Genomic DNA, 142,030 nt, shown 5'->3' on the forward strand with positions numbered 1-142,030 from the left:
TTTGGCGAGCCAGCCAGGAGACGCTCTGCTTGGCTGCGGGATTGACTGCGGAGCGGATGCCCCTAGGTGCACCCCGAGTATTTTCCTTGGAGGAGCCTCCACTCTCAGCCACTCACCACAAGAGCAGACAAAGACCTCCTGAAGCTGTGGACAAACAGTATGTTTTATAGTACAGGAAGGGCCTGAGAGAGGGAGTTAGGAGAATCTTATCAAGTAGAGATAGAGCACCGACGGCATTAAACTAGGATGCTACTTAGTGTCTTTGCTAACTATGGTGCGTTGTGCAAATTAACTAAAGCAAGAAGCCTTGGGCCCCTTACCAAGGTCAGTCTCTTAATAAGAGTGTGAGCCTATCTTAAGAAACTGACAGAAACTGGTCCTGTGGATGGACAAGAGCCAAGGAGCGACTGAGTCTGCGCAAAGACAAGAGGTCAGCTAGCGGTGACGAGGAAGAGTCATCAATCTTCATCCCCACGACCCCCGACGACCACCACCAGGAGACACTTCACAAGTGCAGATGGGAGGAGTTTATGGAAATGACACCTTGGAACTAATTTTAATATGAAGCAGGGACAGGTTATGAATATGTGTAGGTGTATTGTGAAACTTTATGCATATGTAACTCTTTGCTGCATATAACCATGGCAAATTGCTGCGTCAGGTGCGCACGACTTTGGTGGGACTACCCCCCATGCTTCCCAGCGCTGAATAAACATACCTACTTCACAGTCTTATTGATTGTGGAGTCCGTTTTCCGTAAGTCAGTTTGGCGAGCCAGCCAGGAGACGCTCTGCTTGGCTGCGGGATCGACTGCGGAGCGGACACCCCTAGGTGCACCCCGAGTATTTTCCTTGGAGGAGCCTCCACTCTCAGCCACTCACCGCGGGAGCAGAAAAAGACCTCCTGAAGTTGTGGAGAAACGGTATGTTTTATAGTACAGGCAGGGCCTGTAAGTCGTATGCGTGGCTGGGGCAGCTGGTAAATCACGCAGAGACATCTGGCGTGGAGCATAGTCCCCGTAAGGGAGGAGGGTAACCTACAGGCTGACCGATAGAGCGGTCACAGGAGATTTGGTGACCGATGGAGTGGTCAAGGGGTATTTGCTGACCGATAGAGTGGCTGCTAGCAATCTTGGGAACAGATCAAGCAAATCTGAGGTTACCGCTGCATCTCAGTTTTGGGAGCCAGGATGGACCTGCTAAGGACTGTGTAAGAATCAGGAGACGGGTAAGCGGGCCTCTCGCAGTTGTGACAAGGTTATCTGGGTAATATTTACAGCTGCTGGAGGGCTATTAACTGGAGTGGTAATAATTGTATGTCTTATTTGTGGATGTCTGGGTATCTCATGTTGAAAGCATTTGTGCAAGTGTATGTGTTTGAGACAAAGTATTGTTGTGAAGTGAATTACTCCACGAGGAACACAGCCAGAGACGGTACAAACAAGTTTGGTTATTAAGTGACATATTCTTGTGGTATGAACGAGAAGTGCAAGGGGCCTCTCTGTGTAATTGCGTGATTGTGCTGTGAGTGAGACACAGCATCGCTGTGATGTGAGTGCGGAGTTCCAATCTGCGGTTCTGTATTCTCCGCGAAGGGAGCGGCTGGAGATGAACGAAGTGCATGACAGACTGAAAAGAAGTGCTGTTTTAGCCAAGTGTTGACTGGTGGTGCCCAATATACGGGCCCAGTGGTGCATCTTATAATCCTATTTTGTTCTTAAATATTTTGAGTGTAACAAGGAGGAAGGCGGAAGCATGATCTAAGTAACAGTTTAAAAGTTTTGGTATATTCATGGTGGTGTTTGGTCAGTTTCCCAAGCATTGGGGGGGAGGGGGCTGACTGATTATCGAAGTGGTAGAACAGAGAGTCGCTTCTTTGGTGGTTCAGGCTTGAGCCCTGGGAATTTGGTAAGAAGGGGGAGAGCGAATTTATTTAGGCCTCAATACCTTTTTAAACCCCCATATTGACGGATATGCAGGAGTGATTCCTTGTTTGGTGTGGGCTTACTAACCAAGTGCATGAGAAAAACTGGCATTCAGCTTGAAATTCGGTCCTGTTGAAATGTAAATTTTGTGGAAAAGGTGGTATTGTTTGTCTAGAAGATGGAAGGCTGAGTGCTTCAGGTGTTTCCTGAAATCCTGTGGATTTATGATTGGAATGGGGCTCATTAATAATCTGAAATAGTAAAGTTTGTATGTGGAAAGAAGAGTTTAATCCCAGAGAACTGGGACATTTGGGAAGAAGATTAGGAGAAAATAGTAAAAACCTGCAATAAAAAGGTTTGTGTGGAAATTGAAACAAGGGACAGTAACTAACATAAATAAATAAAAGGGAATGGGAAGTCAAGGAAATGGGTAATATCCAAAACAAAGCACTAAGTATTGCAATCAATGGTGGCCACTATATAAGTTAAATGGCCACTTTATGGATCAATCGACTATAACGCTATCTTGCAATTAATATTTTTGAAGAGAGAAGGAAAATAGGATGAAATGTTGTATATGTTGTTTCAGCATCTTGGAGGGAAAAGGTATGGAATTAAGTTGGCCCCTGACTGAGGCTTTGGTGTTGGCATTAGAAAAATACAGGCTGGAGAAAGATAAAGGAAGTGTTAAAAGGGTTGTTGAAGGTGTTAAAGCTGTGGCTGTAGTATTTGACAGAGCTGTTTGAAGTTGAATGAGCAGGGAAAGAGGATGTAGGAATGTTAATAGTTCCACCTCAACTGGAGGCTGAGATCTCAGAATCATGGGTGTGAGCCCTCTGGAGCAGAGGGACCATGATGGGTCGGAGAGAGCTGTCATGGAAACAGAAAAGCAGCTAACTCTTAAAACAACCTGAGTTCATCTTTGAGCTCAGATTGCCAATGGGACCACTCAGAGAACTGTCGACGATTGCATTCCCCTGACCGACCCCCCACTGAGACCCTAATCACCCCAGAAATCATGTATGGTTATGTAAATACCAAAATCTGGTTAAATTGGGAATTGAGAATCTGTCCCAACAAGGCCCAAAAGAAACCCCTATGGAATTTTTGAATTTTTGGACCAACTTTGAAATGCAATGAAGGAAAAAACAAAACAAAACAATCAACAACAAAAAAATTGGACCTGGCTTCAGAAAACAAACAGAGGCAATTGGCTAGCCTCTTCCTAGGGCAATTGGCCCCTGATATCAGAAAGAAATTGTCTTAGGCTGCAGGCAGGAATGACAGGGACCTGGGACATCTACCCTAGCAGGTCCACTGGTTGAAATAAAGCTAGGGAACAAAGAGAGAGGCTTGAATTTTTTGTTGCTTACGGGAGCTTCTTTCTCTGTGTTAATAAGTCTGTAAATGTAATAGGAGCAACTGGCCAACAGGAAAAGGCGTTTTTTGCAATGCCTGAAATTTAAATTGGGAAAAATGATTGGAATTACAAAATGAGAAAAACAGTTGTAATGGGTAAAGCCTTGTTTGTTCATTAAATATTGCTGATGGGAAGGTTTTCAATGGTTAACTGCTTATACTCCCAATACCCTGTTGAAGGAAAAAAACAAGTATAGGAATTTCCTGTTAAGTTAACAATTGCAGAAGAAACCAGCTCCAAAAAAGGGCAAAATGGCATTCCCCCTCGCATGAGAACACACATATCAGCAGCAAAGTCATGACCCCAACGCAGAGGAAGGCAACGATCTTCATCCCCACGACCACCAGAGGACTGACGAAGACCCCCTAGCAACAGGCCTCGCAGTCGTAAGAAGACACCAGGATGTGCCACTAAACCCGGAACTACTAGGCTATAAATCGAGACTCTGGCAGGCTTAGGTGTGTGCCATTGGCGGAGCAGGAGACTCCCCGGCCACCCAGAGCTGTTTTACTTATCGCTGCTTGCTGAATTGCTCAAATAAATAGAAATTCGATCTGCCTTACCCACGATGTGTTGGGGATGATTTCTACCAAAACTAATTTATAACAAATTTTTGCCATGGCTTTGATAGTGGTAGCTCAGCTGGATCCCTCCCAGGGGAGGCGCGCCCCTCTGATTCTGCGGTCCCTGTCTGGAGGTCCCCAAGCCAACTCACCCCTACCAACGAACCTAAAGTTCCAGCGATAAGTAAATAAATAACCGGTAACCCCTTAATCTTTGTGCACGAAGCTCCGAACGAAGACTCAGGAGTGAGTAAGTATAGGCCGGTTATCTGTTCGATTGGGGTTGGGAATCCCAGAGTGTGCCTGTGTGAGACGTCCAACCGAGGACGAAGTGAGTGCGGACTCCCTGGTAGTGCGGTTCCCACCTCCCGCGAGGGACTGGGCCATGAACGGGAGGTAAAGACCGTGTGTGTGTGTGAAGGCACTCTGGAAGATGGGACAGAAGAGGAGCAAGTCTTCTGGTCCCATGGGTGGGTCGGAACCCAAGGCTAGGTTGCCCCCGATACCACCGGAGAGCCCGTTAGGGTTAATGATTAAACATTGGAAAGATTACCCCTCTAGGTGGGGTAAGGATAAAGTTAAGATGATACATTATTGTATGGAAGTCTGGGTTGGGAATCAAATTAGTGGCTCACCCATTATATCGGCCCGTGTTTGGGTCCTTTGAGGAATGGATCTGTCAGGCTCTAAACCTTTATGTGAATTCAAAGGAGCCTTTCAGCCTAGAGGAGAGTGAGTATGCACACTTATGGATAGGATCTGAGAACCGAGCCAACTTATACCCATTAAGAGAAAAAGGGGGGAGGAAAAAGAATGAACGGAATGAGGAAGAAGTCCCAGTTTCACCCCTCCCTTATATACCCCCTCCTCCCTCACCTCCAGCCCCCCCCCACAGCTCCGGGCTACCATAGTGACTCTGATTCAGCCACGGACACCCCTCGGGGAACTAGACGGGTAACTTGGAGCCAAACTAGAAATCGAGAGGGTGAGGGTAGACTACATCCCCTAAGAGAGGTTGCAATGGGAGGGCCCCAATCCGGTATGGGATACGTCTCCATCCCCCTAAATACGGGAGACGTCAGAGAATTCAAGAAGGAGTTGGGAAATCTCTTAGAAGATCCTCTTGGAGTCTCTGAGTGAGTAGACCAATTTTTGGCGTCTAATGTTTACACCTGGAAAGAACTCCAGGCCATTTTAGGTATATTATTCACTGCAGAAGAAAGGAATATGATCCTGAGGGCTGGAATGCGAATCTGGGACCAACAACACCAGCAGGGTCCTGTGGGAGATCTTAAATGGCCCCTACAGAGGCCTAACTGAAATAACCAAAATGATCAAGATAGGGATCATATGCAGGATTTAAGGACTATTATTGTACAAGGTATAAGGGAGTCAGTCCCTAGAGGACAAAATATAAATAAGGCCTTTAGTGAACATTAAAAGAAGGATGAAACTCCCACAGAATGGCTGGAGAGATTAAGGAAGAACCTCCAGCTTTATTCAGGACTGGACCCTGGTACACCAGTGGGACAGGCCTTGTTAAAAACGCAATTTGTGGCAAAATCATGGGGGGATATCAGGCAGAAATTAGAAAAATTAGAGGATTGGCAGGATAGAGGGATGGATGAACTGCTGAGAGAAGCTCAGAAGGTATATGTGCGAAGAGAAGAAGAGATTCATAAAAGGCAGGCCAGGATTCTAGTGGCAGCGGTCCGGGAAGGACAAAAAGGGCCCCCCACTCGCCCAAAGGGTGTTCCGCTACCACGAAAAAGACCTCCGAGGAGCCAGAGTGATCAGAGGGATCTAAGACAGAATGTTTTTATTACCAAAAGAAGGGACACATGAAAAAGGACTGCAGAAAACGCTTACAAGATGAGCGAATGTTTAAAGATTAGGGGAGTCAGGGGCTCCATCGACTGGGGACTTCTGGTATAACGGAGCCCTTGACAAAATTGAAGTTAGGTCCCCAGCATCAAGAAGTGGAGTTCCTTGTGGACTCTGGGGCAGAAAGATCGACTATCCAAATGGTACCCCGGGGATGTCAACCTTCCTCGGAGAAATTACAGGTGATAGGAGCAAAAGGAGAGCCCTTTAGGGTCTCAGTAATAAAATGGGTGGAAATAGAGACCCCAGCCCAAAGTTGCACAGGATCCTTTTTATTAGTACCAGAAGCTGAATATAACCTGTTGGGAAGAGACTTAATGGTTAAGCTAAAAATTAATTTGGAGGTAGAAAATAAAGGAATTGAGGTTAAATTATACGCCCTCACTGTAGAGGACGAGGCAAAAATAAACCCTGAGGTGTGGTATTCTCCCGAATCAGTAGGCTGTTTAGATATTAGTCCCTTTGAAGTCACTATCAGGAATCCCGAGACTCCTATCAGGGTAAAACAATACCCAATGTCTCAAGAAGGCAGGGAGGGGCTGCAACCAGTAATCGAGAGGCTACTACAACAGGGATTACTGGAGACTTGCATGTCACCTCATAACACTCCTATATTACCTATTGAGAAGCCTGATGGCTCTTATCGGCTAGTCCAAGACTTGAGGGAGGTCAACAAAAGAACAATAACCAGATTTCCTGTAGTAGCTAACCCACATACTTTGCTAAGCCAGCTGTCCCCAGTGCAGAAATGGTATAGTGTCATAGACCTAAAAGATGTGTTTTGGGCATGTCCTTTAAAAAGGGAATGCAGGGATTATTTCGCCTTCGAGTGGGAAGATCCTGCAACCCATCGGAAATAACAATTAAAATGGAACGTGCTTCCCCAAGGATTCACAGAATCACCAAATCTATTCGGTCAGGCATTAGAACAAGTATTAGAGAACTATGAACCAAATCCTGAAGTAACCTTAGTCCAACATGTGGATGATTTGCTGTTAGCAGGAGAGAGTCAGGAGGCAGTCAGAACATAAAGTATCAAGGTACTAAACTTCTTGAGCTTAAAGGGACTGAAAGTATCAAAGTCAAAATTACAGTTTACGGAGGAAGAGGTGAAATATTTAGGACATTGGCTAAGTAAGGGTACTAAGAAACTAGACCCCGAACGAGTAAATGGGATTTTGTCACTACAAGCGCCAAAAAGCAAAAGACAAGTTAGGCAGCTGCTGGGATTGTTAGGATATTGTCGGCAATGGATTGAAAATTATAGTAGCAAAGTGAAGTTTTTGTATCAGAAACTGGTTGGGGAAGGATTAATGAAATGGAGCCAAAGCGATGAGCAAAGCCTGATAGACTTAAAAATGGATTTAGTGAACGCTCCTGTGTTAAATTTACCCGATGCGAAGAGACCCTTTTATCTATTTATCAACATAAAGGAGGGGACAGCATTTGGGGTCTTAACTCAAGACTGGGCAGGGAAAAAGAAACCCATGGGATATCTTTCTAAACTTTTGGACCCCGTGAGTAGGGGATGGCCCACCTGTCTCCAGGCAGTGGTCGTGGCTGCGCTCTTGGTGGAAGAAACACATAAAATCACCTTTGGGGGCGAACTGAGGGTATTGTCACCTCACAATATAAGGGGGATCCTGCAGCAAAGTGAGTAGTACAATGCCCCCCCCACTCTAGAGATGGCCATACACAGGATCAAAGCAGGAGACCAGGTTCTGATAAAATCCTGGAAAGAGACCTCTTTAACTCCTCGTTGGGAAGGACCCTACCTTGTTCTACTTACCACAGACACAGCTGTCTGGACAGCTGAGAAAGGATGGACTCACGCTAGCCGAGTTAAAGGACCAATACCGGAGGAACAGTGGAGAGTGGTCAGCCGACCCGGAGACTTGAGGCCGACTATGCGAAAAGGGACTGAAGAGTGAATTTGTAATCGTATGATCGGTAACCCTCTCTAAGGAATAATAGGTTCACTGTAAACGAAACTGGGAAGTAGGAGAAGGTAAATTCTTTAATGTACCCAGACCCATACATCAGAAGGGTAATGCGCCTAAGGAGGAGTGAGTAACTGGGACTGGGAGTGGCTGGAACAGGGAAATCGGTACCTAGGCCCCTGAAGATTACCCTTGCTGCCGTGAAGAAAGTGAACCCCCGCTGCTTGAGGCAACCAAGCAGGCGGGCGAGGCAGAAGGGTACAACAGTGGGGAGAGTTATTTGGTACCCACCCCTATTTGAGATGATGGAGTCCGGCCGAATAAACCGCCTAGTACCCACCATAACTTGAAGCCGCCTCCCCAGAATTATAAAAGGACGTTGCCCTGGTGTATGTTGGCGCTACCTCTCCTATTGAATATCCCCTGTCCGGCTGGGGCCGACCAGGGATATTCGCACCAGCCCTTTAAGTGGAGTTTAATTAGGTGGGAGGACCAAGTTATCATTAACCAAGTAACTACGGTGGGTGCACCAAGTTTTCTCACATCCCTTTGTCAACTGGCACCCCCAAACCTGTGTCTGAACCAAACAGATTTCTACCTCTGCCCCAGCTCGAACCCAGGAAGGGGCACTATGGAAATTGATGCAAGTAAGCTACCAGCTGTTAAATGCTACCAACCCTCACCTGACTGAGCGGTGCTTGCTCTGTTATGGGGTAAGGCCGCCCTTTTACGAAGCTGTGGGGGTCAATGAGAAGGCCCGACGGGTAAATGGATCCAATCCCTCACAATGTATGTGGGGGAAAGAGGGTCAGGGCATAACGCTGACCCAAGTGACTGGGAAGGGGAGATGCATGGGACAAGTCCCACCCGATAAAATGCACTTGTGTGCAAATCAAACTAACATCGGAAATATAAAGAAACTGGCGGAGTGGTTATTACCAGCGAAGGATGCTAGGTGGATATGCTCAAAGATAGGAGTTACCCCTTGTTTATCCCTGGACTTGTTCAATGGGTCTGCAGAATTCTGTGTTCAAGTAATAATCATCCCAAAGATACTCTACCAGCCAGAGAATTTTATGTATGACAATCAGATCAGTCAAGAACACCATTTGACAAAACGGGAACCAATTTCCACACTGACAGTGGCTACCCTAATGGTTTTGGGGGGCGGGGTGCAGGGGTAGGCACAGGAGTTGCTTCGCTAATCAAACAAGAAAGAGAGTTCACCTCTCTACGAACAGCTGTGGATGAAGATTTAGCCAGAATTGAGAAATCTATCACTGCTTTAGAAAAATCTATAAGATCATTATCCGAAGGGGTATTACAGAATCACAGAGGACTAGATTTATTGTACAAGGGGGATTGTGCACCATTCTCGGGGAGGAATGCTGTGTATATGCTGATCATACTGGAATTGTGAGGGATACCATGACCAAACTTAGAGAAGGATTGGAAAGGAGAAAAAGAGAGCGGGAGGCCCAGCAAAGCTGGTACGAGTCCTGGTATAATCACTCGCCGTGGCTCACCACTCTGTTGTCAACAATAGTTGGCCCGCTGATTTTATTAACCCTAGCACTGATGTTTGGTCCTTGTATCCTTAACAAAGTCATAGCGATTGTTAAAGGTAGATTGGAGGCTGCTCATCTGATGCTTATGAGGACAAAGTACAAATCGATAAATGATAGACCCATACTAGAGGAAACATGAATCCTGAGTCAATTAGAACTAAATAGATTTAATGAACAAAATGATACAGAGAAAAAGGGGGGATTGTAATGGGTAAAGCCTTGTTTGTTCATTAAATATTGCTGATGGGAAGGTTTTCAATAGTTAACTGCTTATACCCCCAATATCCTGTTGAAGGAAAAAAACAGGTATAGGCATTTCCTGTTAAGTTAACAATTGCAGAAGAAACCAGCTCCAAAAAAGGGCAAAATGGCATTCCCCCTCGCATGAGAACACACATATCAGCAGCAAAGTCATGACCCCAACGCAGAGGAAGGCAACGATCTTCATCCCCATGACCACCAGAGGACTGACGAAGACCCCCTAGCAACAGGCCTCGCAGTCGTAAGAAGACACCAGGATGTGCCACTAAACCCGGAACTACTAGGCTATAAATCGAGACTCTGGCGGGCTTAGGTGTGTGCCGTTGGCGGAGCAGGAGACTCCCCGGCCACCCAGAGCTGTTTTACTTATCGCTGCTTGCTGAATTGCTCAAATAAATAGAAATTCGATCTACCTTACCCACGATGTGTTGGGGATGATTTCTACCAAAACTAATTTATAACACAGTCAAGTTTGGTTCACGGTACGAGATTTAAAGGATGCCTTTTCTGCCTGCCTGTGGCAACTGAAAGCCAGAAACTCTTTGCCTTTGAATGGGAAAATCCTAATAGAGGAGGGAAAACAGCTTACTTGGACAGTGTTACCACAGGGGTTCAAGAATAGCCCCACCATATTTGGGAAACAACTAGCCTGTGATCTTGAAGCTTGAAGGACCCCTTCGGGAAAAGGAGACACTGCTGCAATATGCAAATGATAGCCACTAAAGAAGAAAAAGAATGTGTACAATGGACTATTAGTTTGCTGATTTTTTTCGGCACTAATACTGTGAACCCAGCCTCTTTCCTTAGTAACAGAGTTTCCAGATTACCCATTCATGATTGCATCAAGACCATGGACAAGGTATACTCCAGATGACCAGACTTAAAGGATACACCCCTAGAAGATGCGGAGGATTGGTATATAGATGGCAGCAGCTTCGTCTGCCAGGGACTTCGCCTCACAGGATATGCGGTAACAAACATCAGCCCAAAAAGTGGAAATCATCGCCTTGATAAGAGTTCTTGAGCTGGCAAACATTTGGACAGATTTGAAATATGCCTTTTGTGTGATGCATGCACACAGGGCAATTTGGAAGGAGAGAGGACTTTTATCTTACTGAAGTAACTCCAAGCGGTATACCTGCCTACTAAAGTTACATCAAGCAGGGGATACTGATATTGAAAGGGGAAATAGATTGGCTGATGCAGGAGCCAAGGGGGTGGCAGAACAGGCATCTGAGAGTCAAATTTTGGCACTAGTACCAGGAACAGAAAACCAGGCATTAACAAAAGCTTTAGAAAATGAAGTAGAATATTCTAAGATGTAAACGGAAACTGTTACCTACAGGTTTAACGTAAATAAATTATGGGAGAATTGTGATATTAAATTGAATGGTAATTGGAGAACATAATAAAGCATGCTGGGGAGCTGAAAAGTAAACCACAGACAGGAATCAAGTTCCAAACAGTGGTAAATTAATTTTTTTCAAACTCCCAAGAAAAGGGGGTATCAGTATTTATTGGTATTAACTGACACCTTTTCAGGATGGCCAGAAGCATTCCCTACCAAAACAGCCAGGGCTCGGGAGGTAACTAAGATATTAACTCGTTTTGGAGTTCCAGCAATTATATCCTCTGACAGGGAACCACACTTTATCTCCAAAGTGGTACAACAAATTAGCCACCATTTAGGTATAGACTGGCAACTTCATACCCTATATCGCCCTCAGTCGAGTGGCCAATTAGAAAAAAAATGAACCACTTAATCAAACAGCAAATTGTGAAGCTGGGACAAGACGCAAATTTGGTCTGGCCTCAGTCTCTTCCTTTAGCCCTTTTGTGTATACGAAGGGCAAAGGAAGGGCTAAGCTCCTTTGAAATCTGATATGGACAACCCTATGGAATACAAAGAGGAATATCCATGCAAGATGGGGATGAAATTATGACCTCCTATATGGTGGCCTTAGGTAAACACCTCAATTAAATTGGAAAGCATGTGAGTGGGACTCTGGGTAGAGGGCTAGATGGACCAGTTCACAATATACAACCTGGAGATTGTGTGTATGTAAAGTCTCTTGCAGAGAAGACCTTGGAACCACAGTGGGAAGGACCGTTCCAGGTACTCCTTACCTCTTTCAGGTGCCACCTGGAAGGTTACATTTCTCACAGTCTTAATGGTATCATTGGTCAAGGGAACTGAACAGTGGGTGCACAATACCTATATGAAACTCACCCAGGCAGTGAGTGATAGTTTCAACCTTTCTGACTGTTGTGTGTGCACACTGCTGCCTAGAGGCAACCTAGAATTCCCCGTATGGGGCATACCCAGTATGAATTGGACACTGACCTTTGCGCACCCAAGAAATGGAACATGTCCATTTGGCAAGGATGATTGTGAACATCTAGGGGAGAGATTTGAACTACTCCCACGCGAAAATGTTAACATATACACCAGATGCTTAAGCGATAAAACCCCATGCGTAGGTACAGGTCCACTTAGTTATTTAGCCCAGTAACCTGACAACTGTAGTATGGAAGAACATGTAGGAACTTTTAATCTTACTAAAATTAGAGATTATGGTGTAGGTGTCACAATATGTGCTGATAAAAAGGATACGAACTCAGGATCTCATGGCCTCAATTCTCTCACGCAAATTTGCAAGCTACAAGAAGGGTCCTATTGGCTATGCAGAGATGGGTGTGCTAGAAAAAGCTTACCCTTAAATTAGAAGGGTCATTGTGTTGGAGGCTGTCTTAGCACTCGAGGGGGTATATTCACTGAACCACCTCCGGGAATAATCCGGACCTTATGGAGACAAACACGTACTGTTTCAAATAACCCCTTGTGATGAGACCCATGGGAATCCATAGTTTGTAAGATGGTTGATTCCATCCCTGGGAATAAGTGAATTAGAAAAAGCTGTCATAAATATCTCAGCCACATTAGAAATTATTGAAAATGCCACAGCCGATGCTCTTTCGGCATTACAGTAAGGAATTTCCTCCCTACACAATGTAGTGCTTCAGAATAGGATGGGATTAGATATGCTTTTAGCCAAGGAGGGAGGATTGTGTACAGTCGTAAACCGAACTTGCTGTGTATATGTTAATAAAAACAGATTGAGACTGACCTGGAGAAGATTTGGGAAAAGAATAAAATTTTGCATGCAGTAGCTCAGGATGATACATCCTGGGGATTTACAGACTTGGTAGAAAAATTAACTTCTTGCTTGCCAAACCTAACCTGGCTGAAAAAGTTTATTACAATAATCATGGTCATGGTTTTGTCCATGGTTCTTTGCGTAGTGATCTGATGTACCTTACGGTGTTTTAAGAGTACAGAAAACTCCTACAGTGAGTGGAAAAAGAGCCAACTCAGATGGAAACTGGAGTCTAACAGGTATTTTGAAAGAGTGTTAGATGGGGAAACACTATATTGAACCTAGAAATAGTAAAAGAATTTATTAACTTTTTAGAAAAGGGGTGACTGAGGGAGGGAGTTAGGAGAATCTTATCAAGTAGAGACAGAGTGCTGACAGCATTAAACTAGGATGCTACTTAGTGTCTTTGCTAACTATGGTGCGTTGTGCAAATTAACTAAAGCAAGAAGCCTTGGGCCCCTTACCAAGGTCAGTCTCTTAATAACAGTGTGAACCTGTCTTAAGAAACTGACAGAAACTGGTCCTGTGGGTGGACAAGAGCCAAGGAGCGACTGAGTCTGCGCAAAGACAAGAGGTCAACTAGCGGTGACGAGGAAGAGTCATCAATCTTCATCCCCATGACCCCCGACGACCACCACCAGGAGACACTGCACAAGTGCAGATGGGAGGAGTTTATGGAAATGACACCTTGGAACTAATTTTAATATGAAGCGGGGACAGGTTATGAATATGTGTAGGTGTATTGTGAAGCTTCATGCATATGTAACTCTTTGCTGCATATAACCATGGCAAATTGCTGCGTCAGGTGCGCACGACTTTGGTGGGACTACCCCCCATGCTTCCCAGCGCTGAATAAACATACCTACTTTACAGTCTTATTGATTGTGGAGTCCATTTTCTGCAAGTCACAAGGGAGACCAGCCTGCAGCTGAGGTGAGGTAGCAGCTGCTAACTTTGCAGTTATTGCCTTTCACCAGCAGCTTGAGTCAAGAATTCGCCATGACCAGACCTTGAGTCTGTAGGGCAATTGTGGAGAATAGATGCATTTACTCTGTTATTAAGATTATGGTGCTCATCTCCTATCAATGGAAAGGGGAGATCCTTTTGTTTTCATTCAGGAGAATGTTCTACACTTCATATAGAATTAGTATAAGTAAAACACAGAAATATTTGCAATACTTTTTAATGCATAGCAATGGTGGGACAAATTGACTGTTACATTCAGTGAAATATATCTAAACATTCATAAAGCTCTGGGGCACTTTAACTCCACAGACTGCAGCATGGCTGTATATCCTGCCCATCGCATTCAACATCTGTGTCTGCGTGTGCTAGCCGTTTCCCCAGCCCTTTGTCTCTCTTTTCTTGATGCTGCTGCTGCTATGGGGAAAAACAGAGAGAAAGAACAACAGGATATTGTCTGGTTCTGGGCTGTGTGCCAACAGTGACAAAATGTTTTCTCCTCGGTTTTGGGATTCTTGTTGGCTTTTATTAGTCTTGGGCGAGCCTGAGCACGTTAAGATGTTTTTTAAATTCTTCCAGTTACTGTGGAAACCTTGAGTCTCCAGGAGGAAGGTGGTGTCATGTGCCCTTGTGCGGACATTCCTGTTCTGGAGTATGACACCCTGACTCATGCAGAGGAAAAGAAGAGCCCAGTTGCAGACCACAACAGGAAGACATTTAGCGTTGCTCTTTGCCAGGATGACACCTGCAGGGCTGCTCAGGAGTGGAAGTGAGCCAAGGACTGGATGGGTAGTGCTGAGAAAACTGCATTGCTGTACAAATCTCACGCCAAACCAGAGCATCATTTTGGCTTCCATTCTCCTTTTCTGACACTTGTAGGTAAGCATGAAGTGCACTGCCAGATAGACTTCTGCAGCAAGTTACCAAGCAAAGGAATCATCCTGGGGTGCGGATTCACACCAAAGTGGTCTAGTTTAGCTGTCAGGATTATAATCAAGGAATATCAGCTGCAAATATGCTGGGGTTGCCAAGGCACGAGCTGGCTGCTTGCCGGTGCTTGAATGAGGAGGTGGCACCTGGCAGGACACCTGAAGTCGCAGGTGACATGCAGGTACATGCTGCTGAGGCTGAAGGCTGCGGGGTACAGCAAGAGGAGAGCAGGCGTACGGCCACTATTTTGGGATGGGGATGTTCCCATGTCTAATTTGACTCTGGTAAACTCATTTCACCCCCCAGTAATTCTGCTTTCAAAATAGGTTATTAGGGTACAGTGACACACTTTGTGATTTTTAAGAAAATCTTAGCTTTGATAATCTTCTTAACATGCAATAAACCCAAATAGTCTGCAACTTCTGTGAAATGTGGGCAAAAGCTTTCATTTCTGCGTGTTCTTGCGGTTGTGGGGACCACTGTCCCTTCTTTGCTGCACCCATACAAGGCACCAATGGTGATAAAGGCCTTTGTGAGAGGATGAAGTGGGGTTAAAAATGATAATTTTGCCAGCTAGTGAGTTGTATTAAAACCACACAGGATAAAATGGAAGTTTTCATTTCTGCAATAATGTATCATATAGAACACCTAAAGCTAGGACACAAATGTCGCAAACACTTTGAAAGATAAATGGCAGAAATTAAAAAAATCTGCTTGAAGTGTGAAAAGTGACAAAGTGAAATAAAATTACAAAGGTTTAAGAAATTGATGTGCTAATTACGTAGCTGTGGGACTACATAAGTAAGAAATGCCTGCGATAGGGGGAGTTTATGCAGTTTGTGAAGACTTTGGTATTGATTTAGAAAGGCTGAATTTATGGTGTTGCAACTTCTGTTAAGGTATAAGCTTTTTAAAGAACTTCTTAATAAATTGGCCTGTTATTACATTGTTTTAGTGTTCTAAGATGTGAAAAAGCTTATATGAAAGGCTACTAAAGGTGCCTGAGGGGATATTTCTTAAAAAAAATAAAAATAAAAAAAGTCACTAAGACTACACTGTTGGGTTTTATCATAGCTTTAGGACATGTATAGTCTGTGAGTTTCCTGTTTGTGATTCTGATTTGGGATTGCTGTGTTAATAGTTCTCTGTGTTCTGGGAAGGTCTGGGCTCTGTCTGATGAACTGGTTCTGTTGCCGATATAAAAAGCTCCTTTTTTCTGGTTTAATGGCTTTTTGGAGTTGTAGAGTTCTCTTTACTTTGAACTTCTCTGTGTCTGTGAAGAGCAACTATGTAAGACATAAGAATACTTTGTTTTGCAAATATTTGTGAAGCTTAGGCGTTCAATCTGTTGTGCTTCTAAGCTGTTCTTTCTGGAAATACTAAATAGTTGAGAAGCTTTGGCCAGCTCTAGTTACAACAGGGTCATTGACTGTTAAACAAGACTTAGTTTAGTTCTTGTTTTGCTTTAATTACACTTCTTTACAGAAACTAGAATATATTCTACTTTCTGCCTGGGAATAAATGTGCATGCTTCTTCATGGTGTTTTCTGATGTGAACATACTGATTTTTAAATTGATACTGCTGCTCTGTGTAGGTATGTCTAAAACAGTTGTCTTACAGACTTGTTTCAGTCTTGTTGAAATGTCTGTTGCTCAATAACTGTTATCAAAATTTTAGATATTTTAGTATAAATTAAATAATTTCTTTCTAGGTATACTTGTCAGATGCTTTCTGTGATCTTTCTCTGTGAATCTGCTCAAGCAATTCCTTCCTAAATTCACTTGAGGAACCTCATCTTGGTCCTTGTACTGCTTTAACTCCCAGAGAAATAATTAAGTAACAAGATTGTATAACCTACTGAAAACATATAATGACTGAATTCCTGGTTTGTTTTAGCTGGTGCAATGGTGAACAACCCCAGCTGGTAGGTAGATGCACAACTACCATCTTTTATCACATTTGTAATTTTATCTTTTGGTTATAATATAAAACACTTTTACTATCACGTTGTTTTGATTAAATTGGACTAAGTAATGGAAAAGCTAAGAATGGATGTGTTATGCTGTGTTTAAGCTTTATATGTTTTTTTGCCAGAAACTTTGCCTGTATGATTGTTTGCAGTTCTCAGACCCTGTATGTAGGGGACTGACTTTTCCAAAATTCAAGAAAGCTTTTGCTAAAAATCAAGTAGCAGTAATAAAGGTGATTTTGACCCTCCCATAGTGTGACCAGCGTGAAGCTTCAGCCTTGTGGTGCAATTGCCTAAAGTAACTAGGAAAATAAAACTAATATTCACATTTTAAAGAAAATGTACAGCATTTGAAGAGGCTTTCAGGGTAGGGTGTAGCTGCATTACCTGAGCGTTCCCTAGGCTTCCAATCTTAGATGCTACTGCACTGGCGGAACCTGGTGTGCTGACTCTGAGGAACAGTACAGAGCATAGAGTGGAGTGGAGACACCACGGCTAGGCTCTGTGATCAGGTGGGGACTCGATTGTTCATGTGCACACCGAGACTGATATGCTGCACTTTTTGCTACCCTGAGCCAACGACCTGTCATGTTTTGACAAATGCTGTACTCTAGTGTAATTTTGCTCATTATAATGTCATTATAATACCAAAACACACCTCCATCCCAAAAGCTACCCACCTCCAAGGTGCAACCACCCCTCACTGAGCACGCGCTCTGAATTTCTCGGAACCTATACCTTTAAACAGAGACGGGAAAACTTTTCACCAATCATAACTAAGATACGCTTGACTAGAGTCACTCAAGCTCCACCTAAAAGATAGGAAATAATATAAATTGGCCTAAGAGAGACGACATGTCAGGGAAGATACCATCATTAGGGAAGATACCATCGTTAGGGAAGATACAACCATCAGGGAAGGTACCATCACAAGGGAATCCTGAGGACCTCCTGACCCCTGGGATCAGTTGACGGGCTGAGCCTCTCTTCCCCCCCCCATTGGGATGCCTTTGGGTGAGATTTGAACACTTGGTTATACTGTGTGTCTCCACGGAAACTTAGAAATCTCTAGAGTCTTTGTGCCTTTTAATGTGTTAATTTCCAGGCTGCACACCTGTGTATTTCATGCATGCTAGCTTGCATTTGCAGACAGTAAATTATCACCAGCAATCCAAAGAACCTGTGTACCTGTTGCTGTAATAAATTGCACTTAACTGCATTGTTCCTAGCCGTGATAGTTCTCACTGAATGCGACTAGAGTAAGGGCGGTTATACGTTATTGGTGAATCCGTGACAGTGGTAGTTCAGTGCTCTGAATCTGATCAGACCCATATTGGTTAATGCGTTATTGGTGAATCTGTGATTGTGATAGTTCAGTACCCTGAATCCGACCGGACCCGTAAAGGTTAATTGGCTACACCCCTTAACGCGACAAGCCTGGTTGCCACAGGGAGTCACTGGGGGGTCAGAACTGGCTGTCTTTTTTCTTTGTTTGCCACTCCTTGTTTCCGTCTGAAAGCTGCCTCATATTTTCTGAGTAGAAACATACCTTCCTTCTTATAGAAGAGGTGTCAGAGACTGTACCGGAACATGATAGGGGAGCCAATGAACTTTTTCCACAATGCTCATGTTGGGACAAGAGAGATGAGTAGAAACTCTTCATCAGTAAGTACGCACTCTTGGATAAGCAGGAATCTCGGCTCAGTAGCCTGTAGAGCCACTAAATACTAAAATACTAGGTAATATCATGGAAGGAAAAAACATCTGTCTTCATGTTCACCCAAACCCCCCAGAATAGCTTCAGAACAGAATTGCCCCTTGGTCTGTAAGCATAAAATACTGTAGAAGATATGTTCCACAAGACAGTCTGACTTCCCCAGTGTCTCTACATGTGAAGAGAACCTTTTGGGATAATGATTCTGTGGGTGGAAGCACTTGATACTAGGTCCAGATTTCGCATCACCCAAAATCAAAGTTGTGTCAAGGTGAGAGATGTAAGAATAGTTGGACTTCGGACAGCAATACCCATTTCATACACTGACTTAACACAGAACTTCCAGGTTGTTGGTTTTTTTTTAGTTGTTATTTCTCCCCATTGCTGTTGGGACCTAGCACTGTCTGCTTCTTCAAACTTATGCTTTCAGAAATTGCTCTGACAACCAGACTTTGTAAGACGAATGTTCTAACTCACTCTACCCCTTCTTCTTCTAGACTGCATCGATTCAGGACCACATAAAGTCTAAAGGTGGTTACACAAACGGCACTTCTGCAACTGCTGAGCTGTAGGAAATGGAAAAAATTCTGACATTTGCCCTGTCTTAAGAAGATCTCCTGGGCTGTGCTTTCATCTTCTCTAAAGTCTCTTTATCATGAAGTAGAGAGAGTACTTGAATTATAATAGGTCAGTGTGAGCTTTTGCGTTCTTTGCACAATGGCTTCTGAAGGAGTTACTGGAAATTACCCTTAAAATGGTCTGTCGCAGTAGTGTTGTAGCAGCAACAGTAATTTGTCACTGGATGATTTCCGGGCTGTTCCAAAAACCTCAAAGTTTTCTTGTAGGATGGGATTGTAAGCTGGCATGAATTGTCTGGGGTTTTGGTCTCTCTCTTCCCCTCAAGAAACAAGATTGATTTTTAATTGGAAGATAACATATTTGCACTTCCTATGTGGGCTAAATTGAATTTCTAAGTAGGATCTTAGCCTATAACATTTGACCTAATTTTTGGATGGCTTACAATTAAGGTGTTAATTTACTGAGCTATACTTTAGTATTTTTCTCCATGACTTTCAATAGCGAACCAACTCTAATGTGATGTAGCTAGCTGAGTCTGCAAAACCCAGTGAAACTTCTGTCTTGCTGTGGTAACGCTTTTGTAGCTAAAAAGGCAGGTTTTACAGACCTGCCCACTCCCAAATGAGGCTTAGAAAAACAAGCATTTCTCTCAGTTACTGGCCTGCCTCCCCTCTGTATGTGCACTAGTATAACTGACAGGTATTAATACAACAAAACCAATGATATCAGGTATCAGTTAATTTGAAGTGGTGCTACAACATGCTCAAAACTTTATGCTAATTTTGCATGAATACTATGGAATTTTAAGCTAAATATATTTAAGATCTCTCTGTATTACCTATCTGTAATGATAAATGCACAGAACTGGAAGGGGTATCTCTTGCTTCTGTCTCCTTAATTTCAAAACCATTTTCTTAGATGAACTGAAGTCTTTCTTATATATGATTTTAAATGATATGGGTTAAATATAGTATGGTTTAAATGATAGAGCCAGGAGAATATTAAATGGAAACTGTCTCTTAGAGTTCCAGCACTTCAAAAATATGGATATTTAGCCATACCCAAACTACAGTTTCTATCTTATATCACTGAATAGAAAAAATAATAAGAACTGACAAAACTGCTGAACTAGAGATTTTCCTTTTATCACATCACTGACAACTGTTCTCTGACTTAAAATTATGAATGACTGCCAGTGCAGAAACTTTTTAAGTTTGCTGTCATGGGACTAACTAAATACAATTGTTAAAATTACTGTCAAATCAGCACCAGTTATACCCCAAGTCAGTGCAACTCTCCCTTTCTTGCTCTAGGCATAAGATCATCCATTAAACTTTTTTCATTAAAAATAAGAAACCAAAAGATTTGTCTGCTAGATTTTTGGAAGGCAGATTTTTAACTTCTATGATACCTCATGGCTTATGATACTTTTCAAATTGGCTTTGCTTAAGTCTTAGGCTGCCTGTTCTGAGTATATTAGGTAACTTAAAACATGAAAGGTAGATTTCTGTATGCATTATAAAAAGAAACATTTTCCCCATGCTTCCTTCCCATATTTCATCTTTAAGGGCCAAAGAGGAAGAGAATGCTACTTTCTGTAATAGTCAACAGCTGATCATCGCATTCAGCAACCACATCAAAGAGAAAATCTAATGTCCCATGTCTTTCTAGATCCTTGCTTTTGATTTAAATACATGCCATATTTTAATACCTTTTAAAATTAGCACATTAACTGTAAACTTAGCTTTTTAAACACTTTCATATTTTTGTCTTCTAACTTCAGACTTATTCCAGCAACCTAGTTAGGATGCAGAGTTCAAAGAAGTTAAATTCTGTATACTGTTGAGGAAGCATAAAGTGGCCAAATTATTCTTTAAAAATACATTCTAATTCATCTGCTATTAAGTTGAATTCATGTGTTCATTAGTCCATACCTGCCCAGAAAAAATAAACATAGGACAGCAGTGATGAAGAAAATGGGTTATATTTTTCTTAACACTACAAGAAAAGCTAGAGAGTTAGTATTTCCTGAAGACTCATTCAGTATATTTAAGAATAGAGTGGTGTATGCATGACTACAAGTAAAGAAGTTGGGGATCATGATAGTTCTTCTTCCTATAAATAAATCAACAGAGATAATTCTGTTATTCAGCTTATTTGTAGAAAAATCCTACTCCTTATTCTGTAAACCAAACAGCATTACCTAGTGTAAAAACACAGTATACAGACTATACAGTATTATCTAGGACTACACTAAAATTAACCAAGTAGTCATGTTATTAAAAAAAAAGAAAAACATGTTATTGCATTACGTGCCACTTTTTTAAATGTAAACAAGCATAAAAGCATGTCTCAGGTATTTTCTTTGTATAATTAGAAGCCTTATTTAGCTCTGGTCTGTCATGTAACTCAGTATAAACCTATCTCGGTTATAATAAATCTGTTGAACAAGGCACTTGCACTCTTTTCATGTTGTCCAAACCTTGATATTTTTCTCTGCACTAAAGATGGGTTGGTCAGGTGGATGAATCAGCATGGTTTGAAACTTTATTGTGCAAAATCACATTTGTCCACTAGAGAGCACAATTTTCCATCAAGTCTCTGTCAACTGCTCTATACAGGTTGTTACTTCAGTGTGGGGTGGTTTTTTGTTATCGGGGCTTCTTGTTTATTTTATTCCAGTCAAGTTGAAAACAGCAAATGACACCAAAGGGTCAAACCTCTTAATATACCTTGTAGGCTGTGACAACCTTACACCAACAACGCAATGTGGCAATGAAATATTAACTGCTGTGACTTGATGGAATTTTTATGTTACCTTTTCGTAGTCAAAAATAAAGTAGCTTACAAGTGGTATAGGATTAAGTCTTTTATATGTAGTCTGCCAGAGTCTCATCACTGTATCTGTTTGCCTTTTTTTTTTTTTTTTTTTAAAGGTAAAGGGGTGTGGGGGGGTGGGTGGTGGGGGAGTAGCTGTTATTTTAAGCACTGTCCGTCTTACCTTGTGATGTCCCTGGTAGGCTTTACCGACTATTCCATACTTTTGCTTAAACCTGTAGTCAGTATTGAGAAAATGTATTTTGATTTTTCACAACCTAATATGTCCTTTTATCTCCTGGAATGGCTTTGTAAAGAATATGTAGTGTCATGCTATGTTCCAAGTTATCCTGTAATATGGCAACTTGGGACTCAAGCATGTAGGGCTAGTTCCTTGTATGGTCTCGCCATAGTTGGACTACCACTTGCTTCTGTAAATTCCACTCCGTATAAACAATAATTGTTTGAGATTAATAAATACTCTTAAACTTATTGTACCAGCAAGAATAAGCATAATTTAATAGTGCTAAATTCCATGGAGGAATGGTTATGAAATTTATTACAAGTTACTAAATATGGTAATGTTAGAGGAAAAAAATAATCAAAGCTGCCGTTTAGAGGTGATTGCTTGGGTGTTCTTGATTGTCTTTGGATGTAATTTGCTATCATCGCTGCGACAAATGATGAGCAACCCTTGACCCCCGAGCCACCAACCTGGACCCAATGCCAGAGCCCCTGCCTCAAACCAGACCCTGGAGACTGGGACCTCTCACTCTGGACCTGACTCTGGAGCCCCCGACCCAGACCCAACCCCAGAGCCCCGGACCTGGTTCCGACCCTGAGCCCCAGACCTGGACCTATGCCCGAGCCCAGGACCCTTGACCCCAGAGTTTGCCCTGACCCCGAGCCCTGACCCCAAGCCCCGACTCTGAGCCCCTGACCCTAGAACTGACCCCAGACTTTTGACCCCGGAGTCTCCACTCCAGAGCTAACTATGAGCCCCAAACATGAGTCCTGGACAATGGAGCTGACCCCGGAGCTGACCCAGGACCCAGATCTAACCCCAAGCCCCATCCCTGAGTGCCAACCCCAAGCCCCACCCCAGACCTGACCCCGGATCCCCCACCCTGGAACTGACCCTGAGCCCTGGACCCAAACTCAACCCAAAGACCTGGACTGAGAGCTGACCCCTGGATCTGACCCCGAGCTCCAGCCTTGAGCCCGAGGCCCAGACCCGAGATCCAGACCCGCACCCGGACCAGATACTGAGCCTGAGCCCTGGACCCGGACCCGAGCCCCAGTCCTGAGCCTGCGACCGTGGAACTGACCATGAGCCCCAACCCCAAGCCCCGACCTGAAGTCCTGACTCCGAGCCCCCAACCCCGAGACCCCAAACCCGGAGCTGACCCCGACCTTGGAGCTGACCCTGAACCCTTGAACCTGGAGCTAACCCTGAGCCCCAAACCTGAGCCCCAAACCCCAACCCCATACCCATGACCCCGGACCCTTGACCATGGAACCATGACCTTGGAACCCCCAACCCAGACCAACGCCGGACCCTGGAGCCGAGCCCCGGAACCGGACCCAACCACAACGCCCAACCCTGAACCCCAACACCTAGCCCCAACCCTGGACTCTTGACCACAGAGCCCCCAACTCCAGAGCTAAATCTGAGCCTCGGACCCAAGCCTCAGACCCCATAGCTAACCCCAAGCCCCGACTCCATAACTGACCCGGAGCCCCACCTGGGACCTGTCCTTGAGCCCTGGACCCGGACCTGACCCAAGGACCCAGAACTGACCCCGAGCCCCTGACACGGAGCTGACCCTGAGCACCAACCCCGTGCCCCAGCCCCAAGCCCCTGTCCAGAGCCCCAGCCCCGAGCCCCAACGCTGGACACTTGACCCTGGACCCTCGACCCCAAAGCTGACCACAAGTCCCGGACCTGGAGCTGAGCCCGAGCCTCAGACCAAGCCGGAGCTGACCCAGACCGCCAAAATGGACTTCAGACCTAGACCCAGAGCTAATCCTGAGTCCCAACCCCAAGCCCAATCCCAGACCCTTGAGCCTGGAGCCCCCGACACCCAGAATGGACCCCAGACCCAGAGCTAACGCTGATTCCCAACACCAAGCACAAACCCCAAGCCTGAGCCCCGTACACTTCACCTGGGACCATCGAACCCGGACCCTTCACCCTGGCCCCCCGACCCTGTAGCCCCCACCCTGGAGCTGACACCAAGACCTGACCCAGCAGCTGACCCTGAGCCCTGGCCCAGGAGCTGACCCCAAGCCCCTGACCCCAAAGCTGAGCCCGAGCCCCCGACCCCAGAACAGACGCTAGACCCAGAGCCCCGAAGCCAGACCCCAACCCCGAGCCCTTGACCATGAGTTACCGACCCCGGAGCTGACCGCGACCCCAGAGATAACCCCGACCCGCGACCCCCGGAACAGAACCTGGAGCCGGAGATAACCCTGAGCCCCAACCCCAGACCCTCGATCCCAGACCCTCGACCCATTACCCTGGACGCTGAGCCACAACCTCAAGACACAAGCCCCAGCCCCGAGCCTCAAACCCAAGCCCAAGCCCTGGACCTGACCCTGAGGCAGGGACCTGAGACCCAGACCCTGGAGCTGACCCTGAGTTCTGACCAAGGAGCTGACCCCAAGCCTCCAACACTGGGAACAGGCCCCGGACCCAGAGCCCTGACTGCGAGCCCCGACTTCGATCCCTGACCCCGAGTCCCTGAACCCAGAGCTGACCCTGTCCTGGAGCTAACCCCGAGACCCAAACCTGAGCCTCAACCCCAAGCCCCAACCCCGCACCCTTGACCCCAAACTCTTGACCCCGGAAACACAAACCCAGAGCCCCCGACCCGGACCTGACCCTGGAGCCCCCTCCCCCGACCCCCAGAACTGGGCTCGACCCCGAGGCCCAACCCTGAGCACCAACCCCAGACTCTCGACCACAGAGCCCTGACCCTGAACCCACGACCCCAGACCCGTGACCCCCGAGCCACTGACTCAGACCCAATGCCAGAGCCCCCACCCCAGACCAGACCCCAGAGCCCCAGACATGGATTCGACCCCGAGCCCCATACCCGGACCTGTGCCCGAGCCCAGGACCCTCGACCCCGGAGTTTGCCCTGAGCCCCGAACCCCAGCCCCTGACCCCGAGCCCCGAGTACAAGCCCCCGACCCCAGAGCTGACCCCAGACTGTCGACCCCAGCGTCCCCACTCCTGAACTGACCCCAAGACCTGGACCCAGAGCTGACCCCCCATCCCAGACACAGATCAGACCCCGAGCCTTGGACTCGAGCTCGAGCCCAAGGCCCAGACCCAGACCCGAGATCCAGACCTGCACTCGGACCAGATCCTGAGCCTGAGCTCTGGACCTGGACCTGAGCCCCGATCCTGAGCCCGCAACCGTGGAACTGACCCCGAGCCCCAACCCTAAGCCCCCACCCAAAGACCTGATGCCAAGCCTCCAACCCCGAGACCCCCAATCCTGGAGCTGACCCCAGACCCAGAGCTAAACCTGAGCCCCAAACAAGAGCCCCAAACCTGAGCCCCAAACCCGAACCCCAACCGCATACCCTTGGCCCTGGACCCTTGACCGTGGAAACATGACCCCAGAACCCCTAACCCAGACCAACGCCGGACCCTGGAGCTGAGCCCCGGAACTGGACCCGACCACGACGCCCAACCCTGAACCCCAATACCGAGCTCCAATCCCGGACTTATGACCACAGAGCCCCCAACTCTGGAGCTAAATCTGAGCCTCAGACCCGAGCCCCAGACCCCATAGCTAATCCCGATCCCCGACTCCATATCTGACCTGGAGCCCCAACCCAGAGCTGACCCCAAGCTCCAAACCCGGAGCTGACCCCAAGCCCCAACTCTAAGCTCCAACCCTGAGATCCAAACCTGAGCCCCAACCACGAGCCTCAACTCTGAGCCCCAAACCCAGACCCTCAACACCAGACCTTTGAACCGGGAACCCCCACCCTGAACCCGACCCTAGAGACTGCACCCCAGACCTGACCCCGAACCCCAGACCCAGACCTGACCCAAGGACCCAGACCCGGAGCCGACCCTGAGCCCTGACCTGGAGCTGACCCCAAGCACCAACCCCATGCCCCAACCCCGAGCCTCAGTCCAGAGCCCCAGTCCTGAGCCCCAGCCCCAAACCCCAGCCCCGCACCCTCGACCCCGGACCCTCGACCCTGAAGCTGACCACAAGCCTCGGACATGGAGCTGAGCCCGAGCCTCAGACCAAGCCAGAGCTGACACATACCCCCAAAACAGACCTCAGACCTGGACATGAGTCCCAACCCTGAGCCCAACCCGGACCCTTGAGCCCTGAGCCCCCACCCCAAGCTGACCCTGACTCTGAGCCCTGACTCCGAGCCCTAACCCCGAGCCCCCAACCCCAGAGCTGACCCCAGACCCAGAGCTAACCCCGAGCCCCAACCCTGAGCCCCAACCCCGGACACTCAACCCCAAACCCTTGACCCTGGAAACACAACCCCAGAGCCCCCAACCTGGACCCGACCCCGGAGCCCCCGACCCCAACCCCTAGAACCAGGCTTGACGCCGAGGCCCAACCCTGAGTATCATCCCTGAGCCCCAACCTCGGACTCTCAACCACAGAGCCCTGATCCGGAACCCTCGACCCCAGACCCCCAACCCCGGAGCCCCCACCCTGGACCCTTGACCCCAGAACCTTGATCCCAAGCCCTTGACCCCAGACCTGTGACCCCCGAGCCACTGACCCAGACCCAATGCCAGAGCCCCCGCCCCAGACCAGACCCTGGAGACCCCACCCCAGATCCAACCCCAGAGCCCCCGACCCAGACCAGACCCCAAAGCCCCAGACACGGATTTGACCCCGAGCCCCAGACCCGGACCTGTGCCCAGACCTGCTCCCCACACCTGTTCTGCAGATCTGGTCCCCAGAGCTGGTCCCCAGATCTGGTCACAAGATCTGGTCCCCAGACCTGATCCCCAGATTGAGTCCCCAGACCTGTTCCCAACACCTGGTGCCCAGACCTGGTCCCCATATAGTCCTCAGAGCTGGGCCCAGGTCTGGTCCCCAGAACTTGTCCCCAGGGCTTGTCCTGAGACCTGGTCCCTAGACCTGCTCCCCCGATCTCATCCCCAGATCTAATCCCCAGATCTAGTCCCCACATCTGGTCCCCAGCTCTTGTCCCCACATCTGGTCCCCAGACCTGGTTCCAAGACCTCTTCCCCACACCTGGTTCCCAGAACTTGTCCCCACATTTGGTGCCCAGACCTGGTTCCTAGAGCTGGTCCCCAGACCTGATCCCAAGACCTATTCCCCAAACCTGGTTCCCAGAACTTATCCCCACATTTGGTGCCCAGACCTGGTCCCCAGAGCTGGTCACAAGACCTGGTCCTCAGATCGAGTCCCCAGATCTGGTCCCCAGACCTGGTCCACAAACCTCGTTCCCTGATCTGGTCCCCAAATCTCGTCCCGAAGTCTAGTCCTCACACCTGGTCCCCAGACCTGGTCCCTGGACCTGGTTCCCAGACATGGTCCCCAGACTGGCTCCCCAGAGCTGGGCCCCAGATCAGCTCCCCAGACCTGTTAACCTGATCTGGTCCCCAGATCTGGTTCCCAGATCTGGTCCCCACACCTTGTCCCCAGATATGCTCCCAACATCTGGTCCCCAGACCTGATCCCAAGACCTGGTCCCCAGACCTGGTCCTCAGATCTGGTCCCCAGATCTGCTCCCCAGATCTGCTCCCCAGACCTGATGCCAAGACCTATTCCCCACACTTGGTCCCCAGACCTTGTCCCAAGATTTGACCCCCCACATTTGGTCCACAGATTTAGTGCCCACACCTTGTACCCAGATTTGGACCCCACACCTGGTCGCCAGATCTGGTCCACAGATGTTTTCCCCAGATCTAGTCTCCCAGATCTGATCCAAAGAACTGGTCCACAGACCAAGTCCCCAGATCTGGTCCCCAGACTTACTCTGCAGAGTTGTTCCCCAGAGCGGGTCCCCAGACTTGCTACTCAGAGTTTGTGCCCAGGGCTGGTCCCCAAACCAGGTCCCCAGATCCGGTCCCCGGACCTGCTCCCCAGATCAGCTACCCAGACCTTCTCCCCACACCTGTTCCGCAGTTCTCGTCCCCAGAGCTGGTCCCCAGATCTGGTCACAAGACCTGGTCCCCAGACGTGCTCCCCAGATCGAGTCCCCAGTCCTGTTCCCCACACCTGGTCCCCAGACCTGGTCCCTGGACCTGGTCCCCTGACATGGTCCCCAGAGCTGGGCCCCATATCAGGTAGCCAGACCTGCTCCCCAGACCGGCTCCCCAGAGCTGATCCCCAGACGTGGTCCACAGAACTTGTTCCCAGACCTGGTCCCCAGACCTGCCCCCAAGACCTGCTCCCTACAACTTCTCCTCACACCTGTTCCACAGATCTGGTCCCAAGACCTTGTGTCCAGAGCTGGTCCCCAGACATGATCCCCAGACCTTGTCCCCAGATCCCTCTGCAAACCTGGTCTCCTGACCTGGTCCCCATACCTGCTCCCCACACCTGCTCCCCTGACCTGCTCCCCAGACCTGGTCCCCAGACATGCTCTGCAGAACTACTCCCCAGACCTGATGCCTACACCCGGTCTCCAGATCTGGCCCGCAGATATTTTCCCCAGACCTGGTCCCACAGATCTGATCCAAAGAACTTTTCTTTGATCGGGTCCGCAGAACTGGTCCCCTGAGCTGGTCCCAAGACCTGGTCCCCAGGCCTGCTCCCCACAACAGTTCTGCAGATCTGCTCCCCAGAGTTAGTCCCCAGATCTGGTCACAAGAACTGGTACCCAGACCTGCTCCCCAGACGGGCTAACCTGACCTTCTACCCAGAGCTAGTCCCCAGACGTAGTCAGCAGAACTGGTCCCCAGGACCTGCTCCCTACACCTGCTCCTCACAGCTGTTCCGCAGGTCTGGTCCCCAGACCTGGTCCCCAGGGTTGGTGCCCAGGGCTGCTCCCCAGACCTGCTCCCCAGACGTGCTCTGCAGAACTGATCCCCAGGCCTGGTCCCCAGACCTGCTCTGAAAGACCTGATCCCTACACCTACTCCTTACACCTGTTCTGCAGATCTGGTCCCCAGACCTGCTACCAACACCTGCTCCTCAGACCTGGTCCCAAGACCTGCTCCCCTGGGCTAGTCCCCATGGCTGGTTCCCAGACCTAGTCCCCAGGGCTGGTCCCCAGATCTGGTCCCCAGATCTGGTCCCCAGGATTTTTTTTGCCAGGAACATGATTCGACAGAGCTGTCAACTGTTTCTTTAGCTTTGAGGATGCTGAAATGGTCCCTGGCTTGAAAAGAACTGCTTCCCAGCCTGTCTCTAAAAATAGTTGCTTAGGGCTAAAATCTGAGTTTCCTTTCTGTTATGTGAACGTCCAGAGAGACTCATCCTCCCTTCTCAGTTGACTTTGGTGCTGCCTAGTCTTAAGATTTTCAGTACTCAGTCGTGTAGCCCAGACTCTCGTATTTTGAGAGGGATTGCACTCCCCTTACATAATACGGGAATCTCATTTTTATGTCTCAAGGGTGAATGGTGTAAGGCACTTACAAATCATTGCAGATTGAGGTTGTTGTCAATTGCCATGTAAATTAAGGCCATGCAAGTACCTTCTACTGTTTCATCTTCCCTTTCATATGTTGTCTGGTTACTATTCAATATTACATATTGGGTGAAATGTCCTAAAAAGACATTACTTTTTAATTTTAACAACTTTTGTTTTTTCTTTCTCTAGGTCTGCCAGCAGCTGACAAGGTAGAAAGATGTGCTTTTCTCGTTCATTCTTGTGAAGTCAGAGGCAGTGCCGATTTAAACTGTGACGGAGGCTCTGCAATGGTGCAAGTCTATCCTACTACTTCAAATCCAGTGATGCAACCTGAGTTTACATTAATTAACTTTCAAGGATTCAAGCAATTTAAAGCTTTTGGACAATGACAATTATTTGAAAACATTCCTACAGGTTTATTTTCTTCATTTACATTCGGTTGCTATCTCCAACTCATTTAAAGCAGTCAGGACTGGTTTGCTTCTCTCTTTGGAAATTTGCACTAGGAACCAGTGTTAGAACCAGAATTCTGATCTAAGAGTATGATGAAAAATGTTGCACTCCAAGTTGGAAACTGGAGAGGAAAATCTTCATGTATACGTAAGAATTGTGCTCATACTGCTGATGACACTTTTTCTTACACCTTAACAGATGCTTACACTTTTTAACTTTCTACCTGAGAAGCAACAGGTAGTTTCTACATTTCCCTTGGGGATAGTGTACTCTTCTGTATTTTGCTTCTATACAAACAGTTCAGAATTTTAAAGTCATGTTGTCATACAACCAAACAACCTTGCACAGCATTCCATGTTCCCCCCAGATAGATCAAGCCCTGAATGCAAGACCAGATAAGTAAATAATATCAACGTGTAAAACTAACTTGTAAACACATTACTTTTTGGCAGGCTTTTTGGCACTTTGTGGGTCTTAACTGTACTTCAGTGAGAAGAATGTCTTCTGGTGTGAACTGAAATTATACCTCTATGCCAAAATTCCTAATTTTTATTTATTTGTTGTTTTTTTTTTGGAGTGGGGGGGAGAGGGGCAGAATTCCTTGTGGACACGTGAAGGAGTTGCAAAATAATAATAAAATTGAGGTGAAGGAAAAGTTCCTTCTCTGTTGTTGTTGTTTTTTTTTCTTTCCCATACAGTCTTAGAATGAAGGTCTGGCCTTTGGCCTTTTCTGGCCTTTGGCAGATTGTAAGCATGCCGAAACACTTCACATTAAGTAGATCATATTTATCTGAAATGAAAATATCATACCTATAGTCTGCTGCAGGCTGAAAAGTAGCCTATGCCTCAGGTACTGTTTTAGGGCTTTGCTTTTGTTCTTACATCCTTGTAAGTCTTCAAAAGGTAAATAAAATTATCCTATTAAGAAGAAACACCATCCAGAAGAAACTTCAGTTGTGAGGGCCTTAATTCTCGCTGAAACCGAAGGCGGTTATAGAATCATAGAATAGCCTGAGTTGGAATGGTCCCGTAAGGATCATCGAGTCCAACTCATGACACCACACAGGTCTACCCTAAAATTCAGACGATGTGACTAAGTGCACCCCCCCCCCCCCCCCCGCCCCGGTGACCCCCAACGGGCCCCCGGGCACCCCGGAGGACCCACCCCGGTGACCCCCGGCGGGCACCCGGGGGCCCAGGAGGTGACCCCTGGGTTTTCCTCAGGGTTGGGGTCAGAGGGGAAGGGGCTTTTCCTCAGGGTTGGGGCCGGAGGGGAATAGGATTTTTCCTCAGCATTGTGGCTTTTCCCCAGGGTTGGGGTCGGAGGGGAAGGGGCTTTTCCTCAGGGTTGGGGCCAAGGGGAAGGGGATTCACCTCAGGGTTTGGGGCCGGGGTGGAAGGGCCTTTACCTCAGGGTTTCGGCCGGGTGGCAGGGGCTTTTCCTCAAGGTTTGGGCATTTCCTAAGGGTTGCGGCTGGAGCGGAAGCGGTTTTTCCTCAGGAGTGGGGCCGGAGGGGAAGGGGCTTTGCCTCAGGGTTGAGGATTTTGCTTAGGGTTGGGGAAGGAGGAGAAGGGGCTTATCCTCCAGTTGGGGTCAGAGGGGAAGGGTCTTTTCTTACGGGTTGGGGCTTCTCTTTAGGGCTGGGGCCTGAGGGGAAGGGGCTTTTCCTCAGGGTTGGGGCTGGAGGGGAAGGGGCTTTTCCACAGGCTTGGGGCTGGAGGGGAAGGGGCTTTTCATAAGGGTTGTGGCCTGAGGGGAAGGGGCTTTTCCTCAGGGTTGGGGCTCGACTGGAAGGGGCTTTCCATAAGGGTTGCGGCCTGAGGGAAAGGGGCTTTTCCTCAGGGGTGGGGCTGGAGGGGAAGGGGCTTTTCCTCAGGGTTGGGGTCAGAGGGGAAGGGGCTTTTCCTCACAGTTGGGGCTGGAGGGGATGGGGCTTTGCTTTATAGTTGGGGCCGGAGGGGATGGGTCTTTTCCTTAGAGCTGGGGCATTTCCTCAGGGTTGTGGCCGTAGGGCAAGGGGCTTTTCCTAAGGTTTTGGCCTTTTGCTCAGGGTTAGGGCCGGAGCGGAAGAGGTTTTTTCTCTTGGTTGGGGCCGGAGGGGAAGGGGCTTTTCCTCAGCATTGGTGCCAAGGGGAAGGGGATTTACTTCATGGTTGGGGTCGGAGGGCGTGGCAGGGGCTTTTCCTCAGGCTTGGGGCCTGAGAGGAAGGGGATTTTCATCAGGGCTGGGGACAGAGGGGATGGAGCTTTTCCTCAGCATTGGCGCCAAGGGGAAGGGGATTTACTTCACAGTTGGGGCCAAAGGGGAAGGGGCTTTTCCTGAGGGTTGGCGCCAAAGGGGAAGGTTCTTTTCCTCAGGATTGGGGCAGGAGGGGAAGTGGCTTTTCGTCAGGTTTGGGGCCGGAGGGGAAGGGGCTTTTCCACAGGGTTGTGGCTTTTCCTGAGGGTTACGGCCAGAGGGATGGGCTTTTCCGCAAGTTTGGGGTCTCTCCTTAAGGTTGGGGCCGGACAGGAAGGGGCTTTTCCTCAGGATTGGTGCTTTCCCACATGGTTGGGGCTAGAGGGGAAGAGGCTTTTCCTCAGGGTTCGGGCTGGAGGGGAAGGTGATTTTCCTCAGGGCTGGGGCCGGAGGGGAAGGGGCTTTTCCTCAGGGTTGGGGCTGCAGGGGAAGGGGCTTTTTCTCAGGGTTGGGGCTCGACTGGAAGGGGCTTTTCATAAGGGTTGTGGCCTGAGGGAAAGGGACTTTTCCTTAGGGGTGGGGCTGGAGGGGAAGGGGCTTTTCCTCAGGGTTGGGGTCAGAGGGGAAGGGGATTTTCCTCATGGTTGGGGTCGGACTAGATGCGGGTTTTCCACAGGGTTGGGTCCGGAGCGGAATAAGATATTTTCTCAGCGATGGGGCTTTTCCTCAGGGTTCGGGCCAGAGGGGATGGGCCTTTGCTCTATAGGTGGAGCCAGAAGGGATGGGTCTTTTCCTCAGAGATGGGGCTTTTCCTCAGGGTTGTGGCTGTAGGGGAAGGAGCTTTTCCCAAAAAGTTTGGGCCTTTTCCTCAGGGTTGGGGCCGGACGGGAAGGGGTTTTTTCTCATGGTTGGGGCCAGAGGGGAAGGGGCTTTTCCTCCGGTTTGGGGACGGATTGGCAGGGGCTTTTCCTCAGGCTTCGGGCCTGAGGGGAAGGGGCTTCTCCTCAGGGTTGGGGTCAGAAGGGAAGGGGCTTTTCCTCAGGGTTGGGGCCGGAGGAGAAGGGTCTTTTCCTCAGAGCTGGGGCTTTTCCTCAGGGTTGAGGCCGTAGGGGAAGGGCTTTTCCTCAGGGTTGGGGCCAGAGGGGAAGGGTGTTTTCCTCAGGTTTGGGTCCACAGGGGAATAGGATTTTTCCTGAGCGTTGTGGCTTTTCCTCAGGGTTGGGGCCGGAGGGGAAGGGGCTTTTCTTCCAGGTTGGGGCTGGAAGGGAATAGGATTTTGCCTCAGGATTGGGACTTTTCCTCATGGTTGGGGCTGGAGGGGGAGGAGCTTTTCCTCAGGGTTGGACTTTTCCACAGTGTTTGGGTCGGAGGAGAAGGGGCTTTTCCTCAGGGTTTGAGTCAGAGGGGAAGGGGCTTTTCCTCAGGGTTTGAGTCAGAGGGGAAGGGGCTTTTTCTGAAGGGTTGTAGCTGGAGGGGATGGGTAATCCTTTATATTTGGGGCCTGAGGGGAAGGAGCTTTTCCACATACTTGGGGCTGGAGTGGAAGGGCTTTTCCTCCAACTGGCGGTCACCGGGGTGGCTCCTCGGGGGCGCCCTGGAGCCCGCCGGGGGTCACCGGGGCGGGTCCTCTGGGGCGCCTGGTGGCCCCGCCAGGGGTCAGCGAGGTGGGTCCTCCGGGGTGCCCGGGGCCCCGTCGGGGGTCGCCGGGGTGGGTCCTCTGGGGCGCCCGGGGGGCTGCCGTGGCTTGCCGGGGTGGGTCCTGCGAGGCGCCCGGGAGCTCGCTGAGGGTCGCTGGGGTTGGTCCTCCGGGGCTCCCATGGGCCCGCCAGAGTTCGCCGGGATAGGCCCTCTGGGGCTCCCGGGGGCCCGCCGGGGGTCACGGGGGGCGGTCCTGCGGGGCGAACGGGGGCCTGCCGGGGGTAGCCGGGATAGGCCCTCCGGGGCGCCCGGGGGCCTGCTGGGGGTCACCAGGCTGGGTCCTGTGGGGCGCCCAGGAGCTCGCTGAGGGTCGCCGGGGGGGGTTCTCCGGGGCACCTGGTGGCCCCGCCAGGGGTCAGCGAGGTGGGTCCTCTGGGGTGCCCGGGGCCCCGTCGGGGGTCGCTGGGGTGGGTCCTCTGGGGTGCCCGGGGGGCTGCCGGGGGTTACCAGGGTGGGTGTTCCAGGGCGCCTGGGGGCCCACCGAGGGTCACCGCAGTGGGTCCTCCGGGGCGCCCAGGGGCCTGCCGGGGGTCACTGGGGTCAGTCCTCCGGGGTACCCTGGTGTCTGCCGTCAGTCACCGGGGTAGGTCCTCCGGGGTGCCAGGGGGCCTGCCAGGGGTCATGGGGGTGGGTCCTGCGGGGCGCCCGGGGGCCCATTGGGGATCACCTGGCTGGATCCTCCGGGGCGCCTGGGGGCTAGCCTAGGGTCACTGTGTTGGGTCGTCTGGGGCGCCTGGGGGCCCACTGGGGGTCACGGGAACAGGTCTTCCAGGGCACCCGGGGGCTTGCTGGGGGTCGCCGGGGTGGGTCCTTCGGGGCGCCCGGTGGCCCGCCGAGGGTCGCCTGGATGGGTCCTCCAGGTCTCCCGGGGGCCCACTGGCGGTCACAGGGGTGGGTCCTCCGGGGCGCCCGGGGGCCAGCCGGGGGTCTATGGGGTGGGTCCTCCAGGGCACCCAGGGACCCGCCGGGGGTCGCCGGGGTGGGTCCTCCGGGGCGCCCAGGGGCCCGCCGGGGGTCGCCGGGGTGGGTCCTCCGCGGTGCCCATAGGCTTGCTGGGTGTCACCGGGGTTGGTGTTCCGGGGCGCCCGGGGTTCTGTCATGTGTTGCCGGGGTGTGTCCTGCGGGGCGCTCGGAGTCCAGCCAGGGGTCACTGGGGTGGGTCCTCCGGCACGCCCGGGGGCCCGCTGTGGGTCGCTGGGGTGGGTCGTCCGGGGCGCCCGAGGGCCCGCCGGGGGTAACCGTGGTGGGTCCTGCGGGGTGCCTGTAGGCGTGCCGGGTGTCACCGGGGTAGGTCCTCCGGGGCGCCCGGGGTCCCGCCGGGGTTCGCCGGGCTGGGTCCTGCGGGGTGCCTGGGAGCTCGCTGAGGGTTGCCGGGGTGGGTCCTCCGGGGTGCCCAGGGGTCCGCCGGGGGTCGCCGGGGTGGGTACTCCGGGGCCGCTCGGCGGGCCTGCCGGGGGTCGCCGGGGTGGGTCCTGGGAGGCGCCTGGGGGCCCGCCAGGGGCCCCCTTTAAATATTTTCAAAGCTGAAGTAAAAGCCTGGGGATTGTTGCTTCTAGAAACACCCCAGTTCTCTTGTCTGCACTCTGCATGGTGTTGAGCTGAAAACCAGATGGAAAAAAAAATGACATACCTGCTGCTTGTCCTGCCCTGTCTACTTTGTTGTTTTTTGCCCCTCCCCTTTCCCAGGTGATTGGGTTTGGGTGCTGGGCGGGGCCAAATGGTACATGAGCCCCAGTCATTGTGCCTGGGCTGCTCTTAGGGGTAAGTGCTTTGTTTTTCCTTCTGTCAGTTGCAGGGTTCTTTGGGTGGGTTCGAGTCTATGGACTGATGCGTACCAGTCTCTACTTGGAAATGCACATCTCTTTGAGGTAAGGGCTAGAAGGATCTGTTAGAGGAAAGCAATCTATATAGTAGGAGGAGGTGCCTTTATTGCATGCAGCTCTTGTTCAGGTGAGTAATTGTTAGAGCGTGTTTACGGATAGGGTGGTAATGTTAGCTTGTGTGTTCTAGGTCCCTTAGGATTTTGACAGATTGATTAGGGCTTCCTGTGAGTCTTGGCCTGTATGTCAAATATTATCCAAGTTCCAGCTGTGGCGGTAAAGTGATGGAGCAGGGTTTAGGAGAACTGGATCATGGAAGCTCCCTGTGCAAGCATGTATCTGCAAAGAGCAGCAGGAGGCAGGTAAGGTGTAGTCTTTTCCAGGGTTAGGGGCAGCTTGTTATATTTCTGGAGCTTTTGCCTGTGGTTTGGCTGGCTGTGGAGTCTTTAGACCTTGCAGCCTTCTAGATGTTAAGTGCTTGGAATTCATGTACTAGAGGTATGTTTAGGAGGGGTTGCTGGCTAACATGTTTGGGAAATGGTGGGGTATGGTTCCTTATTTTGGGGTTCTATTTTAATCTCTAGATATATCAAGGCATTTGCGTAACTGTCCAGAGGAGTCACAAAGAGCCTCAGTATGCATGGCAAGGGCCTTGACTGCATAAGGGCAGTATGAGGAAGAGGCTGAGCAGGGTCACCTTTTTCATCTGTGAAGGGTAAGTCTGTGATTATCCCTGCTGGGGCTGCTGTGCATTCATGGCCTTTTGGCCTTTGTGGACCTGAGGGTGTTTTTTTTCTGGCTCTGGTCTCTGTGCTTGAGACCTCTGCAAGGAGCTGTAGTGTTTGCGTGTCCATCATGGGCGTGGCCTTCTCTCTTTGTTTCTTGTAGGCCTTGTCATGGGCATGGACTAAGCTGGAAACTTGAAAGAGGCACGAGGTTGAGTGGATGGCAGTGTGGGCCTTGAGTTGGTGGGTGGATTGTTAGTCTGTTTGGCCTGTTGGGCAGGCTTTGCAAGCACTTGTGACAGCATTGTGCATCTCCTGCCATGTTACTGAGGGGCATCAGCGGGTCCAGTTCCTGAAATGCTGACCCATCAGCATAGCCTTTTGGTTTTCAGATAGCCTACTCAAGTGTGTGATTTTCCCTGTGAGTGATGTTATTTCATGGAATTGGTTTTTTTCTTTTGGCGTGTCATCTGTGATGCACCTAGATTTTTCTTCCTATGCAGAAAGAAAGCTTTAATGCCAGCTGAAGAAGATCAGTTACTTGCTTGGTTGTATGGTCCTCTCAATATTCAAAGCTGAAGCAAAAGCTTGGGGATTGCTGATTCTAGGAACACCCCAGTTCTCTTGTCTGCACTCTGCATGGTGTTGAGCTGAAAACCAGATGGAAAATAAAAAAAGAAAACCACAGCTGCTGCTTGTCCTGCTCTGTCTACTTTGTTGTTTTTTGCCCCTCCCCTTTCCCAGGTGATTGGGTTTGGGTGCTGGGCGGGGCCAAATGGTATATGAGCCCCAGGCAAGGCCTGAGGGGGAGCTCATTGTGCCTGGGCTGCTCTTAGGGGTAAGTGCTTTGTTTTTCCTTCTGTCAGTTGCAGGGTTCTTTGGGTGGGTTGGAGTCTATGGACTGATGCGTACCAGTCTCTACTTGGAAATGCACATCTCTTTGAATCACAGAATCATCTAGGTTGGAAGAGACCTCCAAGATCATCTAGTCCAACCTCTGTCCTAACACTAACAAGACCTCCACTAAACCATATCACTAAGGGCTACATCTAAACGTCTTTTAAAGACCTCCAGGGATGGTGACTCAACCACCTCCCTGGGCAGTCCGTTCCAATGCCTAACAACCCTTTCAGTAAAGAAGTTCTTCCTAACATCCAACCTAAAACTCCCCTGGCACAACTTTAGCCCATTCCCCCTCGTCCTGTCACCAGGCATGTGGGAGAATAGACCAACCCCCACCTCTCTACAGCCTCCTTTAAGGTACCTATAGAGAACAATGAGGTCACCCCTGAGCCTCCTCTTCTCCACGCTAAACAACCCCAGCTCCCTCAGCCGCTCCTTGTAAGACTTGTTCTCCAGACTCCTCACCAGCTTCGTTGCCCTTCTCTGGACTCTCTTGAGCACCTCCATGTCCTTCTTGTAGCGAGGGGCCCAAAACTGAACACAGTACTTGAGGTGCGGCCTCACCAGAGCCGAGTACAGGGGCACAATCACCTCCCTAGACCTGCTGGCCACACTGCTTCTTATGCAAGCCAGGATGCTGTTGGCCTTCTTGGCCACCTGGGCACACTGCTGGCTCACATTCAGCTGCCTATCAACCAGTACTCCCAGGTCCTTCTATCCCCGGCAGCTTTCCAGCCACTCATCTCCCAGCCTGTAACGCTGCTTGGGGTTGTTGCGCCCCAGATGCAGGACCTGGCACTTGGCCTTGTTGAACTTCATACAGTTGACCTCAGCCCATCGGTCCAGCCTATTCAGATCCTCCTGCAGAGCCTTTCTTCCCTCGAGCAGATCGACACACACACCTAACTTGGTGTCATCTGCAAACTTACTGAGGGTGCACTCGATCCCCTCATCCAGGTCATCGATAAAGATATTAAAGAGGACTGGCCCCAGCACTGAGCCCTGGGGGACTCCACTAGTGACCGGCCTCCAACTGGATTTGGCTCCATTCACCACAACTCTTTGGGCCCGGCCATCCAGCCAGTTTTTAACCCAACAAATCGTACGCCAGTCCAAGCCACGAGCGGCCAGTTTCTTGAGGAGAATGCTGTGGGAAACGGTGTCAAAAGCCTTACTGAAGTCAAGGTAGATCACATCCACAGCCTTCCCCTCATCCACCAAGCGCATCACTTGGTCATAGAAGGAGATCAGGTTCAGATTTTTCTCACTATGCACAAAGAAAAGTTTAAGCCAATGCCAGCTGAAAAAGATCAGTTTTTTGCTTGGTCATATTGTTAGCGTTCATGAAGACACATAATCCACAAAGTGATTATATGAAGGTGCTTTATTAGGCGCCGGAAGTTAGGGGCATGCCTGCCCAAATCTAACTTCGTCTGATTTGTTCTCTTAGTTCTCTTTTATCTCCTAAGATACTACATATGCATTAGGTTTCACAACTCATCTATGCATATTCATTTCCTAGCTCCGCCTAGCCTCGCTTCGTATGCTAATTATCTTATCAGTCCTTCTGCGCTTGCGTATTACTCTCTGGTGGTCGTCCGGGTGGTCGTCGGGATGAAGTATGATGTCTTCATCAGAGTTGAACTTTTTAACCTTTCCTTTTCACGCATGCTCTCTGAGCCCTTGGTCTCAGTCCAAACCCCAAGGTTGGTTTGACCCAGTTCCCAGAGTCCAAGAAGCCCCAGTTATCTAGATGTCTTGCAAATTGAGCATTCTTTTAATCCTCCTTACTCCTCATCATGAATTGGGGCATTCTCATGTTACCCTTGCACATAGTTTTTGTATCTTCCAAGCGCAGCCTCGGAACAGTACATCGCAAATGTAACATACTAAACAATATTGTATTATTTCTTCTTCTATTACTAACATTTCCCCCCTTTGAAAGCATTTCACTCCTTTCGAGGAGGGCAAATGCTTTCACTAACTAACTAAAATATTTTACACTCAGTGCTCACCAATAATATAATCATGGAAAATTACATCATTAAGAATCAAGGAAATTACAAAGATTAGGATTGTCACAACATTTCATAAGTCCACCACTTCTGCTTTATGTTACGTTCACCCTTCTGGTTGGGTTCACTTGATCTGAAACTGATCTTGTCTATTCGGTTTTCATTCAATTTCACTTCCTGGGTTCCTCAGATTCTTTCTCTGAAATCCAAAGTTGTTAGATGCCGGTGGAGGATATTGAGGATGTGGTTCCATTTGCTGAGCAATAGTTTGCATCACTGTCCGGTTCCAGGTTGTCTTCCTTAGAATCAGACTTTTCAGCATTATAAATGTTAACCAAATTAGTACCCCTACAATCACCAATATAATTATTGTCTCCAGTAAGGACTTAACCCAATTACTAATATTCCATCCACTAAAAATTTTATCCAACCAGCTTGTTGTCATATCTTTCTCTTCCTGTTCTGCATCTTGTTCCACTCAAGCCAGTTGTTCTATGACATGTTCTACATCAATAGTCACATTTGAAATGTGGATGCAGCAATGATCAATATGATCTTTTAGAAATCCACATACTCCATGTTCCTTTAATAACAGTGTATCTAATGCCAATCGATTTTGTAGCACCATTTTAGTTGTAGATTGTAGTTGGATATTAAGGTCTCTAAAGCCTTCTTTCGTGGCTCTCGTGCCTACTCACTTGTCCTGTAAGTTTATAAATCATTTCCCTATTTCGATAAGTAGCTACCTGTGCAAATAGAGATTCTAACGCCCAACTGAATTTTACTCCATCCGAGGGTTCATGCCATATATCTTCATCTGCCCCTTCTTCTAAACTTCTTTTTGCCCTACTAATTTGTAGGGTTTCCAACTTTCCCTTAAAAGGAGACTTTTTCCATATTGGACGCAGTGTGGGGAGGGAGTCCTAGAGTTATTTCTTTTACTTCCCCATCTATCGGCGGGTGTGTAGTCCAAGTTCCATTACTGGCTGCCCATACAAATTGTCCTGGACTTTTTATGGTACTATAGCTACAATCCACTGCGACTTGACCAGCCTGGCTATTTCTTTCCGAATTGTACTTAATTCCTCGGCAAGCACATCCTGCCCTAAGAGCTATCAATACCGGAAGTAAGTGCTTGATATCTTCATTATTACTGTCGCAAGTATATTTCTTCTCACAAGTCCACCAAGCTACCTTTGTTGACTCTTGTCTACCACTACTGTCAACCCGGCTTACTGTATAAAACTGATCAGTTCCATTCTGCTTCCCCTGCCATTTAATACACCATGATGTATTCCCTCCATACTGGAATTTCTGCAATAAACTTACTGTCCAATCACTATCCCACCCTTTCATTCCTTTTGGCTTATTTTTCTCTTGACATTCCCAAACAATCTTTTCTCTAACTCCTTCTACTACACGTAGTTCGTCGTAATAACACTGTCCCACATTCTTAAATCTGCCTATTGTTATGCAATGGTAGTTCTTCTTTTCACATTCAGACCTTGATGTTGGGGGGCTCAGTTTCCTATAGTATTGTGTAACATTTATCCTCTCTAGAACTTTCACTTCTTTACATTGAATTGTTTCATTTCCTTTTACTTGGGGCAGTGGGGAGGTTATTATACCCCACTCAAGCGGGTCCCCCGTTGCTTTTGGGATGGGCAAACAAGCAGTAATTCTATCAGTTCCTTTCATTATGGCAAAATCTTTAATCAATCCTACCAGTAAATTCTCTGATGGTTGCCTGTGTGGGATCTGTACCACTTGTGTCCATGGCACCTGGCCCTCTCTTTTTCTTCTAGATCCTTTCCAGTGGGCTACCAATATTCCTTTATCCAATTTCGGATATACCAATATTTCTCTTATCCCGTAATCTGTGCTATTTTCATGTGTTACCATGCACCGGTAGTTTCCTTTGTTGACTTTAGTAACACTAAACAGGGTTCAGGTGGTAGCTCCTCTCAGTTGTTGGCCCAATTCTATGGTTTTACTTACGTATGCCTTCCCCTTCCATCCAGCCTTCAGTCCTGTATTGTCCCTGGTTGTGTCTACGTATATTTCCTGGCTCTGTCCGGAGTCACTTGTTTTTTCCCAGACCACCTGTAGAGAGCTAATTGTTATTGGTTTATCGTTGTGCATTCCACATTCCAAAGTAACATTTTCTCCTCTGAATATTTCCTCTTTCTTATATTTTTCTGGTATTTCTAGGAACCCAATTACAAGGTATTTACACAAAACAATTACTGTTATCGTTACTGTTGTTAAGAACCCCAACATTGTATGGTTATACGCGCTTCATCTGTAGTTTTGTATCTCCGATTGCTCGCACTGACCAAAATTCGGGAACCTTTTTCACCCGAGTATAATGAATCCAAGCATCCACCCCTTCTACCTTTAAAAGTAGTCAATAATACTTGATAAGGTCCAGCCCACCGTTCTCTCAGGGGTTCTTCATTCCAGTTTTTAATGTACACTTGGTCACCTGGCTGAATGTCGTGGACAGGATTTTCCAGTGCCAACGGTCGGTTCCACACCAGAACACTTCGAAGTTGAGCTAAAGTTTTACCAAGAGACAATACATAATTATAAACATCCTGGTTCCCTGTTATATGCATATTAGGATTTGGTTCTGGGGATTCATAAGGCTTTCCATACGTAATCTCGTATGGGCTTACTGACATTCCACTCCTTGGCTTTATCCTTATTCTCAGTAAAGCTATAGGCAAAGCTTGTGGCCATTGTATTTTGGCTTCCTGGCAGATTTTACTGATCTGTCCCTTTAGAGTTTGGTTCATCCTTTCTACCTGTCCACTAGATTGGGGTCTCCATGCAGTATGTAAATTCCAAGAAATTCCTAATAGCCGACTTACGTCTTTAACCACAGATGAAACAAAGCGCGGCCCCCTATCCGAGGATATTCCTAATGGTACCCCAAACCTCGGAATGGTTTTCCATTATGTAACCATTTTACTGTCTCTTTAGCTTGATTGGTGCGACAGGGAAGGGCTTCTGGCCATCTGAAAAAGGTGTCAACCCCTACTAACAAATACCTACATCCCCTAGTCCTAGGTAACTCTACAAAATCAACTTGCCAGTAATCTCCTGGTTCTATTCCTACTCTAACTCTTCCCATTTCAGCATGTTTTCTTGCTACTGGATTATTTTTCAGACAAATCTCACACTTTGACATTACTGATTTTGCCATTGTTAACATATGTGTAGAGATAATGCTACGTTTTAAAATGTTACCATTGCCTCTGCACCCCAGTGACACTCATTATGTCTTGTCTGAAGTATTTCTCGCATCACCAAGGGGGGTATTACTACCTGGCCCATAGCAGTTACATACCGTCCATCAGAGTTCTTTCGGGCCTTTAGGAGATTTGCTAATTTCTCATCCTCTGGTGAATATCTTGGTTCCTTGGGAAGATTAAGACGAGTGGGGCCTACCTTGAGTGGTACCAAAGCCATTACATTCCACACCTCCCGAGCAATTTGTCGAGCTGCTCGATCTGCCAGCCGATTCCCTTCTGATATTTTCAAGGTTCCTCCTTGATGAGCTTTACAGTGCATAATAGCCACTTGTTTTGGTTTTTGCACCGCATTTATCAAATTTAACACCTCCTCTTGATACCTTATATTGGCTCCTTGTGAGGACAACAGCCCTCTTTCTTTCCATAATGCTCCATGAACATGGACTACTCCAAAAGCATACTTTGAATCTGTCCAAATATTTACCATCTTCCCTTTACTCAGTTCCAGTGCTCGAGGTAGGGCTATCAGTTCCGCTCGCTGTGCTGATGTTTCAGGTGGTAAAGGTTTTGCTTCGATCACTGTCTTCAGGGTTGTTACTGCATACCCTGCATATCGTGTTCCATTCTCCGCAAAACTACTACCATCAGTAAAAAGTTCCCAGTCATACCTTTCAAGGGGTACATCCTTCAAATCCTCACGGCTCGCATGGGTATGTTCAATTATTTCCACACAATTGTGTTCCAACGGTCCTTCTTCTGGAACAGTTCCTAGAAAGACTGCTGAATTTAACAGGTTAGTTGTTTTCAAGGTTACGTCATCTTGTTCAGTTAGTATTGCCTGATATTTCATCATTCGGCTGGGTGATAACCAGTGGCCCCCCTTTTGTTCTAAAACAGTTGTTACCATATGTGGTACAAAAACTTCAATATGTTTTCCCATTTGAAGGCAAATAATTTTCTACTATCTTTATCAAGAGGTATGCAAAAGAAGGCATCCTTTAAATCTATCACAGTAAACCATTTATATATCTCTCTCACAGATGTTAACAATGTGTAAGGATTAGCCACTACCGGGTGAATGTCCTTTGTTATTTCATTTATTGCTCTAAGATCTTGTACCAATCTATACTCACCATTCGGCTTCCTTACTGGAAAAATTGGAGTATTGTATTCCGATTTACATTCTTCCAGAATCTGATGTTTGAGAAATTTGTCAATAATTTTCACTGTCCCCTGCCTAGCTTCTATCTTAAGTGGATATTGTTTGATTCAAACAGGTTTGGCTCCTTCCTTTAATTCCACCTTTACCGGTTGTGCCAGTTTCGACTTCCCTGGTACATCTGTTTCCCATACTGTTGGTATAACTGCATTTTCTACTTCTCTTGGAATATTAACAAAGGGTTTATCTTTGATCATTAGGATTTGTCCTACTTTGGACTCAGGTACCTTCATTATTAATTCTCCATCCTCAAAGGTTATTGTTGCATCTAATTTAGCTAATAGATCCCGTCCCAAGAGTGGAATCGGGCATTCTGGTACATACAAAAATTCATGGGTTAGTTCCTTACCCCCAAAACGCAAATCAAGGGGTTGTAAGAATGGCCGTTCCTCCTCCTTCCCTGTGGCTCCAATTATTGTAGTTGTCTTAGTTCCCAATCGTCCTTTTAAACTATTTAACACTGAATATGTTGCTCCTATTACATTTACAGACTAATTAACACAGAGAAAGAAGCTCCTGTAACCACCAACAACAAAAATTCAAGCCTCTCTCTTCGTTTCCTAGCTTTATTTCAACTAGTGGACCTGCTAGGGTAGATGCCCCAGGTCCCTGTCATTTCTGACTGTTGTAAGTTTATCCTGCAGCCTAAGACAAATTCTTTCTGATATCAGGGGCCGATTGCCCTAGAAAGAGGCTAGCCAATTGCCTCTGTTTGTTTTCTGAAGCCAGGTCCAAATTTTCTGTCTTTTTTTTTTTTTTTTTCCATTGCATTTCAAAGTTGGTCCAAAAATTCAAAAATTCCATAGGGTTTTCTTTTGGACCTTGTTGGAACAGATTCTCAATTCCCAATTTAACCAGATTTTGGTATTTACATAATTTCCGGGGTGGTAAGGGTCTCGGGGGGGGGGGGGGGGGGGGGGGGTCGGTCAGGGGAATGCAATGGTTGAAAGTTCCCTGAGCGGTCCCATTGGCAATCTGAGCTTACACAGGAACTCAGGTTGTTTTAAGAGTTAGCTGCTTTTCTGTTTCCGTGACAACTCTCTCCCGGACCCATCACGGTCCCTCCGCCCCAGAGGGCTCACACCGCGATTTTGAGATCTCAGCCTCGGGTTGAGGCGGAACTATTAACATTCCTACATCCTCTTCCCCTGCTCATTCAACTTCAAACAGCTCTGTTAAATACTACATGCCACACAGCCTTTAACACCTTCAACAACCCTTTTAACACTTCCTTTATCTTCCTCCAGCCTGTACTTTTCTAATGCCAACACCAAAGCCTCAGTCAGGGGCCAACTTAATTCCATACCTTTTCCCTCCAAGATGCTGAAACAACATATCAGTATACAACATTTCATCCTATTTTCCTTCTCTCCTCAAAAACAACATTAACTGCAAGACACTGTTATAGTCAATTGATCCATAAAGTGGCCATTTAGTTTATACAGTGGCCACAACTGATTGCAATACTTAGTGGAAATCCTCTTGCTTTCCGCGCCCCCCCCCACTCCCCCTTCCGACAATATCCTTGCAATGTGCCAATATACACCCAAGGAGGCTTTCTTTAAAACGTCTTTGTTTTGGATATTACCCATTTCCTTGATTTCCCATTCCCTTTTATTTATTTATATTAATTACTGTCCCTTGTTTCAATTTCCACGCAAACCTTTTTATTGCAGGTTTTTACTATGTTTTCCTAGTCTTCTCAAATGTCCCAATTCTCTGGGATTAAACACCACATACAAACTTCACTATTTCAGATTATTAATGAGCCCCGTTCCAATCGTAAATCCACAGGACTTCGGAAAAACACCTGAAGCACTCAGCCTTCTGTCTTCTAGACAAACAATACCACCTTTTCCACAAAATTTACATTTCAACAAGGCCGAATTTCAAGCCGAATGCTAATTTTTCTCATGCACTTTGTTAGTAAGCCTACACAAAACAAGGAATCACTCCTGTGTATCCATCAAGACGGGGGTTTAAAAGGTATTGAGGCCTAAATAAATTTGCTCTCCCCCTTCTTACCAAATTCCCAGGGCTCAGGCCCGAACCACCAAAGAAGTGACTCTCCGTTCTACCGCTTTGATAATCAGTCAGCCCCCCTCCCCCGATACTTGGGAAACTGACCAAACACCACCGCAAATATACCGAAACTTTTAAACTGTTACTTAGATAATGCTCCCACCTTCCTCCTTGTCACACTCAAAACATTTAAGAACGAAATAGGATTGCAAGATGCACCGCCGGGCCCGTGTATTGGGCACCACCAATCAACATTTGGATAAAGCAGCACTTCTTTTCGGTCTGTCATGCGCTTCGTTCATCTCCGGCCGCTCCCCTCGCGGAGAATACGGAACCGCGGATCGGAACTCCGCACTCGCTTCGTAGCGATGCTGCGTCTCACTCACAACACAATCACGCAATCACACAGAGAGGCCCCTTGCACTCTCGCTCACAAAATAACATTAATTGTAAGATAGTATTGTACTGTAAGGTTCCGTTTTCTGGCCAACTTTCTTGATCTTCTAGTTCATACTGTGGCCACCAAACATTACAGTAATCAACCAGTTTACCCTTTCGTGACTCCTGCCCGAAACACCCCTCCTTCCAGTGTGCTAGTAAACAGCCCAAAGGGGAGGATCGCGGTACCGAAGCATTACCGCCCAGAATACTTTTAAGTTTTTCCATTATCAGCTATAGCTTTTACCGAACCGAACCAGATGCTGAGCCTGCAGCAAAACCAGACCACTGATGCCGAACCTGCAGCGCTTTCGCGACTGTCTGACGGACGGCGCCTAGGCTTACCACGGGAATTCCCTAGCCCAACCGTGCGTGGCTTTCGCCGCGTCTGACCGGCAGGCTCCCAGACCAGATCGGTACCGATTACCAGAAAGCACCTTTTTCTTACCCTTTCAGAGGTACGTTGTGAGCAGCGGGGGTCGGTCGCGGCTGATGGCTCCCCGAGAAACTCCTCGGTGCCGGCTGGAGCGTGATCAGTTCGCGAGCCGCCTCAGCAGTGCCCACGAGGTCCCACCTGGGTCGCCAAAATGTTAGCGTTCATGAAGACACATAATCCACAAAGTGATTATATGAAGGTGCTTTATTAGGCGCCGGAAGTTAGGGGCATGCCTGCCCAAATCTAACTTCGTCTGATTTGTTCTCTTAGTTCTCTTTTATCTCCTAAGATACTACATATGCATTAGGTTTCACAACTCATCTATGCATATTCATTTCCTAGCTCCGCCTAGCCTCGCTTCGTATGCTAATTATCTTATCAGTCCTTCTGCGCTTGCGTATTACTCTCTGGTGGTCGTCCGGGTGGTCGTCGGGATGAAGTACGATGTCTTCATCAGAGTTGAACTTTTTAACCTTTCCTTTTCACGCATGCTCTCTGAGCCCTTGGTCTCAGTCCAAACCCCAAGGTTGGTTTGACCCAGTTCCCAGAGTCCAAGAAGCCCCAGTTATCTAGATGTCTTGCAAATTGAGCATTCTTTTAATCCTCCTTACTCCTCATCATGAATTGGGGCATTCTCATGTTACCCTTGCACATAGTTTTTGTATCTTCCAAGCGCAGCCTCGGAACAGTACATCGCAAATGTAACATACTAAACAATATTGTATTATTTCTTCTTCTATTACTAACAATATTGTCCTCTCAATATTCAAAGCTGAAACAAAAGCCTGGGGATTGTTGCTCCTAGAAACACCCCAGTTCTCTTGTCTGCACTCTGCATGGTGTTGAGCTGAAAACCAGATAGAAAAAAAGAAAAAAGAAAAACAGCTGCTGCTTGTCCTGCTCTGTCTACTTTGTTGTTTTTTGCCCCTCCCCTCTCCCAGGTGATTGGGTTTGGGTGCTGGGCGGGGCCAAATGGTATATGAGCCCCAGGCAAGGCCTGAGGGGGAGCTCCTTCTGCCTGGGCTGCTCTTAGGGGTAAGTGCTTTGTTTTTCCTTCTGTCAGTTGCAGGGTTCTTTGGGTGGGTTGGAGTCTATGGACTGATGCGTACCGGTCTCTACTTGGAAATGCACATCTCTTTGAGGTAAGGGCTAGAAGGATCTGTTAGAGGAAAACAATCTATATAGTAGGAGGAGGTGTCTTTATTGCATGCAGCTCTTCTTCAGGTGAGTAATTGTTAGAGCGTGTTTATGGATAGGGTGGTAATGTTAGCTTGTGTGTTCTAGGTCCCGTAGGATATTCACAGATTGATTGGGGCTTCCTGTGAGTCTTGGCCTGTATGTCAAATATTATCCAAGTTCCAGCTGTGGTGATAAAGTGATGGAGCAGGGTTTAGGAGAACTGGATCATGGAAGCTCCCTGTGCAAGCATGTATCTGCAAAGAGCAGCAGGAAGCAGGTAGGGTGTAGTCTTTTCCAGGGTTGGGGGCAGCTTGTTATATTTCTGGAGCTTTTGCCTGTGGTTTGGCTGGCTGTGGAGTCTTTAGACCTTGCAGCCTTCTAGATGTTAAGTGCTTGGAATTCATGTACTAGAGGTATGTTTTGGGAGGGGTTGCTGGCTAACTTGTGTTTGGGAAATGGTGGGGGTACGGTTCCTTGACTGCATAAGCGCAGTATTACCTAGAGAGTGAGCAGGCTCACCTTTTCTATTCGTGAAAGATAAGTCTGTGATCGCGGCACATTTTGGCGCGGCGCCGCCCGCCCGGGCACATTTTGGCGCGGCGCCGCCCGCCCGGGCACATTTTGGCGCGGCGCCGCCCGCCCGGGCACATTTTGGCGCGGCGCCGCCCGCCCGGGCACATTTTGGCGCGGCGCCGCCCGCCCGGGCACATTTTGGCGCGGCGCCGCCCGCCCGGGCACATTTTGGCGCGGCGCCGCCCGCCCGGGCACATTTTGGCGCGGCGCCGCCCGCCCGGGCACATTTTGGCGCGGCGCCGCCCGCCCGGGCACATTTTGGCGCGGCGCCGCCCGCCCGGGCACATTTTGGCGCGGCGCCGCCCGCCCGGGCACATTTTGGCGCGGCGCCGCCCGCCCGGGCACATTTTGGCGCGGCGCCGCCCGCCCGGGCACATTTTGGCGCGGCGCCGCCCGCCCGGGCACATTTTGGCGCGGCGCCGCCCGCCCGGGCACATTTTGGCGCGGCGCCGCCCGCCCGGGCACATTTTGGCGCGGCGCCGCCCGCCCGGGCACATTTTGGCGCGGCGCCGCCCGCCCGGGCACATTTTGGCGCGGCGCCGCCCGCCCGGGCACATTTTGGCGCGGCGCCGCCCGCCCGGGCACATTTTGGCGCGGCGCCGCCCGCCCGGGCACATTTTGGCGCGGCGCCGCCCGCCCGGGCACATTTTGGCGCGGCGCCGCCCGCCCGGGCACATTTTGGCGCGGCGCCGCCCGCCCGGGCACATTTTGGCGCGGCGCCGCCCGCCCGGGCACATTTTGGCGCGGCGCCGCCCGCCCGGGCACATTTTGGCGCGGCGCCGCCCGCCCGGGCACATTTTGGCGCGGCGCCGCCCGCCCGGGCACATTTTGGCGCGGCGCCGCCCGCCCGGGCACATTTTGGCGCGGCGCCGCCCGCCCGGGCACATTTTGGCGCGGCGCCGCCCGCCCGGGCACATTTTGGCGCGGCGCCGCCCGCCCGGGCACATTTTGGCGCGGCGCCGCCCGCCCGGGCACATTTTGGCGCGGCGCCGCCCGCCCGGGCACATTTTGGCGCGGCGCCGCCCGCCCGGGCACATTTTGGCGCGGCGCCGCCCGCCCGGGCACATTTTGGCGCGGCGCCGCCCGCCCGGGCACATTTTGGCGCGGCGCCGCCCGCCCGGGCACATTTTGGCGCGGCGCCGCCCGCCCGGGCACATTTTGGCGCGGCGCCGCCCGCCCGGGCACATTTTGGCGCGGCGCCGCCCGCCCGGGCACATTTTGGCGCGGCGCCGCCCGCCCGGGCACATTTTGGCGCGGCGCCGCCCGCCCGGGCACATTTTGGCGCGGCGCCGCCCGCCCGGGCACATTTTGGCGCGGCGCCGCCCGCCCGGGCACATTTTGGCGCGGCGCCGCCCGCCCGGGCACATTTTGGCGCGGCGCCGCCCGCCCGGGCACATTTTGGCGCGGCGCCGCCCGCCCGGGCACATTTTGGCGCGGCGCCGCCCGCCCGGGCACATTTTGGCGCGGCGCCGCCCGCCCGGGCACATTTTGGCGCGGCGCCGCCCGCCCGGGCACATTTTGGCGCGGCGCCGCCCGCCCGGGCACATTTTGGCGCGGCGCCGCCCGCCCGGGCACATTTTGGCGCGGCGCCGCCCGCCCGGGCACATTTTGGCGCGGCGCCGCCCGCCCGGGCACATTTTGGCGCGGCGCCGCCCGCCCGGGCACATTTTGGCGCGGCGCCGCCCGCCCGGGCACATTTTGGCGCGGCGCCGCCCGCCCGGGCACATTTTGGCGCGGCGCCGCCCGCCCGGGCACATTTTGGCGCGGCGCCGCCCGCCCGGGCACATTTTGGCGCGGCGCCGCCCGCCCGGGCACATTTTGGCGCGGCGCCGCCCGCCCGGGCACATTTTGGCGCGGCGCCGCCCGCCCGGGCACATTTTGGCGCGGCGCCGCCCGCCCGGGCACATTTTGGCGCGGCGCCGCCCGCCCGGGCACATTTTGGCGCGGCGCCGCCCGCCCGGGCACATTTTGGCGCGGCGCCGCCCGCCCGGGCACATTTTGGCGCGGCGCCGCCCGCCCGGGCACATTTTGGCGCGGCGCCGCCCGCCCGGGCACATTTTGGCGCGGCGCCGCCCGCCCGGGCACATTTTGGCGCGGCGCCGCCCGCCCGGGCACATTTTGGCGCGGCGCCGCCCGCCCGGGCACATTTTGGCGCGGCGCCGCCCGCCCGGGCACATTTTGGCGCGGCGCCGCCCGCCCGGGCACATTTTGGCGCGGCGCCGCCCGCCCGGGCACATTTTGGCGCGGCGCCGCCCGCCCGGGCACATTTTGGCGCGGCGCCGCCCGCCCGGGCACATTTTGGCGCGGCGCCGCCCGCCCGGGCACATTTTGGCGCGGCGCCGCCCGCCCGGGCACATTTTGGCGCGGCGCCGCCCGCCCGGGCACATTTTGGCGCGGCGCCGCCCGCCCGGGCACATTTTGGCGCGGCGCCGCCCGCCCGGGCACATTTTGGCGCGGCGCCGCCCGCCCGGGCACATTTTGGCGCGGCGCCGCCCGCCCGGGCACATTTTGGCGCGGCGCCGCCCGCCCGGGCACATTTTGGCGCGGCGCCGCCCGCCCGGGCACATTTTGGCGCGGCGCCGCCCGCCCGGGCACATTTTGGCGCGGCGCCGCCCGCCCGGGCACATTTTGGCGCGGCGCCGCCCGCCCGGGCACATTTTGGCGCGGCGCCGCCCGCCCGGGCACATTTTGGCGCGGCGCCGCCCGCCCGGGCACATTTTGGCGCGGCGCCGCCCGCCCGGGCACATTTTGGCGCGGCGCCGCCCGCCCGGGCACATTTTGGCGCGGCGCCGCCCGCCCGGGCACATTTTGGCGCGGCGCCGCCCGCCCGGGCACATTTTGGCGCGGCGCCGCCCGCCCGGGCACATTTTGGCGCGGCGCCGCCCGCCCGGGCACATTTTGGCGCGGCGCCGCCCGCCCGGGCACATTTTGGCGCGGCGCCGCCCGCCCGGGCACATTTTGGCGCGGCGCCGCCCGCCCGGGCACATTTTGGCGCGGCGCCGCCCGCCCGGGCACATTTTGGCGCGGCGCCGCCCGCCCGGGCACATTTTGGCGCGGCGCCGCCCGCCCGGGCACATTTTGGCGCGGCGCCGCCCGCCCGGGCACATTTTGGCGCGGCGCCGCCCGCCCGGGCACATTTTGGCGCGGCGCCGCCCGCCCGGGCACATTTTGGCGCGGCGCCGCCCGCCCGGGCACATTTTGGCGCGGCGCCGCCCGCCCGGGCACATTTTGGCGCGGCGCCGCCCGCCCGGGCACATTTTGGCGCGGCGCCGCCCGCCCGGGCACATTTTGGCGCGGCGCCGCCCGCCCGGGCACATTTTGGCGCGGCGCCGCCCGCCCGGGCACATTTTGGCGCGGCGCCGCCCGCCCGGGCACATTTTGGCGCGGCGCCGCCCGCCCGGGCACATTTTGGCGCGGCGCCGCCCGCCCGGGCACATTTTGGCGCGGCGCCGCCCGCCCGGGCACATTTTGGCGCGGCGCCGCCCGCCCGGGCACATTTTGGCGCGGCGCCGCCCGCCCGGGCACATTTTGGCGCGGCGCCGCCCGCCCGGGCACATTTTGGCGCGGCGCCGCCCGCCCGGGCACATTTTGGCGCGGCGCCGCCCGCCCGGGCACATTTTGGCGCGGCGCCGCCCGCCCGGGCACATTTTGGCGCGGCGCCGCCCGCCCGGGCACATTTTGGCGCGGCGCCGCCCGCCCGGGCACATTTTGGCGCGGCGCCGCCCGCCCGGGCACATTTTGGCGCGGCGCCGCCCGCCCGGGCACATTTTGGCGCGGCGCCGCCCGCCCGGGCACATTTTGGCGCGGCGCCGCCCGCCCGGGCACATTTTGGCGCGGCGCCGCCCGCCCGGGCACATTTTGGCGCGGCGCCGCCCGCCCGGGCACATTTTGGCGCGGCGCCGCCCGCCCGGGCACATTTTGGCGCGGCGCCGCCCGCCCGGGCACATTTTGGCGCGGCGCCGCCCGCCCGGGCACATTTTGGCGCGGCGCCGCCCGCCCGGGCACATTTTGGCGCGGCGCCGCCCGCCCGGGCACATTTTGGCGCGGCGCCGCCCGCCCGGGCACATTTTGGCGCGGCGCCGCCCGCCCGGGCACATTTTGGCGCGGCGCCGCCCGCCCGGGCACATTTTGGCGCGGCGCCGCCCGCCCGGGCACATTTTGGCGCGGCGCCGCCCGCCCGGGCACATTTTGGCGCGGCGCCGCCCGCCCGGGCACATTTTGGCGCGGCGCCGCCCGCCCGGGCACATTTTGGCGCGGCGCCGCCCGCCCGGGCACATTTTGGCGCGGCGCCGCCCGCCCGGGCACATTTTGGCGCGGCGCCGCCCGCCCGGGCACATTTTGGCGCGGCGCCGCCCGCCCGGGCACATTTTGGCGCGGCGCCGCCCGCCCGGGCACATTTTGGCGCGGCGCCGCCCGCCCGGGCACATTTTGGCGCGGCGCCGCCCGCCCGGGCACATTTTGGCGCGGCGCCGCCCGCCCGGGCACATTTTGGCGCGGCGCCGCCCGCCCGGGCACATTTTGGCGCGGCGCCGCCCGCCCGGGCACATTTTGGCGCGGCGCCGCCCGCCCGGGCACATTTTGGCGCGGCGCCGCCCGCCCGGGCACATTTTGGCGCGGCGCCGCCCGCCCGGGCACATTTTGGCGCGGCGCCGCCCGCCCGGGCACATTTTGGCGCGGCGCCGCCCGCCCGGGCACATTTTGGCGCGGCGCCGCCCGCCCGGGCACATTTTGGCGCGGCGCCGCCCGCCCGGGCACATTTGTCTCAGATGGAGCTAACGAGCAGCTGAGGTAAAGGAGCTGGGATGAGGGAGGTATTGTAGCAGGTACGCTGTGGCTGTGCGGTGCCTCAGGGTGTGCTTTTTCTCTTGTCTCTGCAGGTGCCTAGTGCAGTCTTGGACAGGGAAATCCCCGTGTCACGGAGCAGTGAGGGAAGGTGAGCGTGTTGTCAGCCTGGTTGTCCCTTAACCGAAGTGAAGGGACGTAGTGGGTTTATGTGGCAAGGTTTTGGTAGCAGTGGGCTCTAGGGGTGGCTTCTGTGGGAAGAGCCTAGAAGCTGCCCCACGTTAGGTATGGGCCCCACTGCCGAGCGGAGCCAATAAGTGATGTTGTTTGCGCGTCTGTGAGAGCATATTTAAGAAAGGAAAAAAAAAAACCACACGCTGTGCCACGCAGCAGCTGGGAGAGCAAGAGGAGTGAGGAACAGCCTTGCAGGCGCCAAGGTCAGTGAATAAGGAGGGGGAGAGGTACTCCAGGCGCCGGAGCAGAAGTCCCCGGCGGCCTGTGCCGAGGACCATGGTGAAGCAGGCTGAGTGAGAGAGTGATTGTGGTGGAGCTCGGTTGCCCACCCCAGTAAAACTACCACAGGGGAAGACGTTCAAGTGTTTCCCTCTGAGGGTCTGAGGTGAGGCTGTTTGGGCCAGAGGAGCGGTGTGGCAGGTGGTTGCTTGCAAGCACAGCGGTCATTTTGTCCTTTTGTGTTGCCAGGTGGCATGGGTGATGCTGTCTACTCCTTTTGAGCTTGGATCTAATTTCCAGGTACAGAGGCAAGTGGACTGCTGTTTTAAAATGATAAAATGAACTATGGAGTCACTTCTGTTGTTGAGGGATGGGTGCTAATGGTGGCAGCTGAATGTTTATCTTCTGTGTTTTTCTTTGTTCAGGCGGAAACGCAGTGTGTTTCGCAGTGTGCGAAAATGCAGGGCTGTCCCCCTGCAGCCTATGGAGTACCACGGTGGAGCAGGGTTCCACGCTGCAGCCGGTGGAGGAGACCACGGTGGAGCAGGTGGAACTGCACTGACGGAGGCTGTGGCCTGTGGAAGACCCCTGCCGGAGCAGATTCCGGGCCGGACCTGTAGACCGTTGAGAGGAGACCACGCAGGAGCAGGTGAGCTGGCAGGAGCTGCTGCCCATGGGGGACCCAGGTTGGAGCAGTTTGCTCCTGAGGGATGGGCCCCGTGATATGGACCTACATCTGGAGCAGTTCTTGAAAAGCTGCTGCCTGTGGGTAGCCCACACCAGATCAGTTCACCAAGGACTGTATCCTGTGGGAGGAACCCCACAGCACAGGGGATGAGGGCGTCCGAGAAGGAGTGGCGGCGCAGAAGCGCTATAGGCTGACCATAAACACTGGTCACCTGCACCGCTGGGGGGGAGAAGGTGGAAGAGGGTGTTTGTGGGGGGAAGGTGCTTTTGGTTGCTTTCCTTCGTTTCTCGCCTCTGTAGGTTGTGTAGTAATAAGCAATAAATCTTACTATCTTCCTATGCTGAGCGTGTTTTGCCCGTCACGATATTTACTGTGTGACCTCCTCTCCTCGTCCTTATCTCAACCCTTGAGCCCTTTTCATCATATTTTTTCCCTGTTATTCTTTTGAGGATGGGGAGTGAGAGAGTGATTGTGGTGGAGCTCGGTTGCCCACCCCAGTAAAACTACCACAGGGGAAGACGTTCAAGTGTTTCCCTCTGAGGGTCTGAGGTGAGGCTGTTTGGGCCAGAGGAGCGGTGTGGCAGGTGGTTGCTTGCGAATACAGTGGTCATTTTGTCCTTTAGTATTCCCAGGTGGCATGGGTGATGGTGGCTGGTCCTTTCGAGCTTGGATCTAATTTCCAGGTACAGAGGCAAGTGGACTGCTGTTTTGAAATGATAACATTAAATATGGGGTCACTTCTGTTGTTGAGGGATGGGTGCTAATGGTGGCAGCTGAATGTTTATCTTCTGTGTTTTTCTTTGTTCAGGCGGAAACGCAGTGTGCGATAAAGGATGTCATGAGCCGAGCTGCCTCTGGAGTGACTCTGGTGGGCGATGAAGAGATGTAGCAGTTGCTTTTGGGGTGCGGTTGTCACTGCAGTTATTTTACGACATCAAATAGAGTAAAATTCCAGTTTGCCTTTTTGAGGTGCTGTAAGTGGCTAAAGAGAACAGATGGAAGCATCTGCTCTGTGGGGTAGGTAAGCTGCTGAGGTAAAGGAGGGGATGAGAGTAACTGACCTAAGGGTGCTGTGGCTTTTGCTGCTGTGGTTGCTTTCTCTTCTGTTTCTCAGGTGCCACAGGCAAGGTGGACTGTGATAGTCTTCAGAATAGGAGCAAAGCAGGTCACTTGAATGCTGCCTGGTTCCTGAGAAAGGGGTTGTAGAGGAGAGAAGCTTTCAACATGCAAAGCTGAAGCAAAAGCATAGGCATTGCTGCTTCTAGAAACACCCCGGTTCTCTTGTCTGCACTCTGCATGGTGTTGAGCTAAAATGCAGATGAAAAAAAAAAAACACAGCTGCTGCTTTGTCCTGCTCTGTCTACTTTGTTGTTTTTTGCCCCTCCCCTTTCCCAGGTGATTGGGTTTGGGTGCTGGGCAGGGCCAAATGGTATATGAGCCCCAGGCAAGGCATGAGGGAGCTCATTGTGCCTGGGCTGCTCTTAGGGGTAAGTGCTTTGTTTTCCCTTCTGTCAGTTGCAGGGTTCTTTGGGTGGGTTGGAGTCTATGGACTGATGCGTACCGGTCTCTACTTGGAAATGCACATCTCTTTGAGGTAAGGGCTAGAAGGATCTGTTAGAGGAAAGCAATCTATATAGTAGGAGTAGGTGCCTTTATTGCATGCAGCTCTTGTTCAGGTGAGTAATTGTTAGAGCATGTTTACGGATAGGGTGGTAATGTTAGCTTGTGTGTTCTAGGTTCATTAGGATTTTGACAGATTGACTGGGGCTTCCTATGAGTCTTAGCCTGTATATCAAATATTATCCAAGTTCCAGCTGTGGTGGTATAGTGATGGAGCAGGGTTTAGGAGAACTGGATCATGGAAGCTCCCTGTGCAAGCACGTATCTGAAAAGAGCAGCAGGAGGCAGGTAAGGTGTAGTCTGTTCCAGGGTTAGGGGCAGCTTGTTATATTTCTGGAGCTTTTGCCTGTGGTTTGGCTGGCTGTGGAGTCTTTAGACCTTGCAGCCTTCTAGATGTTAAGTGCTTGGAATTCATGTCCTAGAGGTATGTTTAGGAGGGGTTGCTGGCTAACTTGTGTTTGGGAAATCGTGGGGTACGGTTCCTTGACTGCAGAAGAGTAGTATTACCTAGAGAGTGTGAGAAACACTCCGTAGCCAATAACTTAGGCTCAGGCGAAGATCTCAGTGAAGTAGTAATTTATTCTCGATTGCAATGGCGGGCGCCCCACAAGCAGGAGAGTGCACCTACTGGTTCCAAAACACAGTTTATATACTTTTTGATGACAGGACCCTCCCGTGTTTCCCCAGTGGAGTGGGTAATCCAGGTTCACAATCTATCTGATGCTTCACAGACAATGCCTGGCCTTCAGTTTCCGGCCTGTTTTTGAGATGGTAATGTGTTCTCCCCTTATCTGGCTTGACTTAACATAGTGATTTTTACCTGATTGCTCTAAGGAGTCTGGTTGTCTGCATTTTACGAGGTCACCTGCTGAGGTTTCTTATCACTGTAAGCATATCACAATACCACATTCTTTCCTTCTAAACAATGTAACACTGCAAAAACAACATTTCTATTGCCACAATTCCCCCCTTTTCTCTTTTTATAATTTGTTGATTTTTGCAAAATTTTTCTCTAAGATGTAATTTGGTAGATGTCTTCCTCTTCTTCACTTTCTTTGCTTTCCATTTTCTCTAATATCATCATCTTATCTGAGTAGGGTGGTGGATCCATTGTCATTTGTTTCAAAAGTGCAGTTTCAGTTAACTGCTGGACAAGTCCCCTTACACAGGGGATAATGCAACAACCTTGACTGTAGTAGCAGGAGTTTTGACAGCCATTGGATGTAAATATGGACACTACCATCCCTTTCCATTTACCAAACCAAGATTCCAACCATCCTGTGATGGAAGTGTCTGCTCCTGAGTTTTCTGCCAATTCATTTTCAAGGGTGGTAAGCCCTTGCAATGCTCTAGTTACTGTGCCATCCGGGGCAGTATTGTTAGGGATAAAAGTACAACAACGGTTGCCCAGCATCACGCACACACCACCTTTCTCCGCAAGAATCATATCTAATGCTATTCTCTTTTCCCAAGCCATTTTGCTGGTGGCATCTGGTTGTTCAGTGATTCCTCTTATCGCATCTCTTGTATAGTTCATGAATCTCTGCTGATTATAATAAATATAATTAATCCAATCCACATTTTTATTAATTGTTACCCACCAGAACAGTGACTCAGACCCTGCAGCAATTTGATTCCTGGCTTTATGTTCATCAGGAAATCCTCTAGGCACCCCAATAGAATCTATGTACGCTCTATCATCAAATGATACTCCTAAGCTTCTTTTACTTCTTCTGGGTATTTGGGATGTTTCTCTTTCAAATGCCAGGGTGAAGGGTATAGGTAATTGAACAAGTGCACAAGTGCCTTCCCAGTTAGATGGCAGGGTGGACCGTAAGATCTTCCCTCCACAGTACCACCAGAGATCTGCCCTGGGGATCTCAAGTCTTGAATAGTTTCCCATCAAGTCCTCGGTAGCATTCAAGGTCCTCGTGCACAAGGCAAATTCTCCCAGATGCCGGGTAGCACTCACACCCTGCCGTGAGAGGCAAGCTGTATGGTTACCTATAGCTGTGGAGAATACAGGGGGAGCCCTGATATTGCTATCATGCAAGGAAGGGAATAGCAAAGAGAGAGACTTACAGGCCTCATTTCCCCAGGCAGTCTTTTCTTGGTACAGTGCAATCATACATCGCATTCCCTGGGAATCCTTGGTCCACCCCAATGGGCAGGGCATTATCTGGGCAATCGGTCATCCCGAGGCACAAGCATAGCAATTGCTATGGTTGAGACTCTGGACAGGATATTTGACCCATTCTATCCAGGCATTCACATCCCCATACCCTGTTTCAATCTCAAATGTTTGAACTGCTGCGTTTCAAAGAGGGCCTCCTGTTTTCTCTCCTGTTTTCTCCTTGAGTTTCTCCCTTTCTCTGATGGAAATAGAGGATCGTTTCCATACAGCTATTCTCAATCTGGCTGTTGGGTCTCTCCCAGTTATTTGTTCTCTCTGCTCAATTGTCGTTGGGCATTTAAATCTCCACAAGCTAACACCTCACAAGCACCAAACATGACAGATAGTGGTACATAACCCTCTGTCACATTCACCCCTATTTTGACGGGGTATCCCATCTTACTATTATCTGGTCGTGCCTTTTCCAAGTTGCCAATTGACCAAGGCTTTCTCTGAGGCCTACAATCATTAAAAACAAAATTAATAATTGATTTTTCCCTGTCATTATTTTTAAACCTTAGGTTTCCAAATAATTATCAATACAAAGAATAAGATATACACTACTACTATAACAAACCCCCCTTGGGAACACTTCAGTTCGCTATAGGTCTGTCCTTTCTCTCAATCACAAGTCACACTCATTAGTTACCTGTGAAAATAAAAGGTTAGTTTACAATTGCAAGCTCTTATCCCGCTCAGAGTCCACTATGAGATTTTTCTCTTCGATTTCAGCTTCCAACAAGTCTTCTGTAGGAACAGCTTCCCAGGTACTAGGGTCGACGGATGCCTTCACTCAAGTATAGTGAGTCCAACCTTTTCCCGCAGTTCCTATGGCTGTTTCAGTGGTTAGTAGTACTTGGAAGTGTCCTTCCCATTCGGGCCGGAGTTGATCCTTTCCAGGTCCGAATCAGGACCCAATTTCCCACGGGTCCTGAGAAATGACAAAGAAGAGGACAACCCCAGAATACAGTTCTTAAGAAATCTCTCTCGTTTCGAATTGTGGTATCTCATCCCTTCTGCCCAGATAGGGTAATCCGAACAGCATCTCATACAGTGAAATTCCTATATCGTTTCTTGGTGCTGTTTGAACCTGTAGGAGTGCTAAAAGTAAACATTTTACCCAAGGAAGTTGGGTTTTTAACACTAATTTAGTTAACTGCTTCTTTAATGTCTGGTTCATTCGCTTTACATTCCCAGAAGAGGAGGGGTGCCTGGGGGTGTGAAAATCCCACTCAATCTCTAAGACCTGCATTAACCCTTGCAGTACTTGTGAAGTAAAATTACTTCCTTGATCTGAATCAATGTTTTCAGCTATCCCATATCTAGGGACTATTTGCTCCAGTGATACCTTAGCCACCGTGTTTGCAGTGGCAGATACAGAGGGGAAAGCTTACACCCATCCAGTCACGTGGTCAATTAGGACAAACAAGTACTTAAATCTCCCTCCTTTAGGTAACTCAGTAAAGTTTACCTGTATACTTTGTAAAGGTCGAATCCCTGGTGAATCCCTCTAGGTGAGTTACAAATGACCTTTTTATTTGCCTTTTGACATGTGGTACATCCTGTGCATATTTGCTTCACTAAAGTGTATATTCCTACACAGACATACTTTCTTAGCACAACATCACACATTGCTTGCATCTCCCAGTGACTCTCTTGATGTAAAACATCATATTTGCCTCATTGGTGCTTTATTCAGCATTTCTCTCCCATCAGGGAGTATCCATTTTCCCTCAGACTTCGTGGCTCCTGATTCGTTAAAGAAATCTCTCTTAAAACTTTTTAGTTCTTTCTTAGTTTTCAACAATTCCCTGAAAACTCTCTCGACTTATTCTCCGTTTTCCCTCAGACATTAGATGCCTTAAATACCTGACTTCTCTTTCTACATACTGTAATTTATTTTTCAATACTCCCAAGCCCTGCTTTCCCAGAAAGTTGAATAGCTTGTTAGTAGCTTCCTTCACAACTGTTTTCTCCTGTCCTGACAATAAACGATCATACACATTTTGTAACAGAAATTCCTCCCTTGGGAGGTTGGAATTGCTCCAAAATCTGTTCTAGAACTTTGCCCAAATTAATCGGTGGCCCTGTAAACCCCTGAGGTAAAACTGTCCATATGTATTGTTGCTTCCGCCCCCGCTTCAGAGTCTTTCCAGTCAGAGGTGAATATATCTTTGCTGTCAGGGCCTGAGAGCACTCCATTAATACCACTGTTATTCCAGTCTAACAATTTACTATTTGAATGCCCAATTTCATCATCAAATCCCTTCCCAACAAGTTAGTCCCTGCCTTGGGTACATACAATAATTGCCCAGAGATCATCTTATCCCCTAGTCTCAGCTTGGTATCCCCCAAAGGTGGCACTGTTATCCCAGCCCCTTCTACCCCCATCACTTTTTAGGGTTTCATTAGTTAATTTAATCCCTGATACTTTACAGGCCAGTAATGACCTAGCTGCCCCAGTGTATTGGGTTTGATGGCAAGGTTTGGGGGGGGCTGCAGTGACAGCCCCCCACGTGGAGAATCCAGAAACCTCCCCGTAGCAGATAAGGGACAATTTCATCCGGCCCCAGAGGGGCCCACCGCTGCCCAGAGCCAAGCCATGAGCAACACAGTCTGTGCCTCTGTGAGAGCACATCCACGAAAACAAACAAACAAACAAAAACCTGCTGCTCAACAGCAGCTGGGAGAGCGAGGAGCGAGAAACCTCCCTGCAGACACCAAAGTCAGCACAGAAGGAGGGGGTGGAGGCGCTCCAGGTGCCGGAGCTGAAGCCCCCTGTGGCCTGTGGAGACGCCCCTGGTGGAGCAGGCTGCCCCCCCCCGTCACCCCCCCCCCCCTTCTCGATACTTGGGAAACTGACCAAACACCACAGCAAATATACCAAAACTTCTAGACTGTTACTTAGATAATGCCTACATCCTCTTTCCCTGCTCATTCAACTTTCCCAACTCATTCAAAAAACAGCTCTGTCAAACATTACATACTACACCTTTAACACCTTCAATAACCCTTTTTAACACTTCTTATCTTTCTCCAGCCTGTACTTTCACCAAAGTCTCAGTCATTAGCCAACTTAATTCCATACCTTTCTCCCTCATCCCATTTTCCTTCTCTCCTCCTTCTTCCACTCCGGATATTCCTACCTGAAGTAGCCAGCCTGCCCACACTTAAAACATCCCATCAAAGCCTGTCCCTGCTAAGATTCAGGCCGCAACACGGGTAGCTTTCCTTGCCTGCCATTCCTTCATCTCTCTTCCTCTCTTTTCCATCCTGGCCCTGACTCCCCCTGAAGATTTTCTTCCTCTTTCTCCAACCCTCTGCCTGACTACTTGCTACACTGTCAATACCATTAGTTTCACTCTCTGCTTTTCCTTCTCATCTCCCCTCTTGACACACACGTTCAGGGCCTCCCACAGGAGGGCCCCCCAGTGACTGTTCACTACATCCCCCCCACCTTCTGGAGCATTTTCTGTGTATCTTGCCAGGCTTCAATCACAAAATGAACTTTCAAGAGTCCTTGGGATACCGGGTCCTCAGGATTCATCCCCAAGTACTTTCTCATTCTGACCCCAAGTCTCTCATATGATTTCTGTGTTGCACACTAAGATTATTCCAGCCAGGATCGGCAAGTGGTTATTTCTGCCTTGCCGGTATTACCCCTGGTCCTGGAGGATGAGTTCTTTCCCATTTTTGTATAGCAGCTCTCCTCCTGATCATTCCCATTTCTTTCCCTGTAAACAACATATTTATATACATAATTCCCCCCCCCCAGAGTATAAGTTAGGTCCTAGGAAACTCCTAACCTCTCTGCTGGTAAGGAGGGGGGGAAGTTCACTTAAGAGGATACACACAGTTAGTGTTAGTACTGTTAGTATCAGGGAAGGCAAAATTCTCAGTACCTCTTCTACCTTGTTCTAATTCTTGCCAGAGCCTAGAGTACGCTCTTCTCTAGGGACAGTGTTAATTGCAGTCCCTGTCTCCTTTCCTGGAGCGGCTGCTGCTGCCACTGGTGCAATATTAGGATTATAGGGAGCATAACTTGGCTCCTCCTCCAAAAAAAAGGAATCTTATTGTTTACACGTAAATTTAAAGCCTGAATTTTTATCAGGCCTGTATTTTGGCCAAAATACTGCTGTTTCCTTAATTGGTTCTTTTGTCCAGGCTAATACACAATATTTAACCATATATTTTTTTTTTTATCATCTCCTCTAATTTTGAGATTATATTTCCAATTTCTTATCATTCTTCAGGAAGAACTTTCGGTAGGCACTCCCCCAGGGATATTTCCCTGTCCCCTGGAACTCATATTTCCCATTTTTCCTAGCCCTTGTCAGTGTGCTGCTACAGAAATTTTCCTCCTGCAGGGTACCACACACTAATGTTCCGATTCTGGAAAATGGGGGTGTACTGCCAAGCACTTCCCCGTGCAAGGGCTACCGCACACCTATGAGTTTACCAGTTTCCCTGGTGTACTTCCAAGCACTTCCCTGTGCAAGGATTACTGTACACCAAATTTCCCTGGTGTACTGCCATGCACTTCCCCGTGCAAGGACTACCGCACACCAAATTTCCCTGGTGTATTGCCAAGCACTTCCCTGTGCAAGGGCTTACCATACACCAAATTTCCCGAGACTCTTCCTTTCTCTCCCTTATCTCACGCTTCGTCCGTCTCTGGCCGCGACCCTCGTGGAGCTACGGAACTGCAGATCAGGACTCCACACTTGCTTCGTACAAAAGTACGTCTCAATCACACATCACACAGAGTCTCACCCGACCCCCAAGGCAATACTTAATATTTCTTACCTTGGTCTGTGCACAGAGTTACTGGATCAATTCTTAAACCCGGAGTGCCTACCTTCTTCCCTTCCCCACTACTTCATGGATCCTGCCTCTTTATTCAGTCTCGGGCCCTCTGTCAGCTCTCCGCAGTCCGCCACCATCGATGCACAGGACCGCTGAAATCAGCGGGGCATGCCTTCCTGCTGCTGCGGCGGTGGGGCTCCCCGGTAGGTGACTGGCTCCCGGACGAGCCCCCAAATTGTGAGAAACACTCCGTAGCCAATAACTTAGGGTCAGGCGAGGATCTCAGTGAAGTAGTAATTTATTCGCGATTGCAATGGCAGGCACCCCACAAGCAGGAGAGCGCACCTACTGGTTCCAAAACACAGTTTATATACTTTTTGATGACAGGACCCTCCCGTGTTTCCCCAGTGGAGTGGGTAATCCAGGTTCACAATCTATCTGATGCTTCACAGACAATGCCTGGCCTTCAGTTTCCGGCCTGTTTTTGAGATGGTAATGTGTTCTCCCCTTATCTGGCTTGACTTAACATAGTGATTTTTACCTGATTGCTCTAAGGAGTCTGGTTGTCTGCATTTTACGAGGTCACCTGCTGAGGTTTCTTATCACTGTAAGCATATCACAATACCACATTCTTTCCTTCTAAACAATGTAACACTGCAAAAACAACATTTCTATTCCCACAAGAGTGAGCAGGCTCACCTTTTCCATTCATGAAAGATAAGTCTGTGATCGCAGCGCCGCCCGGGCACATTTGTCTCAGATGGAGCTAACGAGCAGCTGAGGTAAAGGAGCTGGGATGAGGGAGGTATTGTAGCAGGTACGCTGTGGCTGTGCGGTGCCTCAGGGTGTGCCTTTTCTCCTGTCTCTGCAGGTGCCTAGTGCAGTCTTGGACAGGGAAATCCCCGTGTCACGGAGCAGTGAGGGAAGGTGAGCGTGTTGTCAGCCTGGTCGTCCCTTAACCGAAGTGAAGGGATGTAGTGGGTTTATGTGGCAAGGTTTTGGTAGCAGTGGGCTCTAGGGGTGGCTTCTGTGGGAAGAGCCTAGAAGCTGCCCCACGTTAGGTATGGGCCCCACTGCCGAGCGGAGCCAATAAGTGATGTTGTTTGCGCGTCTGTGAGAGCATATTTAAGAAAGGAAAAAAAAAACCACACGCTGTGCCACGCAGCAGCTGGGAGAGCAAGAGGAGTGAGGAACAGCCTTGCAGGCGCCAAGGTCAGTGAATAAGGAGGGGGAGAGGTACTCCAGGCGCCGGAGCAGAAGTCCCCGGCGGCCTGTGCCGAGGACCATGGTGAAGCGGGCTGAGTGAGAGAGTGATTGTGGTGGAGCTCGGTTGCCCACCCCAGTAAAACTACCACAGGGGAAGACGTTCAAGTGTTTCCCTCTGAGGGTCTGAGGTGAGGCTGTTTGGGCCAGAGGAGCGGTGTGGCAGGTGGTTGCTTGCAAGCACAGCGGTCATTTTGTCCTTTTGTGTTGCCAGGTGGCATGGGTGATGCTGTCTACTCCTTTTGAGCTTGGATCTAATTTCCAGGTACAGAGGCAAGTGGACTGCTGTTTTAAAATGATAAAATGAACTATGGAGTCACTTCTGTTGTTGAGGGATGGGTGCTAATGGTGGCAGCTGAATGTTTATCTTCTGTGTTTTTCTTTGTTCAGGCGGAAACGCAGTGTGCGATAAAGGATGTCATGAGCCGAGCTGCCTCTGGAGTGACTCTGGTGGGCGATGAAGAGATGTAGCAGTTGCTTTTGGGGTGCGGTTGTCACTGCAGTTATTTTACGACATCAAATAGAGTAAAATTCCAGTTTGCCTTTTTGAGGTGCTGTAAGTGGCTAAAGAGAACAGATGGAAGCATCTGCTCTGTGGGGTAGGTAAGCTGCTGAGGTAAAGGAGGGGATGAGAGTAACTGACCTAAGGGTGCTGTGGCTTTTGCTGCTGTGGTTGCTTTCTCTTCTGTTTCTCAGGTGCCACAGGCAAGGTGGACTGTGATAGTCTTCAGAATAGGAGCAAAGCAGGTCACTTGAATGCTGCCTGGTTCCTGAGAAAGGGGTTGTAGAGGAGAGAAGTGTTCAATATTCAAAGCTGAAGCAAAAGCATAGGCATTGCTGCTTCTAGAAACACCCCAGTTCTCTTATCTGCACTCTGCATGGTGTTGAGCTGAAAACCAGATGGGAAAAAAAAAAAAAAGAAAACCACAGCTGCTGCTTGTCCTGCTCTGTCTACTTTGTTGTTTTTTGCCCCTCCCCTCTCCCAGGTGATTGGGTTTGGGTGCTGGGCGGGGCCAAATGGTATATGAGCCCCAGGCAAGGCATGAGGGAGCTCATTGTGCCTGGGCTGCTCTTAGGGGTAAGTGCTTTGTTTTTCCTTCTGTCAGTTGCAGGGTTCTTTGGGTGGGTTGGAGTCTATGGACTGATGTGTACCGGTCTCTACTTGGAAATGCACATCTCTTTGAGGTAAGGGCTAGAAGGATCTGTTAGAGGAAAGCAATCTATATAGTAGGAGGAGGTGCCCTTATTGCATGCAGCTCTTCTTCAGGTGAGTAATTGTTAGAGCGTGTTTACGGATAGGGTGGTAATGTTAGCTTGTGTGTTCTGGGTCCCTTAGGATTTTGACAGATTGATTAGGGCTTCCTGTGAGTCTTGGCCTCTATGTCAAATATTATCGAAGTTCCAGCTGTGGTGGTAAAGTGATGGAGCAGGGTTTTAGGAGAACTGGATCATGGAAGCTCCCTGTGCAAGCATGTATCTGCAAAGAGCAGCAGGAGGCAGGTAAGGTGTAGTCTGTTCCAGGGTTAGGGGCAGTTTGTTATATTTCTGGAGCTTTTGCCTGTGGTTTGGCTGGCTGTGGAGTCTTTAGACCTTGCAGCCTTCCAGATGTTAAGTGCTTGGAATTCACATCCTAGAGGTATGTTTTAGGAGGGGTTGCTGGCTAACTTGTGTTTGGGAAATGGTGGGGTACGGTTCCTTATTTGGGCGTTCTATTTTAATCTCTAGATATATCAAGGCATTTGCGTAACTGTCCAGAGGATTCACAAAGAGCCTCAGTATGCATGGCAAGGGCCTTGACTGCATAAGGGCAGTATGAGGAAGAGGCTGAGCAGGGTCACCTTTTTCATCTGTAGAGGATAAAAGTCTGTGATTACCGCTGCTGGGGCTGCTGTGAATTCATGGCCGTGTGGCCTTTGTGGGCGTGAGGGTGTGGCCTTTGTGGGCGTGAGGGTGTGGCCTTTGTGGGCGTGAGGGTGTGGCCTTTGTGGGCGTGAGGGTGTGGCCTTTGTGGGCGTGAGGGTGTGGCCTTTGTGGGCGTGAGGGTGTGGCCTTTGTGGGCGTGAGGGTGTGGCCTTTGTGGGCGTGAGGGTGTGGCCTTTGTGGGCGTGAGGGTGTGGCCTTTGTGGGCGTGAGGGTGTGGCCTTTGTGGGCGTGAGGGTGTGGCCTTTGTGGGCGTGAGGGTGTGGCCTTTGTGGGCGTGAGGGTGTGTGTTTTTCCGGCTCTGGTCTCTGTGCTTGAGACCTCTGCAAGGAGCTGTAGTGTTTGCGTGTCCATCATGGGCGTGGCCTTCTCTCTGTTTCTTGTAGGCCTTGTCATCGGCATGGACTAAGCTGGAAACTTGAAAGAGGCACGAGGGTGAGTGGATGGCAGTGTGGGCCCTGAGTTGGTGGGTGCATTGTTAGTCTGTTTGGCCTGTCGGGCAGGCTTTGCAAGCACTTGTGACAGCATTGTGCATCTCCTGCTGTGTTCCCGAGGGGCGTCAGCGGGTCCAGTTCCTGAAATGCTGAGCCATGAGCATAGCCTTTTGGTTTTCAGATAGCCTACTCAAGTGTGTGATTTTTCCTGTGAGTGATGTTATTTCATGGAACTGGTTTTTCTTTTTTGGTGTGTCATCTGTGGTGCTCCTAGATTTTTCTTCCTATGTAAAGGAAAGGTTTAATGCCAGCTGAAGATGATCAGATACTTGCTTGGTCCTATTGTCCTCTCAATATTCAAAGCTGAAGCAAAAGCCTGGGGATTGTTGCTTCTAGAAACACCCCAGTTCTCTTGTCTGCACTCTGCATGGTGTTGAGCTAAAAACCAGATGGAAAGAAGACAAAGAAAAACACAGATGCTGCTTGTCCTGCTCTGTCTACTTTGTTGTTTTTTGCCTCTCCCCTTTCCCATGTGATTTGATTTGGGTGCTGGGCGGGGCCAAATGGTATATGAGCCCCAGGCAAGGCCTGAGGGAGCTTCTTCTGCCTGGGCTGCTCTTAGGGGTAAGTGCTTTGTTTTTCCTTCTGTCAGTTGCAGGGTTCTTTGGGTGGGTTGGAGTCTATGGACTGATGCGTACCGGTCTCTACTTGGAAATGCACATCACTTTAAGGTAAGGGCTAGAAGGATCTGTTAGAGGAAAGCAATCTATATAGTAGGAGGAGGTGTCTTTATTGCATGCAGCTCTTGTTCAGGTGAGTAATTGTTAGAGCGTGTTTCTGGATAGGGTGGTAATGTTAGCTTGTGTGTTCTAGGTCCCTTAGGATTTTGACAGATTGATTGGGGCTTCCTGTGAGTCTTGGCCTGTATGTCAAATATTATCCAAGTTAGAGCTGTGGTGGTAAAGTGATGGAGCAGGGTTTAGGAGAACTGGATCATGGAAGCACCCTGTGCAAGCATGTATCTGCAAAGAGCAGCAGGAGGCAGGTAAGGTGTAGTCTGTTCCAGGGTTAGGGGCAGCTTGTTATATTTCTGGAGCTTTTGCCTGTGGTTTGGCTGGCTGTGGAGTCTTTAGACCTTGCAGCCTTCCAGATGTTACGTGCTTGGAATTCACGTCCTAGAGGTATGTTTTAGGAGGGGTTGCTGGCTAACTTGTGTTTGGGAAATGGTGGGGTACGGTTCCTTATTTGGGGGTTCTATTTTAATCTCTAGATATATCAAGGCATTTGCGCAACTGTCCAGAGGATTCACAAAGAGCCTCAGTATGCATGGCAAGGGCCTTGACTGCATAAGGGCAGTATGAGGAAGAGGCTGAGCAGGGTCACCTTTTTCATCTGTAGAGGATAAGTCTGTGATTGCCCCTGCTGGGGCTGCTGTGAATTCATGGCCTTTTGGCCTTTGTGGGCGTGAGGGTGTGGCCGTTGTGGGCGTGAGGGTGTGGCCGTTGTGGGCGTGAGGGTGTGGCCGTTGTGGGCGTGAGGGTGTGGCCGTTGTGGGCGTGAGGGTGTGGCCGTTGTGGGCGTGAGGGTGTGGCCGTTGTGGGCGTGAGGGTGTGGCCGTTGTGGGCGTGAGGGTGTGGCCGTTGTGGGCGTGAGGGTGTGGCCGTTGTGGGCGTGAGGGTGTGGCCGTTGTGGGCGTGAGGGTGTGGCCGTTGTGGGCGTGAGGGTGTGGCCGTTGTGGGCGTGAGGGTGTGGCCGTTGTGGGCGTGAGGGTGTGGCCGTTGTGGGCGTGAGGGTGTGGCCGTTGTGGGCGTGAGGGTGTGGCCGTTGTGGGCGTGAGGGTGTGGCCGTTGTGGGCGTGAGGGTGTGGCCGTTGTGGGCGTGAGGGTGTGGCCGTTGTGGGCGTGAGGGTGTGGCCGTTGTGGGCGTGAGGGTGTGGCCGTTGTGGGCGTGAGGGTGTGGCCGTTGTGGGCGTGAGGGTGTGGCCGTTGTGGGCGTGAGGGTGTGGCCGTTGTGGGCGTGAGGGTGTGGCCGTTGTGGGCGTGAGGGTGTGGCCGTTGTGGGCGTGAGGGTGTGGCCGTTGTGGGCGTGAGGGTGTGGCCGTTGTGGGCGTGAGGGTGTGGCCGTTGTGGGCGTGAGGGTGTGGCCGTTGTGGGCGTGAGGGTGTGGCCGTTGTGGGCGTGAGGGTGTGGCCGTTGTGGGCGTGAGGGTGTGGCCGTTGTGGGCGTGAGGGTGTGGCCGTTGTGGGCGTGAGGGTGTGGCCGTTGTGGGCGTGAGGGTGTGGCCGTTGTGGGCGTGAGGGTGTGGCCGTTGTGGGCGTGAGGGTGTGGCCGTTGTGGGCGTGAGGGTGTGGCCGTTGTGGGCGTGAGGGTGTGGCCGTTGTGGGCGTGAGGGTGTGGCCGTTGTGGGCGTGAGGGTGTGGCCGTTGTGGGCGTGAGGGTGTGGCCGTTGTGGGCGTGAGGGTGTGGCCGTTGTGGGCGTGAGGGTGTGGCCGTTGTGGGCGTGAGGGTGTGGCCGTTGTGGGCGTGAGGGTGTGGCCGTTGTGGGCGTGAGGGTGTGGCCGTTGTGGGCGTGAGGGTGTGGCCGTTGTGGGCGTGAGGGTGTGTTTTTTTCCGGCTCTGGTCTCTGTGCTTGAGACCTCTGCAAGGAGCTGTACTGTTTGCGTGTCCATCATGGGCGTGGCCTTCTCTCTTTGTTTCTTCTAGGCCTTGTCATGGGCATGGACTAAGCTGGAAACTTGAAAGAGGCACGAGGGTGAGTGGATGGCAGTGTGGGCCCTGAGTTGGTGGGTGCATTGTGTTAGTCTGTTTGGCCTGTCGGGCAGGCTTTGCAAGCACTTGTGACAGCATTGTGCATCTCCTGCTGTGTTCCCGAGGGGCGTCAGCGGGTCCAGTTCCTGAAATGCTGACCCATCAGCATAGCCTTTTGGTTTTCAGATAGCCTACTCAAGTGTGTGATTTTTCCTGTGAGTGATGTTATTTCATGGAATTGGTTTTTCTTTTTTGGTGTGTCATCTGTGGTGCTCCTAGATTTTTCTTCCTATGTAAAGGAAAGGTTTAATGCCAGCTGAAGATGATCAGATACTTGCTTGGTTGTATGGTCCTCTCAATATTCAAAGTTGAAGCAAAAGCCTGGGGATTGTTGCTTCTAGAAACACCCCAGTTCTCCTGTCTGCACTCTGCATGGTGTTGAGCTAAAAACCATATGGAAAAAAAAAAACCACACCTGTTGCTTGTCCTGCTCTGTCTACTTTGTTGTTTTTTGCCCCTCCCCTTCCCCAGGTGATTGGGTTTGGGTGCTGGGCGGGGCCAAATGGTATATGAGCCCCAGGCAAGGCCTGAAGGGGAGCTTCTTCTGCCTGGGCTGCTCTTAGGGGTAAGTGCTTTGTTTTTCCTTCTGTCAGTTGCAGGGTTCTTTGGGTGGGTTGGAGTCTATGGACTGATGCGTACCGGTCTCTACTTGGAAATGCACATCTCTTTGAGGTAAGGGCTAGAAGGATCTGTTAGAGGAAAGCAATCTATATAGTAGGAGGAGGTGCCCTTATTGCATGCAGCTCTTCTTCAGGTGAGTAATTGTTAGAGCGTGTTTCTGGATAGGGTGGTAATGTTAGCTTGTGTGTTCTAGGTCCCTTAGGATTTTGACAGATTGATTAGGGCTTCCTGTGAGTCTTGGCCTCTATGTCAAATATTATCCAAGTTAGAGCTGTGGTGGTAAAGTGATGGAGCAGGGTTTAGGAGAACTGGATCATGGAAGCTCCCTGTGCAAGCATGTATCTGCAAAGAGCAGCAGGAGGCAGGTAAGGTGTAGTCTTTTCCAGGGTTGGGGGCAGTTTGTTATATTTCTGGAGCTTTTGCCTTATGGTTTGGCTGGCTGTGGAGTCTTTAGACCTTGCAGCCTTCCAGATGTTAAGTGCTTGGAATTCACGTCCTAGAGGTATGTTTTAGGAGGGGTTGCTGGCTAACTTGTGTTTGGGAAATGGTGGGGTACGGTTCCTTATTTGGGGGTTCTATTTTAATCTCTAGATATATCAAGGCATTTGCGTAACTGTCCAGAGGATTCACAAAGAGCCTCAGTATGCATGGCAAGGGCCTTGACTGCATAAGGGCAGTATGAGGAAGAGGCTGAGCAGGGTCACCTTTTTCATCTGTAGAGGATAAGTCTGTGATTGCCCCTGCTGGGGCTGCTGTGCATTCCTGGCCTTTTGGCCTTTGTGGACCTGAGGGTGGTTTTTTTCTGGCTCTGGTCTCTGTGCTTGAGACCTCTGCAAGGAGCTGTACTGTTTGCGTGTCCATCATGGGCGTGGCCTTCTCTCTGGTTCTTGTAGGCCAGGTCATGGGCATGGACTAAGCTGGAAACTTAAAAGAGGCACGAGGGTGAGCGGATGGCAGTGTGGGCCCTGAGTTGGTGGGTGCATTGTTAGTCTGTTTGGCCTGTCGGGCAGGCTTTGCAAGCACTTGTGACAGCATTGTGCATCTCCTGCCATGTTCCTGGGGGGGCGTCAGCGGGTCCAGTTTCTGAAATGCTGAGCCATGAGCATAGCCTTTTGGTTTTCAGATAGCCTACTCAAGTGTGTGATTTTTCCTGTGAGTGATGTTATTTCATGGAACTGGTTTTTCTTTTTTGGTGTGTCATCTGTGGTGCTCCTAGATTTTTCTTCCTGTGCAGAAAGAAAGCTTTAATGCAGGCTGAAGAAGATCAGTTACTTGCTTGGTTGTATGGTCCTCTCAATATTCAAAGCTGAAGCAAAAGCCTGGGGATTGTTGCTTCTAGAAACACCCCAGTTCTCTTGTCTGCAGTCTGCATGGTGTTGAGCTAAAAACCATATGGAAAAAAAAAAAACCTACACCTGTTGCTTGTCCTGCTCTGTCTGCTTTGTTGTTTTTTGCCCCTCCCCTTTCCCAGGTGATTGGGTTTGGGTGCTGGGCGGGGCCAAATGGTATATGAGCCCCAGGCAAGGCCTGAGGGGGAGCTCCTTCTGCCTGGGCTGCTCTTAGGGTAAGTGCTTTGATTTTCCTTCTGTCAGTTGCAGGGTTCTTTGGGTGGGTTGTAGTCTGTGGACTGATGCGTACCGGTCTCTACTTGGAAATGCACATCTCTTTGAGGTAAGGGCTAGAAGGATCTGTTAGAGGAAAGCAATCTATATAGTAGGAGGAGGTGCCCTTATTGCATGCAGCTCTTCTTCAGGTGAGTAATTGTTAGAGCGTGTTTCTGGATAGGGTGGTAATGTTAGCTTGTGTGTTCTAGGTCCCTTAGGATTTTGACAGATTGATTGGGGCTTCCTGTGAGTCTTGGCCTGTATGTCAAATATTATCCAAGTTAGAGCTGTGGTGGTAAAGTGATGGAGCAGGGTTTAGGAGAACTGGATCATGGAAGCTCCCTGTGCAAGCATGTATCTGCAAAGAGCAGCAGGAGGCAGGTAAGGTGTAGTCTTTTCCTGGGTTGGGATGGGCATGCACCGCAGTGAGTCCGGAGAGTGCCCTGGCCACACTGGGCATGCACCGCAGTGAGTCCGGAGAGTGCCCTGGCCGCACTGGGCATGCACCGCAGTGAGTCCGGAGAGTGCCCTGGCCGCACTGGGCATGCACCGCAGTGAGTCCGGAGAGTGCCCTGGCCGCACTGGGCATGCACCCCGGGGAGTCCGGAGAGTGCCCTGGCCGCACTGGGCATGCACCGCGGGGAGTCCGGAGAGTGCCCTGGCCGCACTGGGCATGCACCGCGGGGAGTCCGGAGAGTGCCCTGGCCCCTCTGGGCATGCACCGCGGGGAGTCCGGAGAGGGCGCCGGCCCCGCTGGGCATGCACCGCGGGGAGTCCGGAGAGGGCGCCGGCCCCGCTGGGGCTGCACCGCGGGGAGTCCGGAGAGGGCGCCGGCCCCGCTGGGCATGCACCGCGGGGAGTCCGGAGAGGGCGCCGGCCCCGCTGGGGCTGCACCGCGGGGAGTCCGGAGAGGGCGCCGGCCCCGCTGGGGCTGCACCGCGGGGAGTCCGGAGAGGGCGCCGGCCCCGCTGGGGCTGCACCGCGGGGAGTCCGGAGAGGGCGCCGGCCCCGCTGGGGCTGCACCGCGGGGAGTCCGGAGAGGGCGCCGGCCCCGCTGGGGCTGCACCGCGGGGAGTCCGGAGAGGGCGCCGGCCCCGCTGGGGCTGCACCGCGGGGAGTCCGGAGAGGGCGCCGGCCCCGCTGGGGCTGCACCGCGGGGAGTCCGGAGAGGGCGCCGGCCCCGCTGGGGCTGCACCGCGGGGAGTCCGGAGAGGGCGCCGGCCCCGCTGGGGCTGCACCGCGGGGAGTCCGGAGAGGGCGCCGGCCCCGCTGGGGCTGCACCGCGGGGAGTCCGGAGAGGGCGCCGGCCCCGCTGGGGCTGCACCGCGGGGAGTCCGGAGAGGGCGCCGGCCCCGCTGGGGCTGCACCGCGGGGAGTCCGGAGAGGGCGCCGGACTTTTTCAAAATGAAAAAGATTAAAGAAATTCTGGGAAAAGATGTACCTATCCCGCGGACATCCCCGCTGGGGTGTTTGCTAGCACACTGGAAAGAGGGAGGTTTTGGTCAAGAAATGCGGAAAGGAAAGCTGATTGATTATTGTAATATTTGGTGGCCACAGTATAAACTAGAGGACCAAGAAACTTGGCCTGAAATGGAACATTGCAATATAATACAATTTTACAATTAATGCTATTTTGTAAGTGGGAAGGAAAATATGATGAACTGCCGTATGTGGAATTATTCTTTTATTTGCGCCGAAAGCCTGAATGGCAGCATGCTTGTGGAATAATGGTGCTTGAAGTTTAAACTGAGGAACGTTGTTGTGCATGTACTAAGGAGGGACGCTGTATACAGCATCAAGCAATAGAGAATAATAAGTATTATGGGAAATGAATAAAGGAAATATTGATCTGGAAGTTGCGCCGTCGGCTCCGCCGGAAGAGCCAGGACAGGGAGGGAAAAGAGAAAAGGAAGATAGCAGTAGTGATGGAGAATCCCCGATTTTAGTCTCCCCGTGTCACATAGGACCCGGCAACAGCGAAGGGCAGGAGAAACTATAAACGAACAGGGAGGGAAAATAATCGCTCTCCTCAGGCAAGGAGTGGGGACAGAAGGACCGGTATATGTTAAGGTGCCTTTTCAGCTGGGGATTTAATGATATGGAAGCAAGCAGCTGGCACCTACAGGGAAAACCCAGATAAAGTAGCCAGGGTAATGAAAATGATAATTAAAACCCAAAATCCCGATTGGGATGATCTCCAGGTGATCCTGGATACTTTGATGGACTCGACAGAAAAAGACATGGTATTGCGGGCAGCCAGAGAGAGAGCCCGAGAAGATATATGAAATGGATTAGTGCTTGGAAATCTAGATCAAAACTTCCCCACTGAGGATCCCCAATGGGATTATAACACAGGGGATGGAATAAGGAGGCTGAAGAGATATCAAGATTGGGTACAAATCGGGGTACAGAATGCCATGCCCCGGACCATAAATTGGTCAAAATTGTATAATGTCAGGCAAGAAAAAGCGGAATCACCTTCCGCCTTTTTAGAGAGATTGAAAGAAACTAAAGAGCCCTTGGTAAAAAATTCAAATAGGAAATAAGGAAGTAAAATTTTAATTGATACAGGGGCCACATATTCAGTACTCAATAGATTAAGTGGTAAGATAGGGGAAAGGAAAACTACTATTGTAGGTGCCACCGGGAAGGAGGAAATACGGCCGTTCTTACAACCCCTTGATTTACAGTTTGGAGGTAAAGAAATTACGCATGAATTTTTATATGTACCAGAATGCCCTATTCCTCTTTTGGGACGGGATTTGCTAACTAAACTATAATGTTTGAAGATGGAGAATTGATTATGAGAATCCCGGAATCAAAAGTGGGACAAATATTAATGATTAAAGAGAAGGCTGTTCCTCATATCCCAAAAGAGGTAGAAAATGCAGTAATGCCTGCAATTTGGGAAACGGACGTGCCTGGAAAATCAAAAGTAGCCCAGCCAGTAAAAATTGAACTTAAGGAAGGGGCCCGACCGGTACGGATTAAACAGTACCCATTGAAGCTAGAAGCTAGGCTAGGAATAGTAAAGATTATAGATAAATTTCTTAGCTACCACATTCTGGAGGAATGCAAATCTGAATATAATACCCCAATTTTCCCAGTAAAGAAACCTAATGGGGAATACAGGCTAGTGCAGGACCTTAGGGCAATAAACGAAATAACAAAAGATATTCACCCAGTGGTGGCTAATCCTTATACATTGTTAACATCTGTAAAAGAAAAATATAAGTGGTTTACTGTAATTGATTTAAAAGATGCCTTCTTCTGCATACCCATTGACAAGGATAGTAGAAAACTTTTTGCTTTTGAATGGGAAAGTCCACGGAATGGACGAAAGATGCAACTGACCTGGACAAGATTGCCTCAAGGATTCAAGAATAGCCCGACCCTCTTTGGCAGTCAACTAGCTAAAGAAATAGAAGATTGGATTAACCAAGGACAGATTCAGGTACCAAAGGATCGATACCTGCTGTTACAATATGTGGACGATATATTAATAGCTACCGAAGGAGAGTCAGAATGTATTCAGGTAACTGTTGATATTTTGAATCAATTGGGACTAAATGGGTACAAGGTTTCTAAACAAAAGGCACAAATCGCGTGCACAACAGTAATTTATTTGGGATGTGAAATTTCTCAAGGACAAAGAAAATTGGGAGTTAACCGAATACAAGCTATTTGTGAAATCCCCGAGCCGCGAAATCTGCACGAACTACGGGCTTTCCTAGGTATGGCCGGGTGGTGTAGACTGTGGGTAATGGACTATGGACTCATAGCAAAGCCCCTCTATGAAACCCAAAAGGCCTGTACATTTACCTGGGGAAAGCCACAACAAGAGGCCTTTAAGAAATTAAAAGAAGCCCCGATAAAGGCGCCTGCCTTGGGCTTGCCGGACTTATCAAAGGACTTACAGCTGTTTGTGTATGAGAGACAACGATTGGCATTAGGAGTACTGACCCAGCGACTTGGGAGCTGGAAAAGACCTGTGGGGTATTTTTCTAAACAATTGGATGCGGTAAGCGCCGGATGGCCCTCGTGTTTAAGGGCCGTGGCAGCCACAGTCCTTTTAATACAGGAAGCCAGGAAGCTCACATTAGGGAAACGAATTGAAGTGTTCGTGCCACATATGGTGACTACGGTATTGGAGCAAAAGGGGGGCCACTGGCTATCGCCCAGCCGAATGATGAAATATCAAGCTATACTAACTGAGCAAGATGATATAATCTTAAGAACTACTAACTTATTGAACCCAGCAGTGCTTCTAGGAACAACTACGGGGGAAGGAGACCTCAGTCATGATTGCGTGGAGATCATCGAACATACCTATGCCAGCAGAACTGACTTAAAAGATCAGCCTCTGGAGAGACCAGATTGGGAACTTTTCACGGATGGAAGCAGCTTTGTGGAAAATGGGACTCGTTATGCAGGATACGCAGTAACTACATCAAAGGTAGTGATCGAGGCAAATTCCCTACCTCCGGGGACTTCAGCCCAACGAGCAGAAATAGTCGCCCTGACGCGGGCCCTGGAACTAAGCGAGGGTAAGAATGTGAATATTTGGACAGATTCAAAATATGCATTCGGGGTAGTCCACGTACATGGGGCATTATGGAAAGAAAGGGGAATGCTATCCTCACAAGGGACTAATATAAAATATCAGGAAGAAATATTGAAATTAATAACAGCTGTACAGAAACCCCAACAGGTGGCCATAATGCATTGTAAAGCCCATCAAGGAGGGATGTCAGAGATTGCAGAAGGTAACAGATTGGCAGATTTGACGGCCCGGAAGGTCGCGCGTGAAGTATGGAAAGCAATGGCTCTAATTCCATCGAAGGTAGGCCTCTCTTGTTTTAAATTACCTAAAGACCCAAAGTATTCAGCAGAAGACGAGAGACTTGCAAATTTGATGAAGGCCCAGAAGAATCCTGACGGATGGTATGTGACTGCGACAGGACAACTTATAGTGCCTCCTATAGTAATGCGAGAAATCTTACAAATATAACATAATGAATGTCACTGGGGTGCAGAAGCAATGGTGACCTATTTGAAACGAGGTGTCATCTCGGTACACATGTTAACAATGGCAAAGTCAGTAATGTCAAAATGTGAGCTTTGCTTAAAGAATAACCTGGTAGCAAGGAAACATGCTGAGATGGGGAGAACTAGAGCTGGAATAGAGCCTGGAGATTACTGGCAAATAGATTTCGTGGAACTGCCTAAAGCAAGAGGTTATAAATACCTATTGGTAGGGGTTGATACTTTTTCAGGATGGCCAGAGGCCCTTCCCTGTCGAACCAACCAAGCTAAAGAAACGGTAAAATGGTTACTACGGGAAATAGTCCCTAGATTTGGTGTACCATTGGGTATTTCTTCAGACAGGGGACCACATTTCATTGCCAATGTGGTTAAGGAGGTTAGTAGGTTACTAGGAATTACCTGGAACTTACGTACCCCATGGAGGCCTCAATCTAGTGGTCAAGTAGAGAGGATGAACCAAACTTTAAAAGGACAATTAAGCAAAATCTGTCAGGAGGCTAAGATACAGTGGCCACAGGCCTTACCGATAGCTTTGCTAAGAATTAGAATAAAGCCAAGAAGTGGGATGTCAGTAAGTCCCTATGAAATCATGTATGGAAAACCTTATGAGTCTCCTGAACCGAACCCGAATATGCATGTTACCGGTAAACAGGATGTATATAATTATGTTTTAATAGTAATGAAAATACTTGCTCTTGGTATGAAGTATTTTCAAAGGGGGGAAATGTTAGTGTTGGGGAGAATCGAATGGATGTTCTATTAATGTTTCTCAGGTGATGGATCATACGGTATAATTAAATATCATTAAATGTACTTACATTATCAAGTAATCTAGGTACACTGGAGACTTAGGGAGTACATTGAACAATCAAAAGAATCGTTGGAGGGGAACCCCGGGAGGGAATAGGTGCAACCTGACCTTGGATAAGGGCCTGGAGATGATGAAATGAGTTGAAGCAGAATCAAGGAGCGAAGGGAGCATGCGTCGAGTGAGAAAGGTGAAAGAGTTCAGCGGAGAGGAAGACTCCTTACTTCATCTGGACGACCACCTGGACGACCACCAGAGTGCGCCACGCATGTGCAAAGGGGAGGGGAGCTAATTAGAATGAAAAGCGAGGCTGATGTTGCAACCTGTAATGAATATGTATACCTGACGCAATGTTGTATGTATAAATAACGGCTGGGAAGTAACGGGACTTGAAGCCAGATTTGGGCACCTGCCCCGGCTTCCAGCGCTGAATAAAGCACCTTCATATAATCACTTGGTGGTTATGTGGTTGCTACGCTAACACAGAGAGTGCACTGGCACCGCTGGGATGCAGTGCAGTGAGTCCACGGAGTGCACTGTCACCACTGGGGATGCACGGCCGTGAGTCCAGAGAGTGCGCTGGCACCACTGGGAATGCAGTGCAGTGAGTCCAGTGAGTGCACTGGCACAACTGGGGATGCAGTGCAGTGAGTCCAGAGAGTGCACTCTCTGGACTTGCCGGGGTGCATCCCCAGTGGTGCCAGTGCACTCTCTGGACTCACCGGGGTGCATCCCCAGTGGTGCCAGTGCACTCTCTGGACTCACTGCAGTGCATCCCCAGTGGTGCCAGTGCACTCTCTGGACTCACTGCAGTGTATCCCCAGTGGTGACAGTGCACTCTCTGGACTCACCGGGGTGCATCCCCAGTGGTACCAGTGCACTCTCTGGACTCACTGCACTGCATCCCCAGTGGTGCCAGTGCACTCTCTGGACTCACTGCACTGCATCCCCAGTGGTGACAGTGCACTCTCTGGACTTGCCGGGGTGCATCCCCAGTGGTGCCAGTGCACTCTCTGGACTCACTGCACTGCATCCCCAGTGGTGCCAGTGCACACTCTTGACTCACTGCACTGCATCCCCAGTGGTGCCAGTGCACTCTCTGGACTCACTGCAGTGCATCCCCAGTGGTGCCAGTGCACTCTCTGGACTCACTGCACTGCATCCCCAGTGGTGCCAGTGACCTCTCTGGACTCACTGCACTGCATCCCCAGTGGTGCCAGTGTAGTCTCTGGACTCACAGCACTGCATCCCCAGTGTTGCCAGTGCACTCTCTGGAGTCAGTGCACTGGATCCCCAGTGGTGCCAGTGCACTCTCTGCACTCACTGCACTGCATCCCCAGTGGTGCCAGTGCACTCTCTGGACTCACTGCAGTGCATCCCCAATGGTGCCAGTGCACTCTTTGGACTCACTGCAGTGCATCCCCAGTGGTGCCACTGCACTCTCTGGACTCACTGCACTGCATCCCCGGTGGTGCCGGGGTGCTCTCTGGACTCACTGCACTGCATCCCCAGTGGTGCCAGTGCACTCTCCGGACTTGCCGGGGTGCATCCCCAGTGGTGCCAGTGCACTCTCTGGACTCACCGGGGTGCATCCCCAGTGGTGCCAGTGCACTCTCTGGACTCACTGCAGTGCATCCCCAGTGGTGCCAGTGCACTCTCTGCACTCACTGCACTGCATCCCCAGTGGTGCCAGTGACCTCTCTGGACTCACTGCACTGCATCCCCAGTGGTGCCAGTGCACTCTCTGGACTCACCGCACTGCATCCCCAGTGGTGCCAGTGCACTCTCTGAGCTCACTGCACTGCATCCCCAGTGGTGCCAGTGCACACTCTGGACTCACTGCAGTGCATCCCCAGTGGTGCTAGTGCACTCTCTGGACCAACAGCACTGCATCCCCAGTGGTGCCAGTGCACTCTCTGGACTCACTGCACTGCATCCCCAGTGGTGCCGGGGTACTCTCTGGACTCACTGCACTGCATCCCCAGTGGTGCCAGTGACCTCTCTGGACTCACTGCACTGCATCCCCAGTGGTGCCAGTGTAGTCTCTGGACTCACAGCACTGCATCCCCAGTGTTGCCAGTGCACTCTCTGGAGTCAGTGCACTGGATCCCCAGTGGTGCCAGTGCACTCTCTGCACTCACTGCACTGCATCCCCAGTGGTGCCAGTGCACTCTCTGGACTCACTGCAGTGCATCCCCAATGGTGCCAGTGCACTCTTTGGACTCACTGCAGTGCATCCCCAGTGGTGCCACTGCACTCTCTGGACTCACTGCACTGCATCCCCGGTGGTGCCGGGGTGCTCTCTGGACTCACTGCACTGCATCCCCAGTGGTGCCAGTGCACTCTCCGGACTTGCCGGGGTGCATCCCCAGTGGTGCCAGTGCACTCTCTGGACTCACCGGGGTGCATCCCCAGTGGTGCCAGTGCACTCTCTGGACTCACTGCAGTGCATCCCCAGTGGTGCCAGTGCACTCTCTGCACTCACTGCACTGCATCCCCAGTGGTGCCAGTGACCTCTCTGGACTCACTGCACTGCATCCCCAGTGGTGCCAGTGCACTCTCTGGACTCACCGCACTGCATCCCCAGTGGTGCCAGTGCACTCTCTGAGCTCACTGCACTGCATCCCCAGTGGTGCCAGTGCACACTCTGGACTCACTGCAGTGCATCCCCAGTGGTGCTAGTGCACTCTCTGGACCAACAGCACTGCATCCCCAGTGGTGCCAGTGCACTCTCTGGACTCACTGCACTGCATCCCCAGTGGTGCCGGGGTACTCTCTGGACTCACTGCACTGCATCCCCAGTGGTGCCAAGGCACTCTCTGGACTCACTGCACTGCGTTGCCATTGGTGCCAGTGCACTCTCTGGACTCATTGCAGTGCATCCCCAGTGGTGCCAATGCACTCTCTGGACTCACGGCACTGCATCCCCAGTGGTGCCAGTGCACTGTCTGGACTCACTGCACTGCATCCCCAGTGGTGCCAGTGCACTCTCTGGAGTCACTGCGCTGCATCCCCAGTGGTTCCAGTGCACTCTCTGGACTCACTGCACTGCAACTCCAGTGGTGCCAGTGCACTCTCTGGAGTCACTGCACTGCATCACCAGTGGTGACAGTGCACTCTCTGGACTCACTGCAGTGCATCCCAGGTGGTGCCAGTACACTCTCTGGACTCACTGCACTGCATCCCCAGTGGTGCCAGTGCACTCTCTGGACTCACTGCAGTGCATCCCCAGTGGTGCCAGTGCACTCTCTGGACTCACTGCAGTGCATCGCCAGTGGTGCCAGTGCCCTCTCTGGACTCACTGCACTGCATCCCCAGTGGTGCCAGTGCAGTCTCTGTGTTAATGTTGGGGAGAATCGAATGGATGTTTTACTAATGTCTCTTAGGTAATGGGACCTATCAGTATAAGTAAGCATTGCCAAATGTACTTACATTATCAATTAATCTATGTATACTGGATACTTAGGGAGTACATTGAACAATCAAAAGAATCATTGAAGGGGAACCCTGGGAGGGAACAGGTGCAACCTGACCTTGGATAAGGGCCTGGAAATGATGAAATGAGTTGAAGCAGAACCAAGAAACGGAGGGAGCATGCGTCGAGTAAGAAAGGTGAAAAGTTTAGCGGAGAGGAAGACTCCTTACTTCATCTGGACGACCACCTGGACGACCACCAGAGTGCGCCACACATCTGCAAAGGGGAGGGGAGCTAATTAGACTGAAAAGCGAGGCTGATGTTGCAACCTGTAATGAATATGTATACCTGACGCAATATTGTATGTATAAATAACGGCTGGGAAGTAACGGGACTTGAAGCCAGATTTGGGCACCTGCCCCGGCTTCCAGCGCTGAATAAAGCACCTTCATATAATCACTTGGTGGTTATGTGGTTGCTACGCTAACATTTTGGCGACCCAGGTGGGACAGCGTGGGCACTGCTGAGGCGGCTTGTGTCTCGGTTTCGCTCCAGCCGGCACCGAGGGATTCTCGGGGAGCAGTCGACCACGACCGACCTCCGCTGCTCACGACGTACCACTGGAGTGGTAAGCAAAGGTGCTTTCAACTTTGGGTATTCGGTACCGATTTGGTTGGGAAAGCCTGCCGGTCAGACGCGGCGAAAGCCACGCTCGGTTGGGCAGGGAGCTCCCGGGGTAAGCCTAGGCGCCGTCCGTTAGACAGAGCGAAAGCTCTGCAGGTTCGGCATTGGTGGTTTGGTATTGGTAATTGTATTGGTTTGTGCTGAAGGGTCAGCACTTGGTATTATTGGTATGTAGTAAGCACGCTGCTGCTCCGGCAGCTTCTGGGAAAGCGTGCTGCTGCTCCGGCAGCTTTTGTGAAAGCGTGCTGCTGCTCCGGCAGCTTTTGGGAGAGCACACTGCTGCTCCGGCAGCTTTTGGGAAAGCATGCTGCTGCTCCGGCAGCTTTTGGGAGAGCACGCTGCTGCTCCGGCAGCTTTTGGGAAAGCGTGCTGCTGCTCCGGCAGCTTCTGGGAGAGCACGCTGCTGCTCCGGCAGCTTTTGGGAGAGCACGCTGCTGCTCCGGCAGCTTTTGGGAGAGCACGCTGCTGCTCCGGCAGCTTTTGGGAAAGCGTGCTGCTGCTCCGGCAGCTTTTGGGAAAGCGTGCTGCTGCTCCGGCAGCTTTTGGGAAAGCGTGCTGCTGCTCCGGCAGCTTCTGGGAGAGTGTGCTGCTGCTCCGGCAGCTTTTGGGAAAGCGTGCTGCTGCTCCGGCAGCTTTTGGGAGAGCACGCTGCTGCTCCGGCAGCTTTTGGGAAAGCGTGCTGCTGCTCCGGCAGCTTTTGGGAGAGCACGCTGCTGCTCCGGCAGCTTTTGGGAAAGCGTGCTGCTGCTCCGGCAGCTTCTGGGAGAGCACGCTGCTGCTCCGGCAGCTTTTGGGAGAGTGTACTGCTGCTCCGGCAGCTTCTGGGAAAGTGTGCTGCTGCTCTGGCAGCTTTTGGGTTTGTATCATAAGCTCAAAATGAAAAAGATCAAAGGAATTCTGGGAAAAGATGTACCTGTCCCACGGACATCCCCGCTGGGGTGTTTGCTAGCACACTGGAAAGAGGGAGGTTTTGGTCAAGAAATGCGGAAAGGAAAGCTGATTGATTATTGTAATATTTGGTGGCCACAGTATAAACTAGAGGACCAAGAAACTTGGCCTGAGAATGGAACATTGCAATATAATACAATTTTACAATTGATGCTATTCTGTAAGCGGGAAGGAAAATATGATGAACTGCCGTATGTGGAATTATTCTTTTATTTGCGCCGAAAGCCTGAATGGCAGCATGCTTGTGGAATAATGGTGCTTGAGGTTTCAACTGAGGAACGTTGTTGTGCATGTACTAAGGAGGGACACTGTATACAGCATCAGGCAATAGAGAATAATAAGTATTATGGGGAAATGAATAATGGAAATATTGATTTGGAAGTTGCGCCGTCGGCTCCGCCGGAAGAGCCAGGACAGGGAGGGAAAAGAGAAAAGGAAGATAGCAGTAGTGATGGAGAATCCCCGACTTTAGTCTCCCCTGTGTCACATAGGACCCGGCAACAGCGAAGGGCAGGAGAAACTATAAATGAACAGGGAGGGAAAATAATCGCTCCCCTCAGGCAAGGAGTGGGGACAGAAGGACCGGTATATGTTAAGGTGCCTTTTTCAGCTGGGGATTTAATGATATGGAAACAAGCAGCCGGCACCTACAGGGAAAACCCAGATAAAGTAGCTAGGGTAATGAAAATGATAATTAAAACCCAAAATCCCGATTGGGATGATCTCCAGGTGATCCTGGATACTTTGATGGACTCGACAGAAAAAGACATGGTATTGCGGGCAGCCAGAGAGGGAGCCCGAGAAGATATACGAAATGGATTAGTGCTTGGAAATCTAGATCAAAACTTCCCCACCGAGGATCCCCAATGGGATTATAACACAGGGGATGGAATAAGGAGGCTGAAGAGATATCAAGATTGGGTACAAGTCGGGGTACAGAATGCCATGCCCCGGACTTATCAAAGGACTTCCAGCTGTTTGTGCATGAGAGACAACGATTGGCATTAGAAGTACTGACCCAGCGACTTGGGAGCTGGAAAAGACCTGTGGGGTATTTTTCTAAACAATTGGATGCAGTAAGCGCCGGATGGCCCTCGTGTTTAAGGGCCGTGGCAGCCACAGTCCTTTTAATACAGGAAGCCAGGAAGCTCACGTTAGGGAAGCAAATTGAGTGTTCGTGCCACATATGGTGACTACGGTATTGGAGCAAAAGGGGGGCCATTGGCTATCGCCCAGCCGAATGATGAAATATCAAGCTATACTAACTGAGCAAGATGATGTAATCTTAAGAACTACTAACTTATTGAACCCAGCAGTGTTTCTAGGAACAACTACGGAGGAAGGAGACCTCAGTCATGATTGCGTGGAGATCATCAAACATACCTATGCCAGCAGAACAGACTTAAAGGATCAGCCTCGGGGGAGACCGGATTGGGAACTTTTCACGGATGGAAGCAGCTTTGTGGAAAATGGGACTCGTTATGCAGGATACGCGGCAACTACATCAAAGGTAGTGATTGAGGCAAATTCCCTACCTCCGGGGACTTCAGCCCAACGAGCAGAAATAGTCGCCCTGACACGAGCCCTGGAACTAAGCGAGGGTAAGAACGTGAATATTTGGACAGATTCAAAATATGCATTCGGGGTAGTCCACGTACATGGGGCATTATGGAAAGAAAGGGGAATGCTATCCTCACAAGGGACTAATATAAAATACCAGGAAGAAATATTGAAATTAATAACAGCTGTACAGAAACCCCAACAGGTGGCCATAATGCATTGTAAAGCTCATCAAGGAGGGGTGTCAGAGATTGCAGAAGGTAACAGACTGGCGGATTTGACAGCCCGGAAGGTTGCACGTGAAGTATGGAAAGTAATGGCTCTAATTCCATCGAAGGTAGGCCTCTCTTGTTTTAAATTACCTAAAGACCCAAAGTATTCAGCGGAAGATGAGAGACTTGCAAATTTGATGAAGGCCCAGAAGAATCCTGACGGGTGGTATGTGACTATGACAGGACAACTCATAGTACCTCCTATAATAATGCGAGAAATCTTACAAATAAAACATAATGAATGTCACTGGGGTGCAGAAGCAATGGTGACCTATTTGAAACGAGGTGTCATCTTGGTACACATGTTAACAATGGCAAAGTCAGTAATGTCAAAATGTGAGCTTTGCTTAAAGAATAATCCGGTAGCAAGGAAACATGCTGAGATGGGAAGAACTAGAGCTGGAATAGAGCCTGGAGATTACTGGCAAATAGATTTCGTGGAACTGCCTAAAGCAAGAGGTTATAAATACCGATTGGTAGGGGTTGATACTTTTTCAGGATGGCCAGAGGCCCTTCCCTGTCACAGCAACTAAGCAAAGGAAACGGTAAAATGGTTACTACGGGAAATAATCCCTAGATTTGGTGTACCGTTGGGTATTTCTTCAGACAGGGGACCACATTTCATTGCCAACGTGGTCAAGGAGGTTAGTAGGTTACTGGGAATCACCCAGAACACCCTATCCCACTTACTCCACCCCCATCCTATAGTACTAGCGTTAACAAGCAGGCATAGAGGAATCAATAAGATAGTAGACTAACGAAGATGCGTTAAGATTATACTTACTAATCTCTATATCAAGTTATACTCACTAACCTCTACTAACCTGATTCAACCTAACAGTAATGAAAATACTTGCTCTTGGTATGAGTGAAGTATTTTCAAAGGGGGGGAATGTTAGTGTTGGGGAGAATCGAATGGATGTTTTACTAATGTCTCTTAGGTAATGGGACCTACAGTATAATTAAGCATTGCCAAATGTACTTACATTATCAATTAATCTATGTATACTGGAAACTTAGGGAGTACATTGAACAATCAAAAGAATCATTGAAGGGGAACCCTGGGAGGGAACAGGTGCAACCTGACCTTGGATAAGGGCCTGGAAATGATGAAATGAGTTGAAGCAGAACCAAGAAGCAGAGGGAGCATGCGTCGAGTAAGAAAGGTGAAAAGTTTAGCGGAGAGGAAGACTCCTTACTTCATCTGGACGACCACCTGGACGACCACCAGAGTGCGCCACACATCTGCAAAGGGGAGGGGAGCTAATTAGACTGAAAAGCGAGGCTGATGTTGCAACCTGTAATGAATATGTATACCTGACGCAATATTGTATGTATAAATAACGGCTGGAAAGTAACGGGACTTGAAGCCAGATTTGGGCACCTGCCCTGGCTTCCAGCGCTGAATAAAGCACCTTCATATAATCACTTGGTGATTATGTGGTTGCTAGGCTAACATCTGGACTCACTGCAGTGCATCCCCAGTGGTGCCAGCGCACTCTCTGGAGTCACTGCAGTGCATCCCCAGTGGTGCCAATGCACTCTCTGGACTCACCGGGGTGCATCCCCAGTGGTGCCAGTGCACTCTCTGGACTCACGGCACTGCATCCCCAGTGGTGCCAGTGCACTCCCTGGACTCACTGCAGTGCATCCCCAGTGGTGCCAGTGCAATCTCTTGAGTCACTGCAGTGCATCCCCAGTGGTGCCGGTGCACTCTCTGGACTCACTGCACTGCATCCCCAGTGGTGTCAGTGCACTCTCTGGACTCACTGCAGTGCATCCCCACTGGTGCCAGTGCACTCTCTGGACTCACTGCAGTGCATCCCCAGAGGTACCAGTGCACTCTCTGGACTCACTGCACTGCATCCCCAGTGGTGCCAGTGCACTCTCTGGACTCACTGCACTGCATCCCCAGTGGTGACAGTGCACTCTCTGGACTTGCCGGGGTGCATCCCCAGTGGTGCCAGTGCACTCTCTGGAGTCACCGGGGTGCATCCCCAGAGGTGCCAGTGCACTCTCTGGACTCACTGCACTGCATCCCCAGTAGTGCCAGTGCAGTCTCTGGACTCACCGCACTGCATCCCCAGTGGTGCCAGTGCACTCTCTGGACTCACTGCAGTGCATCCCCAGTGGTGCCAGTGCACTCTCCGGACTCACTGCACTGCATCCCCAGTGGTACGAGTGCACTCTCTGGACTCACTGCAGTGCATCCCCAGTGGTGCCAGTGCACTCTCTGGAGTCACCGGGGTGCATCCCCAGTGGTGCCAGTGCACTCTCTGGAGTCACCGGGGTGCATCCCCAGTGGTGCCAGTGCACTCTCTGGACTCACTGCACTGCTCCAGCCGCGGCATCCGCTCCAGCCGCGTCAGCCGCTCCAGCCACGGTAGCCCCTCCAGCCGCGGCAGACGCGCTAGACGCTCCAGCCGCCGCACCTGCTCCAGCCGCGGCAGCCGCTCCAGCCGCGGCAGCAGCGGCAGCCGCTCCAGCCGCGGCAGACGCTAAAGCCGCTACCGAGTGGAGCGGCTGCCACGGCTGGAGCGGCTGCCGAGGTTGGAGCGACTGCCGCGGTTGAGCGGATGGAGAGGCTAGCGCGGCTGGTGCGCCTGCCGCGGTTGGAGCGGCTGCCGCGCCTGGAGCGGCTGGAGCGTCTGCCGCGTATGCCGCGGATGGAGCGGCTGCCGCGGCTGGACCGGCTGCCGCGGCTGCCGCGGCTGGAGCGGCTGGAGCGGCTGCCGAGGCTGGAGGGGCTACCGCAACTGGAGCGGCTGCCGCGGCTGGAGCAGTACAGTGAGTCCAGAGAGTGCATTGTCTCCTTTGGGGATGCACTGCATTGTCTGCAGAGAGTGCCCTGGCACAACTGGGGATGCACTGCAGTGAGTCCAGAGAGTTCTCTGGCACCACTGGGGATGCAGTGCAGTGAGTCCAGAGAGTTCTCTGGCACCACTGGGGATGCAGTGCAGTGAGTCCAGAGAGTGCACTGGCTCCACTGGGGATGCAGTGCAGTGAGTCCAGAGAGTGCACTGGCATCACTGGGGATGCAGTGCAGTGAGTCCAGAGAGTGCACTGGCACCATTGGGGATGCAGTGCAGTGATTCCAGAGAGTGCACTGGCACCCCGGTGATGCAGTGCAGTGAGTCCAGAGAGTACACTGGCACCACTGGGGATGCAGTGCAGTGAGTCCAGAGAGTGCACTGGCACCACTGGTGATGCACTGCTGTGAGTCCAGAGAGTGAACTGGCACCAGTGGGGATGCAGTGCAGTGAATCTAGAGAGGGCACTGTCAGCAATGCGGATGCAGTGCAGTGAGTCCAGAGAGTGCACTGGCACCACTGGTGATGCAGTGCAGTGAGACCAGAGAGTGCACTGGCACCCCTGGGATGCACTGCAGTGAGTCCACAGAGTGCACTGGCTCCACTGGGGATGCACTGCAGTGTGTCCAGAGAGTGCACTGGCACTTTTGGGGATGCAGTGCAGTGAGTCCAGAGAGAGCACTAGCACAACAGGGGATGCACTGCAGTGACTCCAGAAAGTGCACTGGCACCACTGGGAATGTACTGCAGTGAGTCCAGAGAGTGCACTGGCACCACTGGGGATGCAGTGCAGTGAGTCCAGAGAGTGCAGTGGCACCATTGGGGATGCAGTGCAGTGAGTCCAGAGAGTGCACTGGCAGCCCTGGTGATGCAGTGCAGTGAGTCCAGAGAGTACACTGGCACCACTGGGGATGCACTGCAGTGAGTCCAGAGAGTGCACTGGCACCACTGGTGATGCATTGCAGTGAGTCCAGAGAGTGAACTGGCACCAGTGGGGATGCAGTGCACTGAATCCAGAGAGGGCACTGTCAGCAATGCGGATGCAGTGCAGTGAGTCCAGAGAGTGCACTGGCTCCACTGGGGATGCAGTGCAGTGAGTCCAGAGAGTGCACTGTCACCACTGGGGATGCAGCGCAGTGAGTCCAGAGAGTGCACTGGCACCACTGGGGATGCAGTGCAGTGAGTCCAGAGAGTGCACTGGCACCACTGGGGATGCAGTGCAGTGAGTCCAGAGAGTGCACTGGCACCACTGGGGATGCAGTGCACTGAGTCCAGAGAGTGCACTGTCAGCAATGGGGATGCAGTGCAGTGAGTCCAGAGAGTGCACTGGCACCACTGGGGATGCAGCACAGTGAGTCCAGAGAGTGCACTGTCACCACTGGGGATGCACTGCAGTGAGTCCAGAGAGTGCACTGGCACCTCTGGGGATCTCACTGCAGTGAGAATGTATCTGAATCCCCGGTGGCGCCAGTGCACTCTCTGGACTCACTGAACTGCATCCGCAGTGGTGCCAGTTGACTCTCTGGACTCACTGCACTGCATCCCCAAGGTGCCAGTGCACTCTCTGGACTCACTGCACTGCTCCACCTGCGGCATCCGCTCCAGCCGCGTCAGCCGCTCCAGCCACGGTAGCCCCTCCAGTCGCGGCAGACGCTCTAGACGCTCCAGCCGCCGCACCTGCTCCAGCCGCGGCAGCCGCTCCAGCCGCGGCAGCAGCGGCAGCCGCTCCAGCCGCGGCAGCCGCTAAAGCCGCTACCGAGTGGAGCGGCTGCCACGGCTGGAGCGGCTGCCGAGGTTGGAGCGGCTGCCGCGGCTGGAGCGGCTGGAGCGGCTAGCGCGGCTGGTGCGCCTGCCGCGGTTGGAGCGGCTGCCGCGGCTGGAGCGGCTGGAGCGTCTGCCGCGTATGCCGCGGATGGAGCGGCTGCCGCGGCTGGACCGGCTGCCGCGGCTGCCGCGGCTGGAGCGGCTGGAGCGGCTGCCGAGGCTGGAGGGGCTACCGCAACTGGAGCGGCTGCCGCGGCTGGAGCAGTACAGTGAGTCCAGAGAGTGCATTGTCTCCTTTGGGGATGCACTGCATTCTCTGCAGAGAGTGCCCTGGCACCACTGGGGATGCAGTGCAGTGACTCCAGAGAGTGCACTGGCACCTTGGGGATGCAGTGCAGTGAGTCCAGAGAGTGCACTGGCACCACTGGGGATGCAGTGCAGTGAGTCCAGAGAGTGCACTGGCTCCACTAGGGAGGCAGTTCAGTGAGTCCAGAGAGTGCACTGGCACCACTGGGATGCAGTGCAGTGAGTCCACAGAGTGCACTGGCTCCACTGGGGATGCACTGCAGTGTGTCCAGAGAGTGCACTGGCACCACTGGGGATGCAGTGCAGTGAGTCCAGAGAGAGCACTAGCACAACAGGGGATGCACTGCAGTGACTACAGAAAGTGCACTGGCACCACTGGGAATGCACTGCAGTGAGTCCAGAGAGTGCACTGGCACCACTGGGGATGCAGTGCAGTGAGTCCAGAGAGTGCAGTGGCACCATTGGGGATGCAGTGCAGTGAGTCCAGAGAGTGCACTGGCACCCCTGGTGATGCAGTGCAGTGAGTCCAGAGAGTACACTGGCACCACTGGGGATGCACTGCAGTTAGTCCAGAGAGTGCACTGGCACCACTGGTGATGCAGTGCAGTGAGTCCAGAGAGTGAACTGGCACCAGTGGGGATGCAGTGCACTGAATCTAGAGAGGGCACTGTCAGCAATGTGGATGCAGTGCAGTGAGTCCAGAGAGTGCACTGGCACCACTGGGGATGCAGTGCAGTGAGTCCAGAGAGTGCACTGGCACCACAGGGTATGCAATGCAGTTAGTCCAGAGAGTGCACTGGCTCCACTGGGGATGCAGTGCAGTGAGTCCAGAGAGTGCACTGGCACCCCTGGGATGCCCTGCAGTGAGTCCACAGAGTGCACTGGCTCCACTGGGGATGCACTGCAGTGTGTCCAGAGAGTGCACTGGCACCATTGGGGATGCAGTGCAGTGAGTCCAGAGAGTGCACTGGCTCCACTGGGGTTTTAGTGCCGTTAGTGGAGAGAGTGCACTGGCACCTCAGGGGATAAACTGCAGTGAGTCCAGACAGTGCACTGGCACCACTGGGGATGCACTGCAGTGAGTCCAGAGAGTTCTCTGGCACCACTGGGGATGCAGTTTAGTGAGTTCAGAGAGTGCATTGTCTCCTTTGGGGATACACTGCAGTGAGTCCAGAGAGTGCACTGGCACCACTGGGGATGCAGTGCAGTGAGTCCAGAGAGTGCAATGGCACCACTGGGGATGCACTGCAGTGAGTCCAGAGATTACACTGGCACCACTGGGGATGCAGTGCAGTGAGTCCAGAGAGTGCACTGGCACCACTGGTGATGCATTGCAGTGAGTCCAGAGAGTGCACTGGCACCACTGGTGATGCAGTGCAGTGAGTCCAGACAGTGCACTGGCACCACTGGGGATGCAGTGCAGTGAGTCCAGAGAGTGCACTGGCACCACTGGTGATGCAGTGCAGTGAGTCCAGAGAGTGCACTGGCACCACTGGTGATGCAGTGCAGTGAGTCCAGAGAGTGCACTGGCACCAATGGGGATGCAGTGCAGTGAGTCCAGAGAGTGCACTGGCACCACTGGGGTTGCAGTTCAGTGAGTCCAGAGAGTGCACTGGCACCACTGCGGATGCACCCCGATGTTTCCAGAGAGTGCACAGGCACCACTGGGGATGCAGTGCAGTGAGTCCAGAGAGTGCACTGGCACCACTGGGGATGCAGTGCAGTGAGTGCAGAGACTGCACTGGCACCACTGGGGATGCAGTGTAGTGAGACCAGAGAGTGCACTGGCACCACTGGGGATGCAGTGCAGTGAGTCCAGAGAGTGCACTGGCACCACTGGGGATGCAGTGCAGTGAGTCCAGAGAGTGCACTGGCTCCACAGGGGATGCACTGCAGTGTGTCCAGAGAGTGCACTGGCACCACTGGGGATGCAGTGCAGTGACTCCAGAGAGTGCACTGGCACTTCTGGGGATGCAGTGCAGTGAGTGCAGAGAGTGCAATGGCACCACAAGGGATGCAGTGCAGTGAGTCCAGAGAGTGCACTGGCACCACTGGGGATGCAGTGCAGTGAGTCCAGAGAGTGCACTGGCACCACTGGGGATGCAGTGCAGTGAGTCCAGAGAGTGCACTGGCACCACTGGGGATGCACTGCAGTGAGTCCAGAGACTACACTGGCACCACAGGAGATGCAATGCAGTTAGTCCAGAGAGTGCACTGGCTCCACTGGGGATGCAGTGCAGTGAGTCCTGAGAGTGCAATGGCACCACAGGGGATGCACTGCAGTGAGTCCAGAGAGTGCACTGGCACCACTGGGGATGCAGTGCAGTGAGTCCAGAGAGTGCACTGGCACCACTGGGGATGCAGTGCAGTGAGTCCAGAGAGTGCAATGGCACCACAGGGGATGCACTGCAGTGAGTCCAGAGAGTGCACTGGCACCACTGGGGATGCAGTGCAGTCAGTTCAGAGGGTGCACTGGCACCAACAGGAGCTGCACTGCTGTGAGTCCTGAGATTGCACTGGCACCACTGGAGATGCACTGCAGTGAGTCCAGAGACTACACTGGCACCACTGGTGATGCACTGCAGTGAGTCCAGAGACATCACAGGCACCACTGGGGATGCAGTACAGTGAGTCCAGAGAGTGCACTGGCAACACTGGTGATGCAGTGCAGTGAGTCCTGAGAGTGCAATGGAACCACTGGGGATGCACTGCAGTGAGTCAAGAGAATGCACTGGCACTAATGGGGATGCAGTGCAGTGAGTCCAGAGAGTGCACTGGCACCACTGGGGATGCAGTGCACTTAGTCCAGAGAGTGCACTGGCACCACTGGGGATGCAGTGCACTGAGTCCAGAGAGTGCACTGGCACCACTGGGGATGCAATGCAGTTAGTCCAGAGAGTGCACTGGCTCCACTGTGGATGCAGTGCAGTGAGTCCAGAGAGTGCACTGGCACCACTGGGGATGCAGTGCAGGGAGTCCTGAGAGTGCAATGGCACCACTGGGGATGCAGTGCAGTGAGTCCAGAGAGTGCACTGGCACCAGTGGGGTTGCAGTGCAGTGAGTCCAGAGACTACACTGGCACCACTGGGGTTGCACTGCAGTGAGTCCAGAGACTTCACAGGCACCACTTGGGATGCAGTGCAGTGAGTTCAGAGAGTGCACTCGCACCACTGGGGATGCAGTTCAGTGAGTCCAGAGAGTTCTCTGGCACCACTGGGGATGCAGTGCAGTGAGTCCAGAGAGTGCACCGGCTCCAATGGGGATACACTGCAGTGAGTCCAGAGAGTGCACTGGCACCACTGGGGATGCAGTGCAGTGAGTCGAGAGAGTGCACTGGCACCACTGGGGATGCACTGCAGTGAGTCCAGAGACTACACTGGCACCACTGGGGATGCAGTGCAGTGAGTCCAGAGAGTGCACTGGCACCACTGGGGATGCAGTGCAGTGACTCCAGAGAGTGCACTGGCACCACTGGTGATGCAGTGCAGTGAGTCCAGAGAGTGCACTGTCAGCAATGGGGATGCAGTGCAGTGAGTCCAGAGAGCCACTGGCACCACTGGGGATGCAGTGCAGTGAGTCCAGAGAGTGCACTGGCACCACAGGGGATGCAGTGCAGTGAGACCAGAGAGTGCACTGGCACCACTGGGGATGCAGCGCAGTGAGTCCAGAGAGTGCACTGGCACCACTGGGGATGCAGTGCAGTGAGTCCTGAGAGTGCAATGGCACCACAGGGGATGCACTGCAGTGAGTCCAGAGAGTGCACTGGCACCAATGGTGATGCAGTGCAGTGAGTCCAGAGAGTGCACTGGCATCACTGGGGATGCAGTGCAGTGAGTCCAGAGAGTGCACTGGCACCACTGGGGAGCTGCACTGCTGTGAGTCAAGATATTGCACTGGCACCACTGGGGTTACAGTGCAGTGAGTCCAGAGACTACACCGGCACCAATGTGGTTGCACTGCAGTGAGTCCAGAGAGTGCACTGGCACCACTGGGGATGCAGTGCAGTGAGTCCAGAGAGTGCACTGGCACCAATGGGGTTGCACTGCAGTGAGTCCAGAGAGTGCACTGGTACCAATGGGGTTGCACTGCAGTGATTCCAGAGAGTGCACTGGCACCACTGGGGATGCACTGCAGTGAGTCCAGAGAGTGCACTGGCACCACTGCGGATGCACCCCGTTGTTTCCAGAGAGTGCACTGGCACCACTGGGGATGCAGTGCAGTGAGTCCATAGAGTGAACTGGCACCACTGGTGATGCAGTGCAGTGAGTGCAGAGACTGCACTGGCACCACTGGGGATGCAGTGCTGTGAGTGCAGAGAGTGCACTGGCACCACTGGGGATGCACTGCAGTGAGTCCAGAGAGTGCACTGGCACCACTGGGGATGCAGTGCAGTGAGTCCAGAGAGCCACTGGCACCACTGGGGATGCACTGCAGTGAGTCCAGAGAGTGAACTGGCCCCAGTGGGGATGCAGTGCACTGAGTCCAGAGAGTGCACTGGCACCAGTGGGGATGCAGTGCACTTAGTCCAGAGAGGGCACTGTCAGCAATGGGGATGCACTGCAGTGAGTCCAGAGAGTGCACTGGCACCACTGGGGATGCAGTGCAGTGAGACCAGAGAGTGCACTGGCACCACAGGGGATGCAATGCAGTTAGTCCAGAGAGTGCACTGGCTCCACTGGGGATGCAGTGCAGTGAGTCCTGAGAGTGCAATGGCACCACAGGGGATGCAGTGCAGTGAGTCCAGAGAGTGCACTGGCACCACTGGGGATGCAGTGCAGTGAGTTCAGAGAGTGCACTGGCACCAACAGGAGCTGCACTGCTGTGAGTCCTGAGATTGCACTGGCACCAACAGGAGCTGCACTTCTGTGAGTCCTGAGATTGCACTGGCACCACTGGGGATGCAGTGCAGTGAGTCCAGAGACTACACTGGCACGACTGGGGATGCACTGCAGTGAGTCCAGAGAGTGCAATGGAACCACTGGGGATGCACTGCCTTGAGTCCAGAGAGTGCACTGGCACCACTGTGGATGCAGTGCAGTGAGTCCAGAGAGTGCACTGGCACCACTGGGGATGCAGTGCACTGAGTCCAGAGAGTGCACTGGCACCACTGGGGATGCACTGCAGTGAGTCCAGAGAATGCACTGGCACCCCTGGGATGCACTGCAGTGAGTCCAGAGAGTGCACTGGCACCACTGGGGATGCAGTGCAGTGAGTCCAGAGACTACACTGGCACCACTGGGGATGCAGTGCAGTGAGTCCAGAGACTACACTGGCTCCACTGGGGATGCAGTGCAGTGAGTCCTGAGAGTGCACTGGCACCACTGGGGATGCAGTGCAGTGAGTCCTGAGAGTGCACTGGCACCACTGGGGATGCACTGCAGTGAGTCCAGAGAGTGCGCTGGCACCACTGGGGATGCAGTGCAGTGAGTCCAGAGAGTGCACTGGCACCAACTGGAGCTGCACTGCTGTGAGTCCTGAGATTGCACTGGCACCACTGGGGTTGCACTGCAGTGAGTCCAGAGACTTCACAGGCACCACTTGGGATGCAGTGCAGTGAGTTCAGAGAGTGCACTCGCACCACTGGGGATGCAGTTCAGTGAGTCCAGAGAGTTCTCTGGCACCACTGGGGATGCAGTGCAGTGAGTCCAGAGAGTGCACCGGCTCCAATGGGGATACACTGCAGTGAGTCCAGAGAGTGCACTGGCACCACTGGGGATGCAGTGCAGTGAGTCGAGAGAGTGCACTGGCACCACTGGGGATGCACTGCAGTGAGTCCAGAGACTACACTGGCACCACTGGGGATGCAGTGCAGTGAGTCCAGAGAGTGCACTGGCACCACTGGGGATGCAGTGCAGTGACTCCAGAGAGTGCACTGGCACCACAGGTGATGCAGTGCAGTGAGTCCAGAGAGTGCACTGTCAGCAATGGGGATGCAGTGCAGTGAGTCCAGAGAGCCACTGGCACCACTGGGGATGCAGTGCAGTGAGTACAGAGAGTGCACTGGCACCACAGGGGATGCACTGCAGTGAGACCAGAGAGTGCACTGGCACCACTGGGGATGCAGCGCAGTGAGTCCAGAGAGTGCACTGGCTCCACTGGGGATGCAGTGCAGTGAGTCCTGAGAGTGCAATGGCACCACAGGGGATGCACTGCAGTGAGTCCAGAGAGTGCACTGGCACCAATGGTGATGCAGTGCAGTGAGTCCAGAGAGTGCACTGGCACCACTGGGGATGCAGTGCAGTGAGTCCAGAGAGTGCACTGGCACCACTGGGGAGCTGCACTGCTGTGAGTCAAGATATTGCACTGGCACCACTGGGGTTACAGTGCAGTGAGTCCAGAGACTACACCGGCACCAATGTGGTTGCACTGCAGTGAGTCCAGAGAGTGCACTGGCACCACTGGGGATGCAGTGCAGTGAGTCCAGAGAGTGCACTGGCACCAATGGGGTTGCACTGCAGTGAGTCCAGAGAGTGCACTGGTACCAATGGGGTTGCACTGCAGTGATTCCAGAGAGTGCACTGGCACCACTGGGGATGCACTGCAGTGAGTCCAGAGAGTGCACTGGCACCACTGCGGATGCACCCCGTTGTTTCCAGAGAGTGCACAGGCACCACTGGGGATGCAGTGCAGTGAGTCCAGAGAGTGAACTGGCACCCCTGGGGATGCAGTGCAGTGAGTGCAGAGACTGCACTGGCACCACTGGGGATGCAGTGCTGTGAGTGCAGAGAGTGCACTGGCACCACTGGGGATGCACTGCAGTGAGTCCAGAGAGTGCACTGGCTCCACAGGGGATGCACTGTAGTGAGTCCAGAGAGTGCACTGGCACCACTGGGGATGCAGTGCAGTGAGTCCAGAGAGCCACTGGCACCACTGGGGATGCACTGCAGTGAGTCCAGAGAGTGAACTGGCCCCAGTGGGGATGCAGTGCACTGAGTCCAGAGAGTGCACTGGCACCAGTGGGGATGCAGTGCACTTAGTCCAGAGAGGGCACTGTCAGCAATGGGGATGCACTGCAGTGAGTCCAGAGAGTGCACTGGCACCACTGGGGATGCAGTGCAGTGAGACCAGAGAGTGCACTGGCACCACAGGGGATGCAATGCAGTTAGTCCAGAGAGTGCACTGGCTCCACTGGGGATGCAGTGCAGTGAGTCCTGAGAGTGCAATGGCACCACAGGGGATGCAGTGCAGTGAGTCCAGAGAGTGCACTGGCACCACTGGGGATGCAGTGCAGTGAGTTCAGAGAGTGCACTGGCACCAACAGGAGCTGCACTGCTGTGAGTCCTGAGATTGCACTGGCACCAACAGGAGCTGCACTTCTGTGAGTCCTGAGATTGCACTGGCACCACTGGGGATGCAGTGCAGTGAGTCCAGAGACTACACTGGCACGACTGGGGATGCACTGCAGTGAGTCCAGAGAGTGCAATGGAACCACTGGGGATGCACTGCCTTGAGTCCAGAGAGTGCACTGGCACCACTGTGGATGCAGTGCAGTGAGTCCAGAGAGTGCACTGGCACCACTGGGGATGCAGTGCACTGAGTCCAGAGAGTGCACTGGCACCACTGGGGATGCACTGCAGTGAGTCCAGAGAATGCACTGGCACCCCTGGGATGCACTGCAGTGAGTCCAGAGAGTGCACTGGCACCACTGGGGATGCACTGCAGTGAGTCCAGAGAGTGCACTGGCACCACTGGGGATGCAGTGCAGTGAGTCCAGAGACTACACTGGCACCACTGGGGATGCAGTGCAGTGAGTCCAGAGACTACACTGGCTCCACTGGGGATGCAGTGCAGTGAGTCCTGAGAGTGCACTGGCACCACTGGGGATGCAGTGCAGTGAGTCCTGAGAGTGCACTGGCACCACAAGGGATGCACTGCAGTGAGTCCAGAGAGTGCACTGGCACCACTGGGGATGCAGTGCAGTGAGTCCAGAGAGTGCACTGGCACCAACTGGAGCTGCACTGCTGTGAGTCCTGAGATTGCACTGGCACCACTGGGGTTGCAGTGCAGTGAGTCCAGAGACTTCACAGGCACCACATGGGATGCAGTGCAGTGAGTCCAGAGAGTGCACTCGCACCACTGGGGATGCAGTGCAGTGAGTCCAGAGAGTGCACTCGCACCACTGGGGATGCAGTTCCGTGAGTCCAGAGAGTTCTCTGGCACCACGGGGGATGCAGTTTAGTGAGTCCAGAGAGTGCACCGGCTCCACTGGGGATGCAGTGCAGTGAGTCCAGAGACTGCACTGGCACCACTGGCGATGCAGTGCAGTGAGTCCAGAGAGTGCACTGGCACCACTGGGGATGCAGTGCAGTGAGTCTAGAGAGTGCACTGGCATCACTGGGGATGCACTGCAGTGAGTCCAGAGAGTGCACTGGCTCCACAGGGGATGCACTGCAGTGTGTCCAGAGAGTGCACTGGCACCACTGGGGATGCAGTTCAGTGACTCCTGAGAGTGCACTGGCACTTCTGGGGATGCAGTGCAGTGAGTGCAGAGAGTGCACTAGCACAACAGGGGATGCAGTGCAGTGAGTTCAGAGAGTGCACTGGCACCAACAGGAGCTGCACTGCTGTGAGTCCTGAGATTGCACTGGCACCAACAGGAGCTGCACTTCTGTGAGTCCTGAGATTGCACTGGCACCACTGGGGATGCAGTGCAGTGAGTCCAGAGACTACACTGGCACGACTGGGGATGCACTGCAGTGAGTCCAGAGAGTGCAATGGAACCACTGGGGATGCAGTGCACTGAGTCCAGAGAGTGCACTGGCACCACTGGGGATGCACTGCAGTGAGTCCAGAGAATGCACTGGCACCCCTGGGATGCACTGCAGTGAGTCCAGAGAGTGCACTGGCACCACTGGGGATGCAGTGCAGTGAGTCCAGAGACTACACTGGCACCACTGGGGATGCAGTGCAGTGAGTCCAGAGACTACACTGGCTCCACTGGGGATGCAGTGCAGTGAGTCCTGAGAGTGCACTGGCACCACTGGGGATGCAGTGCAGTGAGTCCTGAGAGTGCACTGGCACCACAAGGGATGCACTGCAGTGAGTCCAGAGAGTGCACTGGCACCACTGGGGATGCAGTGCAGTGAGTCCAGAGAGTGCACTGGCACCAACTGGAGCTGCACTGCTGTGAGTCCTGAGATTGCACTGGCACCACTGGGGTTGCACTGCAGTGAGTCCAGAGACTTCACAGGCACCACTTGGGATGCAGTGCAGTGAGTTCAGAGAGTGCACTCGCACCACTGGGGATGCAGTTCAGTGAGTCCAGAGAGTTCTCTGGCACCACTGGGGATGCAGTGCAGTGAGTCCAGAGAGTGCACCGGCTCCAATGGGGATACACTGCAGTGAGTCCAGAGAGTGCACTGGCACCACTGGGGATGCAGTGCAGTGAGTCGAGAGAGTGCACTGGCACCACTGGGGATGCACTGCAGTGAGTCCAGAGACTACACTGGCACCACTGGGGATGCAGTGCAGTGAGTCCAGAGAGTGCACTGGCACCACTGGGGATGCAGTGCAGTGACTCCAGAGAGTGCACTGGCACCACAGGTGATGCAGTGCAGTGAGTCCAGAGAGTGCACTGTCAGCAATGGGGATGCAGTGCAGTGAGTCCAGAGAGCCACTGGCACCACTGGGGATGCAGTGCAGTGAGTACAGAGAGTGCACTGGCACCACAGGGGATGCACTGCAGTGAGACCAGAGAGTGCACTGGCACCACTGGGGATGCAGCGCAGTGAGTCCAGAGAGTGCACTGGCTCCACTGGGGATGCAGTGCAGTGAGTCCTGAGAGTGCAATGGCACCACAGGGGATGCACTGCAGTGAGTCCAGAGAGTGCACTGGCACCAATGGTGATGCAGTGCAGTGAGTCCAGAGAGTGCACTGGCACCACTGGGGATGCAGTGCAGTGAGTCCAGAGAGTGCACTGGCACCACTGGGGAGCTGCACTGCTGTGAGTCAAGATATTGCACTGGCACCACTGGGGTTACAGTGCAGTGAGTCCAGAGACTACACCGGCACCAATGTGGTTGCACTGCAGTGAGTCCAGAGAGTGCACTGGCACCACTGGGGATGCAGTGCAGTGAGTCCAGAGAGTGCACTGGCACCAATGGGGTTGCACTGCAGTGAGTCCAGAGAGTGCACTGGTACCAATGGGGTTGCACTGCAGTGAGTCCAGAGAGTGCACTGGCACCACTGCGGATGCACCCCGTTGTTTCCAGAGAGTGCACAGGCACCACTGGGGATGCAGTGCAGTGAGTCCAGAGAGTGAACTGGCACCCCTGGGGATGCAGTGCAGTGAGTGCAGAGACTGCACTGGCACCACTGGGGATGCAGTGCTGTGAGTGCAGAGAGTGCACTGGCACCACTGGGGATGCACTGCAGTGAGTCCAGAGAGTGCACTGGCTCCACAGGGGATGCACTGTAGTGAGTCCAGAGAGTGCACTGGCACCACTGGGGATGCAGTGCAGTGAGTCCAGAGAGCCACTGGCACCACTGGGGATGCACTGCAGTGAGTCCAGAGAGTGAACTGGCCCCAGTGGGGATGCAGTGCACTGAGTCCAGAGAGTGCACTGGCACCAGTGGGGATGCAGTGCACTTAGTCCAGAGAGGGCACTGTCAGCAATGGGGATGCACTGCAGTGAGTCCAGAGAGTGCACTGGCACCACTGGGGATGCAGTGCAGTGAGACCAGAGAGTGCACTGGCACCACAGGGGATGCAATGCAGTTAGTCCAGAGAGTGCACTGGCTCCACTGGGGATGCAGTGCAGTGAGTCCTGAGAGTGCAATGGCACCACAGGGGATGCAGTGCAGTGAGTCCAGAGAGTGCACTGGCACCACTGGGGATGCAGTGCAGTGAGTTCAGAGAGTGCACTGGCACCAACAGGAGCTGCACTGCTGTGAGTCCTGAGATTGCACTGGCACCAACAGGAGCTGCACTTCTGTGAGTCCTGAGATTGCACTGGCACCACTGGGGATGCAGTGCAGTGAGTCCAGAGACTACACTGGCACGACTGGGGATGCACTGCAGTGAGTCCAGAGAGTGCAATGGAACCACTGGGGATGCACTGCCTTGAGTCCAGAGAGTGCACTGGCACCACTGTGGATGCAGTGCAGTGAGTCCAGAGAGTGCACTGGCACCACTGGGGATGCAGTGCACTGAGTCCAGAGAGTGCACTGGCACCACTGGGGATGCACTGCAGTGAGTCCAGAGAATGCACTGGCACCCCTGGGATGCACTGCAGTGAGTCCAGAGAGTGCACTGGCACCACTGGGGATGCACTGCAGTGAGTCCAGAGAGTGCACTGGCACCACTGGGGATGCAGTGCAGTGAGTCCAGAGACTACACTGGCACCACTGGGGATGCAGTGCAGTGAGTCCAGAGACTACACTGGCTCCACTGGGGATGCAGTGCAGTGAGTCCTGAGAGTGCACTGGCACCACTGGGGATGCAGTGCAGTGAGTCCTGAGAGTGCACTGGCACCACAAGGGATGCACTGCAGTGAGTCCAGAGAGTGCACTGGCACCACTGGGGATGCAGTGCAGTGAGTCCAGAGAGTGCACTGGCACCAACTGGAGCTGCACTGCTGTGAGTCCTGAGATTGCACTGGCACCACTGGGGTTGCAGTGCAGTGAGCCCAGAGACTTCACAGGCACCACATGGGATGCAGTGCAGTGAGTCCAGAGAGTGCACTCGCACCACTGGGGATGCAGTGCAGTGAGTCCAGAGAGTGCACTCGCACCACTGGGGATGCAGTTCCGTGAGTCCAGAGAGTTCTCTGGCACCACGGGGGATGCAGTTTAGTGAGTCCAGAGAGTGCACCGGCTCCACTGGGGATGCAGTGCAGTGAGTCCAGAGACTGCACTGGCACCACTGGCGATGCAGTGCAGTGAGTCCAGAGAGTGCACTGGCACCACTGGGGATGCAGTGCAGTGAGTCTAGAGAGTGCACTGGCATCACTGGGGATGCACTGCAGTGAGTCCAGAGAGTGCACTGGCTCCACAGGGGATGCACTGCAGTGTGTCCAGAGAGTGCACTGGCACCACTGGGGATGCAGTTCAGTGAGTCCTGAGAGTGCACTGGCACTTCTGGGGATGCAGTGCAGTGAGTGCAGAGAGTGCACTAGCACAACAGGGGATGCACTGCAGTGACTCCAGAAAGTGCACTGGCACCACTGGGGATGCAGTGCAGTGAGTCCAGAGAGTGCAGTGGCACCTTTGGGGATGCAGTGCAGTGAGTCCAGAGAGTACACTGGCACCAGTGGGGATGCACTGCAGTGAGTCCAGAGAGTGCACTGGCACCACAAGGGATGCAGTGCAGTGAGTCCAGAGAGCCACTGGCACCACTGGGGATGCACTGCAGTGAGTCCAGAGAGTGAACTGGCACCAGTGGGGATGCAGTGCACTGAGTCCAGAGAGGGCACTGTCAGCAATGGGGAGGCAGTGCAGTGAGTCCAGAGAGTGCACTGGCTCCACTGGGGATGCAGTGCAGTGAGTCCTGAGAGTGCAATGGCACCACAGGGGATGCACTGCAGTGAGTCCAGAGATTGCACTGGCACCACTGGGGATGCAGTGCAGTGAGTCCAGAGAGTGCACTGGCACCACTGGGGATGCAGTGCAGTGAGTCCTGAGAGTGCAATGGCATCACAGGGGATGCACTGCAGTGAGTCCAGAGAGTGCACTGGCACCACTGGGGATGCAGTGTAGTGAGTCCAGAGAGTGCACTGGCACCACTGTGGATGCAGTGCAGTGAGTTCAGAGAGTGCACTGGCACCAACAGGAGCTGCATTTCTGTGAGTCCTGAGATTGAACTGGCACCATTGGGATGCACTGCAGTGAGTCCAGAGACTACACTGGCACCACTGGGGATGCACTGCAGTGAGTCCAGAGACTTCACAGGCACCACTGGGGATGCAGTACAGTGAGTCCAGAGAGTGCACTGGCACCACTGGGGATGCAATGCAGTGAGTCCAGAGAGTGCAATGGAACCACTGGGGATGCACTGCCTTGAGTCCAGAGAGTGCACTGGCACCACTGGGGATGCAGTGCACTGAGTCCAGAGAGTGCACTGGCACCACTGGGGATGCACTGCAGTGAGTCCAGAGAATGCACTGGCACTAATGGGGATGCAGTGCAGTGAGTCCAGAGAGTGCACTGGCACAACTGGGGATGCACTGCAGTGAGTCCAGAGAGTGCACTGGCACCAACTGGAGCTGCACTGCTGTGAGTACTGAGATTGCACTGGCACCACTGGGGATGCAGTGCAGTGAGTCCAGAGACTACACTGGCACCACTGGGGTTGCACTGCAGTGAGTCCAGAGACTTCACAGGCACCACTTGGGATGCAGTACAGTGAGTCCAGAGAGTGCACTCGCACCACTGGGGATGCAGTTCAGTGAGTCCAGAGAGTTCTCTGGCACTACTGGGGATGCAGTTCAGTGAGTCCAGAGAGTGCACTGGCACCAATGGTGATGCAGTGCAGTGAGTCCAGAGAGTGCACTGGCACCACTGGGGATGCAGTGCAGTGAGTCCAGAGAGTGCACTGGCACCACTGGGGATGCAGTGCAGTGAGTCCAGAGAGTGTACTGGCACTAATGGGGATGCAGTGCAGTGAGTCCAGAGAGTGCACTGGCACCACTGGGGATGCAGTGCAGTGAGTCCAGAGAGTGCACTGGCACCACTGGGGATGCAATGCAGTGAGTCCAGAGAGTGCACTGGCTCCACTGGGGATGCAGTGCAGTGAGTCCAGAGAGTGCACTGGCACCACTGGTGATGCAGTGCAGTGAGTCCTGAGAGTGAATGACACCACAAGGGATGCACTGCAGTGAGTCGAGAGAGAGTGCACTGGCACCACTGGGGATGCAGTGCAGTGAGTCCAGAGAGTGCACTGGCACCAACTGGAGCTGCACTGCTGTGAGTCCTGAGATTGCACTGGCACCACTGGGGTTGCACTGCAGTGAGTCCAGAGACTTCACAGGCACCACATGGGATGCAGTGCAGTGAGTCCAGAGAGTGCACTCGCACCACTGGGGATGCAGTTCCGTGAGTCCAGAGAGTTCTCTGGCACCACGGGGGATGCAGTTTAGTGAGTCCAGAGAGTGCACCGGCTCCACTGGGGATGCAGTGCAGTGCGTCCAGAGAGTGCACTGGCACCACTGGGGATGCAGTGCAGTGAGTGCAGAGAGTGCACTGGCACCACTGGGGATGCAGTGCAGTGAGTCCTGAGAGTGCACTGGCACCACTGGGGATGCAGTGCAGTGAGTCCAGAGAGTGCACTGGCACCACTGGGGATGCACTGCAGTGAGTCCAGAGAGTGCACTGGCTCCACAGGGGATGCACTGCAGTGAGTCCAGAGAGTGCACTGGCACCACAGTGGATGCAGTTCAGTGAGTCCTGAGAGTGCACTGGCACTTCTGGGGATGCAGTGCAGTGAGTGCAGAGAGTGCACTAGCACAACAGGGGATGCACTGCAGTGACTCCAGAAAGTGCACTGGCACCACTGGGGATGCAGTGCAGTGAGTCCAGAGAGTGCACTGGCACCTTTGGGGATGCAGTGCAGTGAGTCCAGAGAGTACACTGGCACCAGTGGGGATGCACTGCAGTGAGTCCAGAGAGTGCACTGGCACCACTGGGGATGCAGTGCAGTGAGTCCAGAGAGCCACTGGCACCACTGGGGATGCACTGCAGTGAGTCCAGAGAGTGAACTGGCACCAGTGGGGATGCAGTGCACTGAGTCCAGAGAGGGCACTGTCAGCAATGGGGATGCAGTGCAGTGAGTCCTGAGAGTGCAATGGCACCACAGGGGATGCACTGCAGTGAGTCCAGAGATTGCAGTGGCACCACTGGGGATGCAGTGCAGTGAGTCCAGAGAGTGCACTGGCACCACTGGGGATGCAGTGCAGTGAGTCCTGAGAGTGCAATGGCATCACAGGGGATGCACTGCAGTGAGTCCAGAGAGTGCACTGGCACCACTGGGGATGCAGTGCAGTGAGTCCAGAGAGTGCACTGGCACCACTGGGGATGCAGTGCAGTGAGTTCAGAGAGTGCACTGGCACCAACAGGAGCTGCACTTCTGTGAGTCCTGAGATTGCACTGGCACCACTGGGGATGCAGTGCAGTGAGTCCAGAGACTACACTGGCACCACTGGGGATGCACTGCAGTGAGTCCAGAGACTTCAGAGGCACCACTGGGGATGCAGTACAGTGAGTCCAGAGAGTGCACTGGCACCACTGGGGATGCAATGCAGTGAGTCCAGAGAGTGCAATGGAACCACTGGGGATGCACTGCCTTGAGTCCAGAGAGTGCACTGGCACCAATGGTGATGCAGTGCAGTGAGTCCAGAGAGTGCACTGGCACCACTGGGGATGCAGTGCAGTGAGTCCAGAGAGTGCACTGGCACCATTGGGGATGCAGTTCAGTGAGTCCAGAGAGTGCAGTGGCACCAATGGTGATGTAGTGCAGTGAGACCAGAGAGTGCACTGGCACCAATGGTGATGCAGTGCAGTGAGTCCAGAGAGTGCACTGGCACCTCAGGAGCTGCACTGCAGTGAGTCTAGAGAGTGCACTGGCACCACTGGGGATGCACTGCAGTGAGTCCAGAGAGTGCACTGGCACCACTGGGGATGCACTGCAGTGAGTGCAGAGAGTGCACTGGCACCGCTGCGGATGCACCCCGCTGTTTCCAGAGAGTGCAGTGGCACCACTGGGGATGCAGTGCAGTGAGTCCAGACAGTGCACTGGCACCACTGGGGATGCAGTGCAGTGAGTCCAGAGAGTGCACTGGCACCACTGGGGATGCAGTGCAGTGAGTCCACAGAGTGCACTGGCTCCACTGTGGATGCAGTGCAGTGAGTCCAGAGAGGGCACTGGCACTTCTGGGGATGCAGTGTAGTGAGTGCAGAGAGTGCACTAGCACAACAGGGGATGCACTGCAGTGACTCCAGAAAGTGCACTGGCACTTCTGGGGATGCACTGCAGTGAGTCCAGAGAGTGCACTGGCACCACTGGGGATGCAGTGCACTGAGTCCAGAAAGCCACTGGCACCACTGGGGATGCAGTGCAGTGAGTCCAGAGAGTGAACTGGCACCAGTGGGGATGCAGTGCACTGAATCCAGAGAGGGCACTGTCAGCAATGCGGATGCAGTGCAGTGAGTCCCGAGAGTGCACTGGCACCACTGGGGATGCAGTGCAGTGAGACCAGAGAGTGCACTGGCACCACAGGGTATGCAATGCAGTTAGTCCAGAGAGTGCACTGGCTCCACTGGGGATGCAGTGCAGTGAGTCCAGAGAGTGCACTGACACCACTGGGGATGCAGTGCAGTGAGTCCAGAGAGTGCACTGGCACCACTGGGGATGCAGTGCAGTGAGTCCATAGAGTGCACTGGCACCACTGGGGATGCAGTGCAGTGACTCCAGAAAGTGCACTGGCACCTCAGGGGCTGCACTGCCGTGAGTCCAGAGAGTGCACTGGCACCACTGGGGATGCACGGGAGTGAGTCCAGAGAGTGCACTGGCACCACTGGGGATGCAGTTTAGTGAGTCCAGAGAGTGCACCGGCTCCAATGGGGATACACTGCAGTGTGTCCAGAGAGTGCACTGGCACCACTGGGGATGCAGTGCAGTGAGTCCAGAGAGTGCACTGGCACCACTGGTGATGCAGTGCAGTGATTCCAGAGAGTGCACTGGCACCAATGGGGATGCACGGCAGTGAGTCCAGAGAGTGCACTGGCACCACTGGGGATGCAGTTTAGTGAGTCCAGAGAGTGCACCGGCACCACTGGGGATGCAGTACAGTGAGTCCAGAGAGTGCACTGGCACCACTGGGGATGCAGTGCAGAGAGTCCAGAGAGTGCACTGGCACCACTGGGGATGCAGTGCAGTGACTCCAGAAAGTGCACTGGCACCTCAGGGGCTGCACTGCCGTGAGTCCAGAGAGTGCACTGGCACCAATGGGGATGCACGGCAGTAAGTCCAGAGAGTGCACTGGCACCACTGGGGATGCAGTTTAGTGAGTCCAGAGAGTGCACAGGCTCCAATGGGGATGCACTGCAGTGAGTCCAGAGACTCACTGGCACCACTGGGGATGCAGTGCAGTGAGTCCAGAGAGTGCACTGGCACCACTGGTGATGCAGTGCAGTGAGTCCAGAGAGTGCACTGGCACCACTGGGGATGCAGTGCAGTGAGTCCAGAGAGTGCACTGGCAACACTGGGGATGCAGTGCAGTGAGTCCAGAGAGTGCACTGGCACCACTGGGGATGCAGTGCAGTGAGTCCAGAGAGTGCACTGGCAACACTGGGGATGCAGTGCAGTGAGTCCAGAGAGTGCACTGGCACCACTGGGGATGCAGTGCAGTGAGTCCAGAGAGTGCACTGGCAACACTGGGGATGCAGTGCAGTGAGTCCAGAGAGTGCACTGGCACCACTGGGGATGCAGTGCAGTGAGTCCAGAGAGTGCACTGGCAACACTGGGGATGCAGTGCAGTGAGTCCAGAGACTCACTGGCACCACTGGGGATGCAGTGCAGTGAGTCCAGAGAGTGCACTGGCACCACTGGTGATGCAGTGCAGTGAGTCCAGAGAGTGCACTGGCACCACTGGGGATGCAGTGCAGTGAGTCCAGAGAGTGCACTGGCAACACTGGGGATGCAGTGCAGTGAGTCCAGAGAGTGCACTGGCACCACTGGGGATGCAGTGCAGTGAGTCCAGAGAGTGCACTGGCAACACTGGGGATGCAGTGCAGTGAGTCCAGAGAGTGCACTGGCACCACTGGGGATGCAGTGCAGTGAGTCCAGAGAGTGCACTGGCACCACTGGGGATGCAGTGCAGTGAGTCCAGAGAGTGCACTGGCACCACTGGGGATGCAGTGCAGTGACTCCAGAGAGTGCACTGGCACTTCTGGGGATGCAGTTCAGTGAGTGCAGAGAGTGCACTAGCACAACAGGGGATGCACTGCAGTGACTCCAGAAAGTGCACTGGCACCACTGGGGATGCACTGCAGTGAGTCCAGAGAGTGCACTGGCACCACTGGGGATGCAGTGCAGTGAGTCCAGAGAGTGCACTGGCACCGTTGGGGATGCAGTGCAGTGAGTCCAGAGAGTACACTGGCACCAGTGGGGATGCACTGCAGTGAGTCCAGAGAGTGCACTGGCACCACTGGGGATGCAGTGCAGTGAGTCCAGAGAGCCACTGGCACCACTGGGGATGCACTGCAGTGAGTCCAGAGAGTGAACAGGCACCAGTGGGGATGCAGTGCACTGAGTCCAGAGAGTGCACTGTCAGCAATGGGGATGCAGTGCAGTGAGTCCAGAGAGTGCACTGGCACCACTGGAAATGCAGTGCAGTGAGACCAGAGAGTGCACTGGCACCACAGGAGATGCAATGCAGTTAGTCCAGGGAGTGCACTGGCTCCACTGGGGATGCAGTGCAGTGAGTCCTGAGAGTGCAATGGCACCACAGGGGATGCACTGCAGTGAGTCCAGAGAGTGCACTGGCACCACTGGGGATGCAGTGCAGTGAGTCCAGAGAGTGCACTGGCACCACTGGGGATGCAGTGCAGTGAGTCCTGAGAGTGCAATGGCACCACAGGGGATGCACTGCAGTGAGTCCAGAGAGTGCACTGGCACCATTGGGGATGCAGTGCAGTGAGTCCAGAGAGTGCACTGGCACCACTGGGGATGCAGTGCAGTGAGTTCAGAGAGTGCACTGGCACCAACAGGAGCTGCACTGCTGTGAGTCCTGAGATTGCACTGGCACCACTGGGGATGCACTGCAGTGAGTCCAGAGACTACACTGGCACCACTGGAGATGCACTGCAGTTAGTCCAGAGAGTGCACCTGCTCCACTGGGGATGCAGTGCAGTGAGTCCAGAGAGTGCACTGGCACCACTGGGGATGCAGTGCAGTGAGTCCAGAGAGTGAACTGGCACCAGTGGGGATGCAGTGCACTGAATCCAGAGAGGGCACAGTCAGCAATGCGGATGCAGTGCAGTGAGTCCAGAGAGTGCACCGGCTCCAATGGGGATACACTGCAGTGAGTCCAGAGAGTGCACTGGCACCACTGGGGATGCAGTGCAGTGAGTCCAGAGACTGCACTGGCACCACTGGGGATGCAGTGCAGTGAGTCCAGAGACTACACTGGCACCACTGGGGATGCAGTGCAGTGAGTCCAGAGAGTGCACTGGCACCACTGGGGATGCAGTGCAGTGACTCCAGAGAGTGCACTGGCACCACTGGGGATGCAGATCAGTGAGTCCAGAGAGTGCACTGGCACCACTGGGGATGCAGTGCAGTGAGTCCAGAGAGCCACTGGCACCACTGGGGATGCAGTGCAGTGAGTCCAGAGAGTGCACTGGCACCACAGGGGATGCAGTGCAGTGAGACCAGAGAGTGCACTGGCACCACTGGGGATGCAGCGCAGTGAGTCCAGAGAGTGCACTGGCTCCACTGGGGATGCAGTGCAGTGAGTCCTGAGAGTGCAATGGCACCACAGGGGATGCACTGCAGTGAGTCCAGAGAGTGCACTGGCACCAATGGTGATGCAGTGCAGTGAGTCCAGAGAGTGCAGTGGCACCACTGGGGATGCAGTGCACTGAGTCCAGAGAGTGCACTGGCACCAACTGGAGCTGCACTGCTGTGAGTCCTGAGATTGCACTGGCACCACTGGGGTTACAGTGCAGTGAGTCCAGAGACTACACTGGCACCAATGGGGTTGCACTGCAGTGAGTCCAGAGAGTGCACTGGCACCACTGCGGATGCAGTGCAGTGAGTCCAGAGAGAGCACTGGCACCAATGGTGTTGCACTGCAGTGAGTCCAGAGAGTGCACTGGCACGACTGGGGATGCAGTTCAGTGAGTCCAGAGAGTGCACTGGCACCACTGGGGATGCAGTGCAGTGAGTCCAGAGAGTGCTCTGGCACCAATGGGGTTGCAATGCAGTGAGTCAAGAGAGTGCACTGGCACCACTGGGGATGCAGTTCAGTGAGTCCAGAGAGTGCACTGGCACCACTGGTGATGCAGTTTAGTGAGTCCAGAGAGTGCTCTGGCACCAATGGGGTTGCACTGCAGTGAGTCCAGAGAGTGCACTGGCACCACTGGGGATGCACTGCAGTGAGTCCAGAGAGTTCTCTCGAACCACTGGTGATGCAGTGCAGTGAGTCCAGAGAGTGCACTGGCACCACTGGGGATGCAGTGCAGTGAGTCCAGAGAGTGCACTGGCACCATTGGGGATGCAGTTCAGTGAGTCCAGAGAGTGCAGTGGCACCAATGGGGATGCAATGCAGTGAGTCCAGAGAGTGCACTGGCACCACTGGGGATGCAGTGCAGTGAGTCCAGAGAGTGCACTGGCACCATTGGGGATGCAGTTCAGTGAGTCCAGAGAGTGCAGTGGCACCAATGGGGATGCAGTGCAGTGAGTCCAGAGAGTGCACTGGCACCTCAGGAGCTGCACTGCAGTGAGTCTAGAGAGTGCACTGGCACTACTGGGGATGCACTGCAGTGAGTCCAGAGAGTGCACTGGCACCACAGGGGATGCACTGCAGTGATTCCAGAGAGTGCACTGGCACCAATGGGGATGCACGGCAGTGAGTCCAGAGAGTGCACCGGCTCCAATGGGGATACACTGCAGTGTGTCCAGAGAGTGCACTGGCACCACTGGGGATGCAGTGCAGTGAGTCCAGAGAGTGCACTGGCACCACTGTGGATGCAGTGCAGTGAGTCCAGAGAGTGCACTCGCACCACTGGGTATGCACTCCAGTGATTCCGGAGAGTGCACTGGCACCACTGGGGATGCAGTGCAGTGAGTCCAGAGAGTGTACTGGCACCACTGGGGATGCAGTGCAGTGAGTCCAGAGAGTGCACTGGCACCACTGGGGATGCAGTGCAGTGAGTCCAGAGAGTGCACTGGCACCAATGGGGATGCAGTGCAGTTAGTCCAGAGAGTGCACTGGCACCACTGGGGTTGCAGTTCAGTGAGTCCAGAGAGTGCACTGGCACCTCAGGAGCTGCACTGCAGTGAGTCTAGAGAGTGCACTGGCACCACTGGGGATGCACTGCAAGTGAGTCCAGAGAGTGCACTGGCACCGCTGCGGATGCACCCCGGTGTTTCCAGAGAGTGCAGTGGCACCACTGGGGATGCAGTGCAGTGAGTCCAGACAGTGCACTGGCACCGCTGCGGATGCACCCCGGTGTTTCCAGAGAGTGCAGTGGCACCACTGGGGATGCAGTGCAGTGAGTCCAGACAGTGCACTGGCACCACTGGGGATGCAGTGCAGTGAGTCCAGAGAGTGCACTGGCACCACTGGGGATGCAGTGCAGTGAGTCCACAGAGTGCACTGGCTCCATTGTGGATGCAGTGCAGTGAGTCCAGAGAGGGCACTGGCACTTCTGGGGATGCAGTGTAGTGAGTGCAGAGAGTGCACTAGCACAACAGGGGATGCACTGCAGTGACTCCAGAAAGTGCACTGGCACCACTGGGGATGCACTGCAGTGAGTCCAGAGAGTGCACTGGCACCACTGGGGATGCAGTGCAGTGAGTCCAGAGAGTGCAATGGAACCACTGGGGATGCACTGCCTTGAGTCCAGAGAGTGCACTGGCACCAATGGTGATGCAGTGCAGTGAGTCCAGAGAGTGCACTGGCACCACTGGGGATGCAGTGCAGTGAGTCCAGAGAGTGCACTGGCACCATTGGGGATGCAGTTCAGTGAGTCCAGAGAGTGCACTGGCACCACTGGGGATGCACTGCAGTGAGTCCAGAGAGTGCACTGGCACCACTGGGGATGGACTGCAGTGAGTGCAGAGAGTGCACTGGCACCGCTGTGGATGCACCCCGGTGTTTCCAAAGAGTGCAGTGGCACCACTGGGGATGCAGTGCAGTGAGTCCAGACAGTGCACTGGCACCACTGGGGATGCAGTGCAGTGAGTCCAGAGAGTGCAGTGGCACCACTGGGGATGCAGTGCAGTGAGTCCACAGAGTGCACTGGCTCCACTGTGGATGCAGTGCAGTGAGTCCAGAGAGTGCACTGGCACCAATGGGGATGCAGTGCAGTGAGTGCAGAGACTGCACTGGCACCACTGGGGATGCAGTGCAGTGAGACCAGAGAGTGCACTGGCACCACTGGGGATGCAGTGCAGTGAGTCCAGAGAGTGCACTGGCACCACTGGGGATGCACTGCAGTGAGTCCAGAGAGTGCACTGGCTCCACAGGGGATGCACTGCAGTGTGTCCAGAGAGTGCACTGGCACCACTGGGGATGCAGTGCGGTGACTCCAGAGAGTGCACTGGCACTTCTGGGGATGCAGTGCAGTGAGTGCAGAGAGTGCACTAGCACAACAGGGGATGCACTGCAGTGACTCCAGAAAGTGCATTGGCACCACTGTGGATGCACTGCAGTGAGTCCAGAGAGTGCACTGGCACCACTGGGGATGCAGTGCAGTGAGTCCAGAGAGTGCACTGGCACCGTTGGGGATGCAGTGCAGTGAGTCCAGAGAGTACACTGGCACAGTGGGGATGCACTGCAGTGAGTCCAGAGAGTGCACTGGCACCACTGGGGATGCAGTGCAGTGAGTCCAGAGAGCCACTGGCACCACTGGGGATGCACTGCTGTGAGTCCAGAGAGTGCACTGTCACCACTGGGGATGCAGTGCACTGAGTCCAGAGAGTGCACTGTCAGCAATGGGGATGCAGTGCAGTGAGTCCAGAGAGTGCACTGGCACCACTGGGGATGCACTGCAGTGAGACCAGAGAGTGCACTGGCACCACAGGAGATGCAATGCAGTTAGTCCAGAGAGTGCACTGGCTCCACTGGGGATGCACTGCAGTGACTCCAGAAAGTGCACTGGCACCACTGGGGATGCACTGCAGTGAGTCCAGAGAGTGCACTGGCACCACTGGGGATGCAGTGCAGTGAGTCCAGAGAGTGCACTGGAACCACTGGGGATGCACTGCCTTGAGTCCAGAGAGTGCACTGGCACCAATGGTGATGCAGTGCAGTGAGTCCAGAGAGTGCACTGGCACCACTGGGGATGCAGTGCAGTGAGTCCAGAGAGTGCACTGGCACCATTGGGGATGCAGTTCAGTGAGTCCAGAGAGTGCACTGGCACCACTGGGGATGCACTGCAGTGAGTCCAGAGAGTGCACTGGCACCACTGGGGATGGACTGCAGTGAGTGCAGAGAGTGCACTGGCACCGCTGTGGATGCACCCCGGTGTTTCCAAAGAGTGCAGTGGCACCACTGGGGATGCAGTGCAGTGAGTCCAGACAGTGCACTGGCACCACTGGGGATGCAGTGCAGTGAGTCCAGAGAGTGCAGTGGCACCACTGGGGATGCAGTGCAGTGAGTCCACAGAGTGCACTGGCTCCACTGTGGATGCAGTGCAGTGAGTCCACAGAGTGCACTGGCACCACTGGGGATGCAGTGCAGTGAGTGCAGAGACTGCACTGGCACCACTGGGGATGCAGTGCAGTGAGACCAGAGAGTGCACTGGCACCACTGGGGATGCAGTGCAGTGAGTCCAGAGAGTGCACTGGCACCACTGGGGATGCACTGCAGTGAGTCCAGAGAGTGCACTGGCTCCACAGGGGATGCACTGCAGTGTGTCCAGAGAGTGCACTGGCACCACTGGGGATGCAGTGCAGTGACTCCAGAGAGTGCACTGGCACTTCTGGGGATGCAGTGCAGTGAGTGCAGAGAGTGCACTAGCACAACAGGGGATGCACTGCAGTGACTCCAGAAAGTGCACTGGCACCACTGGGCATGCACTGCAGTGAGTCCAGAGAGTGCACTGGCACCACTGGGGATGCAGTGCAGTGAGTCCAGAGAGTGCAGTGGCACCGTTGGGGATGCAGTGCAGTGAGTCCAGAGAGTACACTGGCACAGTGGGGATGCACTGCAGTGAGTCCAGAGAGTGCACTGGCACCACTGGGGATGCAGTGCAGTGAGTCCAGAGAGCCACTGGCACCACTGGGGATGCACTGCTGTGAGTCCAGAGAGTGCACTGTCACCACTGGGGATGCAGTGCAGTGAGTCCAGAGAGTGCACTGTCAGCAATGGGGATGCAGTGCAGTGAGTCCAGAGAGTGCACTGGCACCACTGGGGATGCAGTGCAGTGAGACCAGAGAGTGCACTGGCACCACAGGAGATGCAATGCAGTTAGTCCAGAGAGTGCACTGGCTCCACTGGGGATGCAGTGCAGTGAGTCCTGAGAGTGCACTGGCACCACTGGGGATGCAGTGCAGTGAGTCCAGAGAGTGCACTGGCACCATTGGGGATGCAGTTCAGTGAGTCCAGAGAGTGCAGTGGCACCAATGGGGATGCAGTGCAGTGAGTCCAGAGAGTGCACTGGCACCTCAGGAGCTGCACTGCAGTGAGTCTAGAGAGTGCACTGGCACCACTGGGGATGCACTGCAGTGAGTCCAGAGAGTGCACTGGCACCACTGGGGATGCACTGCAGTGAGTGCAGAGAGTGCACTGGCACCGCTGCGGATGCACCCCGGTGTTTCCAGAGAGTGCAGTGGCACCACTGGGGATGCAGTGCAGTGAGTCCAGAGAGTGCACTGGCACCACAGTGGATGCAGTGCAGTGAGACCAGAGAGTGCACTGGCACCACTGGGGATGCAGCGCAGTGAGTCCAGAGAGTGCACTGGCTCCACTGGGGATGCAGTGCAGTGAGTCCTGAGAGTGCAATGGCACCACAGGGGATGCAGTGCAGTGAGTCCAGAGAGTGCACTGGCACCAATGGTGATGCAGTGCAGTGAGTCCAGAGAGTGCACTGGCACCACTGGGGATGCAGTGCAGTGAGTCCAGAGAGTGCACTGGCACCAACTGGAGCTGCACTGCTGTGAGTCCTGAGATTGCACTGGCACCACTGGGGTTACAGTGCAGTGAGTCCAGAGACTACACTGGCACCAATGGGGTTGCACTGCAGTGAGTCCAGAGAGTGCACTGGCACCACTGCGGATGCAGTGCAGTGAGTCCAGAGAGAGCACTGGCACCAATGGTGTTGCACTGCAGTGAGTCCAGAGAGTGCACTGGCACGACTGGGGATGCAGTTCAGTGAGTCCAGAGAGTGCACTGGCACCACTGGGGATGCAGTGCAGTGAGTCCAGAGAGTGCTCTGGCACCAATGGGGTTGCACTGCAGTGAGTCCAGAGAGTGCACTGGCACCACTGGGGATGCAGTTCAGTGAGTCCAGAGAGTGCACTGGCACCACTGGTGATGCAGTTTAGTGAGTCCAGAGAGTGCTCTGGCACCAATGGGGTTGCACTGCAGTGAGTCCAGAGAGTGCACTGGCACCACTGGGGATGCACTGCAGTGAGTCCAGAGAGTTCTCTCGAACCACTGGGGATGCAGTTTAGTGAGTCCAGAGAGTGCACCGGCTCCAATGGGGATACACTGCAGTGTGTCCAGAGAATGCACTGGCACCACTGGGGATGCAGTGCAGTGAGTCCAGAGAGTTCTCTGGCACCACTGGGGATGCACTGCAGTGAGTCCAGAGACTCACTGGCACCACTGGGGATGCAGTGCAGTGAGTCCAGAGAGTGCACTGGCACCACTGGGGATGCAGTGCAGTGAGTCCAGAGAGTGCACTGGCACCACTGGTGATGCAGTGCAGTGAGTCCAGAGAGTGCACTGGCACCACTGGGGATGCAGTGCAGTGAGTCCAGAGAGTGCACTGGCACCATTGGGGATGCAGTTCAGTGAGTCCAGAGAGTGCAGTGGCACCAATGGGGATGCAGTGCAGTGAGTCCAGAGAGTGCACTGGCACCACTGGGGATGCAGTGCAGTGAGTCCAGAGAGTGCACTGGCACCATTGGGGATGCAGTTCAGTGAGTCCAGAGAGTGCAGTGGCACCAATGGGGATGCAGTGCAGTGAGTCCAGAGAGTGCACTGGCACCTCAGGAGCTGCACTGCAGTGAGTCTAGAGAGTGCACTGGCACTACTGGGGATGCACTGCAGTGAGTCCAGAGAGTGCACTGGCACCACAGGGGATGCACTGCAGTGATTCCAGAGAGTGCACTGGCACCAATGGGGATGCACGGCAGTGAGTCCAGAGAGTGCACCGGCTCCAATGGGGATACACTGCAGTGAGTCCAGAGAGTGCACTGGCACCACTGGGGATGCAGTGCAGTGAGTCCAGAGAGCCACTGGCACCACTGGGGATGCACTGCTGTGAGTCCAGAGAGTGAACAGGCACCAGTGGGGATGCAGTGCACTGAGTCCAGAGAGTGCACTGTCAGCAATGGGGATGCAGTGCAGTGAGTCCAGAGAGTGCACTGGCACCACTGGGGATGCAGTGCAGTGAGACCAGAGAGTGCACTGGCACCACAGGAGATGCAATGCAGTTAGTCCAGAGAGTGCACTGGCTCCACTGGGGATGCAGTGCAGTGAGTCCTGAGAGTGCAATGGCACCACAGGGGATGCACTGCAGTGAGTCCAGAGAGTGCACTGGCACCACTGGGGATGCAGTGCAGTGAGTCCAGAGAGTGCACTGGCACCACTGGGGATGCAGTGCAGTGAGTCCTGAGAGTGCAATGGCACCACTGGGGATGCACTGCAGTGAGTCCAGAGAGTGCACTGGCACCATTGGGGATGCAGTGCAGTGAGTCCAGAGAGTGCACTGGCACCACTGGGGATGCAGTGCAGTGAGTTCAGAGAGTGCACTGGCACCAACAGGAGCTGCACTGCTGTGAGTCCTGAGATTGCACTGGCACCACTGGGGATGCAGTGCAGTGAGTCCAGAGACTACACTGGCACCACTGGAGATGCACTGCAGTTAGTCCAGAGAGTGCACTGGCTCCACTGGGGATGCAGTGCAGTGAGTCCAGAGAGTGCACTGGCACCACTGGGGATGCAGTGCAGTGAGTCCAGAGAGTGAACTGGCACCAGTGGGGATGCAGTGCACTGAATCCAGAGAGGGCACTGTCAGCAATGCGGATGCAGTGCAGTGAGTCCAGAGAGTGCACCGGCTCCAATGGGGATACACTGCAGTGAGTCCAGAGAGTGCACTGGCACCACTGGGGATGCAGTGCAGTGAGTCCAGAGAGCCACTGGCACCACTGGGGATGCACTGCAGTGAGTCCAGAGACTACACTGGCACCACTGGGGATGCAGTGCAGTGAGTCCAGAGAGTGCACTGGCACCACTGGGGATGCAGTGCAGTGAGTCCAGAGAGTGCACTGTCACCACTGGTGATGCAGTGCAGTGAGTCCAGAGAGCCACTGGCACCACTGGGGATGCAGTGCAGTGAGTCCAGAGAGGGCACTGGCACCACAGGGGATGCAGTGCAGTGAGACCAGAGAGTGCACTGGCACCACTGGGGATGCAGCGCAGTGAGTCCAGAGAGTGCACTGGCTCCACTGGGGATGCAGTGCAGTGAGTCCTGAGAGTGCAATGGCACCACAGGGGATGCACTGCAGTGAGTCCAGAGAGTGCACTGGCACCAATGGTGATGCAGTGCAGTGAGTCCAGAGAGTGCACTGGCACCACTGGGGATGCAGTGCAGTGAGTCCAGAGAGTGCACTGGCACCACTGGGGATGCACTGCAGTGAGTCCAGAGAGTGCACTGGCTCCACAGGGGATGCACTGCAGTGTGTCCAGAGAGTGCACTGGCACCACTGGGGATGCAGTGCAGTGACTCCAGAGAGTGCACTGGCACTTCTGGGGATGCAGTGCAGTGAGTGCAGAGAGTGCACTAGCACAACAGGGGATGCACTGCAGTGACTCCAGAAAGTGCACTGGCACCACTGGGCATGCACTGCAGTGAGTCCAGAGAGTGCACTGGCACCACTGGGGATGCAGTGCAGTGAGTCCAGAGAGTGCAGTGGCACCGTTGGGGATGCAGTGCAGTGAGTCCAGAGAGTACACTGGCACAGTGGGGATGCACTGCAGTGAGTCCAGAGAGTGCACTGGCACCACTGGGGATGCAGTGCAGTGAGTCCAGAGAGCCACTGGCACCACTGGGGATGCACTGCTGTGAGTCCAGAGAGTGCACTGTCACCACTGGGGATGCAGTGCAGTGAGTCCAGAGAGTGCACTGTCAGCAATGGGGATGCAGTGCAGTGAGTCCAGAGAGTGCACTGGCACCACTGGGGATGCAGTGCAGTGAGACCAGAGAGTGCACTGGCACCACAGGAGATGCAATGCAGTTAGTCCAGAGAGTGCACTGGCTCCACTGGGGATGCAGTGCAGTGAGTCCTGAGAGTGCACTGGCACCACTGGGGATGCAGTGCAGTGAGTCCAGAGAGTGCACTGGCACCATTGGGGATGCAGTTCAGTGAGTCCAGAGAGTGCAGTGGCACCAATGGGGATGCAGTGCATTGAGTCCAGAGAGTGCACTGGCACCTCAGGAGCTGCACTGCAGTGAGTCTAGAGAGTGCACTGGCACCACTGGGGATGCACTGCAGTGAGTCCAGAGAGTGCACTGGCACCACTGGGGATGCACTGCAGTGAGTGCAGAGAGTGCACTGGCACCGCTGCGGATGCACCCCGGTGTTTCCAGAGAGTGCAGTGGCACCACTGGGGATGCAGTGCAGTGAGTCCAGAGAGTGCACTGGCACCACAGTGGATGCAGTGCAGTGAGACCAGAGAGTGCACTGGCACCACTGGGGATGCAGCGCAGTGAGTCCAGAGAGTGCACTGGCTCCACTGGGGATGCAGTGCAGTGAGTCCTGAGAGTGCAATGGCACCACAGGGGATGCAGTGCAGTGAGTCCAGAGAGTGCACTGGCACCAATGGTGATGCAGTGCAGTGAGTCCAGAGAGTGCACTGGCACCACTGGGGATGCAGTGCAGTGAGTCCAGAGAGTGCACTGGCACCAACTGGAGCTGCACTGCTGTGAGTCCTGAGATTGCACTGGCACCACTGGGGTTACAGTGCAGTGAGTCCAGAGACTACACTGGCACCAATGGGGTTGCACTGCAGTGAGTCCAGAGAGTGCACTGGCACCACTGCGGATGCAGTGCAGTGAGTCCAGAGAGAGCACTGGCACCAATGGTGTTGCACTGCAGTGAGTCCAGAGAGTGCACTGGCACGACTGGGGATGCAGTTCAGTGAGTCCAGAGAGTGCACTGGCACCACTGGGGATGCAGTGCAGTGAGTCCAGAGAGTGCTCTGGCACCAATGGGGTTGCACTGCAGTGAGTCCAGAGAGTGCACTGGCACCACTGGGGATGCAGTTCAGTGAGTCCAGAGAGTGCACTGGCACCACTGGTGATGCAGTTTAGTGAGTCCAGAGAGTGCTCTGGCACCAATGGGGTTGCACTGCAGTGAGTCCAGAGAGTGCACTGGCACCACTGGGGATGCACTGCAGTGAGTCCAGAGAGTTCTCTCGAACCACTGGGGATGCAGTTTAGTGAGTCCAGAGAGTGCACCGGCTCCAATGGGGATACACTGCAGTGTGTCCAGAGAATGCACTGGCACCACTGGGGATGCAGTGCAGTGAGTCCAGAGAGTTCTCTGGCACCACTGGGGATGCACTGCAGTGAGTCCAGAGACTCACTGGCACCACTGGGGATGCAGTGCAGTGAGTCCAGAGAGTGCACTGGCACCACTGGGGATGCAGTGCAGTGAGTCCAGAGAGTGCACTGGCACCACTGGTGATGCAGTGCAGTGAGTCCAGAGAGTGCACTGGCACCACTGGGGATGCAGTGCAGTGAGTCCAGAGAGTGCACTGGCACCATTGGGGATGCAGTTCAGTGAGTCCAGAGAGTGCAGTGGCACCAATGGGGATGCAGTGCAGTGAGTCCAGAGAGTGCACTGGCACCACTGGGGATGCAGTGCAGTGAGTCCAGAGAGTGCACTGGCACCATTGGGGATGCAGTTCAGTGAGTCCAGAGAGTGCAGTGGCACCATTGGGGATGCAGTGCAGTGAGTCCAGAGAGTGCACTGGCACCTCAGGAGCTGCACTGCAGTGAGTCTAGAGAGTGCACTGGCACTACTGGGGATGCACTGCAGTGAGTCCAGAGAGTGCACTGGCACCACAGGGGATGCACTGCAGTGATTCCAGAGAGTGCACTGGCACCAATGGGGATGCACGGCAGTGAGTCCAGAGAGTGCACCGGCTCCAATGGGGATACACTGCAGTGAGTCCAGAGAGTGCACTGGCACCACTGGGGATGCAGTGCAGTGAGTCCAGAGAGCCACTGGCACCACTGGGGATGCACTGCTGTGAGTCCAGAGAGTGAACAGGCACCACTGGGGATGCAGTGCACTGAGTCCAGAGAGTGCACTGTCAGCAATGGGGATGCAGTGCAGTGAGTCCAGAGAGTGCACTGGCACCACTGGGGATGCAGTGCAGTGAGACCAGAGAGTGCACTGGCACCACAGGAGATGCAATGCAGTTAGTCCAGAGAGTGCACTGGCTCCACTGGGGATGCAGTGCAGTGAGTCCTGAGAGTGCAATGGCACCACAGGGGATGCACTGCAGTGAGTCCAGAGAGTGCACTGGCACCACTGGGGATGCAGTGCAGTGAGTCCAGAGAGTGCACTGGCACCACTGGGGATGCAGTGCAGTGAGTCCTGAGAGTGCAATGGCACCACTGGGGATGCACTGCAGTGAGTCCAGAGAGTGCACTGGCACCATTGGGGATGCAGTGCAGTGAGTCCAGAGAGTGCACTGGCACCACTGGGGATGCAGTGCAGTGAGTTCAGAGAGTGCACTGGCACCAACAGGAGCTGCACTGCTGTGAGTCCTGAGATTGCACTGGCACCACTGGGGATGCAGTGCAGTGAGTCCAGAGACTACACTGGCACCACTGGAGATGCACTGCAGTTAGTCCAGAGAGTGCACTGGCTCCACTGGGGATGCAGTGCAGTGAGTCCAGAGAGTGCACTGGCACCACTGGGGATGCAGTGCAGTGAGTCCAGAGAGTGAACTGGCACCAGTGGGGATGCAGTGCACTGAATCCAGAGAGGGCACTGTCAGCAATGCGGATGCAGTGCAGTGAGTCCAGAGAGTGCACCGGCTCCAATGGGGATACACTGCAGTGAGTCCAGAGAGTGCACTGGCACCACTGGGGATGCAGTGCAGTGAGTCCAGAGAGCCACTGGCACCACTGGGGATGCACTGCAGTGAGTCCAGAGACTACACTGGCACCACTGGGGATGCAGTGCAGTGAGTCCAGAGAGTGCACTGGCACCACTGGGGATGCAGTGCAGTGAGTCCAGAGAGTGCACTGTCACCACTGGTGATGCAGTGCAGTGAGTCCAGAGAGCCACTGGCACCACTGGGGATGCAGTGCAGTGAGTCCAGAGAGGGCACTGGCACCACAGGGGATGCAGTGCAGTGAGACCAGAGAGTGCACTGGCACCACTGGGGATGCAGCGCAGTGAGTCCAGAGAGTGCACTGGCTCCACTGGGGATGCAGTGCAGTGAGTCCTGAGAGTGCAATGGCACCACAGGGGATGCACTGCAGTGAGTCCAGAGAGTGCACTGGCACCAATGGTGATGCAGTGCAGTGAGTCCAGAGAGTGCACTGGCACCACTGGGGATGCAGTGCAGTGAGTCCAGAGAGTGCACTGGCCCCAACTGGAGCTGCATTGCTGTGAGTCCTGAGATTGCACTGGCACTACTGGGGTTACAGTGCAGTGAGTCCAGAGACTACACTGGAACCAATGGGGTTGCACTGCAGTGAGTCCAGAGAGTGCACTGGCACCACTGGGGATGCACTGCAGTGAGTCTAGAGAGTGCACTGGCACCAATGGTGTTGCACTGCAGTGAGTCCAGAGAGTGCACTGGCACCACTGGGGATGCAGTTCAGAGAGTCCAGAGAGTGCACTGGCACCACTGGGGATGCAGTGCAGTGAGTCCAGAGAGTGCTCTGGCACCAATGGGGTTGCACTGCAGTGAGTCCAGAGAGTGCACTGGCACCACTGGGGATGCAGTTCAGTGAGTCCAGAGAGTGCACTGGCACCACTGCGGATGCACCCCGGTGTTTCCAGAGAGTGCACTGGCACCACTGGGGATGCAGTGCAGTGAGTCCAGAGAGTTCTCTGGCACCACTGGGGATGCAGTTTAGTGAGTCCAGAGAGTGCACCGGCCCCAATGGGGATACACTGCAGTGTGTCCAGAGAGTGAACTGGCACCACTGGGGATGCAGCGCAGTGAGTCCAGAGAGGGAACTGGCCCCACTGGGGATGCACTGCAGTGAGACCAGAGAGTGCACTGGCACCACAGGGGATGCAATGCAGTTAGTCCAGAGAGTGCACTGGCTCCACTGGGGATGCAGTGCAGTGAGTCCAGAGAGTGCACTGGCACCAGCTGGGGATGCAGTGCAGTGAGTCCAGAGAGTGAACTGGCACCAGTGGGGATGCAGTGCACTGAATCCAGAGAGGGCACTGTCAGCAATGCGGATGCAGTGCAGTGAGTCCAGAGAGTGCACTGGCACCATTGGGGATGCAGTGCAGTGAGACCAGAGAGTGCACTGGCACCACAGGGTATGCAATGCAGTTAGTCCAGAGAGTGCACTGGCTCCACTGGGGATGCAGTGCAGTGAGTCCAGAGAGTGCACTGACACCACTGGGGATGCAGTGCAGTGAGTTCAGAGAGTGCACTGGCACCACTGGGGATGCAGTGCAGTGAGTCCAGAGAGTGCACTGGCACCACTGGGGATGCAGTGCAGTGACTCCAGAAAGTGCACTGGCACCTCAGGGGCTGCACTGCCGTGAGTCCAGAGAGTGCACTGGCACCACTGGGGATGCAGTGCAGTGAGTCCAGAGAGTGCACTGGCACCACTGGGGATGCAGTGCAGTGAGTCCAGAGAGTGCACTGGCACCACTGGGGATGCACTGCAGGGAGTCCAGAGAATGCACTGGCAGTAATGGGGATGCAGTGCAGTGAGTCCAGAGAGTGCACTGGCACCACTGGGGATGCAGTGCAGTGAGTCCAGAGAGTGTACTGGCACCACAGGGGATGCACTGCAGTGGTTCCAGAGAGTGCACTGGCACCAATGGGGATGCACGGCAGTGAGTCCAGAGAGTGCACTGGCACCAATGGTGATGCAGTGCAGTGAGTCCAGAGAGTGCACTGGCACCACTGGGGATGCAGTGCAGTGAGTCCAGAGAGTGCACTGGCACCACTGGGGATGCACTGCAGTGAGTCCAGAGAGTTCTCTGGCACCACTGGGGATGCAGTGCAGTGAGTCCAGCGAGTGCACCGGCTCCAATGGGGATACAGTGCAGTGTGTCCAGAGAGTGCACTGGCACCACTGGGGATGCAGTGCAGTGAGTCCAGAGAGTGCAATGGCACCACTGGGGATGCACTGCAGTGAGTCCAGAGACTCACTGGCACCACTGGGGATGCAGTGCAGTGAGTCCAGAGAGTGCACTGGCACCACTGGTGATGCAGTGCAGTGAGTCCAGAGAGTGCACTGGCACCACTGGGGATGCAGTGCAGTGAGTCCAGAGAGTGCACTGGCACCACTGGGGATGCAGTGCAGTGAGTCCAGAGAGTGCACTGGCACCAATGGGGATGCAGTGCAGTGAGTCCAGAGAGTGCACTGGCACCACTGGGGTTGCAGTTAAGTGAGTCCAGAGAGTGCACTGGCACCACTGCGGATGCACCCCGGTGTTTCCAGAGAGTGCACTGGCACCACTGGGGATGCAGTGCAGTGAGTCCAGAGAGTGCACTGGCACCACTGGGGATGCAGTGCAGTGAGTGCAGAGACTGCACTGGCACCACTGGGGATGCAGTGCAGTGAGACCAGAGAGTGCACTGGCTCCACAGGGGATGCACTGCAGTGTGTCTAGAGAGTGCACTGGCACCACTGGGGATGCAGTGCAGTGACTCCAGAGAGTGCACTGGCACTTCTGGGGATGCAGTGCAGTGAGTGCAGAGAGTGCACTAGCACAACAGGGGATGCACTGCAGTGACTCCAGAAAGTGCAGTGGCACCACTGGGGATGCAGTGCAGTGAGTCCAGAGAGTGCACTGGCACCACTGGGGATGCAGTGCAGTGAGTCCAGAGAGTGCAGTGGCACCGTTGGGGATGCAGTGCAGTGAGTCCAGAGAGTACACTGGCACCAGTGGGGATGCACTGCAGTGAGTCCAGAGAGTGCACTGGCACCACTGGGGATGCAGTGCAGTGAGTCCAGAGAGCCACTGGCACCACTGGGGATGCACTGCTGTGAGTCCAGAGAGTGCACTGTCACCACTGGGGATGCAGTGCAGTGAGTCCAGAGAGTGCACTGTCAGCAATGGGGATGCAGTGCAGTGAGTGCAGAGAGTGCACTGGCACCGCTGCGGATGCACCCCGGTGTTTCCAGAGAGTGCAGTGGCACCACTGGGGATGCAGTGCAGTGAGTCCAGACAGTGCACTGGCACCACTGGGGATGCAGTGCAGTGAGTCCAGAGAGTGCACTGACACCACTGGGGATGCAGTGCAGTGAGTTCAGAGAGTGCACTGGCACCACTGGGGATGCAGTGCAGTGAGTCCAGAGAGTGCACTGGCACCACTGGGGATGCAGTGCAGTGACTCCAGAAAGTGCACTGGCACCTCAGGGGCTGCACTGCCGTGAGTCCAGAGAGTGCACTGGCACCACTGGGGATGCACTGCAGTGAGTCCAGAGAATGCACTGGCAGTAATGGGGATGCAGTGCAGTGAGTCCAGAGAGTGCACTGGTACCACTGGGGATGCAGTGCAGTGAGTCCAGAGAGTGTACTGGCACCACAGGGGATGCACTACAGTGATTCCAGAGAGTGCACTGGCACCAATGGGGATGCACGGCAGTGAGTCCAGTGAGTGCACTGGCACCAATGGTGATGCAGTGCAGTGAGTCCAGAGAGTGCACTGGCACCACTGGGGATGCAGTGCAGTGAGTCCAGAGAGTGCACTGGCACCACTGGGGATGCACTGCAGTGAGTCTAGAGAGTTCTCTGGCACCACTGGGGATGCAGTGCAGTGAGTCCAGAGAGTGCACTGGCTCCAATGGGGATACACTGCAGTGTGTCCAGAGAGTGCACTGGCACCACTGGGGATGCAGTGCAGTGAGTCCAGAGAGTGCAATGGCACCACTGGGGATGCACTGCAGTGAGTCCAGAGACTCACTGGCACCACTGGGGATGCAGTGCAGTGAGTCCAGAGAGTGCACTGGCACCACTGGTGATGCATTGCAGTGAGTCCAGAGAGTGCACTGGCACCACTGGTTATGCAGTGCAGTGAGTCCAGAGAGTGCACTGGCACCACTGGGGATGCAGTGCAGTGAGTCCAGAGAGTGCACTGGCACCACTGGGGATGCAGTGCAGTGAGTCCAGAGAGTGCACTGGCACCAATGGGGATGCAGTGCAGTGAGTCCAGAGAGTGCACTGGCACCACTGGGGTTGCAGTTAAGTGAGTCCAGAGAGTGCACTGGCACCACTGCGGATGCATTGCAGTGAGTCCAGAGAGTGCACTGGCACCACTGGGGATGCAGTGCAGTGAGTCCAGAGAGTGCACTGGCACCACTGGGGATGCAGTGCAGTGAGTGCAGAGACTGCACTGGCACCACTGGGGATGCAGTGCAGTGAGACCAGAGAGTGCACTGGCTCCACAGGGGATGCACTGCAGTGTGTCCAGAGAGTGCACTGGCACCACTGGGGATGCAGTGCAGTGACTCCAGAGAGTGCACTGGCACTTCTGGGGATGCAGTGCAGTGAGTGCAGAGAGTGCACTAGCACAACAGGGGATGCACTGCAGTGACTCCAGAAAGTGCAGTGGCACCACTGGGGATGCAGTGCAGTGAGTCCAGAGAGTGCACTGGCACCACTGGGGATGCAGTGCAGTGAGGCCTGAGAGTACACTGGCACCACTGGGGATGCACTGCAATGAGTCCAGAGAGTACACTGGCACCAGTGGGGATGCACTGCAGTGAGTCCAGAGAGTGCACTGGCACCACTGGGGATGCAGTGCAGTGAGTCCAGAGAGCCACTGGCACCACTGGGGATGCACTGCTGTGAGTCCAGAGAGTGCACTGTCACCACTGGGGATGCAGTGCAGTGAGTCCAGAGAGTGCACTGTCAGCATTGGGGATGCAGTGCAGTGAGTCCAGAGAGTGCACTGGCACCACTGGGGATGCAGTGCAGTGAGACCAGAGAGTGCACTGGCACCACAGGAGATGCAATGCAGTTAGTCCAGAGAGTGCACTGGCTCCACTGGGGATGCAGTGCAGTGAGTCCTGAGAGTGCACTGGCACCACTGGGGATGCAGTTCAGTGAGTCCAGAGAGTGCAGTGGCACCAATGGGGATGCAGTGCAGTGAGTCCAGAGAGTGCACTGGCACCTCAGGAGCTGCACTGCAGTGAGTCTAGAGAGTGCACTGGCACCACTGGGGATGCAGTGCAGTGAGTCCAGAGAGTGCACTGGCACCACTGGGGATGCACTGCAGTGAGTGCAGAGAGTGCACTGGCACCGCTGCGGATGCACCCCGGTGTTTCCAGAGAGTGCAGTGGCACCACTGGGGATGCAGTGCAGTGAGTCCAGACAGTGCACTGGCACCACTCGGGATGCAGTGCAGTGAGTCCAGAGAGTGCACTGGCACCACTGGGGATGCAGTGCAGTGAGTCCACAGAGTGCACTGGCTCCACTGTGGATGCAGTGCAGTGAGTCCAGAGAGTGCACTGGCACTTCTGGGGATGCAGTGTAGTGAGTGCAGAGAGTGCACTAGCACAACAGGGGATGCACTGCAGTGACTCCAGAAAGTGCACTGGCACCACTGGGGATGCACTGCAGTGAGTCCAGAGAGTGCACTGGCACCACTGGGGATGCAGTGCAGTGAGTCCAGAGAGTGCAATGGAACCACTGGGGATGCACTGCCTTGAGTCCAGAGAGTGCACTGGCACCACTGGGGATGCAGTGCAGTGAGTCCAGAGAGTGCACTGGCACCACTGGGGATGCAGTGCAGTGAGTCCAGAGAGTGCACTGGCACCATTGGGGATGCAGTTCAGTGAGTCCAGAGAGTGCAGTGGCACCACTGGGGATGCAGTGCAGTGAGTCCAGAGAGTGCACTGGCACCTCAGGAGCTGCACTGCAGTGAGTCTAGAGAGTGCACTGGCACCACTGGGGATGCACTGCAGTGAGTCCAGAGAGTGCACTGGCACCACTGGGGATGGACTGCAGTGAGTGCAGAGAGTGCACTGGCACCACTGCGGATGCACCCTGGTGTTTCAAGAGAGTGCAGTGGCACCACTGGGGATGCAGTGCAGTGAGTCCAGACAGTGCACTGGCACCACTGGGGATGCAGTGCAGTGAGTCCAGAGAGTGCACTGGCACCACTGGGGATGCAGTGCAGTGAGTCCACAGAGTGCACTGGCTCCACTGTGGATGCAGTGCAGTGAGTCCAGAGAGGGCACTGGCACTTCTGGGGATGCAGTGTAGTGAGTGCAGAGAGTGCACTAGCACAACAGGGGATGCACTGCAGTGACTCCAGAAAGTGCACTGGCACCACTGGGGATGCACTGCAGTGAGTCCAGAGAGTGCACTGGCACCACTGGGGATGCAGTGCAGTGAGTCCAGAGAGTGCACTGGCACCACTGGGGATGCAGTGCACTGAGTCCAGAGAGTGAACTGGCACCACTGGGAATGCAGCGCAGTGAGTCCAGAGAGGGCACTGGCACCACTGGGGATGCAGTGCAGTGACTCCAGAAAGTGCACTGGCACCTCAGGGGCTGCACTGCCGTGAGTCCAGAGAGTGCACTGGCACCACTGGGGATGCACTGCAGTGAGTCCAGAGAATGCACTGGCAGTAATGGGGATGCAGTGCAGTGAGTCCAGAGAGTGCACTGGTACCACTGGGGATGCAGTGCAGTGAGTCCAGAGAGTGTACTGGCACCACAGGGGATGCACTACAGTGATTCCAGAGAGTGCACTGGCACCAATGGGGATGCACGGCAGTGAGTCCAGTGAGTGCACTGGCACCAATGGTGATGCAGTGCAGTGAGTCCAGAGAGTGCACTGGCACCACTGGGGATGCAGTGCAGTGAGTCCAGAGAGTGCACTGGCACCACTGGGGATGCACTGCAGTGAGTCTAGAGAGTTCTCTGGCACCACTGGGGATGCAGTGCAGTGAGTCCAGAGAGTGCACTGGCTCCAATGGGGATACACTGCAGTGTGTCCAGAGAGTGCACTGGCACCACTGGGGATGCAGTGCAGTGAGTCCAGAGAGTGCAATGGCACCACTGGGGATGCACTGCAGTGAGTCCAGAGACTCACTGGCACCACTGGGGATGCAGTGCAGTGAGTCCAGAGAGTGCACTGGCACCACTGGTGATGCATTGCAGTGAGTCCAGAGAGTGCACTGGCACCACTGGTGATGCAGTGCAGTGAGTCCAGAGAGTGCACTGGCACCACTGGGGATGCAGTGCAGTGAGTCCAGAGAGTGCACTGGCACCACTGGGGATGCAGTGCAGTGAGTCCAGAGAGTGCACTGGCACCAATGGGGATGCAGTGCAGTGAGTCCAGAGAGTGCACTGGCACCACTGGGGTTGCAGTTAAGTGAGTCCAGAGAGTGCACTGGCACCACTGCGGATGCATTGCAGTGAGTCCAGAGAGTGCACTGGCACCACTGGGGATGCAGTGCAGTGAGTCCAGAGAGTGCACTGGCACCACTGGGGATGCAGTGCAGTGAGTGCAGAGACTGCACTGGCACCACTGGGGATGCAGTGCAGTGAGACCAGAGAGTGCACTGGCTCCACAGGGGATGCACTGCAGTGTGTCCAGAGAGTGCACTGGCACCACTGGGGATGCAGTGCAGTGACTCCAGAGAGTGCACTGGCACTTCTGGGGATGCAGGGCAGTGAGTGCAGAGAGTGCACTAGCACAACAGGGGATGCACTGCAGTGACTCCAGAAAGTGCAGTGGCACCACTGGGGATGCAGTGCAGTGAGTCCAGAGAGTGCACTGGCACCACTGGGGATGCAGTGCAGTGAGGCCTGAGAGTACACTGGCACCACTGGGGATGCACTGCAATGAGTCCAGAGAGTACACTGGCACCAGTGGGGATGCACTGCAGTGAGTCCAGAGAGTGCACTGGCACCACTGGGGATGCAGTGCAGTGAGTCCAGAGAGCCACTGGCACCACTGGGGATGCACTGCTGTGAGTCCAGAGAGTGCACTGTCACCACTGGGGATGCAGTGCAGTGAGTCCAGAGAGTGCACTGTCAGCATTGGGGATGCAGTGCAGTGAGTCCAGAGAGTGCACTGGCACCACTGGGGATGCAGTGCAGTGAGACCAGAGAGTGCACTGGCACCACAGGAGATGCAATGCAGTTAGTCCAGAGAGTGCACTGGCTCCACTGGGGATGCAGTGCAGTGAGTCCTGAGAGTGCACTGGCACCACTGGGGATGCAGTTCAGTGAGTCCAGAGAGTGCAGTGGCACCAATGGGGATGCAGTGCAGTGAGTCCAGAGAGTGCACTGGCACCTCAGGAGCTGCACTGCAGTGAGTCTAGAGAGTGCACTGGCACCACTGGGGATGCAGTGCAGTGAGTCCAGAGAGTGCACTGGCACCACTGGGGATGCACTGCAGTGAGTGCAGAGAGTGCACTGGCACCGCTGCGGATGCACCCCGGTGTTTCCAGAGAGTGCAGTGGCACCACTGGGGATGCAGTGCAGTGAGTCCAGACAGTGCACTGGCACCACTCGGGATGCAGTGCAGTGAGTCCAGAGAGTGCACTGGCACCACTGGGGATGCAGTGCAGTGAGTCCACAGAGTGCACTGGCTCCACTGTGGATGCAGTGCAGTGAGTCCAGAGAGTGCACTGGCACTTCTGGGGATGCAGTGTAGTGAGTGCAGAGAGTGCACTAGCACAACAGGGGATGCACTGCAGTGACTCCAGAAAGTGCACTGGCACCACTGGGGATGCACTGCAGTGAGTCCAGAGAGTGCACTGGCACCACTGGGGATGCAGTGCAGTGAGTCCAGAGAGTGCAATGGAACCACTGGGGATGCACTGCCTTGAGTCCAGAGAGTGCACTGGCACCACTGGGGATGCAGTGCAGTGAGTCCAGAGAGTGCACTGGCACCACTGGGGATGCAGTGCAGTGAGTCCAGAGAGTGCACTGGCACCATTGGGGATGCAGTTCAGTGAGTCCAGAGAGTGCAGTGGCACCACTGGGGATGCAGTGCAGTGAGTCCAGAGAGTGCACTGGCACCTCAGGAGCTGCACTGCAGTGAGTCTAGAGAGTGCACTGGCACCACTGGGGATGCACTGCAGTGAGTCCAGAGAGTGCACTGGCACCACTGGGGATGGACTGCAGTGAGTGCAGAGAGTGCACTGGCACCACTGCGGATGCACCCTGGTGTTTCAAGAGAGTGCAGTGGCACCACTGGGGATGCAGTGCAGTGAGTCCAGACAGTGCACTGGCACCACTGGGGATGCAGTGCAGTGAGTCCAGAGAGTGCACTGGCACCACTGGGGATGCAGTGCAGTGAGTCCACAGAGTGCACTGGCTCCACTGTGGATGCAGTGCAGTGAGTCCAGAGAGGGCACTGGCACTTCTGGGGATGCAGTGTAGTGAGTGCAGAGAGTGCACTAGCACAACAGGGGATGCACTGCAGTGACTCCAGAAAGTGCACTGGCACCACTGGGGATGCACTGCAGTGAGTCCAGAGAGTGCACTGGCACCACTGGGGATGCAGTGCAGTGAGTCCAGAGAGTGCACTGGCACCACTGGGGATGCAGTGCACTGAGTCCAGAGAGTGAACTGGCACCACTGGGAATGCAGCGCAGTGAGTCCAGAGAGGGCACTGGCCCCACTGGGGATGCACTGCAGTGAGACCAGAGAGTGCACTGGCACCACTGCGGATGCAATGCAGTTAGTCCAGAGAGTGCACTGGCTCCACTGGGGATGCAGTGCAGTGAGTCCAGAGAGTGCACTGGCACCAACTGGGGATGCAGTGCAGTGAGTCCAGAGAGTGAACTGGCACCAGTGGGGATGCAGTGCACTGAATCCAGAGAGGGCACTGTCAGCAATGCGGATGCAGTGCAGTGAGTCCAGAGAGTGCACTGTCAGCAATGGGGATGCAGTGCAGTGAGACCAGAGAGTGCACTGGCACCACAGGGTATGCAATGCAGTTAGTCCAGAGAGTGCACTGGCTCCACTGGGGATGCAGTGCAGTGAGTCCAGAGAGTGCACTGACACCACTGGGGATGCAGTGCAGTGAGTCCAGAGAGTGCACTGGCACCACTGGGGATGCAGTGCAGTGAGTCCAGAGAGTGCACTGGCACCACTGGGGATGCAGTGCAGTGAGTCCAGAAAGTGCACTGGCACCTCAGGGGCTGCACTGCCGTGAGTCCAGAGAGTGCACTGGCACCACTGGGGATGCAGTGCAGTGAGTCCAGAGAGTGCAGTGGCACCACTGGGGATGCAGTGCACTGAGTCCAGAGAGTGCACTGGCACCACTGGGGATGCACTGCAGTGAGTCCAGAGAATGCACTGGCACTAATGGGGATGCAGTGCAGTGAGTCCAGAGAGTGCACTGGCACCACTGGGGTTGCACAGCAGTGAGTCCAGAGAGTGCACTGGCACCACTGGGGATGCACTGCAGTGAGTCCAGAGAGTGTACTGGCACCACTGGGGATGCAGTGCAGTGAGTCCAGAGAGTGCACTGGCACCACTGGGGATGCAGTGCAGTGAGTCCAGAGAGTGTACTGGCACCACAGGGGATGCACTGCAGTGATTCCAGAGAGTGCACTGGCACCAATGGGGATGCACTGCAGTGAGTCCAGAGAGTGCACTGGCACCACTGCGGATGCACCCCGGTGTTTCCAGAGAGTGCACAGGCACCACTGGGGATGCAGTGCAGTGAGTGCAGAGACTGCACTGGCACCACTGGGGATGCAGTGCAGTGAGACCAGAGAGTGCACTGGCACCACTGGGGATGCAGTGCAGTGAGTCCAGAGAGTGCACTGGCACCACTGGGGATGCACTGCAGTGAGTCCAGAGAGTGCACTGGCTCCACAGGGGATGCACTGCAGTGTGTCCAGAGAGTGCACTGGCACCACTGGGGATGCAGTGCAGTGACTCCAGAGAGTGCACTGGCACTTCTGGGGATGCAGTGCAGTGAGTGCAGAGAGTGCACTAGCACAACAGGGGATGCACTGCAGTGACTCCAGAAAGTGCACTGGCACCACTGGGGATGCACTGCAGTGAGTCCAGAGAGTGCACTGGCACCACTGGGGATGCAGTGCTGTGAGTCCAGAGAGTGCAGTGGCACCGTTGGGGATGCAGTGCAGTGAGTCCAGAGAGTACACTGGCACCAGTGGGGATGCACTGCAGTGAGTCCAGAGAGTGCACTGGCACCACTGGGGATGCAGTGCAGTGAGTCCAGAGAGCCACTGGCACCACTGGGGATGCACTGCAGTGAGTCCAGAGAGTGAACAGGCATCAGTGGGGATGCAGTGCACTGAGTCCAGAGAGTGCACTGTCAGCAATGGGGATGCAGTGCAGTGAGTCCAGAGAGTGCACTGGCACCACTGGGGATGCAGTGCAGTGAGACCAGAGAGTGCACTGGCACCACAGGAGATGCAATGCAGTTAGTCCAGAGAGTGCACTGGCTCCACTGGGGATGCAGTGCAGTGAGTCCTGAGAGTGCAATGGCACCACAGGGGATGCACTGCAGTGAGTCCAGAGAGTGCACTGGCACCACTGGGGATGCAGTGCAGTGAGTCCAGAGAGTGCACTGGCACCACTGGGGATGCAGTGCAGTGAGTCCTGAGAGTGCAATGGCACCACAGGGGATGCACTGCAGTGAGTCCAGAGAGTGCACTGGCACCATTGGGGATGCAGTGCAGTGAGTCCAGAGAGTGCACTGGCACCACTGGGGATGCAGTGCAGTGAGTTCAGAGAGTGCACTGGCACCAACAGGAGCTGCACTGCTGTGAGTCCAGAGATTGCACTGGCACCACTGGGGATGCACTGCAGTGAGTCCAGAGAGTGCACTGGCTCCACTGGGGATGCAGTGCAGTGAGTCCAGAGAGTGCACTGGCACCACTGGGGATGCAGTGCAGTGAGTCCAGAGAGTGAACTGGCACCAGTGGGGATGCAGTGCACTGAATCCAGAGAGGGCACTGTCAGCAATGCGGATGCAGTGCAGTGAGTCCAGAGAGTGCACCGGCTCCAATGGGGATACACTGCAGTGAGTCCAGAGAGTGCACTGGCACCACTGGGGATGCAGTGCAGTGAGTCCAGAGAGTGCACTGGCACCACTGGGGATGCACTGCAGTGAGTCCAGAGACTACACTGGCACCACTGGGGATGCAGTGCAGTGAGTCCAGAGAGTGCACTCGCACCACTGGGGATGCAGTGCAGTGACTCCAGAGAGTGCACTGGCACCACTGGGGATGCAGTGCAGTGAGTCCAGAGAGTGCACTGTCACCACTGGTGATGCAGTGCAGTGAGTCCAGAGAGCCACTGGCACCACTGGGGATGCAGTGCAGTGAGTCCAGAGAGTGCACTGGCACCACTGGGGATGCAGTGCAGTGAGACCAGAGAGTGCACTGGCACCACTGGGGATGCAGCGCAGTGAGTCCAGAGAGTGCACTGGCTCCACTGGGGATGCAGTGCAGTGAGTCCAGAGAGTGCACTGGCACCACTGGGGTTGCAGTTAAGTGAGTCCAGAGAGTGCACTGGCACCACTGCGGATGCACCCCGGTGTTTCCAGAGAGTGCACAGGCACCACTGGGGATGCAGTGCAGTGAGTCCAGAGAGTGCACTGGCACCACTGGGGATGCAGTGCAGTGAGTGCAGAGAGTGCACTGGCACCACTGGGGATGCAGTGCAGTGAGACCAGAGAGTGCACTGGCTCCACAGGGGATGCACTGCAGTGTGTCCAGAGAGTGCACTGGCACCACTGGGGATGCAGTGCAGTGACTCCAGAGAGTGCACTGGCACTTCTGGGGATGCAGTGCAGTGAGTGCAGAGAGTGCACTAGCACAACAGGGGATGCACTGCAGTGACTCCAGAAAGTGCACTGGCACCACTGGGGATGCACTGCAGTGAGTCCAGAGAGTGCACTGGCACCACTGGGGATGCAGTGCAGTGAGGCCTGAGAGTACACTGGCACCACTGGGGATGCACTGCAATGAGTCCAGAGAGTACACTGGCACCAGTGGGGATGCACTGCAGTGAGTCCAGAGAGTGCACTGGCACCACTGGGGATGCAGTGCAGTGAGTCCAGAGAGCCACTGGCACCACTGGGGATGCACTGCTGTGAGTCCAGAGAGTGCACTGTCACCACTGGGGATGCAGTGCAGTGAGTCCAGAGAGTGCACTGTCACCACTGGGGATGCAGTGCAGTGAGTCCAGAGAGTGCACTGGCACCACTGGGGATGCAGTGCAGTGAGTCCAGAGAGTGCACTGGCACCACTGGGGATGCAGTGCAGTGAGTCCAGAGAGTGCACTGGCACCATTGGGGATGCAGTTCAGTGAGTCCAGAGAGTGCAGTGGCACCACTGGGGATGCAGTGCAGTGAGTCCAGAGAGTGCACTGGCACCTCAGGAGCTGCACTGCAGTGAGTCTAGAGAGTGCACTGGCACCACTGGGGATGCACTGCAGTGAGTCCAGAGAGTGCACTGGCACCACTGGGGATGGACTGCAGTGAGTGCAGAGAGTGCACTGGCACCACTGCGGATGCACCCCGGTGTTTCAAGAGAGTGCAGTGGCACCACTGGGGATGCAGTGCAGTGAGTCCAGACAGTGCACTGGCACCACTGGGGATGCAGTGCAGTGAGTCCAGAGAGTGCACTGGCACCACTGGGGATGCAGTGCAGTGAGTCCACAGAGTGCACTGGCTCCACTGTGGATGCAGTGCAGTGAGTCCAGAGAGGGCACTGGCACTTCTGGGGATGCAGTGTAGTGAGTGCAGAGAGTGCACTAGCACAACAGGGGATGCACTGCAGTGACTCCAGAAAGTGCACTGGCACCACTGGGGATGCACTGCAGTGAGTCCAGAGAGTGCACTGGCACCACTGGGGATGCAGTGCAGTGAGTCCAGAGAGTGCACTGGCACCACTGGGGATGCAGTGCACTGAGTCCAGAGAGTGAACTGGCACCACTGGGAATGCAGCGCAGTGAGTCCAGAGAGGGCACTGGCCCCACTGGGGATGCACTGCAGTGAGACCAGAGAGTGCACTGGCACCACTGGGGATGCAATGCAGTTAGTCCAGAGAGTGCACTGGCTCCACTGGGGATGCAGTGCAGTGAGTCCAGAGAGTGCACTGGCACCAACTGGGGATGCAGTGCAGTGAGTCCAGAGAGTGAACTGGCACCAGTGGGGATGCAGTGCACTGAATCCAGAGAGGGCACTGTCAGCAATGCGGATGCAGTGCAGTGAGTCCAGAGAGTGCACTGTCAGCAATGGGGATGCAGTGCAGTGAGACCAGAGAGTGCACTGGCACCACAGGGTATGCAATGCAGTTAGTCCAGAGAGTGCACTGGCTCCACTGGGGATGCAGTGCAGTGAGTCCAGAGAGTGCACTGACACCACTGGGGATGCAGTGCAGTGAGTCCAGAGAGTGCACTGGCACCACTGGGGATGCAGTGCAGTGAGTCCAGAGAGTGCACTGGCACCACTGGGGATGCAGTGCAGTGAGTCCAGAAAGTGCACTGGCACCTCAGGGGCTGCAATGCCGTGAGTCCAGAGAGTGCACTGGCACCACTGGGGATGCAGTGCAGTGAGTCCAGAGAGTGCAGTGGCACCACTGGGGATGCAGTGCACTGAGTCCAGAGAGTGCACTGGCACCACTGGGGATGCACTGCAGTGAGTCCAGAGAATGCACTGGCACTAATGGGGATGCAGTGCAGTGAGTCCAGAGAGTGCACTGGCACCACTGGGGTTGCACAGCAGTGAGTCCAGAGAGTGCACTGGCACCACTGGGGATGCACTGCAGTGAGTCCAGAGAGTGTACTGGCACCACTGGGGATGCAGTGCAGTGAGTCCAGAGAGTGCACTGGCACCACTGGGGATGCAGTGCAGTGAGTCCAGAGAGTGTACTGGCACCACAGGGGATGCAGTGCAGTGAGTCCTGAGAGTGCACTGGCACCAATGGGGATGCACGGCAGTGAGTCCAGAGAGTGCACTGGCACCACTGCGGATGCACCCCGGTGTTTCCAGAGAGTGCACAGGCACCACTGGGGATGCAGTGCAGTGAGTCCAGAGAGTGCACTGGCACCACTGGGGATGCAGTGCAGTGAGTGCAGAGACTGCACTGGCACCACTGGGGATGCAGTGCAGTGAGACCAGAGAGTGCACTGGCACCACTGGGGATGCAGTGCAGTGAGTCCAGAGAGTGCACTGGCACCACTGGGGATGCACTGCAGTGAGTCCAGAGAGTGCACTGGCTCCACAGGGGATGCACTGCAGTGTGTCCAGAGAGTGCACTGGCACCACTGGGGATGCAGTGCAGTGACTCCAGAGAGTGCACTGGCACTTCTGGGGATGCAGTGCAGTGAGTGCAGAGAGTGCACTAGCACAACAGGGGATGCACTGCAGTGACTCCAGAAAGTGCACTGGCACCACTGGGGATGCACTGCAGTGAGTCCAGAGAGTGCACTGGCACCACTGGGGATGCAGTGCTGTGAGTCCAGAGAGTGCAGTGGCACCGTTGGGGATGCAGTGCAGTGAGTCCAGAGAGTACACTGGCACCAGTGGGGATGCACTGCAGTGAGTCCAGAGAGTGCACTGGCACCACTGGGGATGCAGTGCAGTGAGTCCAGAGAGCCACTGGCACCACTGGGGATGCACTGCAGTGAGTCCAGAGAGTGCACTGGCACCAGTGGGGATGCAGTGCACTGAGTCCAGAGAGTGCACTGGCACCACTGGGGATGCAGTGCAGTGAGTCCAGAGAGTGCACTCGCACCACTGGGGATGCAGTGCAGTGACTCCAGAGAGTGCACTGGCACCACTGGGGATGCAGTGCAGTGAGTCCAGAGAGTGCACTGTCACCACTGGTGATGCAGTGCAGTGAGTCTAGAGAGCCACTGGCACCACTGGGGATGCAGTGCAGTGAGTCCAGAGAGTGCACTGGCACCACAGGGGATGCAGTGCAGTGAGACCAGAGAGTGCACTGGCACCACTGGGGATGCAGCGCAGTGAGTCCAGAGAGTGCACTGGCTCCACTGGGGATGCAGTGCAGTGAGTCCTGAGAGTGCAATGGCACCACAGGGGATGCACTGCAGTGAGTCCAGAGAGTGCACTGGCACCAATGGTGATGCAGTGCAGTGAGTCCAGAGAGTGCACTGGCACCACTGGGGATGCAGTGCAGTGACTCCAGAGAGTGCACTGGCACCAACTGGAGCTGCACTGCTGTGAGTCCTGAGATTGCACTGGCACCACTGGGGTTACAGTGCAGTGAGTCCAGAGACTACACTGGCACCAATGGGGTTGCACTGCAGTGAGTCCAGAGAGTGCACTGGCACCACTGGGGATGCAGTGCAGTGAGTCCAGAGAGTGCACTGGCACCAATGGTGTTGCACTGCAGTGAGTCCAGAGAGTGCACTGGCACCACTGGGGATGCAGTGCAGTGAGTCCAGAGAGTGCTCTGGCACCAATGGGGTTGCACTGCAGTGAGTCCAGAGAGTGCACTGGCACCACTGGGGATGCAGTTCAGTGAGTCCAGAGAGTGCACTGGCACCACTGCGGATGCACCCCGGTGTTTCCAGAGAGTGCACTGGCACCACTGGGGATGCACTGCAGTGAGTCCAGAGAGTTCTCTGGCACCACTGGGTATGCAGTTTAGTGAGTCCAGAGAGTGCACCGGCTCCAATGGGGATACAATGCAGTGTGTCCAGAGAGTGCACTGGCACCACTGGGGATGCACTGCAGTGAGTCCAGAGACTCTCTGGCACCACTGGGGATGCAGTGCAGTGAGTCCAGAGAGTGCACTGGCACCACTGGTGATGCAGTGCAGTGAGTCCAGAGAGTGCACTGGCACCACTGGTGATGCAGTGCGGTGAGTCCAGAGAGTGCACTGGCACCACTGGGGATGCAGTGCAGTGAGTGCAGAGAGTGCACTGGCACCACTGGGGATGCAGTGCAGTGAGTGCAGAGAGTGCACTGGCACCAATGGGGATGCAGTGCAGTGAGTCCAGACAGTGCAATGGCACCACTTGGGTTGCAGTTCAGTGAGTCCAGAGAGTGCACTGGCACCACTGCGGATGCACCCCGGTGTTTCCAGAGAGTGCACAGGCACCACTGGTGATGCAGTGCAGTGAGTCCAGAGAGTGCACTGGCACCACTGGGGATGCACTGCAGTGAGTGCAGAGACTGCACTGGCACCACTGGGGATGCAGTGCAGTGAGACCAGAGAGTGCACTGGCACCACTGGGGATGCAGTGCAGTGAGTCCAGAGAGTGCACTGGCACCACTGGGGATGCACTGCAGTGAGTGCAGAGAGTGCACTGGCTCCACAGGGGATGCACTGCAGTGTGTCCAGAGAGTGCACTGGCACCACTGGGGATGCAGTGCAGTGACTCCAGAGAGTGCACTGGCACTTCTGGGGATGCAGTGCAGTGAGTGCAGAGAGTGCACTAGCACAACAGGGGATGCACTGCAGTGACTCCAGAAAGTGCACTGGCACCACTGGGGATGCACTGCAGTGAGTCCAGAGAGTGCACTGGCACCACTGGGGATGCAGTGCAGTGAGTCCAGAGAGTGCAGTGGCACCGTTGGGGATGCAGTGCAGTGAGTCCAGAGAGTACACTGGCACCAGTGGGGATGCACTGCAGTGAGTCCAGAGAGTGCACTGGCACCACTGGGGATGCAGTGCAGTGAGTCCAGAGAGCCACTGGCACCACTGGGGATGCACTGCAGTGAGTCCAGAGAGTGAACAGGCACCAGTGGGGATGCAGTGCACTGAGTCCAGAGAGTGCACTGTCAGCAATGGGGATGCAGTGCAGTGAGTCCAGAGAGTGCACTGGCACCACTGGGGATGCAGTGCAGTGAGACCAGAGAGTGCACTGGCACCACAGGGGATGCACTGCAGTGAGTCCAGAGAGTGCACTGGCACCACTGGGGATGCAGTGCAGTGAGTCCAGAGAGTGCACTGGCAACATTGGGGATGCAGTGCAGTGAGTCCTGAGAGTGCAATGGCACCACAGGGGATGCACTGCAGTGAGTCCAGAGAGTGCACTGGCACCACTGGGGATGCAGTGCAGTGAGTTCAGAGAGTGCACTGGCACCAACAGGAGCTGCACTGCTGTGAGTCCTGAGATTGCACTGGCACCACTGGGGATGCACTGCAGTGAGTCCAGAGACTACACTGGCACCACTGGAGATGCACTGCAGTTAGTCCAGAGACATCACAGGCACCACTGGGGATGCAGTACAGTGAGTCCAGAGAGTGCACTGGCACCACTGGGGATGCAATGCAGTGAGTCCAGAGAGTGCAATGGAACCACTGGGGATGCACTGCCTTGAGTCCAGAGAGTGCACTGGCACCACTGGGGATGCAGTGCAGTGAGTCCAGAGAGTGCACCGGCTCCAATGGGGATACACTGCAGTGAGTCCAGAGAGTGCACTGGCACCACTGGGGATGCAGTGCAGTGAGTCCAGAGAGTGCACTGGCACCACTGGGGATGCAGTGCAGTGAGTCCAGAGACTACACTGGCACCACTGGGGATGCAGTGCAGTGAGTCCAGAGAGTGAACTGGCACCACTGGGGATGCAGTGCAGTGAGTCCAGAGAGTGCACTGGCACCACTGGGGATGCAGTTCAGTGAGTCCAGAGAGTGCACTGGCACCACTGGGGATGCAGTGCAGTGAGTCCAGAGAGTGCACTGGCACCACTGGGGATGCACTGCAGTGAGTCCAGAGATTGCACTGGCACCACTGGGATGCAGTGCAGTGAGTCCAGAGAGTGCACTGGCTCCACTGGGGATGCACTGCAGTGTGTCCAGAGAGTGCACTGGCAGCACTGGGGATGCAGTGCAGTGAGTCCAGAGAGAGCACTAGCACAACAGGGGATGCACTGCAGTGACTCCAGAAAGTGCACTGGCACCACTGGGAATGCACTGCAGTGAGTCCAGAGAGTGCAGTGGCACCACTGGGGATGCAGTTCAGTGAGTCCAGAGAGTGCACTGGCACCCCTGGTGATGCAGTGCAGTGAGTCCAGAGAGTAGACTGGCACCACTGGGGATGCACTGCAGTGAGTCCAGAGAGTGCACTGGCACCACTGGTGATGCAGTGCAGTGAGTCCAGAGAGTGAACTGGCACCAGTGGGGATGCAGTGCACTGAATCTAGAGAGGGCACTGTCAGCAATGCGGATGCAGTGCAGTGAGTCCAGAGAGTGCACTGGCACCACTGGGGATGCAGTGCAGTGAGACCAGAGAGTGCAGTGGCACCACAGGGTATGCAATGCAGTTAGTCCAGAGAGTGCACTGGCTCCACTGGGGATGCAGTGCAGTGAGTCCAGAGAGTGCACTGGCACCCCTGGGATGCACTGCAGTGAGTCCACAGAGTGCACTGGCTCCACTGTGGATGCACTGCAGTGTGTCCAGAGAGTGCACTGGCACCATTGGGGATGCAGTGCAGTGAGTCAAGAGAGTGCACTGGCTCCACTGGGGTTTTAGTGCCGTTAGTGGAGAGAGTGCACTGGCACCTCAGGGGATAAACTGCAGTGAGTCCAGAGAGTGCACTGGCACCACTGGGGATGCACTGCAGTGAGTCCAGAGAGTGCACTGGCACCACTGGGGATGCACTGCAGTGAGTGCAGAGAGTGCACTGGCACCACTGGTGATGCAGTGCACTGAGTCCAGAGAGTGCACTGGCACCAATGGGGATGCAGTGCAGTGAGTCCAGAGAGTGCACTGGCACCACTGGGGTTGCAGTTCAGTGAGTCCAGAGAGTGCACTGGCACCACTGGGGATGCACCCCGGTGTTTCCAGAGAGTGCACAGGCACCGCTGGGGATGCAGTGCAGTAAGTCCAGAGAGTGCACTGGCACCACTGGGGATGCAGTGCAGTGAGTGCAGAGACTGCACTGGCACCACTGGGGATGCAGTGCAGTGAGACCAGAGAGTGCACTGGCACCACTGGGGATGCAGTGCAGTGAGTCCAGAGAGTGCACTGGCACCACTGGGGATGCACTGCAGTGAGTCCAGAGAGTGCACTGGCTCCACAGGGGATGCACTGCAGTGTGTCCAGAGAGTGCACAGGCACCACTGGGGATGCAGTGCAGTGACTCCAGAGAGTGCACTGGCACTTCTGGGGATGCAGTGCAGTGAGTGCAGAGAGTGCACTAGCACAACAGGGGATGCACTGCAGTGACTCCAGAAAGTGCACTGGCACCACTGGGGATGCACTGCAGTGAGTCCAGAGAGTGCACTGGCACCACTGGGGATGCAGTGCAGTGAGTCCAGAGAGTGCAGTGGCACCGTTGGGGATGCAGTGCAGTGAGCCCAGAGAGTACACTGGCACCACTGGGGATGCAGTGCAGTGAGTCCAGAGAGTGCACTGGCACCAACTGGAGCTGCACTGCTGTGAGTCCTGAGATTGCACTGGCACCACTGGGGTTGCAGTGCAGTTAGTCCAGAGACTTCACAGGCACCACTTGGGATGCAGTGCAGTGAGTTCAGAGAGTGCACTCGCACTACTGGGGATGCAGTTCAGTGAGTCCAGAGAGTTCTCTGGCACCACTGGGGATGCAGTTTAGTGAGTCCAGAGAGTGCACTGGCACCAATGGGGTTGCACTGCAGTGAGTCCAGAGAGTGCACTGGTACCAATGGGGTTGCACTGCAGTGAGTCCAGAGAGTGCACTGGCACCACTGGGGATGCAGTTCAGTGAGTCCAGAGAGTGCACTGGCACCACTGCGGATGCACCCCGGTGTTTCCAGAGAGTGCACAGGCACCACTGGGGATGCAGTGCAGTGAGTCCAGAGAGTGAACTGGCACCACTGGGGATGCAGTGCAGTGAGTGCAGAGACTGCACTGGCACCACTGGGGATGCAGTGCAGTGAGTCCAGAGAGTGCACTGGCACCTCAGGAGCTGCACTGCAGTGAGTCTAGAGAGTGCACTGGCACCACTGGGGATGCACTGCAGTGAGTCCAGAGAGTGCACTGGCACCACTGGGGATGGACTGCAGTGAGTGCAGAGAGTGCACTGGCACCACTGCGGATGCACCCTGGTGTTTCAAGAGAGTGCAGTGGCACCACTGGGGATGCACTGCAGTGAGTCCAGACAGTGCACTGGCACCACTGGGGATGCAGTGCAGTGAGTCCACAGAGTGCACTGGCTCCACTGTGGATGCAGTGCAGTGAGTCCAGAGAGGGCACTGGCACTTCTGGGGATGCAGTGTAGTGAGTGCAGAGAGTGCACTAGCACAACAGGGGATGCACTGCAGTGACTCCAGAAAGTGCACTGGCACCACTGGGGATGCACTGCAGTGAGTCCAGAGAGTGCACTGGCACCACTGGGGATGCAGTGCAGTGAGTCCAGAGAGTGCACTGGCACCACTGGGGATGCAGTGCACTGAGTCCAGAGAGTGAACTGGCACCACTGGGAATGCAGCGCAGTGAGTCCAGAGAGGGCACTGGCCCCACTGGGGATGCACTGCAGTGAGACCAGAGAGTGCACTGGCACCACTGCGGATGCAATGCAGTTAGTCCAGAGAGTGCACTGGCTCCACTGGTGATGCAGTGCAGTGAGTCCAGAGAGTGCACTGGCACCAACTGGGGATGCAGTGCAGTGAGTCCAGAGAGTGAACTGGCACCAGTGGGGATGCAGTGCACTGAATCCAGAGAGGGCACTGTCAGCAATGCGGATGCAGTGCAGTGAGTCCAGAGAGTGCACTGTCAGCAATGGGGATGCAGTGCAGTGAGACCAGAGAGTGCACTGGCACCACAGGGTATGCAATGCAGTTAGTCCAGAGAGTGCACTGGCTCCACTGGGGATGCAGTGCAGTGAGTCCAGAGAGTGCACTGACACCACTGGGGATGCAGTGCAGTGAGTCCAGAGAGTGCACATGCACCACTGGGGATGCAGTGCATTGAGTCCAGAGAGTGCACTGGCACCACTGGGGATGCAGTGCAGTGAGTCCAGAAAGTGCACTGGCACCTCAGGGGCTGCACTGCCGTGAGTCCAGAGAGTGCACT

General features: G+C 53.9%; 1 protein-coding gene and 3 long non-coding RNA genes across 56 annotated transcripts; 3 read left to right on the top strand and 1 right to left on the bottom strand.

The window, feature by feature from the left end:
• The first annotated feature begins 1,236 nt into the window (after positions 1 to 1,236).
• On the top strand, positions 1,237 to 21,787 carry LOC308177113. The gene is made up of 3 exons (XR_013938912.1): positions 1,237 to 4,157; positions 13,223 to 17,595; positions 18,793 to 21,787. It is a non-coding gene; the product is annotated as an uncharacterized lncRNA (long non-coding RNA).
• An 11,352-nt stretch (positions 21,788 to 33,139) lies between these two features.
• LOC308177078 lies at positions 33,140 to 37,869 on the top strand. Of its 3 annotated transcripts, none has more exons than XR_013938854.1 (4): positions 33,140 to 35,385; positions 35,635 to 35,806; positions 36,029 to 36,159; positions 36,333 to 37,869. It is a non-coding gene; the product is annotated as an uncharacterized lncRNA (long non-coding RNA). The 3 variants fall into 3 exon arrangements; XR_013938855.1 differs by having other exon boundaries at positions 33,144 to 35,385; positions 36,673 to 37,862; XR_013938856.1 differs by having other exon boundaries at positions 35,381 to 35,492; positions 36,673 to 37,863.
• A 569-nt stretch (positions 37,870 to 38,438) lies between these two features.
• Positions 38,439 to 42,533, bottom strand: LOC308177112. 2 transcript variants are annotated; one of them, XR_013938910.1, is made up of 2 exons: positions 41,086 to 42,533; positions 38,439 to 39,386 (listed from the first exon to the last, which is right to left on the bottom strand). It is a non-coding gene; the product is annotated as an uncharacterized lncRNA (long non-coding RNA). The 2 variants fall into 2 exon arrangements; XR_013938911.1 differs by having other exon boundaries at positions 38,439 to 39,398.
• A 7-nt stretch (positions 42,534 to 42,540) lies between these two features.
• On the top strand, positions 42,541 to 67,776 carry LOC308177109 (uncharacterized protein). Of its 50 annotated transcripts, none has more exons than XR_013938886.1 (11): positions 42,541 to 47,494; positions 47,744 to 47,915; positions 53,089 to 53,144; positions 53,696 to 53,746; positions 53,872 to 54,095; positions 54,758 to 54,817; positions 54,943 to 63,515; positions 63,605 to 63,660; positions 64,211 to 64,261; positions 64,387 to 65,496; positions 65,722 to 66,026. XR_013938886.1 is itself a non-coding variant. In XM_080553811.1 (8 exons), exons 4-7 carry the CDS (start codon positions 53,708 to 53,710, stop codon positions 64,240 to 64,242), a joined length of 363 nt encoding a protein of 120 aa, XP_080409937.1. In that variant the 5' UTR covers positions 42,541 to 47,494; positions 47,744 to 47,915; positions 53,089 to 53,144; positions 53,696 to 53,707; the 3' UTR covers positions 64,243 to 64,261; positions 64,387 to 64,944. The 50 variants fall into 50 exon arrangements, 12 of the variants coding, with proteins under 12 accessions (XP_080409937.1, XP_080409945.1, XP_080409939.1 ...); XR_013938900.1 differs by lacking the exon at positions 42,541 to 47,494 and adding an exon at positions 47,503 to 47,601 and having other exon boundaries at positions 65,722 to 66,027; XR_013938902.1 differs by lacking the exons at positions 42,541 to 47,494; positions 47,744 to 47,915 and adding an exon at positions 52,858 to 52,999 and having other exon boundaries at positions 54,943 to 55,155; positions 55,249 to 63,515; positions 65,722 to 66,036.
• Positions 67,777 to 142,030: the final 74,254 nt, after the last annotated feature.

The sequence above is a fragment of the Anser brachyrhynchus genome, assembly GCF_964034855.1.
Source record: "Anser brachyrhynchus genome assembly, chromosome: 13".
Lineage (NCBI taxonomy): Eukaryota > Metazoa > Chordata > Aves > Anseriformes > Anatidae > Anser > Anser brachyrhynchus.

Excerpts from the sequence above, each read along its gene's own strand:
- LOC308177109 (XM_080553813.1), top strand. The coding sequence starts at position 47,432 with ATGGTATATGAGCCCCAGGCAAGGCCTGAGGGGGAGCTCCTTCTGCCT. Across the intron at positions 54,096-54,942 it reads AGGAGACCACGCAGGAGCAG|GCGGAAACGCAGTGTGCGAT; the intron begins GTGAGCTGGCAG and ends TTCTTTGTTCAG. Across the intron at positions 55,003-64,210 it reads CTGCCTCTGGAGTGACTCTG|GTGGCATGGGTGATGCTGTC; the intron begins GTGGGCGATGAA and ends TTGTGTTGCCAG.